Here is a 144,179-nt window from a genome sequence, read left to right as displayed (position 1 = left end):
TCTGAGTGGTGCATTATCTGGCATGGGTGCCAATATTTTTGGCCATGCATGTTATGTTACAGTATATAGTATATGATATAAAATATAGACAATTGCTTTAGGGCTCCCGGGAGTCTTATCAACTTTTCCAAATATAGTAAAAAGCATACCTAGGAAGTCATGTCATTCCCAAAATTTATAACAATAATTTCAAATAAATCTTTGAAAGGTATGACTTTGCAGATCATGATTTTACAATAACACTAACTACTGCAGATGAAGTTCCCCCTACATCTGTTCATACTGTATATTGTGAAAGATATTCCACTGCTACAACTTTCACTAATACACATATATTTAACCACTTTAAGACGGGAAGGATTTGCCCCCTTCCTGACCAGGCCCTATTTTGCGATTCGGCACTGTGTTACTTTAACGGACAATTGCACGGTCGTGGGACGCTGAAACCAAACAAAATTTATGTCCTTTTTTTCCCACAAATAGAGCTTTCTTTTGGTGGTATTTGATCACCTCTGTGATTTTTTTATTTTTATTTTTTGTGCTCTAAACAAAAAAAGAGCGACAATTTTGAAAAAAAAAAAAAAAACAATATTTTTCACATACTGCTATATGACATTTCCTAAAATAAAATGTAAAAATCAAAATGTTTTAACATTTTAGGCCAATTTGTTTTCTGCTACATATTTTTGGTGAAAAAAATCCCAGTAAACGTATTTTGATTGGTGTGCCCAAAAGTTATCGCGTCTACTAACTACGGGAAAGATTTATGTCATTTTTTATTGTGTTCTTTTTTTACTAGTAATGGCGGCGATCTGCGTTTTTTTGCGGGACTGCGACATTGCGGCGGATAGATCACACCCCCTAACTGACATTTTTGACACGTTTGGGGGTACCAGTGACATTACTACAGTAATCAGTGCTAAAAATATGCACTGTTACTGTAATAATGCCATTAGCAGGGAAGGGGTTAACCCTGTGGGTGATCAAGGGGTTAAAAGTGAGCCTAGGGGAGTGATTCTAACTGTGGGGGGGCGTGGCTTCTGAAATTACCATAGAGACATGTGATCCTATATAGCAGGATCACATGGGCTCTGTGATCATCCCAGGGAGAAGGACGGTCGGCTGTGTTTACAACAGCCGACCATCCTCTCTCAGCGGGTAACGATCATTGGGTGTCACCCACGCCCGCTGCGTCGGCTTCCCCAATGACGATCAGGAGCGATCACTCGCCTCCTAGCTGCCACCAGGCAACCGACGTATACCTACATCGGTTTGCCTGGAAGAGCCACACTGCCACAGTAAATATGTGGTAAGCGGTCGGCAAGTAGTTAATTTGTATCATGGAGCTTCCCAATAATAAATGTTCCAGTCTGTTGTAATAGTGACTTATCCCTTGCTTAGAACTATGCCTGGCCTAAATAAGCAGATATAATCACTGCGGACAGCCATCAGATAGCTGAACTCACCAAAACATATCTTTTTCCATCTACATGGGTTTTATTGCAAGCAGTAGGTATAGCAGACAACAAAATGTGGCAGATGATTGAAAGACAATATTTTGCAGGTCAAAAAATGGTAATGTGTTCCCAGATGAAAAATCAACACAGTGTTGCGCTAAATAATACAAAACAATCAAAAATATTTTAAAAAAATATGGTGGATGATAACAATTGCTATATCTCAATTGTAACAAACGTGCTACACTAGAGATAGCATGTGAAATAATCAAAGTTGTGATGTATTCAAATTTAATAAAAACAATATAGTCCATTGCAGGGCAGTTTTTACAAATTGCCCACTCTTCTTTCTCCTTTCATGCAGTTAAGTGAGCGCATCCATGTGCCACCACGTTAAATGCTCCCCCCCTTATGGTTGGGTTCTCACCTCAAATAATGTGACCTCGCACTTAAGCTTGGTCCAAAAACGCCTTTTTTGCCTCTCCTAGGCTTGGGGATGAATGTCCAGTGAGCCCTTTCACTCCTCTCCTCCTCAGTACCATTCCATTGTCACATATGAGGAAAGAATTCAATATTGCTTATACCCATAAGAGTGTAACTTTATTAAAAACAATAGTATGGGTACTCACACATTGCTAGTGCTTACAGCACACCAGTCTATACACATAAAAACTCCTCCAACAGCCGTTTCACTCATGCCAGCCTACACTCCTGGAAGCTGGTTCCGGCTAGCCACCGAGAGCCGTCACTGTTCTTGAGTATTTTCTGATTCTTTCTACACAGTCACTGACATAGACAAAGAAGCGTTTTGTCCAATTGTACATGTAGCCCAAAACAGCTGTCTGTGTAGAATTTCATGTCATCTATCTGAATGTCTTGCTCTGCAATTTTCTGAAATCTGCAATTTCTCCGGCTAACACAGTCCCACAAAGTTCAAGCCTGGGAACTGTGTGCTCAGGCTTAGGTGCTAACTTGGCTTTGCCAAAGAGAAACCCTATGTGAGTTTGATTGAGAGAGTCTCTTACCTTGAGGTAGGCAACAGCTGCTATGGCCTCAGTGGACGCATCTGAGAAGATGTTAATCTCTTTTCTCTGACTTGCAGCAAGGGAAGCTGAAGTGTAGCAGCGTGGTATGTCAATTCCATATAATGTACTGTATGTAGAGATTATTTCCAGAACTCCCAATTTACCTGTGGCATGATCACCAGGCTTAAAGGCTTTCATCACAGCAGCGCTGTTTGAGGCAATCTTATGGAGTCTGAGGTTGGACTCAGAAAGCATACCTTGAGACTTTTGGAGCAGGTCTATGGCTTCTTCCTCTGTGGGTAAGGATTTGAGTCCATCGTCCACATAAAAGTCTCTCAACAAAGTGTTGAGCATCTGCGTTGTACTCCTTTTCAGTGCTGGGACAAGGTCACATGGTGCCCAGGGCGAGGATGGCAAACTGCGCCCCCCCCCAGTTCAGCCGCTTGATCGTTCTTACAGGCTTCTACTGGCTTGCTCGGGCGATCGGGGAGCCGGAGAAGGAATCCCCTGGTGGCGTAAGTTCCCCATAGAGAATACTGAGGACCAGATGGTCCCCGGCAGTCTCTATGGCTCTTGGAGGCCCGAGCGCAACATATGTCGTCATGTCCAGCCTGCTGGCAGTTGTAAATACTGCCGTGATCTTGGATAGAAAGGCATAGATTTTTCTTTTTTTTTTTTTAATCTGTCTTTCCTGCCTAGAGGAGAGATGCAGGGACTTATAAACCTCAGATCTCTTTGTAAAGAGGACCTGTCATGCCCTGTTCTTATTACAAGGGATGTTTAAAATTCATTGTATTAGGAATAAAAGTGATAAAAGAAATATATATTTCAAAAGAAAATGTAAAAATATAGAAATAAAATAAATAATAAAAAAAATGTTTTAAATTGTCCTGTCCCCGCATGCTTGCATGCAGAAGCTTACGTACATACGTTCATTCCGTCACTTCATCCGTGACTCCTGTGCCCATTTGTACTTGTTGTGGGGAGCGCTAACATTCCCATCTATTTGTTGTTTATAATTATCAATCAGCTGCTGCAGAATCAGGGCTCTAATGAGGAAATTGCGGGGTCTGCATCCCTTTAGACGTGATTTCCTATTGGGAGTATCTCACCAAAAATTAAATTTTTATTGCAGGGGATGCCAAAAATCTGACTTGTATCTTAGTGCAGACTTCTGGGAAAACCAGTGGGCCAATCACACAAGCAGGAAATTATGTTTCTGGGGGAGCGTTCTGTATACATTCTGTGTACAGAACACCTCCAGGTAGCCATATTGCGCTGCATTTTACAGAAAATTATAACAGCTGCAGTTTGAAAAGGAAAGGTCATTTTTAATAACATTCAATTACGATAGGATTTGTGTCGCAGTTGTATATGCTATAATATTTATTTCTTTTGCTATTTTTTTTCCCCCAACAAAAGTGGAGTTACCCTTTAAGAATGTTACAGGTGTGACCATCAGAGTGACAAAGGACAAAGAGAAGGCTCTTCCTGAGGACCTTCACAGTCATAGACAAGGAGTGGGGAAAAACTGGGTCTGGTCTGTAAAGGATTTATGATTTTATTTAAGGAGCCTAAATCGACATCAGAACACTTTTTTTCAGTTTGATTACTGATCATTTCAAAATAACAAGTGTTACCTTAAAAGTGCTAATGTTATATATAGTTCAGTTTTTAGACCAACTTTGGAAATGCTTTGCACTAGAAACATAATTTTGTTTTCAAACAAAACAAAGGCTTCTTTTAGGTCTGGCATATGCCTTTTTTAAACTTTTTACAATACAAAAGACTAACAATTGAAATTAATAAGAAAAAAAAATACGCATAAACAGTAAAAATTACAAAAAAAAGGCAAAAGAAAATAAGAACTTCCCCTCAAGAAAAGTGGACTTTTGTTGCAGGGATGGTACTTTGGGATTTTTAATTTTGTATTTTATGTTGATAGGTCCTTTTTAAAGTTTGAGATGCCTGAAGTGCAGCATTTGCCTGTTATGGACCATCTGTTTTTGTAGGTGCCTGCAGCATACTGATGCATTGTTTGAAAGAAGAAAGAAACTAAGTGCAAGAATAATGTACATCCAAACCACCTCAAATTACAGTGGGTAAAGAAAATAATCACCCCGTTTAAAATAATCAACATAATGTTGTTTTGCAGCCTGAAATGAAGACAGACACAGTTTTTATTTTATTCAGTTGTATTTACTAGTACAACCTATGACATCCAAGTGAAAGATATAACCGTTTGTGGACTGCAGTCTTCAAGTCATTCCACAGATTGTGGTTTAAGCCTGGGCTCTGACTAGGCCATACCAGGACATTCACCTTTTTCTAGACTAAAATTGAAGTATTTGACCTCACCACCAAATAATATGTCTGGTGGAAATCAATACAGCTCACCATACTAATAACATAATTTCTACAGTAAAGCATGGAGGTGGTAATATCCTGGTATGGGGATGTTTCTCTGCAGCAGGGACTAGAGCACTTGTCAGGATAGAAGGAAAAATGAATGGGGCAAAATACCATCAAATTCTTGTGGAAAATCTGCTGCCCTCGGCCAGAAAGTTGTCATAGGGAAGAAGGTTTACTTTTCAACATAAGGACCCAAAGCACACAGCATAAATGACCACACAGTGGTTGAAGGAGAAAAAGGTCATGGCCAGGTCAGAGCCTAGACTTAAACCTCATTGAAAATCTGTGCAATGATTTGAAGACTGCAGTCCACAAACGGTCACCATCAAATTTATTGAACTTGAGCAGTTCTGCAAAGTCTCAATGTGCAAATTTAGTAGAGACATATCCCAAAGACTTCTCCGATCCAGAGCTACAAGGGGATGGGCAATGATCTCCTGCTGACCTCAGCTGCGGAGATCATGTGACCGGCATGCTGGCCACTTAGCCCCTCCCGCTGTAGCTCTGGATTGGAGGTGCAGAGCGGCCAGGAGTCATGTGAACGGCCTGAAGCTACCTGGAAAGGGTATTTAGAGGCTTTGTTTTAAAAAATGTAAAGGTAATTCTAATAAAATTCAAGTACAATATGATTTGTGTCGCAATTGTATACGTTATTGTTTTTTCTTTATTTGCTATTTTTTTTCCCCACGAAAATGGAGTTACCCTTTAATGTGTTTCTCGCCCGAACTGTTTGCACTAGGCATATGTGACAAAATGAACGAAAAAGTGATTAATTTATGTCCATTGAACAATTTATCGATCAAAATTCGGTCATTACATGATGGCACGATCGTCTGCTCTCATGGCCGAGTGTTCGCTTTTCGAAAATGAGTTTGAACTCATTTTCATATAGTGTATGGCCAACATGAGTTTATGATCTGTGTTCTTGTTTTGGGTCAGTGACTTTGAAAGAACAGAATTCAGTGGATTGGTAAAACTGCTAAAGCAATGAGCATTTTCAGGAGGAGAGATCGGCAGTAGCAGCATTCATATTTTTTCCATGACGCGTTTATTTGAATCAATACTCTTGCACAGTTAATGTAATATGTACTCTGATATACATCAATATGCACACTTATTAAATCCATAGATATAAACACTTCCATAATCAACTAACATGCATGATTTGATAAATGAATATAAACTACCTAAACCAGTTAGGCAGTCATGTAGTATACATTTTTCCACAATTTCCATTACATGATGTCTCCCAGACTGGTTGATAATGCATTTTTTTTTTGCACCTAAAGCACAGTCTTTCAAAAAAAGATTGTCTCTTAAAACTATAGAATAGAAAAATAGGGCAACACATCCTGCTAACATGCAGGAAACAAAAGATTTCTCTAGGCAATTGGTCAAAGCCAGATACAGCCAGTCATCTAGCATTTTAAAAAGCTAAATAGCTATATATTTCTTTTCAATACAGGTTTTCATTCCTTTGTCTGCCCTTGTTGCTTGCATCTGCTTTGAAATACATATTGGACTAAATGGTATTTTTTTTTTTACATCTTCCTACAGTTCACATTTAAATAATTTATTGTAGAAAATGGTGCACAAAAGGAAACTTTAAGAATAGTCTGATGTCTTTTTTCTTTCAGTACACTGTTCGTTGTAATAAATTATTTAAAGTAGGAAGATTTATGTGTGAACATTGCTTCATGATATATGCATGCTTCTCACTTCTGAGAAAGAAGAACGTAACGCCTGTTAAGGTACATGTATTCGTGCATTGCATTAAGGTAGCCCATTGATTAAAAATTGACTGCCAATACACTGCATCAGATAAAAACAAAATGCATGATCATTTTGTAAACCATGCACTGCTGCACCAAAACGCATGGTATATGTGCAGTGGTGTGGTCCAGAGCGTTGCCTTTATTTATTTTTATTTTTTTTTATTAATTGATTTTTTTTTTCACTTAACTTTATTTCTATCACAAAGGGATTGACAAGCTTAACCTCCCTGGCCATATGATTCTTTCCGACTTTAGGTGCTGAAAACGGTACCATTATTTTGCATGTAAATCTTAAGGACGAGCAGCCCAAACCAACTATTTACATATCATTTTTTTTTACTGTGCGTTCTTCTTTATAACATCTCGGGTATAATAAAGTTTGAAACACAAAATCATAAATTTTAATATAATAAATAACTATAAAAAAGTTAAAGTATGTATGTATATATATATATATATATATATATATATATATATATATATATACACACACACACACGTATACATATATTATATATATATGTGTGTGTGTGTGTGTGTGTGTATATATATATATATATATATATATATATATATATATATATATATATATATACATACATACATACATACATACATACATACATACATACATACATACATACATACATACACAGTAAAACTGCAGGAAAGGGCACTGGGGAGCAAAATAATGTGAATTTATTTTATTTTGTAATGTATCAGTGTGTTTGGTGTGTTGTGTTTTACTATTTGAATTTGCCGCCGGTTCCACCCCCCAGCGAGCGTCACGTCGCAGGAGACGGAAGCCGGGGCCAGGGCCACTGATAGGGGGGGACCACCAGCCCTCTTGTAGGGGGCCCAAGCACACAGGGGGGCCCACACAGAGGGGGGATTAGTGATGGACAACAAATACAGAAATCTTCCTCCAGCACCTGAATCCGATCTGTCCCTCTCCCTGCTATCAGCTTTTATCTGCTGAGAAAGAGACAGTCCTCCCTCATTAATCCCCCTCCCTGTGTAGGCCCCCCTCCCAGCACTGACTCTGTTTGCTCTGCTCCTGAGTTTATCTATAACTTTGTTTCTCTCCCTCTGTCTCTCTGATCCCACTGCTCCAACTTCCCAGCATGTAAAATTTTCTTCTTTGTTTTTATTTATTAACATAGTTTTTTCTTTTAGATTTAGCAGGAATTATGTGAGTCATGCTGTTGTTGTGTCTGCTAATAGTGATTTTGTTGTCATTTTAGCTAAATATATCTTGAATATTTTCTTGGGGGGGCCCTGCCAGGTAGTCTGTACGGGGCCCCGTGATTTCTAACAGCAGCCCTGGCCGGGGCACACAGAGGATCCCGGGGACAAGGTGAGTACCCTCTCTTCCAGGATCCAGCGACCTTCCTTTTGGCACTGAAATTTAACCCCGAGCCACACTCGGGAATACCGCTAGGAAGGTTAAAACCAAAAGCAAACATTTATTATACTGCAGTTTACTAATTCTTAGATATGATGGTTGGATTCATTTTTTAACTTTTTTTAGGCTTTCTTCCTTTTATTTTCACCTGGTGATCTGGGCAGTAAGTGTGTTGTTTTTCAATAAAACACACTGTCCTGCAGATGCATCAGTTAAAGTGATTGTAAGGAACAAATTATTTCAATGTTCACGGAGCGGGTGATCCCAGATGACCCGGCCTTCTTTCTATTACACGTTTCGAACATCCTGGTTAGTACTTACAAAAAGTCAATTATTTGCCATATGTTGAACACAGCTAGGGCATGCATACCCCTTTATTGTAAGAAAACTTCCTCCCCGACCGTAACTCTTTGGCTCCAAAAAATTGAGGAAATGAATAAAATGGAGAATCTTATTGCGACAGCTCAGCACAAAAGCGATAAACATGCAGAGATGGAGACTTTTGGATTTGTTTATTGCCTCTAGAGAAGGAATTGCCCTGCTTAGTACATAGCTCTATGCCCTAGTAGTTGGGGTTCTTTGGATCTGGCGATATTGCCTGTTGGTGAGACAATAGACGATGGCCATCGGCTCTGTAGCTCCTCCCCCCTTTTTTTTCTCCTCTCTCTGCCTCTCTGGTACTTCACTTTCTCTATACTCCTACCTTCACCCTTCGCTTTATACTCTTCTTCTTAAAAAAAAGATCCGGAGTGGGCTTCCCTTATTGAATATATTTGAGACGTTATTCTTTTTTTTTTTCCTTCTCTTTCACCTAGTGGTGTGATAAAATTGCAGACCAATCTGTGAGTTGGAAGGTGTTTATCATTGCTGTTTATTCTATATGTTGATTTCTGTAATGATGTGCCCAGTATCTGGATGTTAATAACATTTATATTTGCAAAAAAAAAAAGTGATTGTAAAGGTACAAACAAACAAACTTGTCTATACTTACCTGCTCTGTGTAATGGAATTGCACAGAGCGGCCGTGAACCTCCTCTTTTTTGGGTCCCCCGCCAGCGCTCCTGGCCCCACCCCTCTGTCCATTGCCCCGTGGGAAGGGGCACACTGGTGTGTGATCACTCTGGAACCCCGCTGGTGCATCCATTGACACAGACAGCGGGACTAGGCCCCGCTCCCTTGTCAGACAAACCATTTACCACTGACAGGGGTGCTTACAATGGCCAGCTTTTATTTATTCATGTAAAACCTTTATCCCAAAAGAAAAAAAAAACTGTAACAGCTTGTGCACCTGCAGTGTGAGCTGGAATTTGGCTTTAATTTGTTAGTGTATCTAAATCTGTTAGTACATATAACACTCCCCTCCCCAAGATTATCAATGTTGTTGTCTGCTGTGCCCCTCTTCTCCTTCATCCAGAGTGGGGGCACTCTATAACAGGAGGTGTGTTTCTGGCCAGATCACTAGGTGAAAACAAAAGGAAAAAGTCTAAAAAGGAAAAAGTCTAAAAAGGAAAACTAATGCAAGCATCACATCTAATGATTGGTAAGCTGCAATATATAACATATTTGGTTTGGGGTTTATTACGGCTTAAAGTGGAAGAGAAGCGTAACTATATCTTTTCTTAAAAATGTTCCTTCCCCCTCCTCAAACCTACCCAAAAAAAAAAAAATCTGTATATTTAACTATTTCTAACCCGTTTCAGTCCGGTCGTATGATCCAACAGCTCCAGCTTCCCTGTGTCAGTGAGCAGCTGCTGCAGTGGAGAGGAGGGTGCACTGGCAATGGCTGTGCTATGGGTAATGTCAAAGTGCCTGAAATTCACAGCTGTTGTTGAGCGCTCCCTTACACAGGTTTGCAGCATCATTTGACTGGACCAGATTAAAAATGGGTACACAGATCTTTTTTTTTTTAACGAAGGCTTAACAGGATAGGTAGGGAACATTTGCCCTTACGTCTGTGGTCATATAAAGTACCTGGCATCGGTGGTCAGTCAGTAACTGGATGAATGTCTGGGGTCAGTATAAATAATCAGTTCGATTTAGCCAATCAGTTATTTTTTGCAAACTGAAAAATCTGCAAATACCCCCCTGTTACTTTGGTGGTTAGTAAGAGGGCATTCTACACTGGCCACCAATATAATGTGCCTTTTACACACTGACCGTCACTGTAATAAGAGATGACCACACATGTATTGGGGGAATTCTACACATACTAGGGCTAATTTAAACAGGAGGCATTTAACCTACCAGCATGAGTTTAGAGTGTGGAAGGAAACCCAAGTATCTGGAGAAAACCCACATAGGCACAGGGAGAACATGCAAACTCCATGCATGCAGTGTCCTGCATGGGATTCGAACAGAGGACCCTAGTGCCGTAAGGTAAATACAATGGTGCTAAATGGTGATAACCAATGTAACTTAAACATTTACACTGACTACCTTACTTGGAATTATCAACCTATATTTATGCTCCCACTCCAGCGTATGTGGCAATGCTTAAAGGATAAGTTCACCTTTGGAACTTGTTACATGTTCCACCCAGTTTTAGAGTGGAACATATAACATGTTCCAGCATCTGCACCTTTTCCCCCCGATTACCCCCCCCCCCTTCCCTGTGACAGTAGGCGAGAAATCCTCCCCCGGCACCCACTGTCATGATTTGAAAACAGCGTGGTCGTGCATGGCTTTGCCCACCCAGCCACATCATTCATTCACAGGTTCCTGTGAATGAATAGACTACAAGCTGATGGCTTGTAGTTTTCAATGAACTGCGAGGACACTGGTGAGCAACCATGTAGTTAATTGATTTTCCTGCTCTCAAGTAACTGCCTGCCCGTATCAGAGGTACAGGAAGACAACTATCCTTATTCTGAGAGTTTGCAGGAGCCGGACATTGCAACAGCGATTTGCTGCAAAAAAAACGTGCTGTGGGTGCTGTGTCCGTCAATGAACATCAGAGAAATGGATTTTACGGTAAGTCAAAAATCCCATTTTCTCTTTCGCTCATTGATGGACACAGCTCCTAAAATTCTTAACCATTGGGATGTCCCAAAGCAGTGTTAAACATGAGGGGTGGGAACAGAAAAAAATTACCAAGGGTAAGCAGTAGCCAACCAGGCAATATGAGCCCACCTGAAAAAAAACAATACACCCTTAAAGAAGATCAGGTCCTCTCAAGCAGCAGCCTGCAAAACCTTGCGGCCAAAAGAAGCATCTGCAGATGCCAACACATCCACTTTATAGAAGTTTGTGAAAGTGTGCACTGACGACCAGGTGGCCGTCTTGCAAACCTGTGTCGCTGACGCCTGATGACGGAAAGCCCAGGAGGCAGTAAATGACCAATAGAGTGTGCCTTTACAGGGAAAGGAGGAACCTGACCCCTGATGGAATAGGCCTGAATCACCGTCTGTCTGATCCATCTGGAAATGGTCGCAGAGGAAGCAGACAACCCTTTATGAGGTCCATCCATGAGCACAAATAGAAAGTCTGACTGCCTGAAAGACTCCGTAGCTGCCAGGTATTCCCTAATTGCCCGGACCACATCCAAGGCATGCAAGGCAATTTCCTTTGGATGTTTAGGCCTGGGGCACAGGGAAGGCAACACAATGTCTTCATTCAAATGAAAATCAGAGACAACCTTTGGAAGGAACGACCTTATACCTGTTAATCACCAGGTAAGGAGAATGACAAGATAACGCCGGCAGTTCCAGACACCCTGCGCGCAGAGGTGATAACCACCAAAAAGGCCTTCCTTCTGGGAGAGGGTAAGCAGGGTAATCTCCCGAAGATTCTCAAAGGGAGGCTTCTGGGAGAACCAAAAGCACCAAAATCCCAAGGCAGCAACGGAGCCTGCGCTGGAGGAACCAAACGTCGGACACCCTGAGGAAAGGTGCGCACCAGGGAGTGTGTGGCCAAAGGTCATTAAAAGAATACCGCCAAAGCCTACACCTGGCCCTTGATGGTACTCAAGGCCAATTTCTGTTCAACCCCCCATTGAAGGAAGGTCAAGATCTGAGCCACCGAGAAGGAGCAAGAATGAACCCCAAGAGACAAAGCATGCAATGTATGTCTTCCACGTACGATGGTAGATATTCCTAGAAGTAGATTTCCTAGCTTTCAACAGGGTAGGAATCACCGACTCAGATAAACTGCTATCCTTCAGCACCTGGCGTTCAACAGCCAAGCCGTCAAAGCCAGCGACTGTAAAGCAGTATGGAAGATCGCTCCTTGGGACAGCAGATCCTCCCTGAGAGGGAGCTTCCAAGAGACGTCCGCGACCAACTGCACCAGATCAGTGTACCAAGCCAGGCGAGACCAGTCCGGAGCCACCAAGATGACCGGAATCTCTTCTGCCTCGATCCTACGGAGCAGTCTTGGCAGAAGCTTGAGAGAAGAGAAGGCGTAAATCAGATAATACTGACCCCACGGGGCCACCAGCACGTCTGTGACGTCCGCCAGAAGATCTCTTGACTGAGCCACAAACCTCTGCACCTTTCTGTTTAGCCGAGATGCCAACAGATCCACCTCAGGGGTGCCCCACCAGAGACACAGTTGATGAAACACCTCCGGATGAAGGGAACACTTCCCCTTGGTCCAACGCCTGCCGTCTGAGGTAATCCACCTGCCAATTTTCCTGCCCGGGAATGTGTACAGCGGAGAGGGCTGGAACAAACCGTTCTGCCCATCTTAGAATGCCGGCTATCTCCAGAGCCGCCAGGACACTTCTTGTGCCTCCTTGGTGATTGACATAAGCCATGGCCGTGACAGTGTCCAATTGAACGTCCACTGGACAACCCTGAAGAGGATCTGTCCAATGGTAAAGATCGCTCTGAGCTCCAAGACATTGATCGGTAGTCTGGACTCTTTCAGCTTCCAGATCCCCTGAGCCGAATGCTTGCTGAGGACACCTCCCCAGCCAGACAGGCTGGCATCCGTGGTGACCACTGTCCAATACAAGGGGAGGAAGGATTTGCCCAGCCCAAGCACCGGAGAACTAAGCCACCATATCAGGGACTCCTTTGTTCCCCCAGATCTGATTGTCAAGGAAACTGTGCTCGCAGAAGGATATCATCCAAGTTGCCCAGTACCACAATCCCCCATTGGCGTAACAAGGCTAGCACCGGGGCTAACACTTTTGTGAAGACCCGAGGAGAAGAGGCGAGACCAAAGGGTAACGCCACAAACTGATAATGCTCCTCTCCCACAGCTAAGTGGAGAAAACGCTGGTGACTGGCACATATTGGAATGTGAAGGTAGGCATCCTTGATGTCGATAGAGGTGAGGAAGTCTCCCTGACGCAGGGATGCCACCACTGTTTGAATGGACTCCATTCTGTATTTCTGCACCCGCACAAAACAGTTTGGTGCCTTGAGGTCCAGGACTGGACGCACTTTGCCTTCCTTCTGGGAACTGTGAACAGGTTTGAGTAAAAACCCTGAAAATGTTCCGAAGTCGGAACCGGGACAATCACCCCTTGAAGTAACAGGTCTTGTACCAAACAGGCCCTGTAAGTGGTCCGGGGACAGACGCCAGTTGGAAGGAAAGAACCTTGCCTGGGGACAAGAGTGAAACTCGATCTTGTAGCCGGAACGAATGGCTTCGTGGACCCACTTGTCTTGCACCAAGGAAGTCCAAGGGTCCGGAAACCTCATTTAGATCCTCCAGAGGAAGCTCTGAAAGGCTTCGACCCCTTGTCAGTTGACCCTGAGGGATGAAAAAACATCTTATTAGCCGAGAAGGAAGGCCCACGTCTACAACAAGGTTCCTTGCCCTTAGTACTCCTGTGAGACCATTAATGATTTCATCCAGGGTAGCTCCAAACAGGTGATCCCCTTGAAAAGGAAGATCAGTCAAGGCCTTTTTAGAAGTCTGATCTGCAGACCAGCATTTGAGCCAAAAGACACGTCGAAGGTCCACCGCCAAAACAGCTTGCCGAGCCACTTCTCAATAGCTCCAGCTATTGAGAACGCCCAGCAGGAGGGCGAAACGCTGCATCTAGCGAGGCAGAGAGCATACAACATGTGATGTCAGTTCCTGGTACTTCCGGACGGTGGAACGCACGCTGTAGCAACAGCATCCACCGGACTATACTGCGATTCACTTCCTGTATTTCTGTAAGTGTACTTCGTTTTGATTTTATTAAAACTTCTTGACATACTTCACCATGGCGGGCCTCTTGCATTCTTTTTCATGAGGATTATAAGAGAGTGAGTCATCCAGCATTCCTGTTGTTATCTGGCAAAGTGAAATCAGCAATCCCAAGGAAATTATCCCAGGCTGACTACATTCATTTTTCTGGTGAGTGGGGTCACCTAAGGGGAGCACTGGCACTTTTTGAACAAAAGCACCGGAGCACTTTGTGTATAACAGCACTGAAGCACTTATTTGCACAATGAACTTTATTATTTAATGACTTTTTTGCACAATGAATTTCATCAATTAAGGATTATATATGTTATTTATTGTCTTTTTATTGTTTTGTTATTGATTTGTTATTGATTTGATTTTGCAATAGTTCTAACCAGGGCCGGCGCCACCTGTAAGGCGACCCAGGCAGTCGCCTAGGGCGCCACTCAGCAGGGGGGTGCCAGCATCCTACTTGTTGCGCTGTCTGTCCGCAATGACTACTGTATGCCGGCCGGGCGGCGCGGCGCCCCTCTTGCTGCTGTGCTGCTAACTACTGTACCATCGGCTCGGCGGGCGGCGGCGCCCTCGGCTCACTCGGCTCAATAATCATTCATGTCTCTCTCTCTGTGTGTCACACACAGACTTGTGTGTGTGACAGGCAGCGCGTGACGTAGGTCTCCTGGCTGGCTCCAGCCTTCAGCGTCTGAAGGCTTTGCATCAGTGGAGGTTCCCCCTGCCCTGCCGATGACGTCGGGCGGGCGGGGGGAGGAGACCGGGCGGGCGGGAAGAGGAGACCGGGCAGGCGGGAAGAGGAGACCGGGCAGGCGGGGGGAGGAGACCGGGCAGGCGGGAAGAGGAGACCGGGCAGGCGGGGGGAGGAGACCGGGCAGGCGGGAAGAGGAGACCGGGCAGGCGGGGGGAGGAGATCGGGCAGGCGGGGGGAGGAGACTGGGCAGGCGGGGGGAGGAGACCGGGTGGGCGGGAAGAGGAGACCGGGCGGGCGGGGGGAGGAGACCGGGCGGGCGCATCGCATCCAGGAGCGGGAAGGAACACATTTTGAATCTGAGCAGATGTGCAAGAAGGACCAGTCCCCGGCCAGACCCCCAGATCCAGGAAGAAGGAAGAAGATCCAGGAGAAGAGGACCTGTCCAACCTGGTGCTGCCGTGCTGGTGCCATTTTGAACACACATATAAAAACGTGAGTGAAAATGGGCATGTTAAATGGGTATATTCAGTGAGGGAGGGGTAACATTACATTTATCCTTGGGATGGAGTATAATTGTTTTATTGTGGCTGTTTTAAAAAAATCTTCTCTACTTCTCTTGTCTTGTGCTCGGCTCCCTATTTGTATTCTGCCTAAGGTCCGGGTCACACTTATGCGATGCGGGAACGCTGCGAATATGCAGCGTGTTCCCACATCGCAAACGCACACCTGGCAGTTCACACTGCCATATGCGATACACAGGGGGTGTCAATGAAATGTTAACGACACCCCCAGTTTGATCGCATATCGCAGTGCGATCTTTAGTGCTGGTTCACATTATTGCGGCTGCGGCAATCGCATGTAATTCGGAGCGCACTGCTCCTTCATTACATGCGATCGGCTGTGCGGTGCGAGTTCAGCCATACACTTTGTATGGCTAAATTCGCACCACACCCGCAGCAAAGACGCACATGACCCTTTTTTTCAGCCGCATCAGGATCGGATCGCACAGTAGTTCACACTTCTGCGATCCGATCCTGTGCGAACTGTCAGATCGCACTGCCATATGCGATCAAACTGGGGTGTCGTTAACATTTCATTGACACCCCCTGCGTATTTTGCGAAGCAGGAACAGGCTGCAAATTCACAGTCTTCCCGCATCGCATAAGTGTGACCCGGACCTTACAGTTCGCACAGGATCGGATCACACAAGTGTGAACCACTGTGCGATCCGATCCTGATGCAGCTGAAAAAAAGGGTCCTGTGCGTCTTTGCTGCGGGTGCAGTGCGAATTTAGCCATACAAAGTGTATGGCTGATTTTGCACCGCACACCTGATCGCATGTAATGAAGGAGCAGTGCGCTCCGACATTACATGCGATCGCCGCAGCCGCAATAATGTGAACCGGCACTTAGGGCCGGTTCACATTTGTGCGATCACAGAGATCGCATGTAATTTGGAGCGCACTGCTCCTTCATTACATGCGATCTCTGTGCGGTGCAAAATCAGCCATGCAGTTTGCACTGCGAGATGCGATCTGATCTGGGGGTGTCATTAACTTTTAATTGACACCCCCAGCGTATCGCATATGGCAGTGTGAACTGCCAGGGGTGCGGATGCGATGCGGGATCACACTGTATATTCGCAGAATTCCCGCATCACACAAATGTGAACCGGGACTACAGGCGCTCACAGCTGCAGGCGAGCGACCGTCGTAGGTCTACGCCAGTTTGCGCTTGAGGGCCAGCCTGTCGCAGACGCGCAGTAAATATGTGGTGGGCAGTCCGGAATCGGTTAATAAGGCAGTGTGAAAGTTAAGGATAAGGTGAATTGAAGGCCCTGTTTAAATCTACTTGGTGTCGTTTTTCCATGTTGCATCGATCTGCATGTTTTACACACATTTTTAGGTGCACTGCCATTAAACTCTATTAGAATGACCCTTTCATTAAAGTGCATCATTGTCCGGCATGCTGCATGTTTGATGCACATTCATAAAACATGTGTTCTAATACAGTTTATTTTTCTCTTAACAACTATATGTTGTATTGCACTTTCAGAATGTTTTGTATTAAAATTTGCACTTTATTTTACATAATGGCTTTTTGTGCTTTTGGGGGGGGGCGGCAATTTTTATTTTGCCTAGGGCGCCAAAAATCCTTGCACCGGCCCTGGTTCTAACACTTGATAATATTTCTTATATGTTGACACATATTAATGCAGATTGTTTTACATATTCATTTTAAGTTGCACTTAGCACTTTTTTCATATATGATCCAGCACATATCATTGAAACAAAGAGAGGAGCAGCGCTGACCTTTTCACTTATTCAATCTAAAGGCACCACACCTTATTTTGTCAGCAGCAGCCCCGTCTAAATATACACATTTATTTTTTCCATAAGCGCTCGGGCCTTTGCTCATTCTTCCAAGAGGTCCATCAATAATGCCAGGAGGCTAAAACTCTGTAATTCCGAAACCATACAAGATCACCGGCACGGAATCCAGGACGGCCAGGCCGAGGAGGTGTTGGTGACTGTTCCTGTGGACGAACTAAATCAAGATTGGTGCGGAGATGCCTGCCAAACATAAGAAAAGCTGGGGACAGTCCAGTAGTAGCGTGTTTCGGTACATGGTCCAGACCTCCAGCAGCTTCTCTTCTGACATTCTGTCATGGTCCAGAGTGGACAGTAAGGGCTTCTTAAACGTCTGAACAAACCGTTCTGCCAGCCCATCCAAGGCTGGATGATAAGGAGCTGTTTTGTAGTGTTGGATGCCCAAGCCACCGAGGAAGGAATGAAAATCATGCGATGTAAATTGAGTTCCTTTGTCCGAGACTATGGCTGTTGGCAAGCCATTTGAGCAAAGAGCTTCCTTAAGACTGGAATGATAGCAGCTGAGGTAATAGAAGGCGGTGGAAAAACCTCCGGCCATTTTGAATGTGCATCTACCGTGATCAAATACATTTTACCCTGGATTGGGCCAGCAAAATCAAAATGGAGTCTTGACCACAGGTCTGTGGGCCTTGACCAAGGTTGCACGGTTCTGTGAGTAAACGTTTCTGTATGGCTGGGTCACAGAGTCCCATGACAAACATGTCGCTGAGAGCCGTCTGCAGGTAGTCTCCAAACTGACAAGTGGCAGCTAGTTTACGTAAAGCAAGGATATGTTTTTATGTCCTACCAGGCCTGCTGCCTCCTACTGTAGAATTTGAACCGCTCTGCAATTTCTAACGGCTTTGGGTTGTAGTGTGCATGTAGCTTCTGAATTAACTCAGGCAGGGGCTTAGAGGCCGGCTTGTCTGGAGAAATTAGGTCTCTGAGAGTATCATATGCAGCTTGACTCAATGCTGTGAGGAAAACTGCAACTTTCTTTTCTACAGCCACACTATTTGCTTCCATATACTGCTCCAGCCACTCCACCCAGGAGCTCCATGACTCAGGGTCCCTCACACACACAGTGTCTAACTTGCAGCAGGGTGTCCGCGGTGGCCGAATCGGATTCAGGATCTGTTGAGACAGGGGGCGTTTTTTGCTAGCCCGTCGCCCAAAAGCCACCTCCACCCTGGACAGAAAGGACTCCAGGACCGCCGTCACTGCATTGATAGACGGTTGGGGCCTGGAGAGCCCCGCAGCCTCAGAGAGGGGATAAGGTGGGGAAATGTGCTCCAAAGACTGCATGACTCAGCAGGGGAACCCCACAAAAAGTGTAAAACACTGCAAAGGGACCACCTTCATTGCGCAGGCAGCACAACCCGGTCGCCAGGCACAAGCACCAAGCGATCCTCAGCAGAGAGGGAGAGGACCCCACCAGACTCACCACCCAGCAGAAACAAGCACCTGCAGCCACCAGGATAATCTGCACTACATGTGAGGTGATCAGGAAGTGAAAGGATCCAGGAGTCAGCACCAGGGGATAAGGAGGGGCTCACACTGCTGAAATCAATGGCCACAGGGCTCCACTATCATGGCTGCCGCTATTTCCAATGGCAAACCACAGCAAAATAGCCACTGGACTACACAAACATGGCCACCGCGTAAAGAAACACATAGGCTACAACAAAATGGCGGCCCTGTGCGGCACCACAAGGCTTACAGGGACCCAGGAGGGAACCCAAGCCTCAAGGACAGATTCAGGTAGGACGGGGGGGTCCTGGCAGGAGCCCCCACCAGATACAACCCCCCCACACAGTTGGTCGTCTGGTCGCGCATCACCACGGCCCCCATCACCAGATAGCGCCCTGCCCCCACCCCAGGAAGTGGATCAGACACCCCAAAACATCCTCTAGCATTGTGGAGGGGAGTAGGATGGGGGACAGATTAAAGAGAGGTGCCTGATAGGAAGGAGGGGAACCCAGGAGTCCGACTGTCCCAAGGAGGGGCCCACGTCCACCTTAAAACCCTTCAGGGGGAGAGGGGAGACAGCTACCCACCATACCAGGAACCAGATGGGCACCGCTCCAGACAGAATCCCTCTCTATTGAAATGGGGGGCTGTCGGCCAGGAGGAACGCTGCGACTCGGGCCAAGACCCAGTCGTATGCGACCTCGCCAGGCATTAAACTCGCCGGCCAGCCCCTGTTCAACAGGGCTATGTCGCGGCTGACCTAGTGCAGAGCTGAGGTCTGAGCGTGCTCGCTGGCAAGACTGGGGTGACTTACTGGATCTAAATTATCCAACCTGTTGCCCAGTCCAACAGTTGACTGTAGATCTAAAAAAGTTTCTATCTAAAAAGAAAAAAAATTGCCAGGACCAAAGATCCCAGCAAGGAACTAGGTCCTTACTCCTGACTAGGCAGAGAGAGGGAGTATACCCCCTGGGACTGCCCATAGGAGTAGCCAGATTTCTTTTCAGCCTAGTGTCCTACTTCTGTAGGGGGCAGTATAACAATTGTTAAGAAGATCAGGAGCTGTGTCCGTCAATGAACGAAAGAGAAATTGAGTTTGACACCCCTAGTCTAGGTAATCTATGGGTAGCTGAACTGTATCAGGGTTTACAATATTTCTTTCTTTATACTATTTGTACAAAGTTTATTTACCAAGCGAAGCCTGGCCTATATCCCTGTAAGCAATCTACAGTAAAAATGCTATCAACCTCACATAGCCTGTCTCCTAGTGTGTATATCTTTTTTACCTGACATCTTCCTCTGATTTTATTACAGCAATATCACTGAATTTGCAGTTTGGACTTAAGGTGGAAAAGGCATTTTTCTTTTTTTTTGGAAATGCGATCACCCATACAGGTGTCTTTACAAGGAAGCTGCCAAGGTATAGTAATGATAACTTATTACACCGCATATGTAAAGGTGAAACAGAAATATTATACATACACTATTTAGATGGGCTTATGGACTATGGGAAACCATATCAATTGTAAGAAAAAAACACACCTATGTAAATACAGACTAGAATGTTCTCAAAAGGTGGGGCACTCCAAGTTCACGACTTGACACTGAACATATGAAAACAATAAGAATGGGCATTGCTATGAAAGAAATGTGCAGAAATAAAGCAATTGAATACTTTGCTGTGACTGCTTGCTGAAGGAACAGCAAGCTTATTTATAATTAACAAGCAGGAACAAACACGCGAGTCCACACGGATTGCTCTGCACATCATGATAATAAATGCTTTTATAAAGACAGCCATCAACTATCCCAACAATATTTTCCATTGGCCTTATTCGACAAAGCAGTCATCATATGGACACAAATAGATTTACTTTAAAGGAATCTGGTCAATAAAAGAAAAAAGTTCTGATTCGCTTGTGCAGGTAAATGCATTTAGTCTAAATTTACACAGATGCTGAATTCTAAAGCAACCTTTAACTTGCATTAACACACCCATAGTATTAACCACTTAAGCCCCGGAGGATTTGGATGCTCAAAGACCAGGGCCTATTTTGCGATTCGGCCCTGCGTGACTTTAACAGACAATTGCGCGGTCGTGCGGCGCTGTACCCAAATTAAATTGATGTCCTTTTTTTCCCACAAACAGAGCTTTCTTTTGGTAGTATTTGATCACCTGTGCGATTTTTACTTTTTGCGCTATAAACAAAACAATTGTGACAATTTTGAAAAAATAATATTTTTCACATTTTTTTTATATGAAATTCCCCCAAAAAATGTAAAAATCTAATTTTTTTAACATTTTAGGCCAATTTGTTTTCTGCTACATATGTTTGGTAAAAAAAAATCGCAATAAGCGTATTTTGATTGGCTTGAACAAAAGTTATTGCGTCTACTAACTACAGGAAAGATTTATGTCATTTTCATTGTTTTTTTTTTTTTACTAGTAATGGCGCTGATCTGCGATTTTTTTTTTTTTTTTTGCGGGACTGCGACATTGCGGCGGACAGATCGGACCCTTGACTGACATTTTACACTATTGGGGGTACCAGTGACATTACTACAGTAATCAGTGCTATAAATATGCACTGTTACTGTAAAAATGACACTGGCGGGGAAGGGGTTAACTTTATTGGTGATCAGTGGGTTAAATGTATCCCTAGGGGCGTGATTCTAACTGTGGGGGGCGTGGCTTGTGATGTAACCACAGAGACATACGATCCTACATAGCAGGATCGTATGATCTCTGCTGTTACACCAGGGAGAATGACAGGCCGCTTTGTTTACATTAGCCGCCTGCCTGTCTCCCTCTCCAGCGGGAGATCGCGAGTGACCGGCAGACATCGGAGCAGCCGGTCACTAGCGTGGGGATGTTAGTGAACGAGCGGGGGCGGGAGCTCGCCCACTAGAGGCTCGTGGGCGAGCGACGTAGCCCTACGTCGTTTTGCCTGTAGGGGGCTGACTGCCGCAGTAAATAGTCGTGCGGCGGTCGGCAAGTGGTTAATGTATGTTTCAGTTGCGGTGTAAAGGTGTACAAGTTGTGCAAGGTGATGCTCTCCCTAAGATTAACTTTTTGAGGTTTTGCAACTATGCCTTAAATGGGCTTTATCCGCTGAAAGTACGCAGATATGCGGCCTCACATAAGTGGGCATTTATCCATGGGGGCTGTATATATGCTTGTCTGTCTTTGTGCTAGGGGTGAGCCAAACAGTGTGCTCCCAGCAGAGAGATCAGGCTCTCTCCATGTTTTCTTTCTCTCTGAATATAGGGAGAGATGCATTGTAACACTCTCCCCTTGCAGGGAGGAAGAATAAACAATTGTGTGAAAAAAAAAAAAAAATAGCTAGATCAATGTTTGATCTAGGTCAGTGCCAGCGTTAGTGTTTGGGTCAAGTAAGGGCCCAAGGTCATAGTCAGTATATTTTGGGCAGGATTTATTTAAAAAAAAAAAAAAAAAAAAACCTTTTTAAATTGGTATCGGTGTCAGTGTGTTTGGGTAGGATAGACAGCAAAAAAAAAAAAGCAAAATGTGCACCATTGGTTCTGGGCTGTACTATGGTTACATACATGAACTAACCTACCCATATGTGGTATCATTGTGATTGTCAGGAGCAGAAGATTTTATTTCTGGTTGTTCTTTGGTGATAGCAAGAAATATAAATACATAAATAAAAAGATATATATATATATATATATATATATATATATATATATATATATATATATATATATATATATTTTTTTTTTTTTACTCTTTTAGAACAGTTTTCCTTGATACAAAAAAAAAAAAAATCAGGAGATATCCGTTACCATATACCACCAAAAGAAACTCCAATTGTCCTGAAAAAAACAAGGTATAATCCACCTGAATGCACAAAGTTGTGATGATATGTATGGTTTTAATAACACATGTAAAAGTTGCAATATTGTGTTCAGGCATTACCATTTGTTTTACCCTTAATCACTAAGGGGTTAAACTTGCCCATGGTATTGTCTTTGTGGCACTTTTCTGAAAGGAGCCAGTTGCAAGTCACTAATACCTGACCAAATTTGCAGGCAGCAATATTTTTGATGCAACATAAGGCAATGCTACTTGCTGTGTATACACCACTATGTGCTTCATTTTAACAATTTTGAGTGGCATTGATAGAACTGCAATACAACGGCCTATTTTCAACACCTGTGTGATTTCGATACTAAGTTTGTTGCCTTATTCAATAAGCTGGGGTGAGGAATCCTAAAATATGTTTGCTTTTTCAGTTTATCACAATGTTCCTTCACACTGTGGCATAAAGCCATACACAATGTTGTGTAGCTGTAAGCAATGTTCCCTTTAAGGTGCGTGCAGTGTCATTAAAGGTCCTGCGCAAGCACAGATGCAGATCACGCAGCCGCGGCGGCCAGGGAGCTGAGCGTGCCCCCCGAGAGCACGCCCATTGTGTGACAATAGCGAATAAAAATTTGCTATTGTCACACGGATCCTCCTCCTGGCCAATCAGGGAGCTGGTCCTCCGAAAGGCCAACCCCATGTCATTGGCCGAGGAAGAGGCGCCGGGAGGACTGGGGAGATGCGGGAAGCCAGGGACTGATCTAAAGAGAAGCTGCCGTGACCGTGAGGTAAGTGCACAGGCGGAAGGAGACGCGGGGAGTCGGGACTGAAGAGAAGCTGTCGTCAGGTAAGTGCACTGGTCTCGCGGGGGGAACACTGGCATCTCTGCATTGAAAGTTGGCACGCTGGCATCTCTACATTGATTGGGGGCAATGCTGTGGCACTCTGCATTGATTGGGGGCAATGCTGTGGCACTCTACATTGATTGGGGGCAATGCTGTGGCACTCTGCATTGATTGGGGACAATGCTGTGGCATTCTGCATTGATTGGGGGCAATGCTGTGGGCACTCTGCATTGATTTGGGGCGAGCCACAGAAAAGTTATCGAACGTTGACCGGTCTGCGGCGATAAAAAGGTTGGGGAGCACTGCGCTCAGAAATTTTTTTATTTGCTGAGCACAGTAAAAAATTAGAGGGAACATTGGCTGTAAGGCTTCATACACATTAAAGAATTCTAGATTTGGATATTTTTACATAGTTATATGGATCAGCCTGGACTATTCCTTGCTTCTCGGTCCCATGCTGATTGGCTACCCTGCTCCATTGTAAATACAGGTCGTCAGCTGCTGGGCATGAATGCACCTATTTGTCAGCATTTCACAAAACGACCCCTGCGTAGGGGTCCTGTGTGGCTCCGAAACGTTGGTCCTTTTGTGATGTGTTTTTTTTTTTTTTTTTTTGTTTGCAAAAACAATTTTGGACGGCATCTGATGATCCACAGCTGGCAAATAGGTGCATTGGTTTTCGAAAAGCCCAGTTTCCAGCTTGTAGTTGTTACAGCACCAGCTACTGTTGAGCCTATGTCCAGGAACGAGTGCATTGGGAATATAGACAATAGCTGCTGGTCATGGACGCCATTCAGAGAATGCCTTGCATTTTCTCAATGATGCAAAAGACATTCTCTGATTGGACAAGGTGGAGAGCATGAAATCACCACCCACCTTGTCCATTCAGAGAACGCTTTGCATTCATTGAAAATATGAAACAATATTTCTGAATGGGGTCTGTGCTGAATGGCTGACCTCCTGTGTACAGAATGCAGATGGGTAGCTGCGCAGTACGGGACCCAGGAGCTAGTGTAGATCAGGAGTATCCCACAGGTTAGGTATATGCATAGTTACATTGGTCCAGGCTAGACCAATATATTTATGTAAGAATATCCATACCTGGAATTCTGTTTTAACCACATAACGACTGCCCACCGCAGATATACTGCGGCAGGCAGCCGCTGCTGGGCAAAGTGACGTAGGGGTACGTCACTCGCTCATCCGCCTGTGGGGGGCGAGCGCGTGCTGCCGGAGGCCCCCCGCTCGTTCACTGAGATCCCCTCGCGAGTGACCGGCGGCTCCGATGTCCGCCGGTCACTCGCGATCTCCCGCAGAAGAGGGACAAGGACGGACGGCTAATGTAAACACAGCCATCTGTCATTCTCCCTGATGTAAGTGCAGAGACTATACGATACTGCTATGTAGGATTGTATGTCTCTGTGGTTACATCACAAGCCACGCCCCCCCACAGTTAGAATCACGCCCCTAGGGATACATTTAACCCACTGATCACCAATAAATTTAACCCCTTCCCCACCAGTGTCATTTTTACAGGAACAGTGCATATTTATATCACTGATTACTGTAGTAATGTCACTGGTACTCACAAAAGTGTCAAAAATGTCAGTCAATGTCAAAAAAGGTCCGATCTGTCCCCCGCAATGTCGCAGTCCCACAAAAAAAAAAATCGCAAATTGCCGCCATTACTAGTAAAAAAAAAAAAAAAAAAAAACAATAAAAATGACATAAATCTTTCCTGTAGTTAGTAAACGCAATTACTTTTGCGCAAACCAATCAAAATACGCTTATTGCTATTTTTTTTACCAAACATATGTAGCAGAAAACAAATTGGCCTAAAATGTTAAAAAAAATAGATTTTTACATTTTTTTTTTTGAGAATTTCATATAAAAAAATTTGAAAAATATTATTTTTTCAAAATTGTCGCTCTTTTTTGTTTATAGCGCAAAAAAAATGGATTTTTGTAAGAACTTACCGTAAAATCCTTTTCTCTTAAGCTCATTGACAGACGTAGTCTTCTTGATTCTCAAGAGCTGGGTTATGTTGTCTCCGCAGGAGTAGGACTAGGCAGAATGACAAAACGTTCTGGCTCCACCCTAGGGGGCAGTCCCTGAGGGTATATCCTCCCTCTCTCTGCTACAGGGAATCAGTTCTGTTTAAAGCAGTACAGAGAATTTAACCCAACCCAACTCAATGATAGAGGGGCGGGTACTACGTCTGTCAATGAGCTTAAGAGAAAAGGATTTTACGGTAAGTTCTTACAAAAATCCATTTTTCTCTATCGCTCATTGACAGACGTAGTCTTCTTGATTCTCAAGAGCTGGGACATCCAGAAGCAGTGCCACAAATGAGGGGTGGGATTGACAAAATCAAATCCAATCTAGTAGGCCCAACCGGTGCCAAACTAGAAGTTTTAAAGGCTCATTATAAACAAAAAATGAGACTAAAGAAAAAATTTTCCAACGGAAAAAAACCCTCGAGGTAGACCACTGGTCTCCTCAAATTGCGGCCTGCAAAACCTTGCGGCCAAATGAGGCATCAGACGATGCCATTACATCAACTTTATAATGTTTAGAGAAGGTATGCACCGACGACCAGGTAGCCGCCTTGCACACCTGGACCACTGACGCCTGATGGCGAAAGGCCCATGACGCACTAAGTGCCCGAGTGGAGTGCGCCTTAACAGGGAACGGGGGCTCCCGACCCTTAATAGAATAAGCCTGCACTACCGTCTGTCTGATCCATCTGGAAATGGTCGCGGCAGATGCAGGCAACCCCTTTTTGGGTCCATCTGGGATCACAAAAAGTGAATCCGTCTTGCGAAACGAGTCTGTCGTTTTCAAGTATACCCTGATCGCCCGGACCACATCCAAGGAGTGCAAAGCAAATTCCCGAGGATGACTGGGCTTAGGACACAGGGAAGGTAATACAATTTCTTCATTCAGATGAAATTCTGAAACCACTTTTGGTAGGAAGGATGGATTCGGACGAAGAACCACCTTATCTCTATGAACCACCAGATATGGTGAACGACAAGATAATGCGGCCAGTTCTGACACCCTGCGTGCAGAAGTAATAGCCACCAAGAAGGCCACCTTCTGGGACAACGTGGGTAGAGGAATCTCCCTAATATCTTCAAAGGGAGGTTTCTGAAGAACCGACAACACTAAATTAAGATCCCAGGGGGGTAACGGCGCGTGCACTGGCGGAGCCAGATGTCGCACCCCCTGGATGAAATTCCGCACCAAGGAATGAGTAGCCAAAGGCTTCTGAAAGAAGATGGCTAATGCTGAGACCTGACCCTTGATAGTACTCAAGGCCAGTTTCTGCTCAACCCCTTGTTGCAGAAAAGCCAATATTCGACTAATCGAATAAGCCCGAGGACGGAACCCCAAAGGTTCACACCATGCAATGTAGGACTTCCATGTGCGATGATAAATCTTTCTGGAAGTCGCTTTCCTTGCTTCAACTAGAGTAGGAATAACTGAAGCTGACAAACCCTTGTCCTTCAGCACCTGGGTCTCAATAGCCAGGCCGTTAAAGCCAGCGATCGTAAAGCAGGATGGAAGATCGGTCCCTGAGACAGTAGATCCTCCCTGAGAGGAAGTCTCCATGGGACGTCCGCCACCAGTCTGACCATGTCGGCGTACCAAGCTCGACGAGGCCAGTCCGGAGCTACCAGGATTACTGGGATTCCTTCCTCCTCTACCCTGCGAAGAAGTCTTGGCAGTAACGCGAGAGGAGGGAAGGCATATATTAGCTGGTATTGCCCCCACGGGGCGATCAGTGCGTCTGCGGTTTCTGCTAGAGGATCGCGGGAGCGAGCCACGAATCTCTGAACTTTCCTGTTGAATCGTGATGCCAACAGATCCACATCCGGGGTGCCCCACCGTAGGCACAACTGGTGGAAAACGTCTGGATGGAGGGACCATTCCCCCTGATCCAGGGTCTGACGGCTGAGATAATCTGCCTGCCAATTCTCCACCCCCGGAATGAACACCGCAGAGATTGCTGGAACAAATCGTTCCGCCCAGCGAAGAATGCAAGCCACTTCTTTGGCCGCTCGGACACTCTTGGTGCCCCCCTGATGATTGACATAAGCCACGGCCGTGGCATTGTCCGACTGGATCCGAACCGGGCTGCCCTGGAGCTGCTCGGTCCAGTGAATCAGACAAAGTCTGATCGCTCTCAGTTCCAATACATTTATCGGTAATCTGGATTCTTCCGGGGACCAAAGTCCCTGGACAGATAACTGACCAAGAATTCCTCCCCATCCGGATAGACTGGCATCCGTGGTCACTATCGTCCAATATATTGGCAGAAATGACTTTCCCTGGCTGAGCATTGGAGACCGAAGCCACCAAACCAGAGACTCTCTGGTCTGTTTGCTCAATCGTATCTGATTGTCCAGGGATTCCGGATTCCGATTCCATCTGAGAAGAATCTCTTGCTGAAGAATTCGGGTATGGGACTGGGCAAATGGGACTGCTTCGAATGAAGCCACCATCAACCCCAGAACCCTCATGCACGTCCGAAGGGAAGACCAGCTGTTGGACAGTAACAACTGGACTGCTGATTGAATCTTTCGAAGTTTCCCTACCGGAAGGAAAACTCTCGTCCTGACTGTGTCTAGAATTAGACCCAGATATTCGAGCCTCTGGGTGGGAACCAGAAATGACTTTTGCTGGTTCACCAGCCACCCGAATTCCTGTAAAGAAATCATAGTAATTTCTATGTTTTGTAGCAAGGTCTGAGGAGATTCTGCATGAAGCAGAAGATCGTCTAGGTAACCTAGAATCGATATACCTCTTTGGCGCAGAAGTGCCAACATTGGGGCCGGTGGGAGAGATCGAAACTCGATCTTGTACCCTGACTTTATGACTTCGCAAACCCATTTGTCCGGGATTCTGGAAAGCCATGGATCCGGGAACCGGCGAAGACGTCCCCCCACCCCAGTTATGGGTGGGGGCGCACCTTCAGGCTTTGGATGGTTTATCTTCGGGTCTGGAGGGGGCGGGCTTTTGCTTGCCCGACCACCGACCCCTGACGCCTCCTGCAGGAGCTTTGGAGGACTTAGTTTTTTCACCCGCTGGACGAAAAAACCTCTTGTGAGCAGAAAAAGAAGGCCCTCGTCTTTGACGAGTTCCTTTACCCTTAAAATTTTGCGGTAAAAAGGTGCTTTTTCCACCGGTGAGATCCTTAATGATCTCATCTAAGTTGGCTCCAAATAGACGCTCTCCTAAAAAGGGGATATTAGCCAATGCTTTTTTGGAACCTTGGTCGGCTATCCAACCTTTTAGCCACAGTGTACGCCTGAGAACCACTGCTGAGACTGATGCTCGCGCCATTAATGGAGTGGCGTCTAACGCCGCATCACATACAAACTGTAACCCCTGTATCATTTGTTCCAGCAAATCTGATACCGCCTGAGGGACTTCTTCTAAGTCCCGGCGTAACCACTTGGTCCATTCAGTTACAGCCTGCGAAACCAGACCAATAGCAATTATTGGCCTGAAAGCTGATCCAATCAAGGAAAACATGGTGCGAGACATAGCTTCTATTTTGCGATCCACTGGATCTTTAAAAGACGGAGCGTCTTCTAAAGGAATAACCGTGGCTTTATTCAATCTAGCAATAGGTGAATCCACCACAGGTGGTTCTGTCCATTTCTTAATAAGGGTTTCCTCAAACGGATAACGCCTGTCAATGCGTTTGGAAATATTAAAAGTGCGTTTTGGCAGACGCCATTCTTCATCGATTGGATTGCCAAAACATTTGGGCAATGGAAAAACCTTTGCCACTTTGATGCGCTTTTTAGTCCCAAAAGGGATCTCAGTTTCAGCTATTTCTGATGGAATACCCTGTAACCTTAAAGTCTCTTGAACAGATACAATGAGTGCGTTTACCAACGCTTCCTCTCGGGCTATGGCAGAAGCCGAAACATCCTCCTCACTGTCTGAAGAGACAGGACCCGAGACACCAATACCAGATGAAGTACCTGCAACTGCAGAAATAGGCTCAGAGTCTGAATCCGAGGTTTCAGATAATAAGGGGTTAGGCGGGGGTCGCTTTCTTGCGCCCTGTCCCTGACAAGCCACTTCCACCCGGGACACAAAAGTTTCCATAATAGCTGACAAAGATTCAATTGTCAATGGGGTGCTGGAGGATCCCGCAGACCCCTCGAGGGGATCCGGAGGAGATACATGAGTGGCAGGGTCCATGTTAATACAGGACACTTTGCCAGCAATAAACAAAAAAACTTTTTTTTTTTTTTTTTTTTTGTGTGTCTCCCCCTAGCGCAATAGCGCCCCTCAGAGTACCTGCTTCTCGATCCCAGAGAGAGAGAGAGAGGGACCCCCAAGGCTCACCAACCGATGCAGTGCAGTTTCCAACAAACTGCAGCCAGCGTCTGTCTTACACAGACTGGAAGGAGCTGTTTGCTTTTTCCCGGGCAGAAGGCGTGGCTCCGCCCCCTGTGTACGCCTTCCGGCGTTCCCAGCCCTCCACGAGGAAGCTGGGCTCACAAAACATGGCCGCCCCCATAGAAGAGACATAAGACTCCAAAAACATGGCGGCCGGCGTGACCTGAGGACATATATGTATTCAGTCTACGGCAAAATGGCGGCGGACCGCCGATATCGTCTTCCCAGCACATCCACCTGCACTCTGCTGAGAGATGACATATGGATCTACAGAGATACACTGCACATAAGGTAGGATTATACCTCCTATGTCTGCTGTAATGTTACAGTCTGCTGGGTAGAGTGTTAGCTCTTGAACCAAGTCCACTTCCCACAAACACATGCTGTATTACAAGGGGGACTTGTAAGTGTCAGATATATACTGACCATATATGGAGGGGCCCATAATATATACTGCCTCATAAATGAGGAAAAAAAGGGAACGTTTTACTCACCATACCGAACCGACAGGCACCCTCTCTTCATAATACCCTCTCCACCGGGGTGGGGGTTTGTGGACGCCTCGACTCTCTGGTCCTGGCGTCCAAGCGAGCTTTAACTCGCAAAGTCAGTCCCTTTACTGGGACTCCGTCGCGGCCGACTCAGCGCACTGGTCTGCACGCACCTTTTAGGCAGAAACCGGGGTGACCACTGGATCTCACATCCAGCCCGTCGCCCGGCCCCGCATACTTACTTGAATATGTCGCGGCCGACCAAGCGCAATGCCTGGTCTGCACGCGCTCGTAGGCCGGCTGGGGTGACCACAAGTGTCGCCCAGTCCGGCATTTTTGCTTGAAGATCTCACAGGAAAAAAACACTGGAGAAAACTACCTAAAAAATGTCTTTTTCTTAAAGAAAAAAAGTCTTGCCAGGACCAAAAGATCCCAGCAAGGAGCTTAGGTCCTTACTCCTGACTAGACAGAAAAAAACTGATTCCCTGTAGCAGAGAGAGGGAGGATATACCCTCAGGGACTGCCCCCTAGGGTGGAGCCAGAACGTTTTGTCATTCTGCCTAGTCCTACTCCTGCGGAGACAACATAACCCAGCTCTTGAGAATCAAGAAGACTACGTCTGTCAATGAGCGATAGAGAAATAGAAATCGCACAGGTGATCAAATACCACCAAAAGAAAGCTCTATTTGTGGGAAAAAAAGGACATCAATTTTGTTTGGGTACAGTGTCGCACGACCGCGAAATTGTCAGTTAAAATCACGCAGTGCCGAATCGCAAAATAGGGCCTGGTCTTTGAGCAGCCAAATCTTCCGGGGCTTAAGTGGTTAAAGAAGTACTGTATGCAGAGTTTGTACAGCAAAACAAATTTGGGTGCACATGGGTTACAGTGCTCATTCTCAGATGTGCCGCTTTTAGGTACCCTTCATTTCAGACCATCACGCTTTCACTCTGTATTTAAAGGAAGATTATGTGTAGTCAGTCTCCAGAATGAAGCTCAAACATGGAGGTAACTTTCTGTCTTAAATGTAACTCGTGTAGCAGATGATGGACTTACCAGATCCAGCTAGGTATTGTATACCCTCTCCTATGATGCGTGGTATTGACTGGCCCAAACGTGGTGCATGGTTATGGTTTTCTCTGAAACAAGACAACTTACCAGTCCCCTTGATGAGATTTCTCTGGTCAGGTCAAATCACTATTCTTTCCCAAGTGAATGGAGTGATAAAAAAATCCAACATAAGTGACGTGATCACAGTGTGCAGCAAATCCCAACACTGACAAGGAGTAATTGTATGCGCTCACCAGAAAAGTAGGACCCAGATATCATATAGCATGTGGGTCATACAAGCTGTTGAAATATATGGTGGATGCTCCGAATGGATAAGAAGACCTCCGAGATATCCGTATGAACCAGCAACAGACATGGATAGACCAAATTCCAGCTCCAACGTTGGTAGAGATATAAACCAAAGAGGGACAGACATAGTGTAATATTGCTAATAATCATTTAATGAAAAAACATAGCAAGTACACTTACAAAACATTCCATGGTATTAAGCACATCAAGGGTGTGTAGCAGGGCTGACTGTAGTGTAATCCTCTTAATGCGTTTCAGCAGAGATGCCTTTCTCAAAAGATGTCAGCCCAGAAGAGACCTTCTATATATAATGTTATATTGATTCAATGTCATGTCCCACCGGTGAAGGATTGTTAGCCTGAACGCCACACTACATCGCAATGGCGCCGGCGTGCATTCCAAGACTCGCTTCAATAGAGTCCCAATAACGTAACGTCACTTCCGGGGTAAACCGGAAGTGACGACAAATACAAGACGTATGCGGAAGTAAACCGCAACATAATCCGCACTACAGAAGGACGCTATGGACGAAGCCCGGGACGCCATCTTAACAGAGGGAAAGAGGAAGCCTGTACAACAATAAAAAATATATATCGTGTACAGCTGGAATATATCCAAACAAATTTTTAACATTAAACATACATGGAATGGATAATAATTAACCTTAAAATCAACCCTAAATCACCTCTATAGTAGGGAAATGGGTCCCATTAAAATGGGTAAAAGAGATAAAAACCATCAAGGTAATAATGATGGAGGAGGATGTCATCTATATAATGCACCCACAAGACCAATTCAGGTGCATTGTGGGGATAGATGACATCCTCCTCCCATTTGGGCATAGAGGTTGGCCAAACTAGGGGCGAATTTCGCCCCCATGGCCACACCTCTTTTTTGCAAGTACAATTGGCTCCTAATATACCGGATGAACCAGTCAAGCCAAAATTTTTTTCTCACTTGATTGGCTTCTATCCTTGCCGGAGATGTAGGGTCTGCCATTTTAACTGTGATAACAGAAGGAAGTTCTTGTCCTTTCAATCCACAGTCACAAATAGCTTATACCAAATAAAATTCTTTGGCACATGTGTATCTACTCATGTGGTCTATTTGTTGACATGTCCGTGTCGCAAACAGTATGTGGGGCGTACAATCAGATCATTTAATGTGAGAGTTAAAGAGCACATTACAAGTATCATTAAGGGTAAAGACAAAACGTGTCCAAACATTATTTACTTTTCCATCAAAAAAACTCTAAGGGAACACTTTTCCAGATTATTGACCGGTATGTATCTCCGTGGAGAGGTGGTTCAAAAATACGGGGTGTCTCCAGGAGAGAAACTTACTGGATTTACACGTTAAAATCTTACTATCCATATGGCTTGAATATAGAGTGGAACATAAATGCCTTCATCAATTCATCTTGAGAAGTTTTATGTCCCCTCTAGTATCTACTATGCATTTATTTATCTTTTATCTCTAGCTTATCAGGCCCTTTTTTTCCTCCATTCGTATTTATATTTCATATGTTAATTCATATTTTAACTTGTGTGATTTTAAAAATAAATTTTTAATCATTATTACCTTGATGGTTTTTATCTCTCTTTTACCCATTTTAATGGGACCTATTTCCCTACTATAGAGGTGATTTAGGGTTGATTTTAAGGTTAATTATTATCCATTCCATGTATGTTTAATGTTAAAAATTTGTTTGGATATATTTCGGCTGTACACGATATATATTTTCTATTGTTGTACAGGCTTCCTCTTTCCCTCTGTTAAGATGGCGTCCCGGGCTTCGTCCATAGCGTCCTTCTGTAGTGCGGATTATGTTGCGGTTTACTTCTGCATACGTCTTGTATTTGTCGTCACTTCCGGTTTACCCCGGAAGTGACGTTACGTTATTGGGACGCTATTGAGGCGAGTCTTGGAACGCACGCCGGCGCCATTGCGATGTAGCGTGGCGCTCAGGCTAACAATCCTTCACAGGTGGGACATGACATTTAATCAATATAACATTATATATAGAAGGTCTCTTCTGGGCTGACATTATCTTTTGAGAAAGGCATCTCTGCTGAAACGCGTTAAGAGGATTACACTACAGTCAGCCCTGCTACACACTCTTGATGTGCTTAATACCATGGGATGTTTTGTAAGTGTACTTGCTATGTTTTTTCATTAAATGATTATTAGCAATATTACACTATGTCTGTCCCTCTTTGGTTTATATCTCTACCAACGTTGGAGCTGGAATTTGGTCTATCCATGTCTGTTGCTGGTTCATACGGATATCTCTGAGGTATTCTTATACATTCGGAGCATCCACCATATATTTCAACAGCTTGTATGACCCACATGCTATATGGTATCTGGGTCCTACTTTTCTGGTGAGCGCATACAATTACTCCTTGTCGGTGTTGGGATTTGCTGCACACTGTGATCACGTCACTTATGTTGGATTTTTTATCACTCCATTCACTTGGGACTCTTATTCCAGTTGGACATTTCTTTTACATCTGTTTATGATTGGATACACATTATTTCATATGTTATATATGTTCAAGTATTCTTCTCCTTTAGTGCTGCACATTTTTAGATTTTTTATGTTTTTGGTCACTTTTTTGTCTGGTGATTAGTGCAAGCAGCTTTTGTTTATTGGTAGCGCAGTATTTCCAATTTTATGTGTTCACTATTCTTTCCCTTCAGAAGCAGCAGCTTAAAGGACCTGCGTTGAGCAAAATTACTAGATACTTTACACACCTGGGCAGTTACAGCTACCCCTCTCACTTAACCCCCATACTGACTCACCCGGAGTTTGTCCCCGAACAAACTTTTTCAAATTAGGGTAGCCAACGGCCAACCAGCGTGAGGAACTTCATAATTGACACAGAATGGTGCTCCTTCTCCCTCTTATCTGCAGCAAGGAGGTCCCTATTTTGGACCGCTGGTGACCTCTACAAAATGCCCCATTTTATACACTCCCACCCTGCACCACAACAGTTCCTCAGAGACCTAACGCCTTTTAAAAAGACATGCACAACCGATGGTCTACTGCAGCGTGCACAGTCCTTCTCTAACAAAGGGCTCCTAAATGCTCATGGTTGGGGCGACCTCGATTTCCTTCAGAAGTAGGATATTGACTTGGGGCTTATTTCAGAGCAGCAAAAAGAATCTTAGAGCTCACCCTCTAGCATCGATATGTAACAATTACCAAGAAATCTCTTTATAAGATCATCCCCAGATGGTATAGAACACTCGTTAAACTTGCCAAACTCTTTCCTCAACATTCTGTGACTTGCTGGCGATGTGGAATACATGTCGGTTCATTTATGCATGTTTTCTGGGATTGTCTGGCCTTCTTCATACCTTCTGGTGACCATTTGTAGAGATTATACATCAAATCATGTTTTTTTTGGGGGTTTTCCCTGGTGGATAACATGGCAGCTTTCTTTCTCCACCTCACTCCTATATCACGTAAACGCTACAAGAAATCTCTGCCCCTGGAAATCCTAAAACCCCTGAAGGGCAGGCTGCACTCCAGTTATAGACCTCTTTCCCCTTACTCCCCTGATATTTTGGGGAACCATCCCAAATTAGGTCCCTTTTGCTTCTGGTTAAAAAGTCAGGTGAAATCACAGCATCTACAATACATTTTTATTTACCCGAGATTGCAATCATTTTGTGACAACTAAGACCACTTACAGTGGCTTCTGCAGCAATCGATTTCATAACCATCTATCTGATTTGTAACATGTTCTTTCTGCTGATTAATATTTGTACATCTCCTCGATGTTTGATGTAAGAGATGTAGCTCTTTCTTAAATAAAAAAATAACTTGTGGTAGGCATTTAAACCATTTTGTGGTGTGCAATCAGAGTATTACACAGGGTTAGATGTGTAGTCCCTAGTTTAACAAAGCTACCTTGGTAGGTGTTGCAGGAACCTACCAACACATGGTAGCCACTTTTAAAAACAGTAGGAGTTTCAACTAAAATAAATAAGTTTGTGGTGGGGGGAGGGATCACAGAGGTCCTGATCCCTGTGACCTCAACACCTTGAAGCTCCCATTTTTAGGGATAGCAAAAGTATCACTGCCATGTTTTTTCTTAAACTGATACCTTTTCAATTGGTCTGCAACTTGTCCTTTGAGATAAAGGGAGGCTCATTGTTGCACCTTGCATCCCTAATGCCCCATACACACGTGCAGATTATCTGCAGACTTTTGTCTGCAGACTTACCTTTTCTATGTAGTACAAGGGCCTGCCGGATTGCATACAAATTGAAAATGTTTAGGTTTGACCTCATATTATATGGTTTTGGTAAGTCTGCAGACAAAAGTCTGCTGATAATCTGCATGTGTGTATGGGGCATAACTTCAGACACACATCCCTGAAGAAATGTAGACTACAGCACAACAAGCACCCTGCTCTTTCGTTAAATGGAAGAGCACAAACAGGCAACCTTTTCCACTTACTATGCTGAGGGATCATAATAATCTAAACTTGTTTTCATTTCAACTGCATAGCTCATTTAAATAATGTAAAGCTGTCTAATCAGCTTTTATTACAAAATACACACTGCAACCAAAGTTTTTGTATTGTGTTTTATTACATTAAAATAAAGGGGTTGGGCACAGAAATGTGGAATAGGACAATGTTTTACTCAAATCTAGAATGTTAGTAAACTAAGACTGGAAAAAATGCAAATCCCAGTTAAAAATTCTCAAGTAACCATCTGTTTAAATTCCTCCCATCCCAATCATGCTCATTATTGAACAACTAAATACATATTTACTTGTAACAGTGTTCTGAAATGATAGTAAATAATGCAAAGTTCAAGAACAGATGCAGCAATAAAAAAAGTCTCTTATTTTTCTTGTGTTACAGAACTGGAACAAAATAAAACACAGTGGGATGTAATAATTCAAAAAATAAATTAAAAATAATAATATTCCTGGATAGTCTTAATTAGTGAGAAGCACATGGTTCCAAATACAACCATGGCATATCACTGCTAAAGAAAATATTGCACCATAATTAATCTGTACAGAAATGTTGTTTTGTTAGTGACCTAGAATAGACAGCAGCCATTTTCTGTATGAAGCAGCAAACCTGCACTGCTCAGCATTTCTGCAGCCCGTTAAGACACAGGTAATGAACCTGAGCTCAGATTCAAATATAAGAGAGTCTTGGACAGGGGTACGTTTTAGCCGTTTGGTTTCTTGGGTATAGCCTTGTTTGTTTGTGTCACATGTTCCATCGATATCCATAGTGTTGATGGGGTAACTCAGAAAACTTGTGTAGTTGTGGGTTCCATTTCCTGGGCCGATAACAGCGCCATCCACATCTGTGACTTGCGCAGTTGAAGAGGAAGGTTGTTCATTGTGCAGCTGGTGAATCAATCCAAGTATCTGTCGCCTAAGAAAATTGAGAAGCAAAATTAGTTATGTGAAGCTCTGTTGGGAATTTCTTTCATACTGTGCAAAATCTTCCCAGCTCAAAATGCTCATGTGGGCCTTAGGTAATAAAAAAGTACAAAAGATGCAAAGCACAGGACCCATAGCAACTAGTCAACTTTAAGTTTACCTAAGGGAAATGTAATCTCTGAAAATCTGGTACAGCATAGGTCTGCAAATTAAGTACCTCCTTATTGCTGCACACATACTCTAATTTATTTAACAGAGACTCCTGGGGATTTTAAAACCCAAGGTGCTCTATTATTCAAATCCCAACTAGAGCTTTTATGGCTATTCAATGACTTTTCATACGAGCAAGGGAAGCCACCACTCAAATTTAGTTGCCAATACAAATACAAGAGCAAACGTGAGCTCTGGCTAGGGCCCGTTTTTTTCATTCCAGGGTGCTCTAGAAATATAAGCATAGGTAAATGAACATGGGGTTGATTTACCACCTTTGCAGAGGCCATAGGCACACCTTCAGTGAAAGATTAATTCGGTTTATCTGGCAGTATAGGTTACTCAATAGAGCTAGTTCAGTTGCATATATTTATCAAAGTCGGTATATTGAAAATTAATGAACACAAATATCTATAACTATTTCTGTTCCCTATGGTACAAAAAAAAAATATATAGAAAAAGATCTGCAAGATAACTTTTGTTGCTTATACAGTGGGTAAAATAATTATTGAACACGTCCCCACTTTTCTACGTAAGGTGCTATTGACATGAAATTTTAACCACGTCGGTACAACCCATGCAATCCCTACATACAAAGAAACTAAAGCCCCGTACACACGTACCGATTGTCGGCCGTAAATATTCGGCCGACGACCGATCGGCCGATTGTAGGCTTGTTAGTATGATGCTTCCGACAGCCGACAGCGCATTTTCGGCCGAACAGAATCTGTCGTGCAGGCATTAAAATTTTTGTTGGCCGTCACCAGAACGGCCGATTGTTCGCCAGTCAGTACATATTTCGGGCGACAGACAGCCGATTAGCAAGACTGGGCATGCTCAGAAAAGAAAAAAGACAAGGAAAGTGAACCATCACATGACATCACTTCTGCAGTCGGCTGTTGTTGGCCGACAAAATTAGTGTGCAGTCTTTTGCAGTTTTCAACAGACACGACAGCCCTGGAAAAAGACGGCCGATTGTTCGGCCGACGATCGGTACGTGTGTACGGGGCTTTAAACAAATAAGTTCAGAAATTAAGTTATGTGTAATAAAAAGGAATGCACAGGGGAAAAATAAAAAACACATGAAGACAGGGAGGTGCAAAAAAGGCATGGAACGCTAAGACACTGGATTAAATCTATCAGTAATTAGAAAGCAAATCCGCCCCTTGTCCGTGCAAATTAATATCAGCTGGTTCAGTCTCAACTGATGGCCTATAAAAGGGTGTCTCATTACCAATGTGTCACACGAGAAACATCTCATGATGGGTAAAAGCATAGAGCTCTCTCAAGACCTTATTGTTGCAAAACATACTGATGGTATTGGTTACAGAGGGATTTCTAAACTTCTAAATGTTCCAGTGAGCACTATTGGGCCATAATCTGGAAGTGGAAAGAACATAATTTCACCATAAACCAGTCACGACCAGGTGCTCCTCGCAAGATTTCTGACAGAGTAATGATAAGAATTATCAGAGTTGTCCAAGAGCCAAGGACCACTTGTGGAGAGCTTCAGAAAGAAATGGAATTAGCAGGTAAAATTGTTTCAAAGAAAAGAATAAGTAATGCACTTAACCACTTGAGCTCTGCCTGCCGCAGTTTTACTGTGGCAGGCAGCCGCTCCTGGGCAAAGTGACGTTATACTGCGTTGCTCGTTCAGAAGACTCTAGGGGGCGAGCTGGGGAGCCAGTGCGTGTGACTGGTGGCCGCCGGCCACTCGCAATTTCCCACAGCTGAGAGAGGACGACAGACAACAGACGACAGACACAGCCGTCTGTCATTCTCCTTGAAGTGATCACAGAGGCTATGTGATCCTGCTATATAGGATCGCATGTCTCTGTGATTACTTCACAAGCCACGCCCCGACAGTTAGAGTCACGCCCCTAGGGACACATTTAACCCACTGATCACCAGTAATGTTAACCCCTTCCCTGCCAGTGTCATTTTTACAGTAACAGTGCATATTTTTAGCACTGATTACTGTAGTAATGTCACTGGTACCCCCAAAAGTGTCAAAAATGTCAGTTAGGGGTCCGATCTGTCCCCTGCAATGTCGCAGTCCCGCAAAAAAAAAAAAAATATCGCAGATCGCCGCCATTACTGGTAAAAAAAACAATAAAAATGACAAATCTTTCCTGTAGTTAGTAAACGCAAACCAATCAAAATACGTTTAATGCAATTTTTTTTACCAAAAATATGTAGCAGAAAACAAATTGGCCTAAAATGTTAAAAAATTTTGATTTTTACATTTTTTTTTTTAATTTCATATAAAAGAATGTGAAAAATATTGTAATTTTTTCACAATTATTGCTCATTTTTAGGTTTATAGTGCAAAAAATAAAAATCGCACAGGTGATCAAATACCACCAAAAGAAAGCTCTATTTGTGGGGAAAAAAGGACGTCAATTTTGTTTAGGTACAGCGTCGCACGACCATGCAATTGTCCGTTAAACTAACGCAGTGCCGAATCGCAAAATAGGGCCTGGTCATTGAGCAGCAAAATACTCTAGGGCTAAAGTGGTTAAACACTATGGCCTGCATGCATGCTCACCAAGCAAGACTCCATTGCTGAAGAAAAAGCATGTTGAAAGCTCACTTGAAGTTTGCTGCACAACATTTAGACAAGCCTGTGAAATACTGGGAGAATAGAGTCTGGTCAGACGAGACTAAAACTGAACTCTTTTGGATGATACACACCATATTGGAGGTCAAATGGCACTGCACAGCACCCCAAAACACCATAACAGTGAAATTTGGAGGGGAGATCATGGTGTGGGGCTGTTTTTGAGCATACTGTACTGGCAAGCTTCATGTCATTGAAGGAAGGATGAATGGAAAAATGTACCAAGACAATCTTGATAAAAATCTGCTGCCATCTACCAGGATGATGAAGATAAAACGAGGGTGGACATTCCAGCAAGACAATGATGCTAAACACAAAGCCAAGGAAACTCCCAATTGGTTTCAAAGAAGGGCAATAAAGCTACCAGAATGGCAGAGCCAATCATCTGACTTGAATCCAATAGAAAATCAATAGAAAGAACTAAAGATCAGAGTTCATATAAGAGACCCATGGAATCTTCAAGATTTGAAGACTGTTTGTGTGGAAGAATGGGCCAAAACCACACTTGAATATATAACAATATTGATGAAAGGGGTTAATGAGTAACTTATTGCTCTACCATGCCTTCACATTTCAGTGTAAACCAACATAACCTATGCATATAGTCAAAAAATATCCCATATAGAACATGGGAAAAATGGTTATATAGTTGGCTTTAAATAGGCAGAGAGACAAAATAGGTAGTGTTCCTATAAATTATTTATTCATTTGAAAAAAAATATACCATTTCTAAACACTAATCAAAATCTGATGCTGCAACATAAAACAGAACACAAGACAAAACATGTAAATATAAATAACAACTGGCCGGCACACTGGTGCCTATTTCCTAGGATGGGGTGTTCACAGCTACCGCTGTATGATCACCTACATAGGAAAAAAAAAAACCCTTCCCTAAAGCAAGTTCATTGGAAACTCAGACAGCGTGAAAGTTCATGATAAATAGAGATGAATCCATATACAGTGGTGATCGAAAGTTTGGGCACCCCAGGTAAAAATTTGTATTAATGTGCATAAAGAAGCCAAGGAAAGATGGAAAAATCTCCAAAAGGCATCAAATTACAGATTAGACATTCTTATAATATGTCAACAAAAGTTAGATTTCCATCATTTACACTTTCAAAATAACAGAAAACAAAAAAATGGCGTCTGCAAAAATTTGGGCACCCTGCAGAGTTAATATCTTGTACTGCCCCCTTTGGCAAGTATCACATCTTGTAAACCCTTTTTGTAGCCAGCCAAGAGTCTTTCAATTCTTGTTTGAGGTATCTTTGCCCATTCTTCCTTATAAAAGTCTTCCCGTTCTTTGAGATTTCTGGGCTGTCTGTCACGCACTGCTCTTTTAAGGTCTATCCATAGATTTTCAATTATGTTGAGGTCAGGAGATTGTGAAGGCCATGGCAAAACCTTCAGTTTACGCCTCTTGATGTAATCCCCCGTGGATTTTGAGGTGTGTTTAGGATCATTATCCATTTGTAGAAGCCATCCTCTCTTAACTTCAGCTTTTTCACAGATGGCATCAAGTTACCATCCAAAATTTGCTGAAATTTTATTGAATCCATTTTTCCTTCTACTCGTGAGATGTTCCCTGTGCCACTGGCTGCAATACAACCCCAAAGCATGATTGATCCACCCCCATGCTTAACAGTTGGACAGAGGTTCTTTTCATTAAATTCTGTTCCCCTTCTTCTCCAAATGTACCTTTGCTCATTCCTGCCAAAATGTTCAATTTTAACCTCATCGGTCCACAGAACTTGTTTCCAAAATGCATCAGGCTTGTCTATATGTTCATTTGCAAAGTTCAAACGCTGATTTTTGTGGTGAGGACGTAGAAGAGGTTTTCTTCTGATGACTTCCATGAAGACCATATTTGTACAAGGATCTCTTTATAGTGGAATAGTGTACCACAACTCCAGTGTCTGCCAGATCTTTCTGGAGGGATCGTGCAGTCAAAAGTGGGTTTTGAATTTCTCACAATCCTGCGAGCTGTTCTGTCTGATATTTTTCTTGGTCTTCCAGATCTTGCTTTAACTTCCACTGTTCCTGATGACTGCCATTTCTTAATTACATTCCGAACAGAGGATATTGACATCTGAAAACGCTTTGCTATCTTCTTATAGCCTTCTCCAGCTTTGTGAGCGTCAACTATTTTCAGTTTTCTAGACAACTGCTTAGAAGATCCCATGGTGCTGATTGTTGGGGCAAGGTCAGATGAGTCTGGGCATTTAAAACCTTTGAGATTGACATCACCTGGTCTTCCCAGACAATGATTGAGAACAATCCATGACACTGGCAGGTCTCAGCCTTGCAAAGGGGGCAGTGCATGCTATAAATTCTGCAGGGTGCCCAAACTTTTGCAGACGCCATTTTTTTGTTTTCTGTAATTTTGAAAGTGTCAATGATGGAAATAAAATCTAACTTTTGTTGACATATTATAAGAATGTCTATTGGAGATTTTCCCATCTTTCCTTGGCTTCTTTATGCACATTAATACAAATTTTTACCTGGGATGCCCAAACTTTCTGTTGCTGTAAAACAGGATACTTTTAGGGAAATTCATGAATGAATGCGTTACTTAATTCAATCTTGTCCTGGTAACAAAGAATTTCCCGTAATGTCCAGGGTGTATCCCTCAAAGGGTTATTTCACCAATGGAAATCATGTATCCACTCGCCAAAACGTGCAACAAATGTTGCTGTTACTGATTGGGGGTAAAAAGCAGTTCTAAATAGTGGTGGCGCTTGCAAGTGTATGAATGTCATGCAGAGTACATCTGTTTGGACCTGTACAGTTCTCATGTGATTCACAATTATGCAAATACCTCTTGTCTGTTGATAGAGCTGCTTAATTCTCCCCCGGTTTCAGCATCGATTTATGAATGCAGAGACGAATAATGGAATTCCTGAGAAGTATCCATATTCATTTCCATATAGTGTCATGTCTATGTATCCATATCTCTGAGTGAGTTGTTTGAACTCTGATTGCGGTCCGCTATCTGAAGGGAATTCGAATGCAGTGACACAGCTGCTAGTGACAAAACGTGTTTTGCAATGGAATTGCGTAGCTTCGTCTGGACCATTCTATTTATCATGAACTTTCACGCTGTCTAAGCGTCCAAGGGACTTGCTTCAGGGAAGAGGGGGGTTACCTATGTAGGTGATCATTCAGCGGTAGCTGTGAACACCCCATCCTAGGCAGTAGGCACCAGTGTACCGGCCGGTTGTTATTTATGTTTACATGTTCTGTCTTGTCTTCGGTTTTATGTTGCAGCATCACATTTTGACTAATGTTTAGGAATGGTATATATTTTTTCAAAGGAATAAATAATTTAAAGGAACGCTACCTATTTTGTCTCTCTGCCTATTCAAAACCACACTTGAGCAATGCATGCGACTAGTTTCTCCATACAGGAGGCGTCTTGAAGCTATCATTACCAACAAAGGATTTTGTACAAAGTAGTAAAATATCAGTTAGAGTGTTCAATACTTTTTCCCTGTGTCATTCCATTTTATTACACATAACTTAATTTCTGAACGTATTTATTTTGGTTTATTTGTATTTACGGATTGCATGGGTTGTTCGTGGTAAAATTGCATGGGTTGTTCGTGGTAAAAATGTTATGCCAATGGCACCTTTAGAAATATAATTACCTAGAAAAATGGTGACGTGTTCACTACTTATTTTACCCGCAGTATGTGCACAGATCACTTTTACATACAGTTTTCACTGAAGGTAACCTATACTTATGCATTTTTCATCATATACTCAGTTTCAATTATTCAGGTTTGGAACATAGTTATATAAGCAGACAATGAGGACTCCCATATATGAAAAATATTGCATTCAGATTTGCAGTATTTGTCTATAACAATGTTGAGAATTTTAAAACCTATTGAACAAACATTTTACTTTAAATTATTGGGTGTGACATACTGATTCATAACAGTTTCCCAGATACAAAAAATACATCAGGAAACAGCCCTTAAACAGTGACAATGTTTTTACCATTTTCCCAAGCCCCAGTAAACTGGCTCTTGCCAGAGGCAGCTTCCAGGAATAAACCTATGGTTCTATGTTAGCAGAAACAACTGGTTGCATTGGTCACATTGTCAAAGCAATGAGCTGGGAATGATTGCTGCAGAGCTGCTGGGGAACCATCTGCTTACACAGATAACGATAACTTTTCTATGTTAATGCCCAGCTAACACTTTAGACATTGGCAGGACAATTAAATTGTGGAGCCGTAAACTCTTTCACTCCCGGAAACATGCTGCTGTGGCCAAGGGGAAGTAAAGATTTACAGTTTTTTTCTTTTATCAAAATGGCCTACAGCACTGATCTTTAGCTCCAGTACTGATCTACGTGTTTAAAGATAAACTGGTTATCAGACTGTATACAGTTTGTGTGTCTTTGTACTACAGTAAATATAAAGGAAAATGAATAGTAAAGAACAGAAACCCAAGGTTTTACCTGTGATTGACATATTTTCAATTTAGATTTTTGAACCTATCGGCAGAATAAATAAGTAGATGTTGCACTCATGCAAAATGTATATAAATCACAGTGCTGTGTTCTACAGTTTCATTGCAGTCATATGTGATAAATAATGTACAGTGTTTTGTATATCAGTTTTATGTGTGGCACTAAAACAATAACACTTTAAGGGTAGACTTAGATCTGCATCTAAGTCTACCTCTCCTCTGAAGCACGATACATGTTTAGACTGTGCTTCAGGGGCAATTGATAGCCTGTGAGGAGGCAATGTTAACCTGTTTTAACCCCAGTTATGGCAACAAACACACCACATCCACGTGCATTGCATTGTTGTGGGGCATTTTTAGCACTTCCCTGTTTGCCTAAATGTGTCGCATTTGGGGGGCTTGCTGTTCACTACATGCCAGATCTATTTTGCGATGGGCACCCCCATCTGCTGCCTATTGCAGCTTAACCACTTTCTGACCATAGGACATCATTAGGTCAAGGTGATTATAGCAGGATGATGCTTGCACCTGCAGACATCATCACAGTATCAAAATTTGCAGCCAATGATTTTCCTTGAGGCAGAAGTGATTAGAGTGGTTGAACAGCAATTGTCACTTCTGCGGATAGCTGCATTACACAGAGAAGAACAGACATTGTTCCTCTGTCTCCATGACCCCAGGAAATGACGAGGATTTCATCACCTCCGGTTTGAGCTCTTAATTTACCTTGCTGTTACCGGCCAGGAAAGCAGCCGATCAGACCAATCTGTGTCAGATTAGCTGCATTGGAAGCCAGAGGAGAGCTGGGGTCTAACAGACAACTGATCTCTCCATAAAAAGAACTGGTCACAGCCTATGCTGTCACAAGGCAAGGCATGCATATGTGATCACACCACACTTGTGAGGGATCATCGCGCCCATCAGAGTGAGAGCAATAATTCTTGTGCCAGAGCTCCTGTGTATCTCTAAACTGGCAACCTGTAATGGCGTTTAAGTTGCCGCCTATGGGGAATTTTAAGTACCGTAGCACCATAAGCAATTTTAAAGCATGACATGTTATTTATTTACTCGTCATATCATCATCTTTTATATTTTACCAAAAATTGGGTATTATGATGTGTTTTTGTGCAATAAAGTGCATTAAAGTGTATTTTCCCCCCCCAAAAAATGGAGTTAAAAAACTGCTTCGCAAATACCATTTTTATTTAATCGAGCAACTAAGGGTTCAAAGGGTTCTCCTAGGAAGGTTTGAACCATGCCAGGATCCCATGTGGAGAACTTCTTTACTGTCGGCTTCTTTTTCCTAGCAATGGTGGTCAAGGATCTCTTGATGAGAGGTTCTTCCACCAAATTAATCACTAGAAAACTGGACAGAGCCACTTCCTGCACCTCAACGGTGTTGCCTGCTCCGTCCTGAAAAACCTCAAGGAATGTCAAAATGACTGGACCCTTTAGGCAATTATTTGATTTCCTCAAACATTCCATACCTTTTCATTTATGGTATTTGTGGAATGCCTCCTTCTGTCCATAATGGTATTAACTATTCTATTAGAGAGACTTTTGGATTTTAAAATGTCCCTTCCAGAAGCCAAGCAGTGAAATAGTCACAGCTGGATGGAACGCAAATCCTTGATATATCAAATCCTGTCTGCACGGCAGTCTCACTGGTCCTGTGATGTTCAGCTTGCTTATACACATGAATCAAGTCCTCTTTGGCCATGGCCAAAAGGGTGCAATCAGAATTACTTAGACATCTCCTCTCCCATACATTCAATAAATCCCTTAAAGAGACTTGCAGCTTTATTTTTCACTAGTTTGTGCAATCTGGTATAATGGTTTCTTCCAGGAGGCAGAAAGTGTACCTTTGCATGAAGCACATCTTTTCTCGGTCTACAATTAAGTCCCAGTCAGACAAGCTACAGAATCCTGCAGAAGCAAGGTGCAGGCCCCTTCATTCAGCCACCTGCAGGAATGTCAGTGTACCTAAACATCATTACACACTTAAGCCCCACTCTGTGCCCAAGTAAAAAGCAGAAATAAAGAGGATACAGATACAGCTTCCTCCCCCACCTCTGCTATCTCCATCATGCCACAGACTTCTTGTGCCCTGGCCATCGTCTGGAGGTAGGAATCAGTCACACCAGAATAGACATCAGCAAGGGGGACTATACTTCCACCCACACCACACACCCACCAGAAAAGACGTCACTCACCACGACACTCAGCTGTGTACTCCGTAAAGCAACCAAAACAGATGCACCTCTGCATGTAAGGTAAGGTATCTCAACACCTGCCTACACATCACAGACACACAATTTGCATGGAGCACCCCTGGGTCATTTATCTCGCACAGACCATCTGGTACTCTATCCATTGAGCACAAAACTGAGGACAAATAATTATGGGAGAGATTGTCCCACTCCCAAAGCCAAATATTCCCTGCCCCGGGAGAGACCCAGGTAGCCAACCCTTTTCAGGATCCCTGCTCCTTTTAAGGAAGGGCTGTCCCAAGAGGCCTCTGTCACTAGCATGACGTTGTGAGAAGGAAGAAAATATCAAACAGTATAGAGCTCCTGATTGGCTGGAGAAAACACATAAAACTGAAGGGCAGGGGAGTAGACTAGTCTTTTTATAATAATGTAAATCATGTGTTTCCTGTTTAGATGGGCACAGCCTCTCTCCCTCTCGTAAGATGTACTGGAAGATTATTTGGGAAAATATATTTTAATTTTTGAGGTTAGTGAAATGCTGATCATTGCTTATGCAATATATAAATAAGACATATATTTTAAGTGCTCTGTTTGGAGAAACAGCATATTTATAATAGGTGTCTTCTTATTTAGAAGGAGCTGCTCAAGTGGTGTTTAAGTGCAGCGGTTCCCTTTTTTGTTTTGGTTTTGAATAAAATACATCCATAAAAACACAAATATTAGAGAGCATATAGGCCAAAAGAGAAATGTCCATAAGAGCAGAAACGCAGACAAGTCCTTCTCATTGATCCATACAAGAAACCACCACAGGTGAGGGAGGAAGTGATGCCTCGTCCTAGCCCCAGACAACGTACTTTGTGATGAAAACCCATAGGGTATCATGTGATCCTAATCTGATTGGTCAGTGTTTGTGTGAGCCTTTGGGGGAAGCACGTAGGAAAACAGCAGGTCTCTGCCATATGCTTGAATCGTGCTTTTATGCTGAATTGTAAAAAATAGAAAAAATTTCCGCGCTAATATGATAAATAATTAATAAATATATGTCAGCAGCCAACACAAAATCAACCAACAGTGACTCAAATTAACAATGAAAACATAAAAGTGTAGCGCTAAGAATATTGATGATCACACAATTAATAAATAGTGTCCAAATGGATGAAAAAAAACTACTAATCACAATGATGTGTATAACGAAGAAAAGAGAGTCCAAATGAATGAGTCCCAATATAGAAAATAAAATCATAAGTCCTCGTGCACAATATTGCAAGAAGTGATTCAACCCGTGACACCCAGGGTATGTGAAGGAAGGGAACACCTCGGTGGTGGGATATAATAAGCAGCTTACCAGATTTCCTTGGCTGCTCAACTTAATGAGTCAGCCTCTCCCAGCTATTAATCAAGACTGCTGAAGATCTGATGTTAAATAAATACTTAATCGATGCAAGTAGACCACCTCTCAAGAAGCATGTAGCAGATCAGTGTAGGGTTCGTGCTCCTTAATATTTTTCTCCAGCATAAATGAATATGTGGGAAGAAAAGAAAGCGAAGCCCTTAGCGTAATCCCGTTTAAAAAATAATATTCCACTTTATTAAAAAATATTACTCACATTATCTCATGAAAAAAATAGGCTTGTCAAATCACTAGAACCAGGGATGGAGATGCGGCGTCCCGCGAACAATCCCAAGTAGCAAAGCATAATGAAGGCCGGCTATTTTCCAGGGGGCGTGTGGACGTTGCGTCTGGAGTCGCCAACGTTTCGTCTCAATAGACTTCGTCTGGACGCCGCATCTCCATCCCTGGTTCTAGTGATTTGACAAGCCTATTTTTTTCATGAGATAATGTGAGTAATATTTTTTAATAAAGTGGAATATTATTTTTTAAACGGGATTACGCTATGGGCTTCGCTTTCTTTTCTTCCCACATATTCATTTATGCTGGAGAAAAATATTAAGGAGCACGAACCCTACACTGATCTGCTACATGCTTCTTGAGAGGTGGTCTACTTGCATCGATTAAGTATTTATTTAACATCAGATCTTCAGCAGTCTTGATTAATAGCTGGGAGAGGCTGACTCATTAAGTTGAGCAGCCAAGGAAATCTGGTAAGCTGCTTATTATATCCCACCACCGAGGTGTTCCCTTCCTTCACATACCCTGGGTGTCACGGGTTGAATCACTTCTTCAGAGATGTATAGTAACGAAGTAGAACTACTTAAGTACTGTACTTAAGTACCGAAATGCGGTATCTGTACTTTCCTAGAGTAGAATTTTTTTCTCCTACTTCTACTTTTACTTCACTACATTTTTTCGATGATTTCGATACTTCTACTCAAGTATTTTTTTTTTGTGCTGCATAGTTACTCGTTACTTTAAAAAAAATTACCACTGCCAGAACAGTAGATGGCAGGTTGCATAAAGCTCAAAAAAATGTGTATAATGTCATTTGTAAATCAGCGCATACGAAAATAAAGGCTGTGTATAATAAAAGCTGCTATACCAAATCTTTCCAATAAAAAGAAAATATGAAACAAACAAATAAATGGTGCTACAGCGCTTAAAGTGCATCAAGAAACTCTTAACAAACACAGGTTAATCATTTGAATAAATCATTTGAAATAATAAAAACAATATGATGTTCATACTTTTGACTTCTTTCTTTAATAACTACATAACACAGTACTTGTACTTCTACTTTCAGTACTTGAGTAGAAATTTTTTTTCAAAACTACTGGTACTTTTTACTTTTAGTACTTAAGTAGCAAATTTTTTGAAAAAACTACTTGCAATACTTAAGTAAAAAAAATGTTGAATACTTTAGTACTTCTACTTAAGTAACTTTTTCTGCGAGCACTTCCACTTCTACTCAAGTAATTTTTTGATCTAGCACTTGTACTTTTACTCAAGTAGAAATTTTGAGTACTTTATACAAGTCTGCACTTCTTGCAATATTGTGCACGAGGACTTATGATTTTATTTTCTATATTGGGACTCATTCATTTGGACACTCTTTTCTTCGTTATACACATCATTGTGATTAGTAGTTTTTTTTATGCTGAATTACACTACAGAATCTTGAAAGTGCAATTATTCAATTTTACCAATAAATTGGTTTTTTAAAACTGCACTATGGAAGGGCTTTCTGATTTTGTCTTTTAAGAGTTTGAGTTCTCTATGTAGATCGAGTCATATATGGTCTGAAGGAGACCCATTTCCCTGTGCCTGGTTTGACCACTTGTAATTCAGTGGTCATCTACCTTTGGTAAGCAGCCTGTGTTACTCCCATCGGGTGCGGAGTAGGAACACCTTTGGTTACCTTCTGTTTTACATCACTTACTTCCTCCCTCACCTGTGGTGGTTTCTTGTATAGATCAATGAGAAGGACTTGTCTGTGTATATTCTCTTATGGACATTTCTCTTTTGGCCTATATGCGCTCCAATATTTGTGTTTATATGGATGTATTTTATCAAACAATTGTTCGTATATACTTATGTTCAATCTCGTTCATATTAACCCTTTGAATTTTTCCTAGCGCTGCACTGGTTTTTCTTATATTGATTTGGAGTGTGTATCTTTACTCTGAGTGCTGGCAGCTCTCTTTTTTTACTCTAGCACAGTGTACTTTTTTCTTTTTGATTGTACATTGTTTTGTTTTTGTGCTTTTGATATACTGAGCACAGGATATTTTTATTTATTATCTAATATATGCGTACGCACAACAGGTGGAACCCCAGGCTCCTTTTTACATATTTACCAGACTGATCTTAACTGCTGCGTTTGCGGTTTCCAGAACCGAAGAGCTGACATGAGTTACTTGTATCCCACTCTGTCTGCTTGTAAGGATTCATACAAGTTTCAGTCATAGCATGATATATTTTATAAATATAATATTGTGTGATGGAACAGCTTAAAGAGGTTATAAACTCAAAAAAAAAAAAAAAATGAAACCCCCCCCTCCAAAAAAAAAAAAACCCTGTAAGGCAAAAGCATAATGAGCTAGTATGCATCGCATACTAGCTCATTATGAAATACTTACCTTACTTAGAACGAAGCCCCCACAGTGCCACCCGCTCATCAGAGACACGGCTAACATATTTGGCTGTCCTGCTTTCTCGTTTGGGTCCTCCGGCCATCTGATTGGCTGGAGGCAGGAGGACATCACACCCACGCAAGCGCGCAGGAGCCGCCGTTCATGGCACAGGGCTCTGAAGGAACGGCACCGGTGGTCGTTCCTTCAGAGTACATGCGCCGATGATGTCAGTTTAGGAGATATTTACAGTACCTATAGGTAAGCCTTATTAAAGGCTTACCTATAGGTAAAAGCTACATGAGAGGGTTTACAACTTCTTTAAAGGGAATCTTTGATAATTTTGCTACTGTTTATTATTTTTTTTAATGTGGGATCTCTCTCTCTCAGTTTGGTTGTCTTTAGAGGAAGTAGAATTCTATGCATTCAAGATCGGATAATACATTATAAATGCATATAAAAACCTGTTTAAATGTGACAAAATGCATCTAAACCTGATTTTTGGACCTTCGCCCTGAACACATAGGGCCCTAAATGCTGATACCCCTCTTTACAGCACTCAGACCTGCCCAACTGCAGCCTGCCATAGACTTTGACAGGCTGCCTACACTGGGGCTGGATGCTGCACCTATTCCTCCTGGGCGCACTAAAACACCAGGACGGACACACTGCAACTGGCTGGCCCCATAAGCAATGGGTCTTAAAGCAAGAAGAAAGTGAACTGGGAGGCAAAAAAAACAAAAACAAATCACTTCTCCTGCATTTAAAAAATAATTAACATAGGAGTGCCAGTGTAAATGAGACCCAACAATGAAATGGCAGTACAGCCTTTAGTGTGACTGAAAAAGCCTTGAGAGTCATTCTAATTAATTTTTTGCATTTAAACACAAGTACAAATACAAAAAAACCCGAAAAACCAACAACTCACCTGTGGCACCAAAGCGCTTCATGCCCTGGGTAGGATTCAATTAAATCTCTGCTCAGCTCCATCTCTTCTTCTATCAAAAGGGGAACGTCAAGTCGTGGGCCTTCTTCTTCTCTGGGAAGACAGGGACTCACTGACACAGCTGAATTATCAGAGTCTGTTTGTACTTTAGCTAGCAAAGATTTGAGCAAGAACTGACGGTAATGGAATCCACTGTGGTCGGACACGTGCGTGGAGACCCATTGTTTGGTGGAAGACAACTCATCTATGAGAAGCTGAAAAGAAACATAAAATGCAATTATTGTTTATCTTATTAAAGACACATAATTATGGGAGATAAATATAGGATTCCATTGCAAAAAGAATATCAAAATAGTTGTCTAATTCAAGCACATGCTGAGAACAATTAGGAGGATGCAAACACACACTGACATCTATTCTAGATCTTGAAATTGCAGACAACAAAAGACTACAATATAAACGGCATTTATTTGCAATAAATAAGCTGCATCTATTGAGTCCTTTGCAATTTTTTTTCATCTTAGCTAGGTATAAATTTTGCTTTCATTTAATGTACAGTTTAAAAGAAAAAGTTATTACTGTCAGAAAAATATTGTCCAGTATACCTTACAAGTTAAAGATTGGCATGTAAAGTACAGTTGTTAAAACTAATGAAAAAAATGAGCGCTGGTAATATAGTGGGCTTTTTGTGTATATCTTGTGATGATAAATAAATATATATTCAAGATAAGTGATATAAATAGTATCTGTATCAACAATTTATAACCAATGTATAAATAGTTTATGATACCTAATAAAATGATAAAATATACCAAATAATATACGCACTGTAGTAACTTAGGTGATGATTTAAATCATAAATGTGACAATGGTGATAAAATATAAATAATTACTGGATTTGCATAAAATCTCAAATGACTGACAGTTAAATCCTTAATATATAAAATTATTAGTGCAACTGGTGAAATAGTCCATGATAGTAAATAAATAAATAGAATCTTCAAAGTGCTTTTGTGCTCCAATTTTGTGCTCTTGGTAAAAGTAGGCAATTTTTGCTTCTTACCAGATCGCTTTAGGTCGCAAGGACCTAAATCGCCTTTGATCCCTTTAGAATGATGGATCAATCCTCCACCAAACTTGTCCACTCCAGGTAAATAGTTGATGTTCTAGGGTGGATCAGGATAGTGGTCTCAGGCAGATGTATGTGTAAAGAAATGGTGGGGAAGCCAAAAAAATTGTGTAATTCCGTTTTTTATTAGAGAAATAAAATAAAAGTAAGAATTGGCTGCTTACAATGTGAAGTGCCTAGCCTGGCACTGGGTGGAAGCGCTGTTTGCAAATTGGGATCTGTGGAGATGAGACTCTAGGTGTTTATGTCCTAGACAGTGTCTCACACACAGCCTCTGGTGGCGTGGCAGCGTTGGTGTGCGTTCAGACTTCCTGAGGACGCGATAAGCGCGAAATGCATTGTGGTTTTCTGTAAACCGGAAATCGAGAGAGCCAGCGACGTCACTTCCGCTCTGTCTGGAACGCACGCCACCGCTGCCACGCCACCAGAGGCTGTGTGTGAGACACTGTCTAGGACATAAACACCTAGAGTGTCATCTCCACAGATCCACCCATTGATTTCTAGCCATTTGAGCTTCCCAATCATTTTTTGCCCTTAATTCAGAGTGGACCTGGATTACGGGAGCTGGTCTGGGTTTCTTGTTCCGGGGCTGCGATGGTTGTTTAGCCGCTCCTCCCCTCTACTTGCCTCTGCCTTCCGCATCCAGGTGGGGGGCTGGGCTGTGCTACAACCATTGGCGCCATAATCTGCTTACCATGGAGATGGCGCCTTTCTGCGTCATATTTCCATGGTTATGCTCTTTCCATCTGCGTCTGTGGCGGCTCTCTTCCGACCAACATCCGGTCAGCTGACCGGATGTGGGAGGCTTGATTTCCGCCTATTTAGATCAGACGCATCTCTGCCCATTGGGATATGCAGCCTGGTATTATTTCAGTTCACTTTGCTATCAGATCCTTTTTGATTTTCCACATACTGTGGAGGTGTTAATTGTGGTATGTATCCCTTTGTCCTTGTTTAACCCACTCTGTATTTACAGTATATCATGCACTCCTCTGTTATTCCCTTTCACTAAGGGACGAATATGTATACCACTTTGGTTTCTACATTTCACTGCTTCTTCACTCTCTCTTCCATTCCATTTTTCCTCATGGGTTAGGTCACTTCTCTACCACTTTTTCCTTTGTCTCCCCATTCGGAAACACGCAGTTTGGTTTCACCGCTCTCTTTGCACCCTTCTTAATCTGGATGTTCACATTTCCTGGCAATTTTCCCAGATTCTCTGGTTCTCCTTTATTTTTCAATAGATCTGGTGGTGGTTTTGAAATTAATTAGTTTCCTTACTTTGAAAGGAATACATAGTAAAATCAAGCAATATATATTTATAGATTCTATTGATTCCAGTACATCTGCCACATCATCAACCACCTACTGGCTCTCCACTTCTTTGCTGCTGTTTTCCCCCCATGTGCTGGATGATGTCTATGCCTCAGCCCCGGTTCAGGCATTTCTCGGATCAGCCTTCGTTTCCATTTTCCCTAATTGGAATATTTCTGGATACGTGACACTATCTCAGGTAGTGCCCATTCCATTATAAATGTATTCCCCTTTCTTTCTCCCTTCCCCCCTTTTTCCTTCAATATTACTTTGGTATAATTGAGATTCTTTATTTATTTTTAGATACTTTGTTTTTCTCTAAGCTCCTGATGAGTGGACGGAGGTCCACGAAACGCGTAGAGCCTATATTTACTCAGCTATATTCTAATATTTCATGTTTCCAGATCATGTATCTATAGAGAAATTGATGTCAGATGTAACCTACTATTTTTATGGATTTTATTGTATATGAAATAAGTGTATTTATCCTTATTTGCAACAATTATATATGGGATCAATAAATATGGTTCCCCCCCTTGTGTGGGGGCTTTTTATATGATACTCATTTGGAAACACATATGCCTGGTTGCAAACTCATTTAAAGTCCCACATTTCTTCCTCTTTTATATTACTACAGTGCGTATATTATTTGGTATATTTTATCATTTTATTAGGTATCAAACTATTTATACATTGGTTATAAATCGTTGATACAGATACTATTTATATCACTTATCTTGAATATATATTTATTTATCATCACAAGATATACACACAAGCAGGGGCAGACTGGCAACTTTTGGCCCAGGGGGCAAGTACAAACCAGAGGCACATGGTGCAGGGACTCGGCCCCCCTCCCACTCTCCCAATTCTCCTCCTGACCCCCATTCCAAGCTGATGCCCTGTTCCAGATACTCTCAACTTATCGGCTGAATGCAGGTTTCCAGGTGGTTGCGGGGAGCTGGGACAGCTCGGTTGGGGCTGGCCAGGGCAGAATCTCCAGTGGGGCATGGAACTGACCTCTGCTCAGACACAGTTTACACCATCCATGCTAGTGGGGGGAGGAAACTTGCTATGTCCTTGTCTTCAACCCGCACTCAGGAATCCTTTAGGCCTGTCTGTGGCACAAGCAGTGCAGCCTTTTTTTGGGGCATCAGAGAGGCCCAGGGGGCAATGGCCCCCCTGCCCCCTGGCCCAGTCCTCCCCTGCACACAAGCCCACTATATTACCAGTGCAAATTTTTTTCATTAGTTTTAACATTTGTTGTTTTTTTTGGTATTTTAACATAAAATAAAAAAGAGCAGCAGGTATCCCACATCCTACATAGGGCTAGACACGAAAACTAGGCGCCTTCACCCTGATAAATATGTAAAGTACAGTATATGTTAAACATGCTTTCCCTATAAGCATTGAAATATATATAGTTATATTTATTGTCGATATGCAAGTGGATGTGATCTGCTAATGTTTACCCAGTCACATCTGCCCGTTTTACTACATAAACATTAAAATAAGAATTTTTGAAAACTCAGACCCATACCATTTTTTAAACAGAACACATCCCAATGCAATATATTTGCAGTGTGGGTCCTTTGGTACCTACTGTACTGTGTGTCGGGTGCCATAAAAAAAAAAAAAAAAATTATATATATATATATATATATATATATATATATATATATATATATATATATATATATATACACACATACACACATTTTCGGGAACACTGAAAAAAAAAATTAAGTGCGGAGTAGTTTTACAAATTGAAAGTAATTTTGCTAAGCTGGGAACGTGAAATGCATTGTATATAAAATTATTATGCTTGAAATAAAAGTACAGCTTTTTTAGCAAATAAACTAAACTTGCTTTTTAAAAATGAATTTCTTATTACAAATGGAACAACAAAGACTGTATATGTTTAGAACATTTCAATTATACATGAGAACAGGTAACCACCCCCCTTTCCCTCATAATAATGTGAAAGCTTCCTGTCAATATACATTTTCAGGTATTCACAATGCGGATCCAGAAGCATATATTCTTCTTGCAAGAGCTTGATCAATATTCTTTTGATTTTCAAGAGTCATTTTGTGTATTTTTGGGAGCCAGTGGTTTGGAACACTTCCTTACTTGAAAATGCTGCTGGGAAAGAAACACTTTGTGATGATCCAGAAGCAGCAGAAAGTGTTTTATGAAATAAGAACTCTGGAGGGAAAAGCTACTCGCACTCTCATTATGGTCCTCATCATTTAATTCCATAAAGCAGGGCTTGACAAATTTGTTTGGCATCTAGGAGCTAGCTAAAATAAAGTTTGCCAGTTTTTTTTCCAGCATGCCGAATGGCCTGCTTCTGTAGGACCGCCTACCATACACACGGGCCAAATGATGGACAGTTTTTATTGAACTGGCCAATGTTGCCTGGCATTTGGCCTATACGTACTAGGCTTGGTGTGATGGGTAGCGGCTCACTAATGACAGTGCAGCAAGGTGGGGGGCGATAGAAGATCCAGTAACTCATGCCACCTTAGGCCCCTTTCACACAGGTGCCTTCACTAAGTGGAATCTGCTTGCATAGGGGGGATTTTTCAGCTAATCCCCATTGAGCAGATGGATAACAGGTCCTGTCCGCTATGCACAGCGGACACGGACACAGTCCCGCTCTCATCTATGGGGTAATCAGATGGAAATGAACCGCCTGTCCATTTCCATTCGATGCCAGTCGGACAGATGGAAAATAGGACCAACATATGTCTGTTTTTGGCAGACAGGATCAGATGGCGTCATGTGTCCGCTGACATCTGCCGCTCCATGGAGGAGACTGGAGGGTCTGATCAGGTCTGCCTGAAAAACTGACAGGTGGACCTGATCAGACAGCCTGTGTGAAAGGGGCCTTTGGCTGTGTGGCTATGACATGACAGGGAGAGAATGAAAAAAAAAAAAAAAATGTATTTTAATGAAAAAAATAAAAATAAATAAAAAAGTTTTCCATCTTTGTGGGGGTTTAAAGGGAGCTGAGGCCGTTCCAACCACCTGCCCCACACTCTCTGTCCACTCACCATTAAGGACAGGGTGCCAGATTAAGCTTTTAACCTCTTCCCTTGGGAAGGAGATGAGCGGGCAGTGGGAACAGGCAGGGGAAACCCTGAGCACTATCAGTGACTGCTTGTTAAAAAAAAAAAACGCCGGCCACCAAAAGAGGGCACCAGTTCCCCAACGTAAGCATCTTGAGTCAGCAGGCTGCAAAGCCGCGGCCTCAATTACTGGCCGGCGCAGCATCATAGTATGCGCACATGCGGGCGGGGGCTGCATGGGGACAAGACACCTGCTACAGTGTAGCCCAGGCACCGGGCCGCTAATTCTAGTCACCAATGGGACCTGGTGCCTGGGGTTTGTTGAGCCCTGCCATAAAGTATTTTTAATGTCTTTAGAGCACCTCTGGCATGCCAGGATATATGTTTTGTCATCCTTGTAGCATTTAGAAAAGAATATTTTTTCTCACAATATTTGCAAATTGCAAATATTTGAAATTATATGAAATTTTCAGCTTTGCTTTCAGCAGAAATTGCTCTGTGGATAGGTTTCCACACTCTAGATGTTGGTCTCACCATTTTACTGACAGGAGGAAAAGAAAAAACATTTTACTGAACAGACTATAGGTAAATAACATGCTGTGATTGTGTAGAACATTAATAGGAATCATTTAAAGGAAGGTTATACAGATAAACTAGTAGGTCGGACAAATCTACCCTCTTACCTGTCAATTAAGGCCTGAGAGGACAGAAACTATTAACTGTATCTCAACAATCAACCAACTGTAGGAGGTACAAGATGGAGCCCACAAGCAAACTAAACTACAGCCTTTTCCCTCTAGTGGCAGAAATGCAAATTTCTCTTGTTTGAGAACTGCATTGAGAAGTACAGTGTTATTTGAATTGTATTCCAGGATTTGCTTGTCTCCAGCTGAAAGAACTTGCAATAATTTAAGACTTTACATAAAGTCTCAGAAATTTTTCATTTTGCAGTACCTGACTATGGCGGTTTTGTTTATACTTTGTACTTCTTCTGTTTTGGTATATTCGATTTAACTGTTTGTTCTATGCTTCTGTTTGAAAAAAAAAATCTTTCATTAAGGTCTTTATGTTATATATTTTGAATAACATATCATAGATGTATTATTTATCATTGTAAAAGAACATATTCCACTTTTTTTCTTTTCATTTTTTTGCAGAAAAACAGCTTTACAGCTAGCATCGAAGGGATCAGTGAATGGTTCAGAGTTGCAAAATGTTGAAGGAAAGCCAGGCTTCCTCCAAAGCCCAAGTGTCCTGCACAGAGATGGCCTCCAGTAGTGCGCCCCGACTGACAGGCTAGCATCTGTTTGGACAACTTTCTATGTCCCTGGAGGAAATGGCTTCCCAGACCAAATCAATATGTGCCATGCTGCCAGAATGTTGAGCTGCAATGGTCTGGAGTGAAACTGGGTGTACGAAAACAGCCACAAACGAGGCTGCCATTAAACCCTAGAATCAATAAGGCATGAGGAGAGGTTTTCCCCTGGGCCCAACGAGTTTTGGTATGAAATGGAGGGAGACGTTTGTACTGAGGCATGAAGATTCTTGGCAGAGCTATGTAGCATCAGGTTCAGGTACTCTACTCTGGGATGGGTCCAGTGGTGGACTTCCTCAGATTGAGAACACAGCGAAGCTCTGAACCCCCCCCCCCCCCTCCCCCAAAAAAAAAGTCATAGTATATTTATCCAGGTCACCCACAACATGAATCCTCTTATAGTAAAGAGCAGAGCCAAGACGTGGGAAGGCATCTTGGTGAAAACCTGGTGGGCTGTGGAAAGACCAAAGAGGAAGGGCAACAAATTAGTAATGCTAATTGCCCACTACAAAAAGCAGATATGGCTGATGAGGTGAAAAGATGAGAATGTGCAAGAAAGTATACCAGATGTCTATTGAGGTTAGAAAATCCCCAGGAAGGAGGGAGGCAATGAACTAACAGTTTTTATGCAGAACTTGAGTCTTGGGATTTGAGAATCTTCAAATCCAGAATAGACTGGACTCTCCCCAAAAAAGTTAAATAGAAAAGTATTCTTTTGTTGGTACAGGAGTAATGACCCCTTAAGGCCCCTTTCACACTTGTGCGAATTGTCCTGCGACTTGGGAATGCAAAGTCGCATGATAAGTCATGCTCTATGATTTCCAATATGTACCGTTCATATCTGTGTGACTTCAAGTCGCAACAACTTCAAAGTAGTCTCTGCACTAATTTGGTCTGACTTTCATGCGTTTTGGAGGTCCAGCCAAAATCGCAGCAAAAAATCTCGGCAAAACCATGTGACTTTTAGGTCACACAAGTGTGAAAAGGGCCCAAGATAATAACTGCCGGACTACAGTCAGAATATCTGCATGCTGTAATGTGGAGAGGGTCAAGTTGAAAAGCATAAAGCAAGGATGAGCTATGTACAACACTTTGTAAGTAAAGAAAATAAACTTTAATTTGTGTGTTGATGGGGGAGGGAGGAACCAGGGGAGGCAAACTATAAGCAGATTAAACATTAGCTTTACATAATCATGTTGTGACTAATCAAGGTATTATAGTAAAACATATTATTCTGTTAAAAAAAAAAAAATTCAAAAAATTTTGTTTTCAAAAATAGCCATCAGCCTTGTCAAGAAACACATTTTTCGGTTTTGGGAAACAAAGGTTGCTTTGCGTGTTAGATTGCTAGGAAACTTCATACAAAGGTTTCCACCAATGTCTCGAGAGAAGAGAGCAAAATTGAACTAATCAGAAAACAACTGGAAGGCCCAGATACAAAACTACAAACAAGGATAAGTGCTTAAAGAGGAACTACACTGCATCTAAACACCACAAACCAAAAATGCTAATTAATTTGTATCCATCAAACTCCCCCATCTATCCATGCCTCTGTGCTTTATTTTGCTGAGAAATCACTTTGAAACCCACCCCCAGCACTTCTGGTTGAGTAGGGGCAGATGATTAATGTAGCATTTACTTCCTGGAATCGGTTTTCCCTTAAGCCTAGTGCACACGTAACGATTATCAGCCGACCGATCGTCCGTCTTTTGTCCAGAGTGGTGTTTTGTTGGTTGGAATGTACCTAGACTGCACACGAATTTTCTTGCCCGACAAAATTCTACTTCAGAAGTGATGTCATGTGTTGGTATGCTTTCTTTGTGTTCTTTCTTCTCTGAGCATGCCCAGTCTTGCTCATCAGATTTTTCTGTACTGTACTGACTGCAGGAAAATCGGACGTGTTTTGACGGCGGACAAAAATTTTATAGCCTGCACACCAGGATTTTTTCGGCCGAAAAGTCGGAGTCGGTTGTCGGAAGCATCATACTAACAAGCCAAAAATCGGCAGATCGGTCGTCGGACGAAAATTCCCTGCCAATTTTCGACGAGTGTGTACGAGGCTTTAGATCAGACATGCAGACAGGAGGGTATGCTCAGCTGAGAAACCCCCTCCCCCATCCTGAATACTCCTGGGATGTATGAAATTATTTGCCTAGACCTGGAAACCAGAAAGTAACTGAAAAAATGTAAAAAAAAAAAATAATACCAATAATTTTGATATACTTTCCTATCTATGTATTAAAACAAGCAGCATTAGGACTAAAAATAGTCAATGTTGATTGGGAGAGTGAAGTTCCACTTTAAGCAGGCCATAGATGGTGAGATTTTCTTCCCTGCAACGAGAGCCGATTGAATCAGTGTTGATGGGGGAATCCCTCGCACGGAGAACACAGTGAGTAGTAGTGGCTGGGGCCACCGGCAATAATAGCATGAAAAATCCAACAAGCTGGTTGTACCCGAGTTGATTGATCGATCAACTTGGGTACAATCAGTCTGCCTATACATGGTTCGAATCTCGGCCTGTTTAGCAGGTCAATGGCTGGCTTTAGAATCTACGGTTTGAGAAACAGATGCCTTGCAAGTCCCTCAGTTGGCTGCTCTCAAACATTGTCATCTGCAACAGTAAAAACTGGCATTAGAGGCAGAGGTGGCATCATATCTGAAACGGTCAAAAGTAAAATGTCAAAAAGGCCAAAAGAACACAGGCATTGGATGGTGGATGAGTATTGTAGATGGAAAAGATATATTATATTTTACAGCATCATGCAGAAGTCTGAATACTTTTCTGGATGGACTGGCCAGCATTTAACATTAAGGTAAATCAATAAAAGGGTCACAGCCTATGCATAGAATGTAACATGGAGTACAAAAACTTCGTCCTGGGCTACTAGGAATGCTATGTAATTGTTAGGACCTACTGGAAATGGGTCTTGCAGTAACAGAATTAAAAACAGGTACTTGGGGTTGCAAACAGTATGTTTAAAAAAAAAAAAAGAAGGTCTAAATATCATGGTATGACAGCTCATCAGAAATATCTGAAACAATCCTGTGCCACTGTGAAGCTCCAGTGGGATTTTCAGAATAAAATGTGCCATGTCTCTGATCCTAGACAAGTTTCCCAAAGGGAGGGAAACAAACAATTCACACCACTTTCATCTCTACGCAACAAACATTTTTTTCCTCTTTTTTGCTATAGAATATTGCCAATCTATTTTAACTGTTAGATAGGGAACCTTCAAAGATCCCGAGAGATTTGCCCCAGTATGAGAAGCAATGGTTTAATAGAAGACAATTTTAATTTCCCAGGACAAAGAGAAGTGAGCTAGCATTTCCTTAGAACTGCAAAGCACTAGTACAAAGAGGAAAAAAAATGATGTGTCAGCTCAGTTTAACACTATCCATTGGAAACTGGTCCATTACCCCAGCAAGGAAAACCTATTGCTATGACTATATGTAGCAGCTGCACAAATTGACCCCAATATTTATTTTTGCAAATAATCTTTAAACTAAGTCAAACTAATCAGCAGTATACTTAAAAGTGCATGTGTGTTCAGACTATGGGCATTTTATGAACTGCATACAGGCGGTCCCCGGGTTACAAACATCTGACTTACAAACCACTCCCACTTACAAATGGAGGGAGACAACAGGAAGTGAGGAGAAATCTCCACCTAGGAAGGGAAATTCACTCCTGGAAGAGTTCTCATGGGAAAAAAGGTGTCTCCACTGAAGCTTTATCACCAATCCTTGTTTCCACAACAATCCAAAATGTTCAAAATACAATTGTTATAAGGACAGAAAGTGAGGTGAAATCTACTGAACAGGGGCACAGACAGCAAAACAAATGTTACAGGGGTGTTAACCCTTCCCTATGCTATACAAAAAAACTCTTGCTGCAGTGTGAGCTGGAGTCTGGACTCAATGTGTTAGTGTATCTAAAGCATGTCTGGGGCAGACTGGTTGAACAAAAGTAAATCTACTGATCGACTGTACAACCAGCCTGTTGGAAAACTTCAGCATGATCAGCGTGGCTGGCTATAGCCGACACAGCTGATCAGTGTATTCTGATGGTGGGGAAGTCTCACCGCTGTCAGAACACAAGGGATCAGTGGGGAGTATTCCCCCATCCACCTAGATTGTGCGGATGAGGGAATCGCGTCATTTTTGTTCATTTAACCCGCTGGTGAAACAAAAATGACACATGTATGGGCTGCTTAAATCTGCAAGTATATATATATATATATATATATATATATATATAAACACTCCCCTTCCCCCAGATTAGCAATGCTGCTGTTCCAAGGTGTCCCCTGTGCTCCTTCATCAAGAATGGAGACACTCTTAATACAGAAGTTACTGGACGTTACACCAAGTTAAAAACGGGGAAAGAAGCCTAAAAAAAGAAGAGAGAATACAGCCAAAACATCTAAATTAGTGTAAATACCAGAATACAACAACAAATACAATAAAAACACAAAAAAAAAACTCAGACTCTTCTGAAAATATCACATTTTTGTGAAAGATGGGGTTGCACTTTAACACAGATCTTCATGAAAAACAATTATGACTGCATGATATGAAAGATATGTGAATCTAATAGTGTTGTGCATAGCAACTAGAGGTCTTTCACTACTATACTAAAAAAAATGCCAGATTAAATCATGCCTTAGATTGGGTATAAGATACGTATCCATTATACAAGAAACGTGGCACTACAATGACCAGTTTAATTTACAAAATTTAAATATGATCGTACATAGTTCTCTGATCAATTAAAAATATTACAAATTCACAAATAAAGTTGCGGGCAACATTCCATACAAGTATGTCTGATTTTTTTGTGCAGTCATTTTTAATCATTAAATACTGTACATATTTTGGGTTTGCATTATCGGCCCATACCTTAATATTTAGCTTTCCCAGGTGCTGTAGAACCCAGATACGATGGGACCAGGAATTGTAGTTACTTGGGTACCTTCCAGCAGCTTCCCCGCAGACATTCATCTCTTCTTGTATAATTCCCTGAACCTGCTCTGTCAGAGTAGGAGAGGCTCCCTCTTTAGATGTGACGGAGGGTGAAATGTGCTCCTGGAGAAGAAGACGCTGTAGAACCCACCTCCTGTAAACACATTAGAAAATTTAAAAAAAATCATCTAACTGATGTGACTGTACATTATATATATGTAAAGTGCTGCGTAATAATAAATATAATATAAAGAGGAAAACCTAACTATAAAAATAAGAAAAATAATAGTGCCTTGAGAAAGTTATTTTTCCATCTTCAAATAACCTTAAAGTGTTACTAAACCCAGGACCCTGCGTTCACTATATCTAGTCTCTCACAGTACACAGATCATAGAAATGCAATTATTTTAGTAAATACAAACTGCAAAATACCTTTTCTCATCAGCAGTATATAGCAGTCTTGTGACTTCTATTAGTTCCTGGTAAAGCTTGTAAGAGGAGTTTTCATACTGCACTGAGCTGTCCTATCAGGATTCAGGACCCCTGACCCTCTGTCGGGACAGTGCTGATTGGCCCTGTGCTGATCACATGCATTCTCCCATGAAAGAAAAAAAAAAAACCATAGCAATACACACCAAACTGAGCATGTGCAGCCTGACTCCAAAGGCTCTGTCTTATCCAAACATGTTCTGGAGTTAGTGAAAGAAGAGGAGAATCTGTGCATGCAGGATCAAACCGCCTTCTTACACAATGCAGAGGATTACTCCCTTAGGTTCCACAGTGAGTATAACAAGCATGCTTTACTGCAAATACACACTGATTTTACTGTTGTGAGTTTAGTAACACTATACTACATACACCATGTTGTCAAAAGTATTGGGATGCCTGCCTTTACACGCACATGAACTTTACTGGCATCCCAGTCTCAGTCCGTAGGGTTCAATATCGAGTTGGCCCACCCTTTGCAGCAATAACTGCTTCAACTCTTCTGGGAAGGCTGTCCACAAGGTTTAGGAGTGTGTCTATGGGAATATTTGACCATTCTTCCTGAAGCGCATTTGTGAGGTCAGGCATTGGTGTTGGACAAGAAGGCCTGGCTCGCAGTCTCTCTAATTCATCCCAAAGGTCTTCTATCAGGTTAAGGTCAATATTCTGTGCAGGCCATTAAAGTTCATGTACGTGTTAAGGCAGGCATCCCAATACTTTTGACAATATAGTGTATATCTGTATATTAACCTCCCTGGCGGTATGATTATGTCAGGAATTCTGTACCAAAAGCGGTACAATTTTTTGCATGGAAATTTGGCGTTATGTATTATAGGCCTACAATTCTTAGTAATTACTGACTTAAACCTGACCAAAACAAGACTCTAGTAGACATCCCAGATGTGATAAATTTGAAACACAAACGCATGAATTATAATCTAATCAATAATATAATTTTATTATATAATAGAATATATATATATTATAAAATTATATTATTGATTAGATTACAATTCATGCGTTATATATATATATATGTGTGTGTGTGTGTGTGTGTGTGTGTGTGTGTGTGTTTGAGTGTGTGTGTGTGTGTGTGTGTGTGTGTGTGTGTGTGTTTGAGTGTGTGTGTGTGTGTGTGTGTGTGTGTGTGTGTGTATATATATATATATATATATATATATATATATATATATATATATATAATTTAAATGTTATGTGTTTGTGTTTTGTGCAACGTTTGAATTTCCCTCCCTAATTCCGCTCCCATGCAGCATTGCTGCTGCAGGGAACGGAACCAGGAAGTCCTCATACCGACGGACGAGCGGCGGAGATCTCGGCTGGCAATCACAGCAATGGGAGATCATCGCTGGATCGCCAGGAGAAGGTAAGAGACACCGCTGCTCGCTCTGCACATCTACCCCGAGCGTGACTCGGGGATACCGATAATAGCATGGAAAATCTACCCCGAGTCACGCTCGGGAATACCGCTAAGCTGGTTAACTTATTTTTATCCACTTTACCAACCTGGGGTTCATTTTGCATAACCCCTTCTTATCTGGTTTGCTGAAATATCTTGAATTCATATATTCACCTGCCAAGCAAATCCAGCATTGTCCCACTGTGATCCGCCACTCCATATTAAGTCCTGTGTCGCCATCTACTGTCCCAACCTCATCTGGATCCAGCTGTCTCTTCCAGGTTCAGGCAGCAGACCCCTAATTATGTGCCACCAGGTCCACCTCCCCCAGATTCAGAATGTAATCGAATGCCTATGGCTAACCCAATTTTGTAATTTCAGCTCAGTAAACCTCCTGGTACATCTAAGCCAGATGTCCCAGGAGGCTAAAAACATTCTTGCCTATGTGAGAATAGAGGGAGGGTGAGACACAGATCAACAATATACAAAAGAAGGTTAAAAAGAAGTCACCCTTTTAGGTAAGGCGCGGAGGAGATTACTGTAATGCAATTATTTAGGAGTGTAAGTTCACTTGAAGTATATTTAAAGAAAGTTTAGGTGGCAAATGTATCCTACTGTATATTAGCTGTTATATTTGGTAGCCAAAACATTTTCATTTTTTATGTCATTACTGGGTCTCTGTGCTTCCCTATGAGGTCATTACTGATTCTGCAGAGTGCCGTACCTGAAAACTGCACAGCACCCTACTTCAGTAATCCACTTAATAGCCCTCAGCTCTGATGAAAGCAATTGCCTGGCTCTTGGGAGGAGTACACAAATATCAAAATCTCTTGATTGGTGGATGTCAATTTGGAGGAAAGATGGATGTATCAATCAAACTGCCTAGGTAACAGCCACCTCTGATGCTGTGCCTCCAATACATGATGCTGGATGTCTCCTAGCCAGGAGAGGGGACAAGCTCTATCTGATCTGCTGCAGCTTCTAATGCACATTTTGAGAAGGTCACAGAGTGCAGTGAAATCCTAGTAAGCAATTTAAGTATGGCAAAAGAGCCCGTACAACTGTCCAAGACTGCAGGTAAAGCCAATCATAGACTGAATCTTGGTAGGTTCAGAAGCAAACAGCCGAGCTTCGAACCATGTATGGGCTCGCTAACTGTACCTGACTTGGGTACAACCAGCCTGTCTGATTTTTAGGATGTGATTATTGCCAGCGGCTATAGCTACTAGCAGTAATCACTGTGTTCTTCTGGCAGGGACAGCTCTCCAAGTCCACCGCCATGAGAACACAATAGCTCTGCGCCAGCAATTTCCCTTTAAACACTGATTGTGTTGATGGGAATATCAAGCGATTTTCTTGCAGGAAAAAAAAAAAATATCTATAGCTTGCCTAAGGCTAATGTTCAGTTGTGGCTCAACCCCTGGTTTGTGGGCAATCCCTAAGCATCCTCACTTACAACCCAGGGCATATTGCATTAACATTGACCCCTCATTAAACTTGATGTGGCCAGAGTGCCTGCAAGTGCTGAAATGCCTTGAAGAGGAGGCTACAGCGTCTGGACTTACAGCATAGAGGGAGTCTGCAGGAAAGGTGTATTAGGCAGGTCTATTTTACTGATACCCAAGGCATAAATGAGCATTTAACCCTTGCAGTGTGGGATAGTCCCACTGCAAGGGTTCCCCACCCGAGTTTAGCTTTAGGCATGCTATTTACCTGTAAAAGCCTTCCTTGTGTAGACATCCAAAAGCCCCGAGGCTGCAGCCATCTTGGATGTGATGTCAGCAGCCCTAGCAGACTCAGAGCGGTCACTCAGATGACACTCTGTAATATCCCTTTTACTAATGCCCCAATAACTACATAAAATGATATGTAGGGAGGTAAGGGATCTAGGCTAGATCAGACAGTAAATTAGACATTCTCAGAAGAGAGGAAGCCCAACAGTGGGAATTAACTTTTCCTCTAGAAGTCACATTTCTGCAGTTAAAGAAGGACACGTTAAATAAACAAATATCTTTCTATGTTAAATACATATTTTTTTTCAGATTCGCAAAAAAAAAAAAAAAAAAAAAAAAAAAAATGCAGTTTGCAATACAATGGGTAAAGGTAGATTTACTGACCATAACGATCTTGTTGTGCACATTTAAATCATACTAAAATCCTAACATCTATCACATAGCACACTACACCATTATATCGGAAATACACTGGGTTTGATAAATGACCTCTCTGCAGTGAATAGTCCCTAGGAAACCTTGAAAAGTTAATTCATTCACTTCCGCTACACTGGTCAATAAAATCTCAGCGTTTACTTCTATCATCTAAATTATTTCCTACAGTGCTTAGAAACTTGGAATACTATCAACCTCACTTCTGTGGGGAAAAAAAGGGAAGAGAGAAAACTAGATAAGGCTTAAATGCCTAGGATACAGATTTCTGCAGGTCTTCTAGAGATAACATCTCCCTTGGAAATCAAATGGAAAGTTCTCTCACGGGGAAGCAGCTAATCCAACCATGGCCCACCAAAAATGAAATGAGCTCACAGAAAGACTTTGACAGGAAGCCATTAAACATCATATCTCCCAGGAGAAATTATTTCAGAATGCAACTAGATAAAGGGGCCCCTAAAAGCCTCAGATTCAAGTCAAAGACTAATTCCACCTTTAGGACCCTGTTGCAGGTTATACCCATTTTCTAACCTGGTATTGTAATTGGTGTAACTTGCAACATGGTGCCAAGTGGACCAGATTTGAGATGACACATCTATGAATGAATAAACTACAAGTTCTGTCTGCCAAAACGACAGATGGATTTGTAGTTCCCAATGTGATTACCGCACTTGTCCAAAGATCCTTAAATCCAGTTTTATAACTAATAGTCTGTACGGTAAGACACAATAAGAGTCTGCAGGAGCTTGCAAATTTCACCAATAATCTGCTTATCGTGGTTGCAGTTCTTTGCAGGCTCATTCACAAAAAAATGAATTTTTTTTTTTTTTTTTTTTTTTTTTAAGGCGGACTTGGCCTTTAAAATATGTGCATCAATAAATGTCTGGCCTACAGAATAAGGCACGTTCATTTATTTAGTAAGCTGCAGGTTTAGTGCATACAAGCAAAAGGTTATTTGGATTATGTATCAACTAAGAATCAATATTCATAGTACATCAATAGTATATAAACTATTTGAGGGGATGATAAGGGAGAATATCGAAGAATTTGTTGATGAAAACAGTATCATTAGTAGTAATCTGCATGGGTTTACACAGGGTCGTTCTTGCCAAACCAATCTGTTAACATTCTATGAGGAAGTGAGCTGCTATCTAGAGAAGTGAAGCCCTGTGTATCAGGATTTTGCAAAGGCCTTGGATAGAGTTTCCCATAAACGCTTAATCTACAAACTGAGGTCTGTAAGTATAGACCATAGGATTGTTCTTGGATAGAAAACTGGCTACAGGGGTGTGTCCAAAGGGTGGTGATAAATAATGTGTACTCAGACTGGTCTGGAGTGGTAAGTGGGAGAAGGGCAACAATAAGGAAACTGGAGGACCTCAGTTACGAGGAATGACTACAAGCACTAAATGTATTCTCCCTGGAAAAGAGACACTTGAGAGGAGATCTGAGAGTTATATACAAATATCTCAATGGTGATCCCAGCGTTGGTATTGTTAGTTAACCTAAAGCTGTGTAGGAGTTTTTCACTGTCAGGTCAATAAGGATGTGGAACTTTCTTCCATGATCAGTGGTGTCAGCAGGAAGTTTTGATAGTTTTAAAAGACTCTTAGAAGTGCATCTTAGCGAACTCAATATATAGGGATATGGGAAATTATTATCGACACAGAAACAGACACACACACACACACCCTGGATGGACTAGTGTCTTTATTCAACCTTACCAACTATGAAGATGAAAAAAATACACACTAGACATAAGCCATGTTGTCTTATAAAAGCCAATATTACAGAAAAACAAGACTGCATAAGAAATGTTTGCGAGAACACAATGTAGTAGTGAAGCATGATCTGTTAAGAAATCCTTGTTGGTTTAGTAACCTTTTCCAGTAAAGCATACCCTGTGAAAGAAAATGCTACATACTTACCTCTATTCTAGGCCACACTGCCCAAGGCCTCTGCTTATGCAATGCAATAAAATATGCCTATGCAATAAAATAAAAAGCATTCTTTGTTTAACAGCCCCAACACCCCCTAATGCTTACCTGAGCCCCATCTCTATCCAGTGACGTCCACTAGTCCCTTCCTCCTGATTGGCTGAGACACAGCAGTGGCACCATTGGTTCCCACTGCTGTCGATCAATGGCAATTGGCCAATCAGGAGAGGGGGGGGTGGGTCGGAACTGCCGCTCCGTGTCTGAAAGGACACATTGAGCTGCAGCTCAGCTCGGTGCCCCCATAGCAAACGGTTTGCTGTGAGGGAAGGAGGGAGGGGCCAGGATCGCCAGCCAGGGCACCGAGAAGAGGAGGATCGGGGCTGCCCTGTGCATAACCACTTTTCAGAGCAGGTAAGTATAAGTTTGTTGTAAAAAAAAAAAAAGACTTTACGAATCTTGACTTATAGAAGAATATGTATTTTCTTGTTATTCAAAAAGGTCTGTTGCCTTCATTATTTTTGTCCCCCTGACAAGCTAAATTGTAAAAAAAAAAAAAAAAAAAAAAACTTTTACAGAGTTCTGTTAAAGTTGGTTCACACTGGAATGTGGTGCAGGAAAAACGCGATCCATGCATGCTTCCCGTACCACATTTGAAATGTACTGCAGTTGCGCTATGCAGCGGGTGTCAACGTTAAGTTAACGACACTCCAAATGCAGAGTGTTTGCCTGCACCAGATCATTTGGTACAAAAGAAGCATGCGATCTGGTTGCAGTGTGGTTCCAAAAGTAGAACATGCACTACTTCTGGTACAATGCAGTGCGATTTGAGCCCATAATTGGGGTCAAATCACACTGCACTAAAAGGCATGCGAATTGCACAAGAATGCGCTGTGCATTTCTGTGCGATTCATAGTGTGAACCAGGGCTTATCAATGATCATTGGCTCAATTCACAAAGTTATGCTGCATATTGTATTTGTCATATACATTGTTGTTTAGCCTTGTACTTTCCACTGGCTGTCCTTGCTGATATTAATGGTCATAAAGGTTTAGTAGTAACAAATGTGGCTTTTCACTTTATAAAAAGGCACACCGAGGTAAAAAATACACACCAGTTAAAAATCTTGCTACTTTAGCACACAGCAGCCCCTGCGATGGTACCTAACCTGTTGTTTGATACTTAAAAAGGGGCTGAATGATGGTTTAGAGCAGGGATCCTCAAACTACGGCCCTCAAGCTGTTGCAGAACTACACATCCCATGAGGCATTGTAAAAACTGGATTTTTGACTTACCGTAAAATCCTTTTCTCTTAAGCTCATTGACAGATGCAGGACTGATATCTTGATATCCGTAGGGTTATACTGCCCCCTACAGGAGTAGGACACTAGGCAGGAAAAAAGTTTTGGCCCCACCTATGGGCAGTCCCAGGGGGTATATCCTCTCTCTCCCTGCATAGGATGTCAGTTATGTAACAAAGCAGTGTCAGAGACTCATACCAACCCAACTCAAAATACAGGGGCGGGTACTGCGTCTGTCAATGAGCTTAAGAGAAAAGGATTTTACGGTAAGTCAAAAATCCAGTTTTCTCTGTCGCTCATTGACAGACGCAGGACTGATATCTTGATATCCGTAGGGACGTCCCAAAGCAGTGCCATAAATGAGGGGTGGGATAATAAAAATAAAATCCAATCCAGAAGGCCAAAACAGAGCCAACCAGAAGAACAGAGGACTCATTGAACCAAGCAGAGGAGACCCACCTGAAAAAACAAAACCCCCGAGGTAGACCAAAGGTCCCCTCAAACAGCGGCCTGCAAAACCTTGCGGCCAAAAGAGGCATCCGCGGATGCCAGCACATCAACCTTATAAAATTTTGTAAAGGTATGAACCGACGACCAGGTAGCCGCCTTGCAAACCTGAAGCACCGACGCCGGATGGCGGAAGGCCCAGGAAGCACTAAGAGCCCAAGTAGAGTGCGCCTTAACAGGGAACGGAGGAACCCGACCCTTAATAGAATAAGCCTGCACCACCGTCTGTCTGATCCATCTGGAGATAGTCGCGGCAGACGCAGGCAACCCCTTTCTAGGGCCATCCGTGATCACAAAAAGTGAATCAGCCTTACGAAAAGAGTCAGTAGTAGCCAAGTACACCCTGATCGCCCGAACCACATCCAAGGAGTGTAACGCAAACTCCAGAGGATGACTGGGCTTAGGACACAGGGAAGGTAACACAATATCCTCATTCAAGTGAAAGTCGGAAACCACCTTAGGAAGAAAGGATGGATTCGGACGAAGAACCACCTTATCCCTATGAACCACCAGATAGGGGGAACGACAGGACAACGCAGCCAGTTCTGACACCCTGCGTGCAGAAGTGATAGCCACCAAAAAGGCCACCTTCTGGGATAAGGTAAGCAAGGGAATCTCCCTAATATTTTCAAAGGGAGATTTCTGGAGAACCGACAACACCAAATTAAGATCCCAGGGTGGCAAGGCCGCACGCACCGGAGGAGCCAGGTGCCGCACCCCCTGGATGAAGTTCCGCACCAAAGCATGAGTAGCCAGTGGCCTCTGGAAGAAGATTGCCAATGGTGAAACCTGACCCTTGATAGTGCTCAAGGCCAGCTTCTGCTCAACCCCCCGTTGCAGGAAGGCCAATATCCGAGCCACTGAGTAAGAACGTGGAGGAACCCCGAGGGACTCACACCACGCAATATAAGACTTCCATGTGCGATGATAGATCTTTCTGGAAGTCGCTTTCCTCGCTTTAATCAGAGTAGTAATAACTGAAACAGACAAACCCCTGTCCTTCAGCACCTGGCTCTCAACAGCCAAGCCGTCAAAGCCAGCGATCGTAAAGCTGGATGGAAGATTGGTCCCTGAGACAGCAGATCCTCCCTGAGAGAAAGTCACCAAGGAGCGTCCGCGACCAGCCTGACCAAGTCGGCGTACCAGGCCCGACGAGGCCAGTCCGGAGCCACAAGGATGACTGGAATTCCCTCCGCCTTTATCCTGCGAAGAAGTTTCGGCAGCAACTTGAGAGGAGGAAAGGCATACAGCAGCTGATACTGCCCCCACGGAGCAACCAGCGCGTCTGCCCGAGGACCTCTGCACCTTCCTGTTGAGCTGAGATGCCAACAGATCCACGTCCGGGGTGCCCCAATGAAGGCACAACTGGCGAAACACCTCTGGATGAAGAGACCATTCCCCTTGTTCCAAGGTCTGACGGCTGAGAAAGTCCGCCTGCCAATTTTCCATGCCCGGAATGTGAACTGCGGAAAGAGCCGGAACAAACCGTTCCGCCCAATGAAGAATGCCGGCCACTTCTACAGCCGCCAGAACACTCTTGGTGCCCCCCTGGTGATGGACATAAGCCACGGCCGAACCGGGTAGCCCCGAAGATGCTCGATCCAGTGAACCAGGCAAAACCTTATCGCTCTCAGTTCCAACACATTTATCGGCTACCTAGATTCTTCCAGGGACCAGAGCCCCTGAGCAGCCAGAGACTCCCTGGTCCGCTCGCTCAGCCGGATCCGATTGTCCAGGGAATCGAGATTCCAGTTCCATTTGAGAAGAATCTCCTTTTGGAGAGTCCGCGTATGAAACTGAGCCTGCGGAGACTCCGTACCAAGGAGGAGGTCGTCCAGGTAGCCCAGGACCGATATGCCCCGCAGCCGCAACAGCACTAGAACTGGGGCCAAAACCTTTGTGAAAACTCGGGGAGCAGAAGCGAGACCAAAAACTGATAATGGTCCTCTCCCACAGCAAAGCGCAGAAACCGCTGGTGTCCTGCGTTAATGGGAACATGAAGATAGGCATCCTTGATGTCTATGGATGCCAGAAAATCCCCCTGATGCAGGGAGGCCACCACTGTGCGAATGGACTCCACTCCTTGTTGCATCAATTCCTGCACTGCCCCCAACAGAGCCGTTAGGCGATTCGGGGACAGTCGCATATTGGAAGGGAAGAACCGCACCGGTGGAAGCGATCGAAACTCGATCTTGTATCCTGACCGAATGACCTTGTGAACCCATTTGTCTTGAATCCTGGAGAGCCATGGGTCCGTGAACCGGCGAAGACAACCCCCCACCCCTGATATGGGTGGGGGCGCACCTTCAGGCTGAAGCGGTCTTATCCTCAGGTCTGGAAGGACCGTATTTTTGCTTACCAGACCAGGGTCTCTTGAAACCCCCCCGGGGGGGGGCTTTGGAGGGCTTTGCCTTGTCGCCCGCCCCGGAAGAGCGAAAAAACTTCTTGTGAGCTGAAAAGGAAGGTCCCTGTCTGCGACGAGGTTCCTTACCCTTATTAGCCTGTGGTAGAAAGGTGCTCTTGCCCCCAGTGAGATCCTTGATAATCTCATCCAAGGTAGCACCAAACAGGCGATCCCCCTGAAAAGGGAGATCAGTCAAGGCTTTTTTGGAAGCCTGATCCTCCGACCAGCACTTCAACCATAGCATGCGCCGGAGGACCACCGTCAAGATCGACACATGCCCCAGCAATGGAGCAGCGTCCAGTGTGGCGTCACAAACAAACTGTAGCCCCTGCACCATTTGCTCCAGCAACTCCGCCACGGCAGGGGGGAGACTTCTCCCCTCCAGATCATGGCGTAACAGCTTGGCCCATTCCGTCAACGTCTGTGAAACCAGAGCAATGGTAGGAAACCAGCGGATCCACCGAAGGTGGCACCGTCCATTTTTTAAGGAGGGACTCTTCAAACGGGTAGCGCCTAGCAATCCGTTTGGGCATCCCATATCAAGATATCAGTCCTGCGTCTGTCAATGCGCGACAGAGAAACTCTGTCATTCACAGACATGACAAGGCATGATAGTAATTGTAATTTCTGAACTGAAGGGCCATAGTTTGAAGACCCCTGGTTTAGAGTAATGAAACTGTGCACATAAGTACGAATTACGTCTTCGTTTGTTGTTTGCCCAGTCTGTTCCAGAAGCTACCATGCTAGCAGAGATCCAGCCACTGTTATAACAATTTAAGAACACATAGGAATAATATGCCTCTGCTCAACAATACACCTCCAGCATTTGTAAAAAGAAGTGCCATGATTTACAGCCTACTAAGTGCAAAGACTACTTATTAAATAAATAGTGAAGGTTATCTAAAATACAGATATAGTCCAGTGCTTAAAAAAAAGCAGACCTATACTGAAGTAACAATGCTTCGCTACTCAATTAATATGAAAGAAACAGCAATTTTTTTTTTTGCCGTTTAAATTTAGGACTGCAGGTCACCTTTAGAAGTAAACACGTGGTTATTGCTCACGTGATCCTAGCCAGCAACTCTGTCCTATTTCATCAGAGACCATGAAATCAATACTCCAGTAGTGGTCACATAAGCATTCTGCCACAATCATTCTATTGTCCCATTATTGTTATTGAGGTGAGCAGCTTACAGCTTTCTTGACAATTTCCTAATTTAAAACAAAAGGGATATCTGAAAAACTGGATGTTATGATCTCAAAGGTCCCTTGTTAATATTTGCATTTTAGATTCAAATAATTTCAAATACAGACCTGTGAATCCATGTTTCTGGACTTTTAGGAAACTTAGTCAAAGCCAGTTTTCCCAACTGCAAATCTTTGACAGGGTTTAGGACTCCAGACTGGATCAGTTCTTTCCTGTTGAGAGAAAGGCAAAACTCATTTGAGTAAAAAGCGTAGTCACACTGCCAAGACTTTTATTATAGACCATGAAAAACAGGAAAAACTAGCTTTTAGAACCACATTATCAAGACTTTTTATTAAAGAAAAGATTAAAAAAAGGCATCATTAGCAAACCAAGGACTGACAATTAGCAAGTCCTAAAAATAAAGACGCTGCATGAAAAATAGCAAGTAATGACTAGCTGCCATATCAGCAGCATTTGCGGCATCTTTTCACATATTTCCAATAGAATCAAATATATTCACATGGGAGTAATCTGCCAGTACACATTATTATCCTGTTGTCAGTCAGCCAGTTCTTTCTGACTGCGCTGCTTCATTAGCTCTGCAGCTCATATTGAAAGGAAATATGATCAGTTACTAAGCGCAATTTGTAGATAAACTATTCTATAAAAACCCATACAAATTTTAGAGAAACAGCAACCCTTTTTGTGCTAAACATTTACTTTCCTTGCAAAATAACTTTTACTCAGTGGCTGGCACATATAGGAACCCCTTATTTCCCGTATGCCGATCCTGTTGCCGACACAACCCAAGACATTAAAGTGCTCAGTAGGCTTCAGCCAGTTCAACAGTGATATGTATATATAGATAGAATATACACTAGATTACCAAAAGTATTGGAATGCCTGCCTTTACACGCACATGAACAATAATGGCATGCCAGTCTTAGTCTATAGGGTTCAATATTGAGTTGGCCCACCCTTTGCAGCTATACCAGCTTCAACTCTTCTGGGAAGGCTGTCCACAAGGTTTAGGAGTGTCTCTCTGAAGAAGAGGAAATTCTCCAAACGCGTCAGCCAATGGGATCTTCAATTTCTGTTGTACGTGTTATTGAAATTTGGATGGAACTATGCTGGGATTTGTGATAGGCTTTTAACAATAGCAACTCTGAGTATAATACCTACCATGTTTTTAATTTAATAAATTTTTTTTTGTCTCAGGATAAGGCACTAGGTCGGTGCGCCATGTTTTTGTATGGTTTCAGTGTCTTAGACTTTCCCAAGTCTTTGAGGGCAGCAAGACTGTGGTTATCTGCATTAAAGCAAGATGGAGATATAAGCATACCCATCTGGAGAGGTTACTTTTCTGAACGCAGGAGGCATTGTGTTTGAGAAGGCCTGGCTTGCAATCTCCACTCTAATTCATCCCTATCGGGTTAAAGTCAGGACTCTGTGCAGGCCAGGCTACATATTGAACCCTACGGATGAAAACAGGAATGCCATTAAAGATCTTGTACGTATAAAGGCAGGCTTCCCAAAACTTTTGGTAATATAGTGTGTGTAATAATATATATATATATATATATATATATATATATATATATATATATATGCAAAGGGATTGTGGCGCTTCAAATTTAATGTAAAATAAAACAATACAACGTATTCCATAGTCTTCAAAGTTGACAGTTTCCGGCTATGGTGATAACAGCCTTTTTCAGAACAGAACACATCCAACCATATGGATGTAAACAGAGATATTTATATCAATTTGACAATGTGAAATTAAACAACAAATAAATGAATAATTCAGCATTTTTTTTCAATTAGTGTACTAAACATTATCCAAACAAAGAACTATCAAGTGCAATTGATTCCCCACACTGCATGAGGATTCTCCCAGCAAAGCACCGGTTATCAAGAAGATACATACAATCGAAGCCATCATAAAACCATATAAAGATGTTGAACGTTAAATTCCAAATGAAATTACAGTTGGCATACTAGCTAAAGGCTAACCCAAAACTAAAGAAATAAATACAGATCAAAATCTAGGTTTAAACCCTTAGGGAACAATGTGTCTAAACAGTGGATCCAATGAACCTCACGCTTTCTTAGGGTTAATTCCCTATTATCCCCACGTCTCTGATATACCATCAAGTAGGGCTGAGCCCGGACTGCATGGGTTAACTGCTCGTTTTGTCCAGGGGCGCACAGAAAGCCTATACTTACCCGATCCTCTGCAAAATAGTGCTACCCCACGTTTACCGCACAAGACAACTAGCGTGCGTGGGGTGGGGGATAGGAGCGCCAGGGACCAGTCTTATGCTTTAAGGATCGGCGGATTAGGCAAGTATAACTTTGCTCTCCTCCCTCCTAGGCAAATAGAGCAGTTAACCCATGCACTGCGGGCACAGCTTCACTCCATGAGAAAATAAAATTTCCTGGAATTCTTTTTAAATTAATGAGAAACTCACTGCTAAACCTCGAGGGAACATGGCAAAATTTCGTAAAGTATGGGAACCTCGGTCAAGTACCAACACTCCTGGCCGGCTTCTCCAATTCCCTCCCATTCCCCCATTTTCGAACCTACACCTCCTTTACCGTCTTTTTTCTCTTGTAACACTCTTGTATCATTCTGTGTCCTGGTATAGCATATTGAGTATATTGCATATGTGATCTGTGTTGCTTCATGCACTGCAAGCACCATGCTCATCGTTACCATGTTAACACTGTTAATAACCATATGTTATTTCTCACTGTACACATTGGTAATGGCCATTTAATCTGCTCACACATACTGTATGTTGCAAGTATAAAGTATCAGACTTGAGCAATTTTGTACCTCTGCGTTTTTTTTTTAACTCAAAAAATTATAGAATAGAAACATTTTATTCCCCCCCAAAAAATAAAGAAATGAATCATAGTAAAAACAATAATTATATTGTGTAAAATAAAAATGGCAAGAATAATAATATTAGCTAATAGCTACCATTATTTCTACTTATGACTATTAGAGATCCTTATACTGCCTTAAAAATTTGTTTCATTGTTCTCTATACAATTCTTTCGCATTTATAGAAAAAAATTTTTGTTGAAATCTTCTTCCAGGCCATGCGCGGTCTTGCTCATTCGATTTTTTAACCACTCCCCGACCGCCGCACGACTATCTACGTCGGCGGTCAGCCCCTCACAGGCAAAGAGACGTAGGTCTACGTCGCTAGCCTGTGAGGGTCTAGGGAGCGAGCGCGCGCCGCCTGAGGCGCGCTCCCGCGTGGTCACGGACCCCCCCGCGCGTGTGACCGGTGGACCCGATGTCCGCCGGTCACTCTGCGATCGTCGGGGGAGAGGGAGAAAGTCAGGCGGCTTGTGTAAACAAGCTGCCTGTCATTCTCCCCTGTGTATGAAGGATGATCATACGGTTCTACTATGTAGAACCGTTGATCACTGTTCATACATCTGAAGCCACAGCCAATCACAGTAGAAAGCACGCCCCTAGGGACACACATAGCCCCTCCCTTTCAAAAAAAGTTAACCCCTTCACTGCCAGTGTATTTTTACAGTAACCGTGCATATGTATGGCACTGATAACTGTAGAAATGTCACTGGTACCCCCAAAAGTGTCAAAAATGTCATTCAAGGGTCCGATCTGTCTGCCGCAATGTCGCAGTACCGCAAAAAAAAAAAAAAAAAAAAAAAAAATCGCAGATCGCCGCCATTACGCGTTAAAAAAACACAACAAAAATGACAAAAATATTTCCCTTGGTTAGTAAACTCGATAACTTTTGCGCAAACCAATCAAAATACGCTTTTTGCGATTTTTTTTACCAAACATAGGTAGCATAAAACTAATTGGCCGAAAATGTTAAAAAATTTTGATTTTTAAATTTTTTTGGGGGGAATTTCATATAAAAAAATGTGAGCTCTGTTTGTGGGAAAAAAAGGACGCCAAATTCGTTTAGATACAGTGTCGCACAACCGCGCAATTGTCCGTTAAATTCACGCAGTGCCGAATCGCAAAATACCCCCTGGTCAGGAAGGAGGTAAAATCTTCCGGGGCTTAAGTGGTTAAGTACGAATAATATAGTAAATGAACGAAAATCAGTCTTTCTGGTATCTACCGGTAATGTGAAAAATGTTCCTTCGAAAATGTTCATCTGAACACTTCACATTGACTTTCGAAAGCAGTATAGAAATGAACAGGGAAATTAATGATTGATCCGAATATGGAGATTTTCATCTAATTTTCTAATAATGTGTATTAGGCTTATAACACAATGAGAAAATTGGACAAAAAATACCGCTTTCGAAGCAATCGCACAATAATCTGATCGTTCGTACACAGCTTTCGAAAGCTGATCACGACAGTTCATGTGAAATTATCTGGAAGAACAAGCACGGAATTTTTTTTTGTGGGATACCAGAACAAACGACTTCTGTTTATTTAGTGCAGTATTTGTCCCCAAAAGAAAAAAAAAAAAAAAACAAGTGTGACCAAGACCATGCATGTCCGTAAACAAAATCACTTACAAAGTTTTGCTCTGTTGTACGAGAAATTTGGAAACTTTAGTAACCTCTTAATTTTCGATAGCAGCAGGCAAAAAAAAAGCCTGTGTGTGCATAAGGCTTAAGTTAGGAATGCAAAATACACAAACTAAAGCAAAATCTGAAAGGTCCACAACTTTTGCATGAAATTCTGAAAGTTAATCAATACTACTAGAACTATAAGGGTATATACTCTGCTTATATAGGAAAATGTTTAGCTAAAAAACCAAAAAATTATATGCTTGGTGTCCTTTAAGATTATCTAATAGCATCCTGTCAATGAGTAATCCATTATGACGTGTGCCCAAGTTCTGTCTAATAAAAAGAGAAACGCGAATGAAATATTTATACTGGGTAACCAGTGTTCCTATGAATTGTAAACCAATATAAATTTAACAAGTGTACTCCTATAGAGAAGGATAGTAGAGGAAAGGGTGCAAGTCTCAAGTGTAGTACTAACCTTACATTCCAAGCTGTGGTGAAATCTGGATTTAGAAGCAGTAGTGTGCAGGTTACGTCAATCAGCTCTACAAGACAGGAAAGGAAACACTGCATCACTAATCCAGTATACATATATGAATACATCTGTAAACGCTTAATGTTGTACTGTAGATGCATACCAATTATTGAAATATAATACAAAAGAGGTCCTATGCAACTATTTTTTTTTTCTTCTTAACAAACACCGAAATTGCTATCAATATAGCAGGAAGATGTTGCTCCAAAGGGAAACTTATCCTGCAATCAGTTGAAGATAGTTGAAAATCAACAGAGCTGTGGAGTTTCATGTTAGCCCTGAATCCAGCAGCATTTGCTCAGCACCTAAAATTGAGCCATATACAAACCCAAAGACTGACCTGGAAATAATTACCCTACCCAGTGAGGACTTCACTTCTCCAATCAGGCCACTGAATCCATCAGTAAAAATGTATTCTGGGTACTTAATTTTGCAGGACCAGCAATCTCAATTCCTCCAATTTTGCAAGCTTCATTTTTATGATGATTACTTATACCCCCTATGTAGAATTTGCTCAAAATGTAGTGGACACTCCTCAGCACAGTTATTTGAAAGACACCTGAGGCACACAGTCTTGCCCAACCTGGCTGTAGAAAACTATGCAAGACTTAAATTAAGGTAAACGTCAACAAACCGGCAATGTTTCTTTATAAGCATTAGCAGGTAAGTAAATACGGTATTTGTATTTCTTGCTAGAAGTACAGTAGATCTTTACGTAAGGTGCTTGTTGAAAAACAGCAAATTATCATCATAAATTTAAAGAAAAAAAAAAGGATTAAGAAAATAACCTAACTTTTTTTTCCCTTTCCTCTGAGCTAGGTGTTCATTTAAAATGAATACAGCTGGAGTATAGTTTTGAAAAGCTGATGATCCATCATAAAGAGACTTCTCTTTTAGGAGGTGAGCTTGAACAAGAATCTTTCTTCCGAGTCTCTCATTTCTACCGACATATTTCTTTCCAGCGACTGCCACAAGGGCAGCAGATCAATCGTTTTGAGGGTTTATAATAATAACACAGTGAATATGTTTACTGGTCCCTCTAGCTGGTCAGAACCAAAAACAAATACGAGATCGGGCACATTCAGGGTGATGTGGCAGTTATCAAATATATACAAGATTCAATGCTTCCAAAAATTGACAAAGAAAAATTTTCAATTCTCGAGAAGCCAATTTTCCAGGATGAAATAAGTGAGGCCCTAAAAAATTCTCCATCAGGAAAAAGTCCTGGTCCAGATGGATTTACAATCAGTTATTATAAGAGATTTAGGGAAATGTTGGTCCCTAAACTTTGTTCTTATATGAATGAAGTTGGGGACGAGGGGAAATTAAGAATAGTTACAGGCACATATAACCGTTATTCTTAAATATGGAACAGACGCAACTCTCTGCTCTAGCTATAGACCAATAGTCTTGCTGAATAATGATACAAAATTATACGCAAAAATTATAGCAACTCGATTGAAGTATCTGATGGTGGAATTGATCCACCCTGATCAAACAAGATTTGTCCCAGGGAGAGAGGTTAAAGACAACGGGATAAGAACGCAATTAATAATACATAGGCCTAAAAACCTGTCTGAGGTCTGTTGACTCCAAAAAAGCATTTGACAGGGTGGATTGGGACTTCATGTTCGAAACAAAAAACGTAGGGGTCGGCCCTAGGATGACTCGTTGGATAGGAGCTCTCTATAGAAATCCTTCCACTTTGGTAAGGATAAACGGTAATTTGTCAGCGGGGTTCGAGATGTGCAATGGGATGAGACGGGGGTGTCCTTTGTCACCCCTGTTTGCCCCATCACTTGAGCCCCTGTTGGCCTCGATCAGGAACAATATAGACATAATGGGGGTGAAGATTGGACACAATGAACATAAACTCGCAGCGTATGCAGATGATATTTTATTTTATAATAGTAACCCTAGAATCAGCCTGCCAAATAATTATTATAGAACTGAGAAGATACGGAGATGTGTTTAATTTTAAGATAAACCCAATAAAATCAGAAATTTTAAATATTAGATTGAATAAAAAAGAACAGATATTACAGAAAGAATTTCCATTTACTTGGGTGAAATCTAATTTGAAATATTTAGGGGTAAATATAATTTCATCACCTGAAAATCTCTACTTAGCCAACTATATCCCAATGTTGGATGAGATCAAATCTAATATTAGGAAAATCTCGAACCATCCATTATGGTGGCTGGGGAGAATTAGTATGTTTAAAATTATAATTTTGCCTAAAATCTTATATAGTTTTCAAATGCTCCCTGTTGCTATTCCAGCAGCATATTTCAAAATAAAAACAATGATATCTAAATTCATATGGCAGGGAAAAAAACGAATGTGCGGTGGGCGACTCTCAGCAGAGATAAGGTGTCAGGGGGTTTAGGGATACCGGACATTAAAAGATACCATACAGCAACAGTGTTATCATGGATGATTGAATGGACAAAAAAGATTCATCAAAAAAGATGTGTAAAGCTAGAAAGTACATTAAGTCGAGCACAATTGGATAGGAACACTTGGATTCCACCAAAGTTCAGAGATATACATGAGGAATCACATGATTTAACAAGAGTTGTAAACAAAATCTGGGATGCCTTTTATAGGCAGGCTGGATGGCTATATAACTCTCTGTTAATCCCATTAGCAGGCACTACATTTTTTTTTTTACAAAGTTTAGAGCACCAATTTGGAAGTGGGTACGTGATTTACAAATAAAAACCATAGTACACAAAAGGGAAGATTAGGTCACTTTATGATCTTAACACTTTGAGGAAGTTGAATCACAGGCAATTAACACATCTAATAGTATCTTTGCCTCAACCCCTCATAGTAGGTGAGGTTGAATAAAGACAACAGTCCATCCAGTTCAACCTGTGTAGGTGTGTGTGGCTGTAATCATCTCACATAGCCCTGAATGTTCTGATCCTTGAGATGCATGTCTAAGAGTCTTTTGAAAGCCACCATACTACCCGCAGAAACCACCTCTTGTGGTAGAGAATTCTACAATCTTGTAGCCCTAACAGTAAAGAACCCCCCACGTTGCCTGAGGTTAAAACGCTTCTCCTCTAATCGCATTGTATGCCCTCGAGTCCTCATGCAATCCCTTCGACTGAACAGCTTTTTTTCTAAGCTGAGATCCCCATTGAGATATTTATAAATTGCTATCATGTCCCCCCTTAGGCGTCTCTTCTCCAGGGAGAATAAATCAAGCGATTGCAGACACTCTTCATAATGAAGGTCCTCCAATCCCCTAATCAGTTTAGTTGCCCTTCTCTGGACTCTCTCCAGCTCCAGCACATCCCTCCTGAGGACTGGCGACCAGAACTGGACAGAATACTCCAGATGTGGTCAGACCAGAGTTTTATACAGTGGAAGGATTATAGTCTTATCTCTGGAATACATCCCTTTCTTTATGCATGCTAACATTCTGCTGGCTTTGGCAGCTGCCGCTTGACATTGCATGCTATTACCTAATCTAACATCAACCAAGACTCCCAGATCTTTCTCCTAACGTGTATTGTGCTTTTATGTTTCTAGTCCCCAAGTGCAAAACCTTACACTTCTCCACATTAAACCTCATTTGCCAAGTCATTGCCCACTCCATTATTTTGTCCAGGTTATTCTGTAGGATATCTGCTTCATGCTGTGCAGTTATTGCCCTGGCCAATTTTGTGTCATCTGCAAAAACTGATATCGAACTCCTGATCCCGACCTCAATGCTGTTTATGAATAAATTGAACAAGGTTGGTCCTAGGACTGAGCCTTGGGGGACCCCGCTTACTACCTCAGACCAGTCTGAGTATGCGCTGTTTATTACCACCCTTTGCACACGCCCTTTTAGCCAGTTCCGTATCCAAGAGCAAACCCTGCTGTCGATACCTGCAGACCTTATTTTATAAATTAAGCGCTTATGGGGAACTGTATCAAATGCCTTAGCGAAATCCGAGTACACCACATCCACTGGTCTGCCCCTATCTAGCTCAAAGCTCACCTCCTCGTAGAATGTTAAGAGATTGGTTTGACAAAAACGCCCATTTGTGAACCCGTGCTGATTACTGCTGATGATATTGTTGTCTTTAGCAAACTCTACGATATAGTCCCTTATCATCCCCTCCAGAAGTTTACATACTATTGATGTCAAACTGACAGGCCTATAATTTCCCAGGATATGCCTCTGACCCTTTTTGAATATCGGAATCACGTTAGCTTTCCTCCAATCCCCTGGTACATCTCCTGTCCTAATACTGTCAGTAAAGATCAGGAACAGTGGTCTAGATATAACCTTACTGAGTTCCTTGAGTACTCTCGGATATATGCCACCCGGGCCTGGTGATTTGTTTGTGTTAAGTTTATCCAGCCTTTCCCTGATTTCACCCTCTGTTAGCCATAGTGGCAAGTCCTGTGTATTACTACTAACCATACAGTCATGGTCAGTGTACCCCTCCTTTTCCTGTGTAAAGACTGACAAGAAAAAAGCATTCAGCACGGTTGCTTTTTCAGTGTCCTCTGTAACCATCCTCCCATCATCGTTAATTATGTGTGCAATATGCTCTGCCCTAGTTTTTTTGCTGTTGATATATTTAAAGAATTTCTTTGGGTTTTTTTTTTACTATCCTCCGCTATTTGTCCCTCAAAGTCGATTTTAGCCATCTTGATTTTGTGTTTACTTTTCTTATTTGCCTCCTTGTATTGCTCGAAAGCCGATACTGTGCCCTCTGCTTTATATTTCTTGAAGGCCAATTTTTTTCCCCTAATAAGTTTTTTTAACGCTACAGTTTAGCCAGCCAGGTTTGGCTTTGTCTCTTCTAAATTTATTTCCCATAGGAATGCACTGCAAGATGCATTTGCTTAATATGTTCCTAAAGCATTCCCATTTTTCCTCTGTGGTCCATGATCCCAGGGTTTGGTCCCAGTTTACCCTTTCCATCAATGAGTACAATTTTGGAAAGTTTGCCCTTCTGAAGTTTAGGGTTCTTATGTTCCCACTTGCCTTGTTATATTGTTATTTACACTAAATGTGATCATCCTGTGATCGCTAGAGTCCAGGTAGTCCTGGACTCCTACCTCCGAGATTGGGTCTGGGTCATTAGTGATCAATAGATCCAGGACTGCGTTTTCCCTAGTCGGAGAGTCCACCAACTGTGACATGTAATTATCCTGTAAGGTTTCCGTGAATAAACGGGCCTTCTGTGAGTGTGTAGTCCCCTCTTCCCAGTCAATGTCGGGATAATTGAAGTCCCCCAATATGATGACTGATCCCAGTTTTGCCACTTTACCCAATAGTGCTAAAAATTCCAGCTCTACCTCCTCCCCTTGTTTAGATGGCCTATAGCAAACCCCCACAATTACTTTTCCCTTTTCTCCTTCCCTATGGAGTTCTACCCACACAGATTCTAAATCCATGCTCATCCCTTCCATAATGTCACTCCTCTCTATCCCCCTTACATTGTTCTTGACATAGAGACATACCCCTCCCCCTCTTTTTCCTACCCTGTCCTTCCGGTACACCGAATACCCTTGGATATTGGCCAGCCAGTCATGTGAGGGGTCAAACCAAGTCTCCGTTATTCCCACAAGGTCTATGTCATCCTCATGTACTAACATTTCCAACTCATCCATTTTATTAGCTAGGCTCCTGGCATTAGCATATACCCCTCTTAGTTTTACGGAAGTTAAACGTGATTGGTGGTTATGTTTATTCCTGTTTGGTCTGAGGATTTCCCGCACAGACCTACCAATTGAGGTTATGGACCTACTGTCGCTGCTGACTCTACAACTGCCTTCATTCCTTTGCTCCCTCCTGACTGACTCTACTTCTGAGCCCTCCCTCCCGTCTCCTAGTTTAAAAGCCCCTCCAACTTGGTGGCCATCTTTCTCCCCAAAAGAGCTGTACCGTCCCCATTAAGGTGCAGCCCATCCTTACTAAAGAGCCGGTAGCCGACTGAGAAGTCAGCCCAGTTCTCCAGGAAGCCAAACCCCTCCTTCTTACACCAAATCCTCAGCCACTTGTTAAGTTCCCTAATCTCCTTCTGCCTCTCTTGTGTGGCTCGAGGTACAGGCAGTATTTCAGAGAAAACCACCTTGGAGGTCCTATTCCTCAATCTATTACCTAAGTCCCTGAAATCGTTCTTTAGGATCCTCCACCTTCCTTTTACTTTGTCATTAGTGCCCACATGCACCATGACCGCTGGGTCATCCCTCAGAATGGAAAAAGAGTTGAATCCTATGGAAAAACTCTGTAACCCTTGACATGGTCTAACTTCGGTATACAACAGGCCTGTCCAACCTGCGGCCCAGAACTGCAGCCAATGTGGCCCACTGCCCCCTGACAATTTTTTTTTTCTGGGGAGGAAGGAAGTCAAGTCAGGGGCAAGGCCACAGCGGCTTCCAACCAACTGTAGGCAGAGGCTGCAACTGCATTGGATGGGCACGCACTGGTGAGGCTGCACTGGATGGGCATTCACTGGCGAGGCTGCATTAGAAGGGCACTGATCAGGCTGCATTGGATGGGCATGCACTGGTGAGGCTGCATTGGATGGGCACTGATCAGGCTGCATAGAACGGGCACTGAACAGGCTGCATTGGATGGGCACTGTTTAGGCTGCATTGGATGGCCACGCACTAGGCTGCAAGCACCGTGCGATCTCCCGGCTGCTGCGGGAGACTTAGGATGTCTGCAGTCAGTGACAGCGCAGCTGCTTCCTGTATAGTTCCGGCTCTGTCACAGGCGGAGTGACATGAAATGCACTCCACCTGTGACAGGAGCCATACAGAAAGCAGCGGCTCTGCTCTCTACTGCAGCCGCAGCTACCTCCAGCAGTACCCGCATGACCAGCATTACCCGCCAGCAGTAACCGCCAGCATTACCCACCAGCAGTAACCACCAGCAGTCTGCAAAATAAGTAGAAAAGGTATGTGCATTAGCGTTTGTAAATTTATGTGTTTTTTAATAACTAGTTGTGTTTTGTAAATAATATGTCATGTCCTTGTTCATACATGTACATTTTCTGGCTGCCTAAGTCATAGGTGCTAGGGGTGCAACTATCCCCCAGCACGTAACTGTAAATATCCCAGCATGTGCAGTGTTTCTGATTCCTACCACCATGACTTCAAATCAATGAAGTGGTCATGGTGGTTAGAGTGTTCCTTTAATATCTCTCAGAAGAAGTAAACCTCCGTATATTAATTAAATTTCATTGGTCATCCTCTAGTTGTGTTAAATTAGTGCAGGGGGGCGGGAGGCGGCGCGGGAAGGGCACAGTGGCGTTTTATTACTTAAATACCTTAACTATAGTATATATTTTATATGCGGCCCAAGAAAATTTCTCTACACTCAATGTGGTCCAGAGAAGCCGAAAGGTTGGACGCCCATGATATACAAGATGTTGACCGTTCTGGAGGATAAGAGGAAAATTCCTTTTATTGAAAATTGGAAGAGGGAAATAGGAATTCGTTTAGAGGAACACGATGTGAAAACTGTGCTGAGAGCCGTACATCGCACCGCTAGAGATGTAAACACCATTGAGTTGAATTACAAGTGCCTATTGAGATGGTATATTAACACCTGCCAGAGCCCATCAGTACCAACCTGAGAAATCTAGTTGCTGCTAGAGGGTGTGTCAGGTAGTAGGATCAATGTTGCATATATGGTGGGAATGTCCCAAGATATGCGGGTTCTGGTTAAGGATACAAGATCTTATTAACCAGATTACAGGTGAGGAAGTGGTGAATGATCCCTGGGTTTGTTTCATAAAATGAATTAATCATTAAAATCCTACAGGAATTCATTAGTTCCAAACTTGCTTAATGCCGCGAAAGGGAGGATCCCAAAGAAATGGCTTGTATCTGATGCCCCCACTGTCAGGAAATGGTGTGAGAGAGTTAAATACATTTAGGATATGGAATTCATGTGTAGCAGAGATGAAGATTATGTAGATAAGTTTTCAGAAAAGTGGAAAGAATTGAAAGATTTTAAAATGACCAAGGATTACTTAAACATTAGGGGTAATTAGAGACAGCAATACTTGGAGGACATATCTGAGCTGTTGAGGAGGACATATTGGAAGCTTGGGATATCATTAGGAGGGTTGTGGGGTTGGGAATTTAATGGGGGCATTATAGGATATATTGTATTTTTCTTTTTGCTGTTGGAATGTTTGTATAATTGATTGAAAATACACTAAAATAACATTCACCTCAATAAAAGCAGCTATTGGTAAATTTATTTTTGCATAAACTGAACTGCACTGTGGTATTAGGCCTGTGTTGACGGCTTTGGGCTTGTGTTGATGACATAATTTTAAGACACTTCTGAGATCATTCAGGATTCATTGAAGGTGAGCTTTAACCACTTCCCACTCAGCCTATAACAAGATGACAGCTGGAAGGGCCTCTCGTCGATCCGGGTGGACATCATATGTTGTTCTCCCGGATCCCAGGACATTGCAGAAGCGCGATCTGTCATCAGATGTGTCTATTGAACACAGTCGATGACTGATTCATGCACTCCTCGCAATGTTACCATGTGACTGTTGTGACCAATTACAGCAGGTCACATGACAGCTGTAAACAATGGATGGCTTCCTTTCATGCCATCCATTGCAGACAATTGTGTTGCTAGCTGTGATTGGTCAGTGTGATCACATCCAATCAAAGCCCATCTGTACCATGTGATTAGCTCTGGCCAATCACAGCTAATCAAAACGAAACAAAAAACAAACTGAATAAATCCACTTCATTCAGTAAAATGCTTGCTTATAGCAATGTAATGCACTGCTATAAGCAATCATGTATATTAAAAAAGAATAGCGCAACCATGCAAAAGAAATGACTATTAAATATGGAGACAATCCATAAATTAAAAAAATGGGGGTTTTGTCCCACCATATGGCCATATCGTGCTCAAGCCCACCACTGCATCAAAGTACCCCATTATCAGTGGGTCCTACACTATCCATAGAAAAGGGGTGAATCCAGCCTCTCCAACCCTTGGAGACAACACTCCTTGCTGGGATGGATGTGCTAATGCACTACAAAGGACTCCACCTGTATCTACTTGATGGTGGACTCTGATAGAGTACAGGTGTGTGTGGGGGGTGGGATGCTCAACCACAGAAGTCTGGTCAGACCGAATACATAATAATCAAGCAAAAAATTGGGGGAGCAATTTCCCATCCCCCACACACACCTGTACTCTATTGGTGTCCACTATCAAGTAGATATAGTAAGGAGTCCCCTATAGTGCATTAGCACACCTTCCCAGCAAGGAGTGTTGTCTCCAAGGGTAAGAAAGGCTGGATTCACCCCTTTTTTATGGATAGTGTAGGACCCACTGATAATGGGGTACTTTGACGCAGTGGTGGGCTTGAGCACGATATGGCCATATGGTGGGACTAAATCCCCATTTTTATTTGTGGATTGTCTCCATATTTGATAGTCATTTCTTTTGCATGTGTGCGCTATTCTTTTTTAATATACATGTTGCTTGGTCCATAGCTGCACTGGCTTTAGATATACATGTTCAGGGTTTGCTCCCCCAATTTTTTGCTGGTTTATTATGTATTCGGTCTGACCAGACTTCTGAGGTTGAGCATCCCATCCCCCACACACACCTGTATTCTATTGGTGTCCACTATCAAGTAGATATAGGAGAAGTCCCCTGTAGTGCATTAGCACACCTTCCCAGCAAGGAGTGTTGTCTCCAAGGGTAAGAAAGGCTGGATTCACCCCTTTTTTTAGCACTGGCTTTAGATATACATGTTCAGGGTTTGCTCCCCCAATTTTTTGCTTGTTTATTATATAAGCAATCATATTGTGGAAAAAAAAAATACAGATTACATCCCTAGAGTAGTACACGTTACTATGGTAATATATTGCTCTGGTCGAAGTGTGTTAAAAAATAAATAAATAAATAAAAAAAAAAAATACATTTCTAATAATTCTAATTTCTTCATTTTCCAAAAAATTATAAAAAAAAATTACAATTTTAAAAAAACTTTCCATTCCTCTTACTAAATACATTGGACTGTCTATTTTCAAAAAAAAGGGTTGTTTGGGGGGGTATTTGTACTGTCCTGATGTTTTCAGACCTCAAGAAAAGAGCTAGACCATTGGTACATCAGGACTGATCAATTTTCAGATCTATACCATAGTTTGAGGACTCAATAACTTTTCTACAAACAAAATAATTTACATTGAACTGGGTTATTTTCACCAAAGAAATGTAGCAGAACACACACTTTGACATAAAATTAAGAAAAGATTTGCAAGATTTTATAAACGAAAATTTTCAACATTTACATTCTTTTTCATTTTATTTAGCAAAAAGATAAAAAAACCCAGCAGTGATTAAATACCACCAAAAGAAGGCTCTAGAGCAGGGGTGGGGAACCTTTTTTCTGCAAAGGGCCATTTAGGTATTTATAAAATCATTCGGGGGCCGTAAAAAATTATCAACTTAAAAATGTGCTTGTTATATTTGGTCAAACATTTAATTAACTCATCCCTAATGTAATGTCTGCAACTGCTTCTCTTTGGTGAGGTGTGTGATGTTAGCTGGTATTGATGATGTTGCTACTCGCAACTGGTTTTCCAGGTTTGTGTGGGTCAGTCTGGAGCGCAGTCGACTTTGTGGTGGTAAGTTTTGAAAAGAACTGCTGGCGGGTAATGCTGGTGGGTATAGCTGGCTGGTACTGCTGGTGGGTACAGCTGTGGGTACTGCTGGCTCAGGCTGGTACTGCTGGCTTGTACTGTGCTGTGGGTACTGCTGGCTCAGGCTGGTACGGCTGTGGGTATTGCTGATTCAGGCTGGTACTGTGCTGTAGGTACTGCCTTGGGTACTGCTGGCTCAGGCTGGTACTGCTGGTTGGTACTGTGCTGTGGGTACTGCTGGCTGGTACTGTGCTGTAGGTACTGCTGGCTGGTACTGTGCTGTAGGTACTGCTGACTCTGGCTGGTACTGCTGTGGGTACTACTGGTTCTGGCTGGTACTGCTGGTTCTGCTGTGGGTACTGCTGGCTCTGGCTGGTACTGCTGTGTGTGCTGCTGGCGGGAAATGCTGGCTAGCAGCGGCACCGTGCTGGAGGAAGAGGCAATGTTTCCTGTATTGGTCACAGGCGGAGTGCATTTGATATCACTCCTCCTGTGACTCACTCAGACTGTCAGAACGGAGCCAGAACTATACAGGAAGCATTGGCTCCCTTCTGACAGATCAGCTGAGAAACACAGACTCAGCTGCATGGGGGGCCGGACCAAATGACTTCGAGGGCCGCATACGGCCCCCGGGACATAGGTTCCCCATCCCTACTCTAGAGTGAGCAAAATTATAAAAATTTAGTTTGGGTACAGTGTTGCATGTCCAAGCAAGGTCATTCAAAGTGGGACAGTGCAGAAAGCCAAAAATTGGCCTGGGCAGGAAGGGGGAAAAAGTGTCCGGTATTGAAGTGGTTAATTGCCACTTCCTCAGTTCAAGGTGATAAAATTGGTGTCAAGTAACAGCTGGTAGTGAGATCAACTTGGGAAATATTAGCTTTTGGCCACTAGGTGAATTGTAGTTTGTGGCAGTGGTGTCATCTAGTTGGATCAGCTACATATGTATGATCCACCTAGATGACATCACTGCCACAAACTACATTTCACCTAGTGGCCAAAAAAGAAGCCACGCAAAGCATTTTATTAAGTCAAATAAAGTAATTGGATGTTTTACTAAAGCAAACGACTCATGTCTATCTATAAATAACCACATTGGGTGCCTCTGCCAATCGAACAATCTAAGAGACCTTTTTGCGCTGAATCTTTCGAACAAACTTTTACTTATCTACACACCCTTAAAGAGAGAGAACTTTATAGGAGTTTGTGAAACATTAAGGACTAACTCACACAGAACAGACAACAGCTGGAGAGATAAATCGCAGCGGTTTCCTCTCTTGCAGCTGTTCATTCCAGCTGCAGTAGGGGGCGATATGGTGCGCGATTCAGCACATCACACAGCTCCCTTATTTTTACTGAACTTTTTATTTGAAGTGTACAAAAGTACACTATATTAGGTCAATAAACAGCAATGACATGTGATACTGTACAATGCAATTGTTTTTTGTGTGTCCTTGTGGTAACTGGGGTTTTACAATGCAGTAAATCGCTAATTACCACACAGCCAAATTCAGCCCACTGTGCTCTTAGGAACAAAATGCAAATAAAAAAAATATATATTATATTGCATATACAATTGCTACACAAGCCACATTGAAACATTGCAATGAAATATTAAAAAAAAAAATACCTTTCCATTTCAATCTGCAACATTGTAATTTTTTGTAAAATTCAATGCATTATTACAATCTGGAGGCAATCTGTACACTGTTGGTGTATGAAACACCAGAAATTTCATTTATTTCTTGTGTAATTGGCTGACTGATTTTCCCAGAAGTTTGCACCAGGATACAAGTCCGATTTTAGGCACCCTCTACAACAGAATTTTATGTTTCAATCTTTTTATTAGGAAAGGTTAATAACAAAATATACAAACAGAAATATCTGAAGAAGAAGCAAAACATACACCAAATGGGTGGAAGGGAACACCAATATGAAGAGAACATGTGTGTTTATAGCATCTCTGTAAGTAGAGAGAAAGTATTTAAAGTTCCTGAGATAACAACATAACATTCCAAAAAAACAAAGTCCGAAATGTCAAAATTTAAATAAAGTCAAGCCCTTAGGATCCCCAGAAAATGGATAGGGTTCCACAGTATTAGGGTTGCTTCAAACAAACTCAGGATCGATAAAATTGTGGTTTCTACTATTCAGGAACCCAAGTCATATGCAAAGATTGTCCATAAGGGGGTAGACATGACATTGAGAACCCTTTACTAAACAGTAAAATAAAGACCAGATATGCTGCAATTAAATTTCACATAGAGATCTTAGGTGAGGTTATCCCACCAAAATTCTGTAATGGGAGGTCCTGTCCCGGGAGGATAAGGAAACGAATCCACCCAGGAGGGACCTATTGGCCCAGCTAGCAACCCACCCCACTCAAAAGGTCAAATCAGGCAATAGGACTGGAATATTAGGAATAGGGGCTGCTTAAGCCAAAGTAGGAAAAGAGAGGGAACATAACTCGTGAAAAGAATAGGGCCAGGTCTGTATAAGGACAGAAAAAAGAATAGTAGGGAAGGTTAGGAAGGGAGTATCTATTGTAAGAAACAACACTCTGCCAGCACAAATAAAAGAGCGGAGGGTATCAATGGGATTAAAGGGGAACTCCCACATATCAAATCCAAGGATCCCAGATTATTTCAAATTTTTCGGTAGTGTTCAGGAGTATGCTAATAATCTTTTCCTGAGACATGATCCAGGATATTTTACGTTAGGCTAAGTGAAAGGAAACAGATGGTTTCTTCCAGGCTCAAGCAATCCTTCGTTTGGCCCCAGTAGGATGTAGAAAATTAGGGCCTGAGAGCATATGGGAATCTTAGGGATGCGTTGGTTGAGAAGGGCAATTAGTGGGTTATGGGTCAAAGAAATCCCAGTAATTTGGAAGCGCTCCAAATAAGAAAATCTAAAGTGAATTGTGGAACTGACTTGTCTTTCTATTGCCACCTAGTCAGGTTTTAGTCTCCTAGAGCAGATATCGGTAATAGAAAATTAAGCTGTTACTTGATAATACCCCCAAAGATTAGGTAGTCCTAATTCCCCTCTAAGCCTGGATCTGTATAAAATATGTTTAGAGAAATTATGTCTCATTTTGCCAGGGAGACAAAGCAGAATATAGGGGATTGCAATTTGGCGAGATGTGGCTTAATCAAGGGGATAGGAAGAGAAAGGAATAAATAGAAAATTCAGGGCAGAAGCCTCATTTTAACTGCATTCACTCTGCCTAACCAAGACAGCCCATGTAAAGACCACTGTGAGAGGTCAGATGATATTTTTTTAAAAAGAGGGTGGTAGTTAATTTGGTAAAGGTGGTCTATTGAAGTGGCTAAGTAAATACCCAAGTAAGGGATGAAAGTAGTTCCAGGAGAAGGTGAAATGATCCGTAAGCCTTCTACTGAGGTCGGGGGGGGGGGGTTGCCACATTGAGGGCCACAGATTTGGACACATTCACGTGAAGGCCTGAGACTTGGCTAAATTAATGTAGCAGTTGGAAAATATTAGAGTTTGAGATAAGGTGTGATGTTACGAAGAGAAGCATGTAAATCGGCAAAAAGATCACACTTATGGACAGATGGTCCACAGCAAACTCCGTAAATGTCAGGGTTACGTCTAATAGTAATGACTAGGGTTTTCTATAGCTATTGCGAAAATGAGTGGAGAGAGGGGACATCACTGCCTCGTACCTTTAGCGATAGGAAAAGGGTCAGAGTAATGACAATGCATTCTAACTTGTGCAGAAGGGTGAGAGTAGATGGCTTCCAAGTTAGGGCCAAAGCCATTTTCTAAGTATAACGAAAAGATAAGACCAGGCGACACTGCCAAATGCCTTTTGAAAATTTATTGATAGCAGAAAGCCTTCCTGGGGAGGACCCCCGTCCCAACCCGATTTCATAAGGGATATCACATCAATCACCCTACTTATCTGGTCTGGGCCCTACCTGCCCAGGATGAAACCTATTTGACCCTTACGAACGTATGTTCCAATAAATGATGCCAGCTGGTTTGATAAAACTTTAGACACACTTTTCAAGTCGTAATTGATCAAAGAAATTGGTCTATAATTTCCAACATTACTAGGATCTTTACCTGGCTTGGGAATTACTGAAATATATGCAAGATTAGAGGCAGGATGCAAGGCTTTACCACTCCTTAATGAGTTAAAGAACTGGACCAGATAAGGGGAGACCGTGTTGGGAAATGTCTTGTAGTAACAGGTCGAGAAGCCATCTGAACCTGGGGCCAACCCATTGCGTAGATCTTTGATAACATTCAGAACCTCGGTCTCTGAGATAGGAGAATCAAGGGTAGAACAGTGGTTGTCCTTAAGTTTGGGGAGGGAAATCTCCTCCAGGAAGGCTTTCAGTTTATGGGGGTTATCAGGGTGGTCTTGAGAATAAAGTTTAGAAAAGAATGAGTGGAAAGTTTCCATAATTGGTTTTGAGTGAGAAAACCTGTCAGGGATCAATTTTTAGGAAGGGAGAGTATCCAATATTTAGGGGTCAATTTAGATGCAAGTTGTGGGCCCATTTTATCTCTTCGGAGATAAAAGCGGCCTCTCGACCATCTCAGGTTTTTTTTTCAGCTACTGAGGTCAAGGCCAATCTAGCAGTTGTAGTTGTTGTCGAGTTAGGCTAACGAGTCAGTTGTAGGGTTAGGTGTGTGGATTTTGCAAAGTGATTTAAATTCTTCCAAGCTTTGTTATATCAGCCTGGAGTTGTTTCAGTTGGGAAGCCAACTGGATAAGCTTTCCTCATAGTACTGCCTTATGTGCCCCCCATAAGGGACCCAGAGAGATGTTATCAACATAATTTAAAAAGGAAGAACTCTAAGAGCTCTGTCCCTAGCATAGTGAATCTAACCGGGTCACTTAGCAGGGACTTGTTAAGACGCCAAGGGTGGGGACCCGAAGAGGAGGGGTCTTGCTTAGTTTGAGGACCAACAAATGGTCTGACCAGGGAATATCCCGGATGGGGGCCTGAGAAACCATAGGTATCTCTGAAGCAGGTATAAAAATGCGATCGATTCTAGCATATGTCCTGGTGGGTTTAGTTCCCTCCATGTCTATCAGCCCTAAGGAGTGTATAAGCCAAGCAATGCGAAAGCTTTGTTGAGGTGATCTTTTGAGGCAGGGAACCCCTTCTGCTGATCTAAGAGTTGATCGAAAGTTATGTTAGAGTGACACTCCATTATTACTCTCCCCTCAAAATGGAGGGCTAGTGAATGGAACAATGCTGAAAAGAAGGTGGCCTGACCCTGATTATGGGCATAGTAGGAAATAAAGGTATAAAGGCTTCCGTCAATATGGCCTTTGACTAGGATGTATCGACCTTATCAATCCTTAATGGTCTGAGAGGGATTAAAAGAAACTTTTTTTTATAAAGAAATGGTTACCCCCCTTTTCGTAACATCTGCATTTGCGACGTAGAAAGTTGGAAATTAATGGTTGAGAAACATAGGATTAAACTTCCCAGGGAAAGGAGTCTCCTTGAGCAGGAGTACATCAATACCCTAGGAATTGTAATGCTGGAAAGTCTTTTGTCCCTTTATCGGGGAGTTAAGACCCTGTGTTTTGTGGGAAGCCACTCTGAGAGTCACATTTGTAAGAGTAGAATTAGTTATGGACAGTGGGGGAGAAAACGCTCTCATGTGGTGAGCACATACCCAAATGACCGTAGAGAGTTCCTCGAGAAAACTGTTCTGGGAAGGCAAGAGATTCCAATTGCTCACGAGTTGTTGAGAATTCCGCATAAGCATCTGAAAGAAGGGAAAGAACATAAGGGTAAGAGAAGAAACACAAAAAGAAGAGAGAGGGGCAGGGATTCCAGAACTGGGACCGTTCTGAGTTCCCTGGCAGTAGGACTGGACCTGCCTAGTCCTACACAACCCCCCCCCCCCCCAAACAAAAGAGGGGTTAAGTGTATGGGCAGCCTGGAACGCAGGCTGCTATCCTGATGTCACCAGAGGTTAACAGTACCTCAGAGTCCCAGCAGGAGGAGGAGCAAGCTAAACCGCTCCGGCCAAGAGCCTCCATGGTATAAAAATTAAAACCACAAACAGAGAACACTAGACAACTTAAAATAAAGCATATAAAATATTCAAAAAGTATGGAATGGAGCCAAGGAAAAACATTTGAGGAGAGAACAAGCACTCGCAAGGGAATCAAGGTCTTATGCTACATATCTCCCAAGATGGCTAACGGATAGGGTGAAAAAAGGTTCCTTATAGCGGAGAGTGACCATCTTGATAAGGGAGTATAATAAAAGGATCACAGAATATCACACTAAACAAAAATTTAATATATAATAAAACAAAACTGAGGAAGTCCCGCAATGGAGAGGATGTCCGTTGGGAGAGTACAGAATTGGGGGGTATCAGTGAAGAACCAAAAACAGGATAGGGAGTTCTTCCAACCAACAGGAGACTAGGAAAAACCATCTGAGAAGCCACTGGTAAGAGGTCTCATTTGGGGGGGGTTAGAGTCTTGGTGTCTTTGGTTTTTGCTTATTCCAGACCGAAGTCAAGGGTTTGATCGGGGATTTAAGAGCTTAGACGATTGGCTGAGGAGTAGGAAGACAGATCTTGAGAGATGAATCCAAGTTGAAGGTGAATTTCATCATCCTGGAAATTTGTGAAGCCATGGTACTTTTTCCAATATTGGAACTGTAAGTGAAAAGGGAAGGACCACCAGTACTTCACCAACTTTTGGGACAGAGCAGTCTTGAGGGGTCTCAGGGGATCTCTGCCGCTGGATTGTGGTTGGAGAGAAGTCCGCAAATATTTATTTATATTTTGGATAGAGAGGTTCTCAGAGTCGCGTGATCTTCTCATCTCCTCCTTCACTGCATGGAAATGTGGCTTAACCACGTCTTTGGGAAGCTCATCTTGTGGGGGGGGGGGGGGGGGTTGCAGGGCTCTGTGGGCTCTATCAAGCTCGAGCCTATGGTTAGGAATGTCTGGAATGAGTTCCTTGATAAAAGATTTGACAGTTCCCTTGACATCCGAGACTGATACGAAAATTGTAATGTCTGATACGATTTCTAAAATCGTTAAATTTTAGAAAGTGTGGTGTCCAGTTGATCCTGTAGAGTTTGGAGGCATGCTGTATTTTGTTTGGCTGTGTCACAGTATGGTCCACAGCCTGCTCAATTGCGTCAGTAAGTGCACCTAGTCTCTGCAAGTCAGCCTTAATTGTGGATGTTATTTGGGTTGCAGTTTGAGCCAGGCAGTTTGCCAGCATTTCAGAGAATCTAGCAAGAATGTGAGCCATGTCAGGGAGGTGGTCTAGGAGTGATGGGGAGGCTGATTTTAACCCAGCAAGGTACACAGGACTGTTTATCATGGATGTGCCTAGAAGTTCTTTCATGGTCCTGCCCAGGAGGGATTCGGTAGAGGCCAGGGATACAGCATGGTAAGGATGGCTATGCACAGGTGTGGTGGGAAGGCCGCAGGAGTCCTTGGATGCTGGAAGAGGATCTGCTATAAATTTTGTGTCCTCTGTCTCCGCATGGTGGAGCCTCAGCCGCCATCTTGGATGTCCTCGGGGCCTGTGTACCAAAGCCAAGTTGGAGATATACCGCTTTCGGGCTGGTCACTCAGCATGCGGGCAGGTACTCTGATGTGTCCGGTGTTACGGGAAGTGAAGAGGAGAGGTGCCGCTCATGTTTGCTGGTGAGAAGGGTTTTCAGCCGGAGCGGGTCGGAGCCCCCGAGTTAGAGCGCCGTTCCGGAAGCCGTCACACATACCACTCCTACAACAGAATTTTAAATATTTGTCGAGATATTCTCTAAGGGTTAATGACTTTTAAGGGATGCAGACACTTAATTGCTTCTTTTTATAATACCGTGAGTACAACAGGTGGGTATAATCAACCAGACTCTCCCATTTAGAATCAGTATGCAATAGACATAGTGAAACAAAGTGCTCTAACTTTAAACCAGAAATAGGTATGATCTGCACCAAAAGTTTGATATTCTTTTCAACAAAAGTGGAGTAAATCTTTAACAGGTTTATAAAGCATTTATTTCTTTCAATTCCATAAATAATAGAGGATTTTAAGACCAGAGTTTTTGGTATTGCAAAGGTGCTAAAAGCAAAAATAAAAATAAAAAGATAGAGGGAAGAGAATAATAAAAAGCTCTACAAAAAGAAGAAAAGCCACATTTCAACTGTTTATCTTTGATCTTTAAAAGTTTTTTGTTTGTTATTAAAGTGGCTTTATTGACATTTAAAAAAGACTGGTATAAAGTTCAATACCTTAAATAATTTATTTATTTTTTATTTATTTCAGGTACTTCTATAGCGCTGTAAATTTACGCAGCGCTTTTACATATAAATTGTACATTCACATCAGTCCCTGGCCTCAAGGAGCTTACAATCTAAGGTTCCTAACTCACATACACAGTAGGGCCAATTTTTTTTTACAGGATCCAATTAACCTACCAGCATGTCTTTGGAGTGTGGGAGGAAACCGGAGTACCCGGAGGAAACCCACGCAGGCACAGGGAGAACATGCAAACTCCAGGCAGGTAGTGTCGTGGTTGGGATTCGAACCAGCAACCCTCTTGCTGCTAGGTGAAAGTGCTAACCACTACACCACTGTAGTACACCACTTTTGTGTCTCAATTTCTATGGATTTAGAATAGAAGCTATACAGACTTTCTGCATTATGATAGGCCGCTAAGATGCTACTGGGCTAGAAATACAGGCAATGCTTTTTGTTCACTGACACAAACTATGCTTACAACACAGGAAAAAAGAGCAGTGTCTTTTCAACCTTACCAACCATATAATGCACAGGACCTTGCACCCAAAACCTCAATTATGTAAACATCTAACCTGTTACAATTTTTCTTTTTTAAATGTATGCCCTGTCTATCGTCTGAACATTTTAAAGAAAAACAACAAAATCAGTGTGGGAAAGCTTGTTATGTCAATGTTGCAATTGCTACTGTCTACTATCCATGTGTTACAATTTGTACAATATTCTTGTTATATTTAAAAAGTCTCTCTCTCTCTCTCTCCTTGTATTATAGTGTACATTTGCTGTCCCTGCAAAATAACACAATCACTAATGACTAAACCACTGGCAACAAAAGTGAGTACGCGAAAATGAGTAAGTGAAAATGTCAAAATTGGGCCCAAAGTGTCAATGTTTTGTGTGGCCACAAATATTTTACAGCACTGCCTGAACCCTTTTGAAATTGGAGTTCACCACTGTTTGCAGGCTTTCTTGTGCATCATCTTTAGAAGAGGCTTCCTTCTGGGATGACAGCCATGCAGACCAATTTGATGCAGTGTGCGGCGTATTGTCTGAGCACTGACAGGCTGACCCCCCACCCCTTTAACCTCTGCAGCAATGCTGACAGCTCTCATATGTCTATTTCCCAAAGACAACCTCTGGAATATGATGCTGAGCACCCGCACTCAACTTCTTTGGTCGACCATGGCAAGGCCTGTTCTGAGTGGAACATGTCCTGTTAAACCACTACAAGGTCTTGGCCACCTTGCTGCAGATCAGTTTCAGGGTCTTTGGAATCTTCCTATAGCCTAGGCCATCTTTATGTAGAGCAACAATTCTTTTTTTTTCAGATTCTCAGAGAGTTCTTTGCCATATAGAACTTACAGTGACCAGTATGAGAGATTGATAGCGATAACCCCAAATTTAACAGACCTGCTCCCCATTCACACCTGAGACCTTGTAAAACTAACAAGTTACATGACACCAGGGAGGGAAAATGGCTAATTGGGCCCGATTTGTAATTTTTTTACCTTAGGGGTGTACTCACTTTTGTTGCCAGCGGTTTAGACATTAATGACTGTGTGTTGAGTTATTTTGAGGGGAAAGCAAATCCACACTAGTATAGAAGCTGTACACTCACTACTTTACATTGTAGCAAAGTATCATTACTTCAGTGTTGTCACATGAAAAGATATAATAAAATATTTACAAAAATGTGAGGGGTGTACTCACTTTTGTGAGATACGAATATATATATATATATATATATATATATATATATATATATATATATATATATATATATATATATATATATATATATATACACATATACATACATACACACACACACACATACATACATATACATACATACATACATACATACATACACGTATATTCTATTTAGATACATGTTTTTCACAAGTGTATAGATCGTGTTTATATATAGTACATCCTTTATACATTTGACCTTGTAAATTATCACCAGGGAAGAAACTAGGCCACCCTGTATAGTTTGGGTTGACCTATATAGAGTTATTACTAAAGGTGATTAATTACTATGTATAATAAGATATGGAAGGGGCATGCTCTTTAGGCTCTGAAAAGAGGGTAACCTCGAAACGCGTTAGCCGATGTGTCTACGGGCATTGTGAATTTACGTATATGGACTTAAGCAGATAATGTTATGTCTAAGCTATGATGCAAGCATTGGTTTGTGAGTACATTCACCTCAGTTTTATACCATTTCATAAAACAACACACTTTGTTTCCTATAGTAGATCCATGCCCCCCTGAAGGAAATCCAGAATAAGAAGTACAGCAGAGAGGGAGTTTCTTGCATGAAGAGAAAAGCTTCCAGACCTTGGAGTAAACCTTCCTAGTTACCATCTTGCTGCACTTGAGTAAAGTGCTGATCACCCTCTGTTAGTAGCCTTTTGCCCTTAAGGTATCCATTTCAAGATCTTTGCCTTTAGCTGGGAAGACTGAGGCCAGGACTGGAACACTGGGTGCTGTTACAACAGGTTCTCTCTAAAAGGCAGAAACCAAGGTGGCTGCACAGACATCCTTTGTAGGTTGGTTAACAAGGTCCACCTTAACGACCACAGGTCTTTCAGAATTATTTTGCACCTGCACTAACTTACCTAACTGACTCTGAAGCAGCGCTAGAAGTGGGAATGCATCGCCCACAATAAAGTTTTGGGACAATGCATCCACCTCCAGGGTACCAATTTTCAGAAAAAAGGATCTTGTTTGCACTTTCTGCAAAACAGGTCTATGGTGGGCATGATCTACTTAACCACTTAAGCCCCAGAAGATTTTACCCCCTTCCTGACCAGGGCCTATTTTGCGATTCGGCACTGTGTTACTTTAATGGACAATTGCGTGGTCGAGCAATGCTGTACCTAAACGAATTTGACGTCCTTTTTTTCCCCACAAACAGAGCTTTCTTTTGGGGGTATTTGATCACCTGTGTGATTTTTTTGATCATGCGCTATAAACAAAAAAAAGAGCGTCAATTTTGCAAAAATAACAATTTTTATCACATTTTTTTATATGAAATTCCCAAAAAAATGTAAAAATCTAAATTTTTTAACATTTTAGGCCAATTTGTTTTATGCTACATATGTTTGGTAAAAAAAAAAATGCAAAAAGCGTATTTTGCTTGGTTTGCGCAAAAGTTATTGCGTTTACTAACTAAGGGAAAGATTTTTGTCATTTTTTATTGTTTTATTTTTTAACCAGTAATGGCGGCGATCTGCGATTTTTTTGCGGGACTGCGACATTGTGGCGGACAGATCGGACCCTTGACTGACATTTATGACACTTTTGGGGTTACCAGTGACATTACTACAGTAATCAGTGCTATACATATGCACTGTTACTGTAAAAAATGACACTGGCAGGGAAGGAGTTAACTTTATTTGAGAGGGAGGGGTTAAGTGTGTCCCTAGGGGCGTGCTTCTAACTGTGATTGGATGTGGCTACTGGTGTAAGAACAGAGATCAAAGGTCCTACATAGCAGAACCGTATGATCTCCATTCTTACACAGGGGAGAATGACAGGTGGCTGTGTTTACACTAGCCGCCTGCCTTTCTCCCGCTGTAACGGACAATCGCGAGTGCCCAGCGGACATCGGGTCTGCCGGGCAAACGCGCGGGGGGGGGGGGGGGGGGGGCGTGAGCGAGCGGGAGCGCGCCTCCGGCGGCGCGCGCTCGCTCCCTAGAGCCTCACAGGCTAGCGACGTAGACCTAGTAGACCACTTGAAAATCCAAAACGGCCTCCTTCAATGCTGTTATTTCTCCATCATTTCATTTTCACAGACTGGCATCTGTGGTAATCTTAATTAGGCAAGTTTGGGCCCAAGCCCTGCCCCCTGAAAGGTTTATAGGGTTCCACCACACCACCAAGGATTGGCAAACATCCGGACACGAGGCTCTTAAATCTAGGGACTCTCTTTTTCGATACCACAAAGACAGAACAAATACTTGGAGATGCCTCAAATGCCAGGCCAAGCTCAGGGCTGAGAGGGAGGCAGTCATTAAGCCTAAAAGTCTCATGATGTATCTTAGCGACACTAGCCTTGCGGTTACCAATTGATGGGCCAACGAGTGGATCTTTTCCTCTTACACTGAATCACGCATCCTAAGATATTCTGGTTTGAACTGGTTTCAGCAAAGATTTCTCAGTTTAGATCAACCACACAAGATTTTCTAGGATGGACAGTAACGCAGGTCTGTCAGGACTTTTTCTATTGAAAGGGTATACAGGAGAATGAAATCATTGAAAGTTGAAGATATCTCATGAAATCTTTAAGGATCTTGGTGACAATATTTAGTGCTGCCGTGAGAAAAGGTAAGGACCAAATTGTCAGTGCTCCTGCTCCTGTCTCCACTGCAAACTCAAAAATCCTGTGGTGCACCTGGTAATTAGAAATGTCCACATATGTGTCCTGTAAGTGAACATGAACCTGCTACGAGCAGTGTTAACGGGCCCTTAAATGTTCAACTTTTGGGGGAAAAAAAAAAAAAAAGAACACACGCATACATTTTTGAAATAAAAAAAAATAGCAATTATTTTTTACCGCAGAGGCTTGCAAAGCATTGCACCCATAATCAGTGGATCATGGGTTCATTGTTGGGTTCCTGCAGAAAAGCCCTACACCTTTCAGCCTGCACATCTGTACAAGCTTTCAGCTTGAAAGCAACAGGTCTTGTGAATGGCACTCATTTATCTCAATGAACTGCGAGGGTGCTGATGAGTGCACTACTCATCAGCACCCTCGCAGTTCATTAAGAACTACAAGCCATCTGCTGCAGCCATCTGGACTTTTAGTTCTCTCATTCAAAAATTCCTGTAAATGAATGATGCAGCTGTGCGTAATTTATTAATGGGGGAGAAAGACATGTAGCATGTTACACCCTAAATATGGGTGTAACGTCTAAAATGCTCCAAAAGATGAACTTTTTCTTCAAAGCCCAAGAAATGTGGCAATACATTCGGACTAAGGCCTGGTTCACACTTCTGCACAACTTGCATACGACTTCTTTAACAGAAAGCAGTGCAAGAATCTTTTTCTAAGTCATTGCTCTTATTAGAATGCTTCCATTGCACCTAATGGGGCACGACTTTTCATGCTACTTGTGCTCTCAAAATCGGAGCGCACGTCGAACCAGTGAGACCCGGGCCTTAAGCCCCGTACACACGATCAGATTATCGAACGATCTGACGTCAGTTTTTTGAGGCATGCTAGTCTGATGTGGAAAGTGAAGAGGTTATTTTCAGAATTCTACTTCAGAAGTGATGTCATGTGTTGGATTGCTTTGTATGTGTTCTTTCGTCTCTGAGCATGCCTAGTCTTGCTCTTAAGATTTTTTTCCGTCTAAATCTGTACTAAGGAGACGAAAATCGGACGTTGTATTATGGACGACAAAAATTTTATAGCCTGCACATCAGGATTTTGTCAGCCGAAAAGTCGGAGTTGGCTATCGAAAGCACCATACTAACAATCCGAAAATCGGCAGATCGGTCGTCGGAACGAATTTTCCCTACAGATTTTCTTATCGTGTGTACGGGCCTTTAGTGTTAGCTGCTTATAAACAGCTCAAAAGAAAACCCTAACAGTTTCACCATCTATAGATTCCAGACAGAGTAGAAAAAATAAAATACCTATTTACTGTACATTTGTAAATCGCCAGATAAAAGAAATTGACAGATGACTAGTTTAGGCTAATTTTCTGCTTCTAGAATGTGGCCTGATAAATACTTCTTTACATTCATCTAAACACCAAAGCTTAATTGAGGAACTTAAATTTTCCCAAGCTGGCCTTAATTTGTCACACATCACCAACAGATGCTGTAATATTCTGTGCACCATTTTACATTCAGGGCATCTATAAACTCATCAAAGTTTAATGAAGTGCTCCTAGCTTGTTAAGGTTGTGCTACATTTTAGGAAAAACAGAATGTATTTCGCAATTAAATGAAACTAAAAACAGCGCTTTAACTTCCCTATATTAAAACAGAAATCCCAAAAGCATTTAAGGTGAAAGAGGATTAGGAGTCGTGAGATGCAGTTTGCCATTCTTAAAGTTAAAATCCAGTCTGTAAGGCATAATTCCTTGCGGGTGAACCATATACAGCACATTGCAAGGATATTTAGCAGACAAAATAAAGATTGCTTTTCCTGTACTACAGATAACTTTTTCCATCTTTTTTTTTAACCCCAGGCAGTGCCAAGTGGAAGGATCTGCCTAAGTGTTGTAAGCCATAGCATGCTTATAGGGTCTGTTCACACCACTGTTTTACCAATTTGTATGGCACCCCAACTAACCCAGGTTGCAGTGCTCTGCAACGCAAGGTGTGGTGTGATACAAAAAAGCAGAGGGAACTATTTTAGGTCCGTTGTGGTGCACTAGGCAGTGAAAATGAATGGGCAAATGTGCGTGCAATAAACACAATGGACCTGACCAGTGCATATAAGCACTTAGGGCCAGTTCACACCAGAATGCAGAGCGGGAAACTTGCATTCCCTGCACACTTCCCACACTGCGTTCAAAATGCACTGCACTTGCAGTCTCCAATGAGTCAACCTATTGACACCCAAAGCGCATTTTGCAAAGGCACTGCATTTGCCTGCACCGGACCGAAGTGATCCGGTTGCTGTGCATTTTGTTAAGCAGTGTATGCACACTACTTTTGGTGTAGTCCGGCACAGTTTCAGCCCATTAAACTGAATGGGCAGAAATCACACTCTACGGGAATGGCATTCTGTGTGATTCATGGTGGGATCCACAAGGATCTCTGAAGTGATATCAATTATACATCTCTTGCAAAGAATGTCTATAAAATGACTTAAGCTGACCATAGACGGTTTGAATCTCAGCTGGTTCAGCAGGAACCACCCAAGATTCGAACCATGAATGGGCAGGCTGAATGTACCCAAGTTGATCGATCAACTTGGGTACAACCAGCCAGCCGGATTTTACATGTGATTATTTAAATCGGCACTTGAAGCCGCTAGCAATAAACACTGTGTATTCTTGGCGGGGACGGCGAGAACACAATGGCTAGGCAGGGGGATTCCCGTCAGCAATGTCTGATGGAGGAATCAAGCAAATTTCTTTCATGCAACCCGTGGTGTGTATGGCCAGCCTAAGCTCTGCACAGACTTTTTGGAAAAGCACTGGCCCAATCACAAGAACAGGTCTTTAGTGTGCTGCTGGCAAATGCTGTACAAATAACTCCCAGTTGCGAGAAAGCAACATATGAATTTTTCTATTCTTTTTAAACTTTCAGTTAGTTGCATAGTGTCAAACTGCCGGCCCTCCAGCTGTTGCAAAACTACATTTCCCACGAGGCATTGCAAGGCTGACAGTTACAAGCATGACTCCCCCAGCCAAAGGCATGATGGGGCTTGTAGTTCTGCAACAGCTGGAGGGCCGCCAGTTTGACACCCGACAAATTTGAATATCAGATTTTAAACAAATGGCTTTGCATGCTAGATGAGAGTTTCTGAAAAAGTGGCATTTTGCTGTAAAGTCCTTTGCAAATATTTTTTTTTTTTTTTTAAAGAGGAAGAAATAAAAAGACAAAAACTCCTCTTATTTTTAGCACAGGCTTTGGTACAAGAAAAGCTTTCTGAACACTTGATCATTTTGCTGTTTCTAACAAGGATGTTGCCCTATTCATACAACTGCAAAATATTTTTTCCCTTTTCACAGATATAAAGGTGTAAGCGCGCTTCAGAAGAAATTGGGTTGTTAAAATGAAAATAAATGGTATCACATATAGCACTCGGGGAAAGAAAGCAACATTTGAGTACACATAAAGCTCTTTAAATCAAAACTGTGCCTGATTTGGGAAAGGCTGAGATGTGGTCACTCTAATGGTCTGGGTCCACACAAAGGAGTCTTTGAACTGGGAAAATCCGTAGAACCAGCCAAGTCTATCTTGAGCTGTTCTGTTGAAGAGCTGAACAAATGCACCTTTTGTTCTCGCTTTAAGTCCACTTTACATTGGGTTTTCATTTTTAACAATGGTATAGGTTAAATATAAACATGGTTTTGTGGCACTAAAATATTGTAGGCAAAAATCAGAACAGTTTTAGATTTATTGGTTTTATTGTGACTCTTGTGCCAGAAAGCTGATGTATTCCTTGTTTGCATTGACCTAGGCAGGAAAACATTGCATATTCTTCCCACAATGCATACCGTTTATATGGATTGCATGATTTTTATAATACCATACATACAGGATACTTTTTACTATCTTGCATAGAAAAAGATTAAAGAATGTGTAAACCCATAACATTTCATATTCCTGATATGTGCCTGCTGTACCATGTACTGGTATGAAAAAGTATCCTGTTCTCTTTTCTTTGTATTGCTTCCTTTGTGTGAAGTCCCTGGTGTTCCTGCCAGTCCCTCTGCTTTCCTATTAAACTGACCACAGTAAGCAGTAGAGCACTGCATGATCAGTTCTCCGTCTCTGCTAAGAACTGAGCCTGCTCTCCACCGATGATTAGACTTGTCCCGACAGCCCCCCCCTTTCTTGCACAGCAACTAGTGTACTTGATAACATTTTTTGCATTCCCCTGTACAACAGGCACCCAGACTGGAAAAGAGAGGGGCAGGTTTTAAAGTAAATAAGTTGTGTTGCATACAATTGTGCCAACAATTAAAATGCTGATAGAAGGAGAGAGAGTAGATGAAAATCTCAGGACTGGATGCACTGAAATCATAGGTGTAGCAGGGGGTGTGCCTGGGCACACCCTAATTACTATGCGTGTTACTAATTCCCCCTACTTTTGGGCTTCCACCCCTTGTTGGCCCCCTGCACCGTGCTGCTGGCTTCCCTTTTCTACAACCCCCCCACCTGCTGCGGGGCAAGGTTTAGGATGGAGAGTGTTATGTGTCAATTCATAACAGAAGCATAGTACACTGTGTTACCATGCTTCAGTTTGTGAATGAACCGGAAGCCACTCAGCACAGAGCACTTCCCATTCATTCACTGTCCAGTGCAGTTGAGGCAGCAGAGAAAGGCATGTGTGTTTGAGCTTTGGGGTGCACACCCTAATGCAATAGGCTGGACACACCTATGACTGAAATAGAAATCCTTTGGCAGGTAAAACCGCTACCTTATACTGTAGGTTTTTCATCTGTATGCATGGGTGTTTGCTTGATTTAAAAATTTTACTTGTTGGCTGGGGATTCTACTAAATAAGTTGTTCAGTTAACAATAGATCGCAGTTAAATGTGGGAAAGCTAATTTATTTAGGTCAAAATTAATAGCCAAAACAATCAGAAAATGAACAGGAGGAAAAAAAAAGGTGTTTCTATGCTCAGCATTTATTTTAGTGTGAGTGTGTGTGTGTGTGTGTGTGTGTGTGTGTGTGTGTGTGTGTTACCAAGTCTCTATTTTCTTGTGAATTGAATAATTAGCATAATCAGGGCCGTTTGAAGGAATTTGGGGGCCCCAAGCAAAATGGACATGGAGGCCCCCCCGCACACACGCAAAGCCTACAGGAACCACAGCATAGCCATACAGCTTAAGTTCACACTTTATATAAATAAAAAATGAGTACAGTGCAAATACTGCTTGAAAAAATATTTTAAATTTGAACATTTTCAACAATTGAACATTTGCAAAAAACACCACTGTACCATAAAATCAAATATACATTAAAAAGTGCACAATAACTAAATCTAACATACTTACACACACACACACTCACATTAACATTTTTCAGTTCTCACAAACATGTGCAAATTATCTAAAACTGTTGTTTGCGAGCCTTGTTTTCTGCAAAGGCAATCACAATGTCCTCCATGCCCCTCCCGTTCCCCCACCATGTGCCCTAGATGATACCAGGGGGACTTTTTTCTGGTCCGGTCCACGTGTGTGAGGAGGATGTGATGACTCGTGGTGTGTCTCTCTCTGGCGAAGTTCGCGGGCCTGGTGGGGTGGCGCCACTCCCGCACGCGCTTTAGGCCGCCTAGGCTGGGGCGGGGCTGGTGCGCACTGCTCGGATGCGCGCCGCCGCCGCGCACTTTCCCCCTATCGAGCCAGCGCCGCGTGACGTCCTGCCACTCCCCCGCTGTGCGCCCGCCCGCCGGCCTGTCACAGGCCGCCTGTGTGTTGTGAGGCCGGCCTGTGTGTGTGAGGCGCGGCGCGCAGCGTTTGTGTTTTGGGATAATGTCAGTCTGTGTCTTTGGTCTTGGGGCCCCAGGCCAGCTCTGGGCCCCAAGCAATTGCTTGTTTTGCCTGCCTTGACGCAACGGGCCTGAGCATAATAGCGCATTTGTAATATACAACAGTATTTACCAGGTATTCACCTGTACTAGTTTGATTAATGTCCCCCTGTAATGGAATACTTGGAAGCCTTTAGTATACAAACTATTCTCTAGTCTTCCGAAGGTCACAAACATAGTAACACCATCAACAAAAATCTAAACAATATAAAGGATTCTTCCTTTTCTTACTCATCTAAGGGCTACGGTATGAAAAATGAAGTCTGTGTGTATAATCTATAATAGCCTTGAAAGCAAACACAGCTGTAAGGGCTAACAAGCTTCCTCAGCAAGCATGACGCATAAGGTTAGCATGATAGTTAAGAGATCTCTTGCATTACCTTAAGAAACCAGAAAAAATAAAATAAAGAAAGATGTTGGGTAACCTAAAGTGGTTGTAAACCTTAGACATGAAATCTGAACAAAGCACATATTTCTACCTCTCTCCAAACACTAAGGGGTTTATTTACTAAAGTTGGAGGATGCAAAATTCAGGCTCACATCTGCATAGAAACCAATCAGCTTCCAGGTTTTCTTGCCAAAGTTTAATTGAACAAGCTGCGGTAAGAAGCTGGTTGGTTTCTATGCAGAAGTGAGCCCGATTTTGCATTCTTCGGCTTTAGCAAATAAATTTTCTGTTAAGATTTACCAAAATCCATATAATATGAGGTCAAAACTAAACAACACTTTTAAATTGTATCCTACAGTGCCTTGCAAAAGTATTCACCCCCTCGACTTTTTACCTATTTCGTTACATTACAGCCTTAAAGTTCAATGTTTTGTTAATTTGAATTTTATGTGTGGATCAGAACACAATAGTCTAAGTTGGTGAAGTGAAATGAGAAAAATATATACATAAAACTATTTTTTAGAAATAGAAAACTGGCATGTGCGTATGTATTCACCCCCTATGTTATGAAGCCCATACAAAGCTCTGGTGCAACCAATTACCTTCAGAAGTCACATAATTAAAATGATATCTCATTACATATACACACCTTTTTTCAAAGGCCCCAGAGGCTGCAACCCCTAAGCAAGAGGAACCACTAACCAAACACTGCCATGAAGACCAAGGAATTCCAAACAAGTAAGGGACAATGTTGTTGAGAAGTACAAGTCAGGGTTAGGTTATAAAAAAAAATATCCAAATCTTTGATGATCCCCAGAAGCACCATCAAATCTATAACCAAATGGAAAGAACATGGCACAACAGCAAACCTGACAAGAGACGGCCGCCCACCAAAACTCACGGACCGGGCAAGGAGGGAATTAATCAGAGGCAGCACAGAGACCTAAGGTAACCCTGGAGGAGCTGCAGAGTTCCACAGCAGAGACTGGAGTATCTGTACATAGGACGACAATAAGCCGTACGCTCCATAGAATTGGGCTTTATGGCAGAGTGGCCAGAAGAAAGCCATTACTTTCAGCAAGAAACAAAATGGCCCGTTTTGAGTTTGCAAAAAGGCATGTGGGAGACTCCCAAAATGTATGGAGGAAGGTGCTCTGGTCTGATGAGACTAAAATTTTACTTTTCGACCATCAAAGAAAACGCTATTTCTGGCGCAAACCCAGAACACATCACATCACCCAAGAACATCATCCCCACAGTGAAACATGGTGGTGGCGGCATCATGCTGTGGGGATGTTTTTCAGCAGCCGGGACTGGGAAACTGGTCAGAGTTGAGGGAAAGATGAATGGTGCTAAATACAGGGATATTCTTGAGCAAAACCTGTACCACTCTGTGCGTGATTTGAGGCTAGGACGGAGGTTCACCTTCCAGCAGGACAATGACCCCAAACACAGAGTGTCAAGCAACACTTGAGTGGTTTAAGGGGAAACATGTAAATGTGTTGGAATGGCCTAGTCAAAGCCCAGACCTCAATTCAACAGAAAATCTGTGGTCAGACTTAAAGACTGCTGTTCACAAGCGCAAACCATCCAACTTGAAGGAGCTGGAGCAGTTTTGCAAGGAGGAATGGGCAAAAATCCCAGTGGTAAGATGTGGCAAGCTCATAGAGACTTATCCAAAGCGACTTGGAGCTGTGATTGCCACAAAAGGTGGCTCTACAAAGTATTGACTTTAGGGGGGTGAATAGTTATGCACATTGACTTGTTCTGTTATTTTGTTCTATTTGCTTCACAATAAAAAAAAAAAAAACACATACAACATCTTCATTTTTGTGGGCATGTTCTGTAAATTAAATGATGCAAATCCTCAAACAATCTTTGTTAATTCCAGGTTGTGAGCCAACAAAACATGAAAAATGCCAAGAGGGGCGAATACTTTTGCAAGGCACTGTATAAGACAGGCCTTTATACTATATAGTTGAAGGTAAATCTAAAGAAAATTGTACAGAAAATTGTAAAAAAAATTGTATAATGTATGGCCTGCCTAAATGTCATTTCTCTCTAACTAGTTCTTCTGCTATCAGCATGAATCACTTCTGAAAAGTTTCCTGACACCAAGAGAAAAAAAAGATGACAGGAGAGGGAGCTCTAGCTGATTGACAACCTCAGCTCTGTCCCTATGTGCTATGTCTCTTCCCTCTAATCAGCTCACCTAGTTCATGTACAGTGTGTAACTGTAGCTTCCCATCTTTTCTACTTTGCAAGTCCATGAAAAATCACTTTCATCTCTGCAAAGATGTACAGGACAAAATGGCTGCAAATTAGGTACAACTTTTGAAGGAGGATTGGTTTTATCTCTGCATATCACCTGAGGCCAGTCACTTCACTGAGTATAGGTAAGGGTTTACAACCACTTTACAGTTGAACCCTGGGAAATGAAAAAAAACGATTTTTGTAAGATTTTACTGTAAAATCTTTTTCTCTGAAGTCCATTGACAGACGCAGCCTCCATCTTCATTAGCTAAATGAGTTATGCTGCCCCCTGCAGGAGTAGTCTAATCCACTCCGTAACAGTCTGCGATGCCAACACAGACACAAATAATGGTTTCAAGATGGAACCCGACAACACGTGAAGATGGCGGAAAAGGGATTCCACCCGCCTGTCCACCGGATCCGTAAAAACCAGGGAATCTTCCACAAGCACAACAGTAGATTTGTTCAACCTGGAGACAGGGTGGTCCACCTTAGGTGGCATGGTCCAGCGGTTGGAGACCGTATCAGCAAAAGGATACCGGCATTTAAAAGCAACTAACATGTGCTTAGCGCGCCACAATTGGTTATTCACAATATCTTGAAAAGTCTCGGGACAGGGAAAAACCTTGCCAGACTTTTGGGTCTTGCGGGAGCCAAAGGCCACCTGTGTCCCTGCCGGCGTGGGCTCATCAGCCAATTTTAAAGTTTCCTGTACAGAAATAATCAGGGCTTCCACCAAAGTGCATTCCCATGCTGCAGCTGAAGACAGGTTCTCTTCACCATCTGACTGGGAGGACAGTGACCATTCAGGTAGGGGGGCATCTGTGGTGACCACATCAGCCTCTGATTTAGAGGACTCCACTAATGATGGAGAAGGCAGCGGCTGTTTTCCGCTATTAACCTTTTTCATGACAAAATCAACTTTTGTTGCCAGGTTTTCCAGAGCTGCTGAAATCGTGGCCAGCGACTGCGATCCAGACTGTCCGGGAGTCACACAGAGTGGGTCTGAGGGAGAAATTACAGCCTGGGACTCCATATTCAAAGTTTTAGAAAAACGGAGTACTGTCAACTTTAAGAGCGCCGATCGCGGTTCCCACCGCCAATCGCAGCGGTCTGCAGAGTCCCCCTAAAATATACACTAACAGCAAAGTGTGCAGTGATATGCCCGCAGAGACCCCCAGTACTGTACCACCTCCAGAGAGAACCCTCCTGAACGGCCTGCAGCAGGAAGAAGCATCACAGGAAGTGACCTCGGCCTGGATGTAAAAGGTCACCCTGCTAGTGCAGTACAACAGACTACACAAAACTGGTTGCCAATGCAATTTACTAGGAAGCTCAGGGAAAATTGCTGCTCCATACAAGTCAATGGAAAATTCCATGCATTTCTGAGCATGCGCAAAGCTCGTACCTGTGCATGCACACTCCTTTGTCAACCCGGAACGACTAGGAGACAGCCGGCATCTCCTCCTTGCCAGATCCTGGCCTCTACATATCGTATCGGCTAGAACGGACTTTTCACCTGTAGGAGATCCTTTCGGTCTACTGATGAGCCCAAAACCATTAATTAATATCATTGCTGTGTCTTGCAAAATAAAAAAAAAGTTATACACTTAGAGGCGCTTTTCTTTTTTTAAAATGACCTTTCAAGAGTTTGCCTTACTTCTGAGAAGAGCTACCTTCATTCAAGTGTTCCATACTCCTTTACCACCAATGGACTACTCAGATTTTTATAGACGCTTTATAATCCCTTTATGGACCTTTTACTCTGCCAAGTATCATTTATCACTAGATCAATACCGGATTTCCCTGAACGCTTGGTAAATTTGTTTCATTCTGCTCTCTACTCTGTGTCCTCCTCCCCTTCCCCTCCCTGCTTGTCAGCTCCATGTCACGGCCAACCCGCCCCTCCTGCTGCTCAAATAACTGTTAATATGTTATATAATCCTGTTTGTTTCCTAAGCCTGTGTACCTCGGTCTGTGTTTTATAAAAAAAAAAAATGCTGATTTTAGTGTGCTGCTCGGCGATCACGTGACCGGCTGGCGCTCTCTCTCTCTCCTCCACTCCTCCAGAGTAATGTCAGCAGGAGAATATCAGCCCCGCCCCCTGCAACTGTCAGGCGGGGAGAAGAGGGAGCCATCCAGTCATGCGATTGCCGAGCAGCACACTGAAATCTGGTATGTACAGCATTTTTTTTAATAAAACACAGAGACAGAGGCACATAGGCTTAGGAGACAAACAGGATTATACAAAGTCATGCAAGTGGCTTAACCACTTTAAGGCTAGGCACGCCTTTCTGCATCTACAGAGGAAAACACGCAGTCGCTTAGGCGATTAATCCCAATGGCACCCCCACTGTACTATGCGGTTTCACTGCAGACGCATTTTCTGAAAAGGTGCAGTGACCTCTTCCCTGTGTTTTCAGATGGTACAGCAACAGACTCAAATGAAAAGGCTGCAGTCCTTAGGTAAACCACCTAGATGTGAACCAAGCCTTAAAATGTCAGTCCATCCAAGACCAGACCTCTCAATTCCTTCATGACACAGGGTAAAACAAATCCTAATGACTGAACACAGTTTTGCAACATTGACATATGCTTGTAAACCTGTACTATCCTTGCAACTACCTAAAGCATCCAGGTGGATTGTACCTTATATTTATTTTCAGGACAAATGGGGCTTTTTTTTGGTGGTAAATGGTAATGAATATCTTTTGGGTTTATTAATTTATTTTTATTAAACTAAGTGCCGGTTCACACTGAAGCGGCACGACTTCGGGGGGCGACCTGTGAAGTCGCGTGCACCGCGACTTCGCATAATGGAAGTCTATGCAAGTTGCTCCGAGGTCGCCCCAAAGTAGTACAGGACTCTTTTTCTAAGTCGGAGCGACTTGTGTCGCTCCTATTAGAACGGGTCCTGTACTACTCAATGGACCGCGACGGACCGCGACTTGTCAGGATGACAAGTCGCCTGACAAGTCGCGGCAGTGTGAATGGGCTCTAAAACTGGGCAAAATTGGAAAAAAAAATATTTTTAAATGTAATTGTATAATTCTTGCAATTATCATAACCTACCCCCAAAGAAAAACCCATAATACATTCTCCTGCTCCTGACGATCGCAGCAATACCACGTATGGGTATGGTATTTGTTGCTTGACTGTTGAGAAGCATTGGCTCATTTATGACCAACTAATAAACCAAGACCTTGCCCCCCAAAAAGACAAGGAAGCTAATTAAGTTGGAAATGGGGCAAAGCCACAGCTTTATTGAACTTTGCAAAAGTAACAACTTTCCCAATGTACCAAACAACAATACCAGTCCCGGTTCTACTGTGAGCATCCAAAAAACAAACTCACCAAGTCTAAGAGGCCTGTCCTTACCATCAGTGTCAGACAGGCATTTGACTGACCCCAGAATTTCACTTGCGGGCATAGCCCATAAAGCAGCATCAATTGCTGGCAAGGTCAACACCGCCAATAAAGCTGTGACAAAACATCACAACGGGCAGGGGGGGGGGGGGTCAACTCTAGTGACAACTGAATCTCCTCAGAGCTCCTAGAGTTCAGGCTCCACCCAAGTCACCTCAGATCTTGGTAGCCAACCCTAAGGGAGCTACTTAGCTTCACACCCACAGTGATGCCATGCTTGCAGCAGTCAAGGCTTCCTTTTCCTAAAGGAGGTTCAAGGGGACTTCATTATCCTGCCTAAAGCATACTGACATTAATTTAACCACTTGCCGACCAGCCGCCGTACTTATACTGAGGCAGGTCAGCTCTGTCTCACAAAACGATGTACCTGTACATAGTTTCCCGGGACAGCTTCTGGAGCTTCCGTGATCACTCCACGTGGAGACAGAACGATGTAAACACAACAGACCGCTGTTCTGTCAGTAATGAACACAGCCTCCTGTGTTCCTCTTATTTAGGAACACAGGTCTCTGTGTTCATGCAGCAAGCCCACCCCCCACACAGTTAGAAACACCCCCTAGGGACACATTTACCCCTTTGATCGTCCCTGGTGTTAACCCCTTCCCTGCCAGTGTCATTAGTACAGTAACAGTGCATATTTTTAGCACTGATTACTGAAGTAATGTAACTGGTCCCTCCAAAAGCGTCAAAAATGCCAGGTGCCCGATCTGTCCGCCGCAATGTCGCCGCCACTACTAGTAAAAAATAAATAAATAAAAATGACATAAATCTTTCCCTTAGTTTGTAGACGCAATAGCTTTTTGCGCAAACAAATCAATATACTCTTATTGGGATTTTTTTTTGCCAAAAATATGTAGCAGAATACATATGGGCCTAAAATGATGAAAAAAAATAGATTTTTTAATTTTTTTTATTGGGAATGTTATATAGCAGAAAGTAAAAAATACTGTTTTTTTTTCATAATTGTTGCTCTTTTTTTTCTTTTTATAGTGCAAAAAATAAATAAATAAAAATTGCACAGGTGATCAAATACCACCAAAAGAAAGCTATATTTGTGGGAAAAAAAGGACATCACAATTATTTGGGTACAGCGTCTCACGACCACGCAACTGTCAGTTAAAGTAATCGTGAAAAAAGGCCTGGTCATTAAGGGGGTAAAACCTTCCAGTCCAGAAGTGGTTCAAAAATGATTTTTTTTGTGTCTTTTTGATCTTACTTAAAATATGCTGACCTCTGACCCCTAGGCTAACCCTGCCACTGACCTAGAGCAATCCCTGATCTACCTATTTTTCTTTATTTTTATTACACATTTGTTTTTGTGCAGGAGAAAGAGAGATATAATGTATCTTTTTCTCCATTTAAGAAGAAGTAAAAAAAAAAAAAAAAAAAAAAAAAACACACAAGGACGGGCTTCACGGTGACTGATCAATCAGGTGATGAGTAACCAGGCTTCCTGGTTCCCGATCGTTAGTACTGGACACGGGAGCTCTCTATCACAGCTCGGTCCCTGTGCTGGGGGCATGGTGTGCAGCGCGCTCCCAGAACAAACACATGTACATGTACTTTATTATATGTTATGGAGAAAGCAACATTATAGATGGGAGCAGAGTTAGAAAATATCTCAAGCAACACATCAGTTTCAGAATTCCATTTTCATTCATTATTTTCAGCTCTTTATTAATCTGACTGGATGGCAAAAGGCAATACAAATTGATTCCGTTTTCAACTAACACACTTGATAAATATGAGTTATCAAATGTTTTGATGATGTTTATTCCATGTCAGTAAAAACTTTCCAGCACAAAGGCTACCTAGCTCCTGTAATTATGTAACGAGATATTAATCAAGATATATTAAATGCAGATTGGTGTCAGTTTGTGATGCAAACATACATAGGAAACACAGAATACTGAAGTCTCATGAAACCTGAAAATGTCACTAAACCCAGGAGCCTGCAGTCACTATATCTGGTCTCCCACAGTACACAGAACATGGAAATGCAATTATTTTAGTAAATATAATCCGCTAAATACCCTCTCTCATCAGCAGCATATAGCAGTCTTGCGACTTCTATCAGTGTCTGGCTGAGCACTGGTTAAAGCTTGTAGAAGGAGTTTTCATTCTCCTCTGACTGTCCTATGAGGCTGCAGGACCCCTGCCCCTCTGTCTGAACAGTGCTGATTGGCCCTGTGCTGATCACATACACCCTTCCCAAAATAAATTAATAAAATAAAAAAAAACTCTCTAGCAATATACACCAAACAGAGCATGTGTGGAGTGACCCCAAGGCTCTGTACTTTTAAGAGATGGATTGGGGACAGTAAAAGAAGGGGAGGTTCAGAGAAGACAGGATCAAACAGCCTTTTTACACAATGCAGAGGATTAATCCCTTAGGTGCCACAATGAGTATAACAAGCATGCTTTACTGCATATACACGCTGATTTTACGGTTGTGGGTTTTAAACATTAGAATTACACTTACCATCTCTATTAAGCCATAGCTTCTTCTGGCGATAAAGCAAAAGCTTGTTATGTACATAGGGTAGCAGGAACTTGATACACCAGCTTTCCACTCCCAACTTGTTCTCCACCAATACTATAGGGCTGCGATTATACTTTGCTTCAGGACATGGAATTAACCCAATTTCATCTCTACAAAACACACAAAGATGATATTAACAATGCAAGTAATATTACCAGAATGATTTTCTCTAATTGACAGCCTTAGCTCTATTCCTGTGTGGAGGGGTGTGCATCTTTTCCCTCCAATCAGGTCTCAGAATTCTCCTCACTGAGCTCTGCAGAGTGTAACTTCAGCTCTCTGTCACCCCCTAAACCTCTCACCCCTCCCCTCTTTTTTTAACTTTAAGATAAGCTTTACAAATTCTGGACTTCGGATGTCAAAAAGAAAGGACTGCAGATAGACAGGAACAACTTATGAAGGAGTATTTGTTTCATCTCTGTGTCACCTGAGGCCAGTCAGTTATTTACAACCACTTTAAAAAGTAATTCCACTTTTGTTGAGAAAAAAAACAAAAAACATTCCCCTGTGGGTGATCTATGTACATTACAAGGATTTTTACCTGCCACTGGTCGATCACTAATAGATGAGTGACCAACAGTGACAATACATTAACCCCTCATGCTTCATAATACAAATACCATTGGTAATTAAATTAACCTATTGCCAACCCATCACAGTACATATACTGTGACAGGGTGGCAGCGACAGGTGTACGTTGCTGCCTGTTTTTGGTGTATGCCCCTGTTCTATCCATTTCAAATTTTTTTGGGGGAAAAAGTAATTTTCGGTTTCGGTTTTCGGCCAAGGGCATCCTGAATTTTCGGTTTCGGCCCAAAATTTTCATTTCGGTGCATCCCTAGTTAGAATGCCAGTGTCTAGAAAGTCATAATGGTGCATTATGAAAACCTGTGGCTTTGTGCAACTAAAAGGCAGGCTTCATCCATCTGCTGGCTTGCATACAATTTCTGATACATTTTTAAGCATTTTGCCAAGGCACCCTTGAAGAAACCTCAAGGCACCCTGGTTGAAAAAGGCTGCTGCAGATTACATCACAAGATAATAGTTTGTACCAGGGTGGATGTGATTTAAATCAAGACAATTTAAATCATGGAATTAAATCACTAGTAAAAAGGCTTGATTTAATTCATCATTTTGAACAGCAAACTGTCATCTCTGTCCCGCATCGGCTCCTCTTCTGACACGCTGTTTACTCACTGACAGTCCCATTCACTTCAATGGGACGGCTGGTGATGCAGCAGTGACACAAGAAGGTGCGGCAGCAGGTGAGTGGATGCCCGCTAACAGGTGCTGCCATGATGGATCTGAAATGACAAGTGCTCTTTCAATGCAAGGACTCATTGTTGTTGGTAGCTAGTGTGAAATTTTGTGAATGCATCAATGCAGTGCATGTTAGCTCAGCTTGCATTCACTGAATGAGTTTACCAAAAATGTAAATATTGCAGAATATACAGCCTCATGCTACATAACTAAGCTCCATTTCATGCCAAATAAACTAAATTATTATTGTATTTTAATTCAAAAACTATTTTTAGACAGAATTTTACTCCAAAAGCATTTTAATAAAATAAATTTGATAAAAAAAAAAAAAATATATATATATAGGATTTAAATAAAAAATCTGATTAACCACTTCCCGCCTGGCCACCATCAAATGACAGCGGAGCGGTGCGGTTATTGTTCTGGGACGCCCTCATATGACGGCGCACCAGAACAGCTTCTCTCGCACGCTCGCGGAGGCACGCAGTTCGGCGATTGTGGCCGCGCCGTGTTGCTACGACACGGCGCAACCCCGATCTTGGTAAAGAGCCAATTACTTGGCTCTTTACTTATGTGATCGGCTGTGTCCAATCACAGCTGGTCACATGTAAATGAGGAAGTGCCGTTTACGGCTCTCCTCGCCCCACACTGTCAGAGTGTGTGGCAAGGAGAGCCGATCAGCGGCTCCTCCTCAAAGGGAAACCTAGAAAAGGTAGTCAGGGCCCTGATCATCCGTGCCCTGATTTCAGAAAAGTTCAAAAACAGTGTTGCCAGTCAGTGCCCACAGTGTTGCCAGTCAGTGCCTGCTCATCTGTGCTGCCCATCAGTACTGCCTTTCAGTGCCCATCAGTGCCGCCTATCAGTGCGGCATATTAGTACCTCCTCATCAGTGCCACCTCATCAGTTGCACATCAGTGATGGAGAAAAATTACTTATTTTCAAAATTTACTCAGACAATGAGAAAAACTTTTTTTTTTTTTCTAAATTTTCTGTCTTTTTCTTTTTGTAATAAATAAAAAAAATAACCCAGTGGTTATTAAATACCACCAAAAGAAAGCTCATATTTGTGTGAAAAAAATGATAAAAATGTCATATGGGTACAGTGTAGCATGACCGCGCAATTGTCATTCAAAGTGTGACAGCGCTGAAAGCTGAAAATTGGCCTGGGAAGGAAGGGGGTGAAAGTACACCGTATTGAAGTGGTTAAAAAAAAAAAAAAAAATCAATATTTTTATCCACCCTGGTTTATACTCAGATATGCACATTTAAAAAAGTAGCAAGTATATTAAATGCATTTAAGCTTACATATTACATTTTACTTAATATGTTTTAAGCCTTTTTTCAGCAGGTCTCTTCAATTAAGCAGTGAAGGCTAACTAAGTGTCACATAAAACACAGCTAAAAACTGGCTGACATTTCCATGAAATCTTAATTAGAGCACCTAACACTGACTACCAGTCTTTTTTTAAATCTAGCCAGATTGTCAGATGTCCATTTCAGATAAACAAGTAAACAACATGCTTGCAGTTTAGTGTAGCAGATTGTGCAATAATCTCACACTGCTCCATCAGCAGTACAGTTCTACCCCTACCCCCACTTTCTGTTCTCAAGTCCATCCACAAAAATAAGCAAATGAACCAAAGTTCTGCTGTGTACGGACACCTGCCAAATCTGACCAGTCCTTAGATCCTGGAACAATTCTGTGAAATTCTGCGTTATCTAATTATCCCATCTAACTGTACAAGGCAGGGATGTCACAATCAAATGTTACAGTGGTCCAGATTAATTGGAATCAATCTGCAAGGGGCCCTATTATGTCTACTGATGCCAAGGCTAATTCCAGAAAAAGATAATAACACTTTGGTAATTAACTTTATAAATGATAATTGCAGCTTACAGCATTTTATCACAAAGAAAGGGGCAATAAAACATTTTCTGAAGAAATGAGCCAGAAAATTATGTAAAGAAGTGTTGTCTTTATCAACCGGAAAATAGCCGGGACATCATTTAGATTCAATTCTTAAAGCCAGTACAAATGATCAGAAAATCGTATGAAAAATACCGCTTTCTAAGCCATCATATGACCAGGACAGGTCGTGTGAAATGATCTGATGGGAGAAGCACAGACATTTTTCTAATATGATACCAGATCGTACGAGTTTTGTTTAACCACTTCCCGCAAAATCACATACCTGTACGTCATTTTGATGACTTGCTTGTACCGGGGGATGCCTAAAGCTACAGGCATCCCCTCAATACCATTTTTAGAGCTAACAATCAGCTTTCTAATATTAACAACTGATGTGGCTAAGCTTTTATTACATGGAGCAGGAGGGGATGCCCCCCCCCCTTGCCACCCCACCCGAGACCCAAGCCACTAGCCGTCACAGATTCGGGTTTGATCGGTTCTCCGATGTAGTAACCCAGAAAAGACATCACAGCGTCACTTCTGGTTTTACACAGCATCCAACGGCGCAATTAAAAAGAAATAACAGTATTAAAAAATGCCAATCTAGGCGTTTTGAATACTTTAAGTGCAGTGGAGGGGTTTGGGGTCTTTTGGACCCCAGATTCCTCCATAAAGAGTACCTGTCAGTAGGGATGTTTACATTTCTTGCGACAGCAATAAAAGTAATAGTACTTTTTTTTTTTTTTTTTAAAGTGAAAATGTAAAAAAAAGATAAAATATATATATATATATAATGAGAAAAAAAAAACTTTTTAACCACTTTACCACCGGAGGATTTTGCTGTCTTACGTCTGGGCCACTTTTTTCGTGCGACGCCGTACCAAAATAAAATTTATGTCCTTTTTTTCCCACAAACAGAGCTTTCTTTTGGTGGTATTTGATCACCTGTGCGATTTTTACTTTTTGAGCTATAAACAAAAAAAAGAGCGTAAATTTTGAAAAAAATAACAATATTTTTCACATTTTTTTATATGAAATTCCCCCCCCCCCCCCCAAAAATTTAAAAATCTAAATTTTTTTAAAATTTTTGGCCAATTTGTTTTCTGCTACCTATGTTTGGTAAAAAAAAATTGCAATAAGCGTATTTTGATTGGTTTGTGCAAAAGTTATTGCGTTTACTAACTAAGGGAAAGATTTATGTCATTTTTGGTGTTTTTTTTTTTTCAGTAATGGCGGCGATCTGCGATTTTTTTTGCGGGACCGCGACATTGCGGCGGACAGATCGGACCCCTGACTGACATTTTTGACACTTTTGGGGGTACCAGTGACATTACTGCAGTAATCAGTGCTATAAATATGCACTGTTACTGTAAAAATGACACTGGCAGGGAAGGGGTTAATTTTATTGGAGAGGGAGGGGTTAATGTATGCCTGGTGCTTACTAACGTGTGCGGGGGGAGGTGACTGAGTGACACAAGGACAGATCGAGGGTTCAGCTATGCTGAACCCTGCAATCTGACCCTGCCTGTCACTTCGGAGATCCGCCCGCTTGTGTTTACACAAGTGGGCGGATCTCCACACTCGATTCCCCGACGATCGGGGAAGAGCAGCGGCGATCGCCGCTGCTCCTCCCCTGGCCCGACTCCCGCTGTGACTGAATACAGCGGGAGCGAGCCTCCGGCGGCGCGCGCGCGCCGCCTAGAAGGGGGAGGGTCTGCCGACGTAGGTTTACGTCGTCAGACCTACAAGAGCCACTTTGCCGCAGTACAGCTCTAGTGAGCAGTGGCAAAGTGGTTAAAGCGCCTAAGATATGCGTCTTCAAATCACACATGAGGTATCGCCAATGAGGTATCGCCACGATTGTTAGAGTGGGAGCAATAATTCTAGCGCAAGACCTCCTCTGTAACTCTAAACAGGTAACCGTTAAAATGTTTTAAAGCGTCCCCGATGGAGATTTTTTAAGTATTGTAGTTTGTCACCATTCCATCAGCGTGTGCAATTTTAAAGCATGACATATTCGTATCTATTAGCTTGAAGTAACATCTTTCACATTATACAAAAAAATTGGGCTAACTTTACAGTTTTGTTTTTTAAATTCATTAAAATGTATTTTTTCCAAACAATATGCATTTGAAAGAGCGCTGTGCAAATACAGCCTGACATAAAATATTGGAACAACCGCCTCTTTATTCTCTACGGTCTTTGCTAAAAAAATTATGTACAATGTTTGGGGTTCTAAGTAGTTTTCTAGCAAAAATTACTGATTTAACTTGTAAACAACAAAAGTCAGAAATAGGCCTGTTCTTGAAGTAGTTAATTAGTGCAGTATTCGTTCGAAAACACAATACACTACATCACTTCTGAACATTTATTCTGTCCTATGAGGATTTTCATAACTTTAGTAACCTCTTTTTTTTTTTATTATGGAGACTAGCATACAAAAAAAAATAAATAAAATAAAATACAAAAAAAAAACAAAAAAAAAAAAAACGGAAGATCATTCATCCGATAATCTCATCATGTGTACAGGCCTTAGACTCCAAAAAACACCAGCTGTTATGTTTGGTACAATAGCTAGTGTATATGATGATTGGAAGGGTGCTTACATTGCATTATCATTGACTTGTGCAGGGGAATAATAGGCAAGTACAGCACAAAATGATCCTTATAAACTAGAAAGTAAAATCTTTCTAGCTGTTGGTTGAGCTCTAGTCATAATGTGAAAGTATGCAAAGCACATCATGGCATTCCTACAGTGTTGACCAGTCTAGGCTGCCACTCGCCAATGATTCCAGCTATGCTATCTCCTCTGCTGCATGGAGCTGCCCCTGTACTGCAAGGGTTAAATTCTCATTTAGGTCCAGGGTACCAGAAAAAGCAAGTTTTTACTTAGCTGCCCCCCCCCCTCCTCCTTCCTTCCTACGTTCCAGTGGTGGACTGTCCCTTTGCATTCTCATAACCAGTGCAAGGCTATTGGCTCTGCATTGCATAGTTCCCAGCATAGTTCAGAACAAAGTCCCTTTGTCTCTCTTTCCTCATTTGTCCTCATTTTGGTCTAATCTATATAGTTGTATAAAAAAAAATCATTTTTTTATCCCTCAAAAAGTGTTTACATACTGCTAAATCAATTATCCAATATCTATATTGCTGCATTTGTAAAGTTCAAAAAAACAGTATAAAAGGAATGGTAGTGATTAAAAAAAGAGCACTTGTGGGTTTAACTAATCTTTTTTTGTGTCTTTTTCTCCTTTAAGAGGGCATGGCGGGGGAGGGGGTGTGTCCTATGCCTACATACTTTTGCTAATAGGTGTCCCTCATTCCCATCTCAAAAATTTGGGAAGTATAGCATTGTACTTGGCAATGTCAGAGTTCCTGCAACCTCTGGAATGTAGGGGAGAAGAGGTTGCTGGGACCCATCTAACAGTGAAGAGGGATACTGCAGAAGCAGAGGATCAAGTAAGTAAAACAGTACCTTAGAACTAAATGAGCATTTAACCTTTTCAGGGGGGGGGGGGGGTGGACCCCACTGCATGGGGTGACTTTTGTTTGCACTACTGTTAAAAGTCATGCCCACCTTTCAAGTGAAACACAGATTTAGGGTTTAATACAAAACATGGTAACAGCCTCCCAACCCAAAAACCACTCCCTAATTTCTTATAGGGTCTGTCTCTCTGGAGTGCCTGGTGTATTTTTTAATTTGGCATGGCTCTTGCAGGGGATCTACCAAAACAACCATATCACCCATTCACAGATCTGTAAATGAAAGGATTACAAGTCCCATATTACTCCGCAGCAGAGGGACTTGTACATCTCAATGGAGCACAAGTGCAGTGATTGCACGTGTAATCCACTGATACTTCTATAGCCCCATACTGGTAGGTCCATACTATGGTACAGAACTTGGACTGGGCCTGTGACATCGGGGAACAAGGGCTGGGGAATTTGTAACATGTTACAAAAGGTGAACTTATCCTTTAAGGATTTAGAGAATATCTGTAAAAGGGGACCCAAATTTCTCCTGAGATGTGTGCAAACCTGGTAACCAACTACAAGAAACGTCTTACCTCTGTGCTTGCCAACAAGGGTTTCTTTCTCCACTAAGTACTAAACCATGTTTTGCTTGGGGGTCAAATACTTATTTTACTCACTGAACTGCAACTCCATTTATAACATTTTTATCGTGTTTTTTCTGGATTTTTGGTTATTCTGTCTCTATTATTCAAAATACACCTATGATAAAAAACTATAGACTCTTGATTTCTTTGTAAGTGGGCAAACTTACGGAATCTACAGGGGTTCAAATATTTATTTCCCCCACTGTAGCATTGGGTGCATCCGTGAACTTGTATGGTCCAAACAAGATACTGTCAAGTGTGTAGATATAATTACGCATTTCGCAATTATACTCTGCTCTTCAGAATATCAAACTCACTTAGGACAGTTACCCATAATACTCTCTTAATTCTAAAAGTGAAAAACATACAATTAGAAAAACTATGCCTTAGTATATACCCTTTGACACATATAGGTTACCCTAGATGACCTCCTATCCCCCGCCTATGTAAAAAGGGGAAAAAAGGAGAGGAAGGAAAGAGGATGGGGCGGGAGAGAAGAAGGGGAACAAAAGGAAGAGAGAAGTGAGGAATGGGGGGGCGGGGGGGGGTTGGAACTAAAAACCATTATCATGTGACCCCACCCCCCCCCCTCCTTTCTTCCTTTTGTATATACCCTATGCATAGTTTTTCTAATTTTATGTTTATCAATTTTAGAATTAAGAGAGCATTATAGATAACTGTCATAAGAGGGTACGACATTCTGAAGAAGTGTAACTGTGAAAACACGTAATCACATCTACACACTTGACAGTATCTTGTTTGTATCATACAACTTCATTGATGCAGCTAATGCTATTTAGGTTTTTAATGCTATTTAACCACTTAAGCCCCGGAGGATTTGGCTGCTAAAAGACCAGGGGTTTTTTTGCGATTTTTTACTGCGTGACTTTAACAGACAATTGCGCGGTCGTGCGACGCTGTACCTAAACGAATTTGACGTCCTTTTTTTCCCACAAACAGAGCTTTCTTTTGGTGGTATTTGATCACCTGTGCGATTTTTTGATCATGCGCTATAAACAAAAAAAGAGCGTCACTTTTGCAAAAATAACAATATTTTTCAAATTTTTTTATATGAAATTACCCCCAAAAAAATGTAAAAATCAAAATTTTTTAACATTTTCGGCCAATTTGTTTTATGCTACATATGTTTGGTAAAAAATCGCAAAAAGCGTATTTTGATTGGTTTGGGCAAAAGTTATCGCGTTTACTAACAAAGGGAAAGATTTTTGTCATTTTTGGTGTTTTTTTTTTTTTAACGCGTAATGGCGGTGATCTGCGATTTATTTTTTGGTACTGCGACATTGCGGACCCTTGACTGACATTTTTGACACTTTTGGGGGTACCAGTGACATTACTGCAGTAATCAGTGCTATACATATGCACTGTTACTGTAAAAATGACACTGGCAGGGAAGGGGTTAACTTTATTGGACAGGGAGGGGTTAAGTGTGTCCTAGGGGCATGATTCTAACTGTGCAGGGACATTGCTATTGGTGTAAAAACAAAGATCAACGGTCCTACATAGTAGAACCGTCTGATCTTCATTTTTACACCAGGGAGAATGACGGCGGCTTGTTTACATAAGCCGCTCGGCCTTTCTCCCTTCACCGGAGCGATCGTAGTGTGAGCGGCGGACATCGGGTCCGCCGTTCACACGCACTGACTTGTCAGTGAACGAGCCGCGGCGGGCGCGCGCCCACCCGCGATTGGCTCGCAAGTCAGTGACAGGCGAGTGAGGTATCCATACGTCACTCTGCCTGGCCGGGGCTGACCGCCGCAGTATATAGTCGTGCGGCGGTCGGCAACCGGTTAAAGCGCAACTTCACTTTTGTTGAGAAAAAAAAAAAACATTCCCCTCTGGGTGATCTTTGTACATTGCAAGAATTATAACAACCTTTGTTGCGGATTCCTACCTTTTGTTATTCTGAAGAAATCATTGTTTGTTCCTCTGTGCAGAGTGGGTCTAATGGGAGTGTTTTCATAATTATTTGTTAGCAGAGCACTATTGAGGAAATCTGCTGGGCCTGCATCCCTTTAGATGTGTTTTTATTGGGAGTATCTCACCAAAAATGACATTTTTGTTGCAGGGGATGCCAGAAATCTGACTTGTATCTTAGGCAGACTTCTGGGAAAATTGGTGAGCCAATCACACAAGCAGGAAATTATGTTTCTGGGGTGTGGTCAGTGCACATTCTGTGTACAGAACATCTCCAGGTAGCCATATTGTATTGCATTTTCAAAAAATTACAGTTGCTGCATATTAAAAAGGAAAGGTAATTTTTAATAACATTCAATTACAATATGACTTGTGTCGCAATTGTATACACTATATTTTTTTCCCTTTATTTGATTTTTTTTTTCCCCCCCACGCAAGTGGAATTATCCTTTAACTTTGTACAATAAAGCTTTCAATGTTTTATATAAATATTTAGTGTATTTGTTTGAGAATATGAAAATACCAGCAAGTCACTCTTGAAAGCCCCTTTTACTGTTCGTCCTTTTAATTGACTTACCTGTCCCAGGATCCAGCGATGTCCTGACCTGACCCTGCTCTTTGCCATTCTTCGGGCCCTCTGCACCGGCATCTTAACTGTGGGCAGCTGTCTGACTCGTTGCGGCTTCCCAGCCTGCCGTCCTCTGGACATGTGCGAGTCACGCTGTGCCCTGTGAATGGTCCTGCAGTCTCCTGGGACATGTCCCAAGAGGCTACAAGGAGGATCGAACTTCTGCTTGGGTCGCCGTGTCAATCCAAACAGGAGTTGGAGAGTGTACATGTCAGAATCAGGCAACCGTCCCCCTCCCAAGAAAAAAGACATTCTAAATATGGGAGAGGAAGAAAAGCAGAACTTCCCCTTTTGGGTGAAGTTCCGCTTTAATTTACATTCAAGATGTCTATAAATGCAGGCTTAAATCTGAAACCTCTTTACTTTTTATTTTAAACTTTTCCTTTAAACACACATATTAACCTCTATGCTGCATCTGTCCCTTGTCGGCTCTATGCTATAGAACTGGGTGATCACATGACTGCTGATTGCTCAATTCTCTGTCTTCACAGAGCAGAGAGCCATATAATGTCAGTCACCGTCTCTCTGCTCTGCAGGGGAGGACTGGGCAAGGGGGCCATTGCCCCCCCCCCCCGGGCTGCTCTGATGCCCCATAAAAAAGGCTGCATCGCTTCTGCCACAGACATGCCTAAAGGATTCTTGGTGAAGAGAAGTAAAAAGTCCCCACTGCTGACCTACTGAGTGCAGGATAAAGCCAAGGACAGAGTGCAGGCCTCTCCCAAAGCATGGATGGTGTAAACTGTGTCTGAACAGAGGCCAGTTCCATGCACCACTGGAGACTCTCCTCCCCTGGCCAGCCCGGATCAAGCTGTCCTAGCTCCCCCCAACCGCCCCCTGCTGGCCAGGTCAGGAACCCAGGTTCGACCAGTGAGCAGAGAGTACCTGGAGCAGAGCTTCAGCCTGGAATGAAGGTCAGGAGGAGGACGGGAAGAGGGATAGTGGGAGGGGGGCCGATTCGCTGCACCATGGGCTTCTGGTTTGTACTTGCCTCCTTGGCCGAAGGTTGCCAGTCAGCCCCTGCTGCTCTGCCCCTCAAACTCTCACTGGAGCTGTGGACTGGAGAGGTTGTGAGGTCACATATACTTTTACAAGGAAATATCTGGGTTTCACAAAGACAATAGATGCCCACCATGAGGATTTATATTCTTTGTGGCTATTGAAGAAAATGTTTAAAATTAATGTTTCATTTCGTGTGGACCTTGCACCTCTCTCCTGCAGCTGCAGCAACCCCCATCCTGTCTCAGCAGTTGTCAGCACAGAGGATGATAGAACAACTCTGCCTGAGGTTTGTCTCTGCCCCCCTATTTCAGCAGTTGAAAGGGGAGAGGACAGGCCTTCTCTTACAGATCCTGATCCTCTCTATGCAGACGCAGCATTCCCAAGTTTCCCGTCTCCAACTTCCCCTGGTCTCAGCATTCAGCAGACTCCAGCCCACCTCTGATCCTCCTCCAGACCCTGCACTTTCTGCTTTTCAGCTCTGCCCCCATTTTCCTCCTGGCAGCAGCATAAGATAAAAGAGGGGGGGGGGATGCACCGTGATGTAAGAAAGGGTGGGGTGACTCGACTTCTGATGGTTAGAGGTTTGACATCTGATGTAAAGGAGGGCTGGGGGTGGCTCTGGACACAACTAGTCTCCTCTGAGTGCATATGAAGACCACAATGCTGGTGCGGCCTGCAAGAAAATTTGGAGTTTGACATTGTTGACCTAGGAGATCTGAGCAGCGGCCCTTCACTCATAGCCTCTTGGGACACCTCATAGGTCCCAAAGGGCTGCGTGACCATTCGCACAAGTGCAGTGTGAAGCCACAAGGAGTCACAGCCGGCTTCCTACGGTTAGCATGGTGGTGTCGGGGACCTGAAGGACAGCAAAGAACCAGCCCGAGTGAGGACAGCACTGGATACCTGGACAGGTAAGTGTCCTTTTATTAAAAGTCAGCAGCTACAGGATTTAAAGGGCTTACTTTTTTTTTTGGTGGCTGAAGAACTGCTTTAAAGCGGTATTAAACTGCCGGCATTTTTTTTTTTTTAAAGCTGCAAGAAAAAAGTTATAATGTGCTGCTAGCACATTATGTAAAACTTGCATTCAATTGAAGCCCTCCAGCGGCACGCTGTCACCGCTGACAGGGCTTCCATCTTCACCCGGTCTTCCTTCCGGGTTGGCGGACTCTGGTCCTTTCATTGAATGAGCTGCGGTGACGTCACTTTTGCGCACGTGCGCGGGAGCCGCAGTTCATGGCACAGTATGCTGTTCTTTCAGAGCGCATGCACCATTTACATCACCGGCAGCTTCACAAGTAAATATTTCCTAAACGATACACGTTTAGGAGATAATTTACTGTACCCACAGGTGAGCCTTATTATAGGCTTACATATGGCACTTTTCCACTGCAAGTACCGGCTCGGGTCTACTCGGCCCTGCTTGGCCTGGTTTGCTTTTCCACTGCGGTACCGCATGGTACGGTGTAGGAACGGTTCGGTACGGTACGGTATGGTTTGCTTTTCCACTTAAGTAGTACTAAAGTTAAGTGGGTGGGATAACAACGGGGTGGGTGGGATTCTCTGACCAATCAGTGGCTAGTAGCGACTGCATGCAAAGGATTGTGGGATATGGTACCGGGTATGGTACCTCTTGGAACCACAATCGAGGTGGTACTGTTTTTGAGAGCCGTACCGTTCGGTTCCATGCAGTGGAAAAGCGCCGCCGTACCGTACCGTACGGAACCGTTCCTACACTATACCATGTGGTACCAGCAGTGGAAAAGCACAAAAGCGAGCCGAACCGTTCGGTTCCATGCAGTGGAAAAGCGCCATTATAGGTAACAATCAGGGCCGTTGCTAGACTATTTTATGCCCTAGGCAAGACCAGCTACTTGTGCCCCCCCCCCAACAGTGGTGGAAAGCCAGGGCCTGGTAGTTTCGCCACTGCCCAAGACACCTGGCATCTTCCTCTGTCCCTTCTTCCTCCCCCACTGCCATCCCTCCCCTCAGCTCACAAGGATCATTTATGATGGAGAGAGAGTGCCGACTCGTGGCTGCGCCCCTAGGTTGCAATGCGCCCTAGGCGGCTGCCTAGTTTGCCTAGTGAAAGCACCGGCCCTGGTAACAATCGTTCATGGGAGTTTACTCCCACTTCAAGTTACAATAGGTGTGTATACATACCACAGTCTCAATGCTTTGTGCTCGTGGCAAAATCTACCCAACATGTAGGCCTCGTGCACACTGGATATTTTTACAGCTGCTCTTAGCGGTTTCAGGCATCTTTTTTTTTTTTTATTTAACTGCTTAAAATCGGCTCTCCATGGTATTCTAGGTGTCCATGCACACATAGGCTTTTAGGAGCTGTAAGTGACCTAGGCATTTTCAAGCTGATTAAAAAAAAAAAAAAAAAACCCCAAGGCCAGTGGGTTCTGAAGGAGTAGCGCTACAGCTGTAAAAACTCTGGACGCAGCTAAACGCGTGTTAAGGCGGTATACAGTGTTAAGCTGTGTCAAGCTTTTTTTTTAAGCTATTAAAGCGATGCTAAAGTTTTTTTTTTTTGTATAAAAAAAAAAAACCTTTTATACTTACCTGCTTTGTGCAGTTGGTTTTACACAGAGCAGTTCAGATCCTCCTCTTCTCGGGTCCCTCTTCTGTGCTCCTGGCCCCTCCCTCCTACTGAATGTCCCCACAGCACACAGTTTGCTATGGGGGCACCCAAGCTGCTGCTGCTGTGTGTCCATTCAGACATGGAGCCACGGCTCTGGTCCTTCCCCCTTTCTTTTCTCATTGGCTCACTAACTTTGATTAACGGCAGTGGGTGCCAATGGCGCACGCTGCTGTGTTTCAGCCAATCGGGAGGGAGAGTCCAGGACAGCCAAGTCTCTCGTACAAGATCGCTGGATTGAGATAGGCTCAGGTAAGTATTAGGGGGGCTGCTGCACACAGTTTTTTTTATCTTAAAGGAGTTGTAAAGTCAGAAGGTTTTTTATCTTAATGCATAGCCTTCTGGGTGTAGCAGCATCCCCAGCACCCCTCAATACTTAATTGAGCCCTATCTCTGCCCAGCGCTGTCCATAAGTTCCTTGGGCTGTCCGGGACTCTCCCTCCTGAATAACTGAGACAAAGCAGTAGGGTCATTGGCTCCTGCAGCAATCAAAGTCAGTTAGCCAATCAGGAGAGAGAGGGGGCGGGGCTGAACCACAACTCTGTGTCTGATTGAACACAGAGAGCTGTAACTCAGCTTGGGTGCCCCGCTTCTAAAAGCGCGTTTTGACAGCCGCTTTTTCATGGCATTGCAGCTCGTTTTTTTTTAAACACCCTGTGTGCATGAGATTGTAGGATCACATCCAGGCAAGTGTAAACAAGGAAGGACTCTCGCGCTATTATGGGAAGGGATGTCTAAAATTGAGGAATAGAAGGGGGGGGGGGTTGCATCCTTAAACTACAAGAAGATCCAGGTAAGTGCTGCAAACACCTTGCAACCATATGCAATGCACACCTTTCCGATTCGAATGGGCAGTGAGGAGGCATCACATAGTCTCCTCGCCGCCGTTTGTCAATTGCCTCTGAAGTATGATCCAAATGTGAATTGCGCTTCAGAGCAGAGGTAGATTTAGACACACATCCAGGTCTGGGACAAGGGGTGGACAGGAGGAACGGCTGCCCTGGGCGCTGTGGTATCATGTATACAGTGAGGTTTATTTACTAAAAGCAAATCACTGTGCACTACAAGTGCACTTGGAAGTGCAGTCCCTGTAGATCTGAGGGGAAGATCTGCGGATTTCTATCATCCAATCAGTTGCAAGCAAAAACGCTGTTTTTTTTTTTTTCCTTGCATTTCCCCCTTTAGATCTACAGCGACTGCACTTCCAAGTACACTTGCAGTGCACAGTGATTTGCCTTTAGTAAATCAACCCCAGGGTGTCTACCTACAAGCTGACAGGAGGAGTACTGGAAGAGGGGGAATTTTTTGTTTGGGGAGAATCTTGGCTTGCAAATGAGAATTAATGTTTGGGGGTAATCATGTAGATTAGTGCTCAAAATGTTTTGCAGGGAAGGGAAGGGAGTTTTGCTAAAACAAAATGCTCATACATTTTTGGGGATTGGGGCCTTATTTGGCATCTTGGCCCTGGGCGTTAAATGACCATTTCTCGTCACTGCACACATCTAACTCATTGCAGCGCGTTATGGTATGAATGGGGCTCCCAGAGTCACGCCTTGGTTTATTTTTGCAGATGAGCACATCTTGGTCCCCGTTCACACTGGTGCGATGCGGGAACCCCTGAAATTCAGTGTCGGTTCCCGCATCGCAGCAGGATTGCACTGTGGTTCATACTGAGATCTGAGAACCACAGTGGGTGTCAATGTAAAATAATGACACCCCAAAATGGGTTCGCAGATCGCGGTGCGAACTGTGAAATAGTGCAGGAGACAGATTGCACAGGTTTTAACACCCATGCGATTCAAATGCGGTGCGGACAAAAAAAAAAAAAAGGGCCCTGCACCACTTTGGTGTGAATGCAATGCGATTTCAGACAGTTTGTATGGCTAAAATCGCATTGCACAGACATCGCACGTGATCTGCACAGCAATGGGGTGCGAATCACACGCGATGTCAGGCATCGCACTAGTGTGACCGAACCCTCAATGTATAGTGTAATTGTACCCTAAGGGCTAGTTCACACCACACAAACGCCATCCAGATCCATTCCGCATGCCTTTCTGCATGCCTGTTTTTGACGTGTTTACAGATAGGTTTCAGATGTTTTTTTTCCCACTGTACTGGTGTGTTTTTTATGCATTCCAGTGCATTTTACAGAATTCCAGTACAGTCCAGAGCAGGAAAAATGCAGCATGTTTCTTTTTTTTTTTTCTGGAACTGCAAGCACTGGCATGAACTATGCCATTGGAAACCATATAACCAACTATATGCGTTTTTGATGCAGAAAAAAAAACGCACTGGACTGCATGTGGTGTGAACTGGCCCAGTTCACACTACATGCAGTCCAGTGCGTTTTTTTTCTGAATCAAAAAATACATGGATAGTAGGTTATATGGTTTCCAACGGCATAGTTCACACCAGCGCGGTCAGTTCCAGAAAAAAAAAAGAAAAAGAAAAATGCTGCATTTTTCCTGCACTGCAACGTTGCAAAACACACGGGAATGCACCAAAAACGCACTGGAACACGTCCTTATTTAGGGCCATTTCACAGTGGTGTGATGCGGGAAACCCTGCAAATCCAGTGATTGAATCTGAATAGCCGGCGGTTCACACTGCCCTCTGCGAACCGCTGTGGGTGTCAATACAAAGTTTATGACACCCCCAGGTCGGTTCGCAGATTGCAGTGCGAACTGTCAATTCGGACAGGAATTTGGTCCGAATGCGATGCGAATTCAGCAGTTTCATACAGTTTGTTTGGCTGAATTTGCATCGCACAGACATCCAATGTCATTGACACAGCAATGCAGTGCAAATCACATCGCTCCAGTGTGACCGGCCCTAGGCTGAGTCCACATTGGTGGGATATGGCAACCCTGTGAATCCATTGCAGGTTCCCCTATCGCACCCAGTTCACACTGCCATATGCGAACAGCTGGGAGTGTCAATACAAAGTTAACGACACCCCCAGATTAATTTGCATATCACAGAGCGAACTGTCAATTCAGGCAGGAATCTGATTGCATAGGTGTGGACACCTAAGCAATCAATTCTGGTGCGGACCAAAAAAAGGATCTGGCGCGACTTCACTGTCCTGCACAGACATCGCATGTGCAATGCAGTATGAATCACATGTAATGTCTGGTATCACAGCAGTGTGACCCGGCCCTTAGGCTTGGTTCCCATTGGTGCAATACGGGAACCCTGCGAATCCACTGTGGGGTTCCCACATTGCACCCGACTTGCAGGCAGATCACACTGCCATATGCGAACTGCTGGGAGTGTCAATACAAAGTTAACGACACCCCCAGATCAGTTCGCTTATTGCAGTGCGAACTGTCAATTCGGACAGAAATTGGATCACATGGGTGTGAACGCCCAATGCAAACGGATTCTGACGCAGAACCAAAAAAAGGGTCCTGTGCGACTTTGGTCCGAATGCGATGCGAATTTAGCCATTCGCATCACAAAGACATTGCATGTGATTTGCATAGCAGTGCAGTGCTAATCACATGCGGGGTCTTCCATCACACCAGTGTGAACCCAGACCTTAAGGTTAAGAATAAAAGTAGGGGGGGAACAAAGTGCACTGGGATGCATCAAAAACGCACTGGAACGCATCAAACACACATGCATCTGGAACGCATGGGAACTGCATTTCTATGGCAGGAATTCTGCATGTCCTTACAGTGACCTGACAACAATCCGATTCCCTGTAAAGGTCGTTCTGTTTTCAGTTCATTAGCAGCCTAACATCTACAAGCAGCGAACACATCCTGACCTCATCGTGAAGACAATGATCCCACAATGGCATAACCCCCCCATCATCCATGCCCCCACAACACCGGTGCAGCCAGCCTCGTCCCCTGTCACGATCCCATCACACAGGATGACAGCACGGAAAGTTTCCCAGCTGACAGCTGTGGTCAGGAAGCGCCGTGCCCACACCGCCCAGTGACGTCACACCCGCTCCTAACAGCCACTCACATATTGGGGTTCCTGCGGAAAGCTCCAGTGATGTCCTTTACTACCCGCTGTACCAGCACCTCCACCTCCTCCTTCCACTCCGCCATCTCCGAGCCTGCGGGCGGAGACACATCAACTTCCGGGTCAGCCTTCCGCTCCGCCTGCGCCCTGCACCCTATCCCTATGTCTGATGGGGAAGGCAGGCTGCCTACAGGAATGTGGGTCACATCTCAGCATGGAAGAGCCTACATGTCATGTATAGAACGTGTGGGAACCGGGCGGATATGAAGAGAATGTATCTACATGGGAGTGAGGGTTATGCTTTCTAATACATCGTGCAGTCACCCACCTTTCTGTTGTAGCATCATTATGTGCTAAGATAAAAACTGTATACAACTGCTCTACAAGTCATCTTACCAATAAATGTCATTAAAAATGGCTCTGAGTCATTTTCTAGCACAAAAAAAAAAAAGAAATTATGATTTTTACATGCAGGAGAGAAATGCCACAATTGGCTTGGATGGCTACAAATTAAATTTCGTTATCAATCTGTAATTTTCTGCCTTTAGCCTAGGACAAGATTTATCAACTAAAAAAGCAAAAAAAAAAAAACTGTATACAATTGCTCTACAAGTTATCTTACAATTCAATGTCATTAAAAATCGTTCTGAGTCATTTCCTAGCAAAAAAAAAATGTTTTACACGTAGGAGAGAAATGCCACAATTGGCTTGGGTAGCAATTGGTTATAAATGATTTTTCATTTTCAATTTGTATTTTTCTGTAAAATCCAACGCAGCCGATTGGACATTATTTTGGCCTAGGATGAGATTTATCAAATAAAAAGTAAAAAACAAAAACAAAAGTGTATACAATTGCTCCACACAAGTCATCTTACAAATTACATGTCATTAAAAATGGTTCTGAGTAATTTCCTAGAAAAAAAAAAAAAAAAGATTTTTACACGTAGGAGAGAAATGCCACAATTGGCTGGGGTGGCAAGTGGTTATAAATGATCTTTCATTTTCAATTTGTAGTTCTCTGTAAAATCCAACGCACAATCTTGTGGCCTAGGACAAGATTTATCAACTAAAAAGTAAAAAAAAAAAGAAAAAATCTCACTAAATGTTCCTCCTACAGACCTATATCTTTACTTAATTTGAATTTCAAAATTCTTACTAAACTGTTAACCAGCAGACTCATGCCAGTTCACAAGATTTATCAACTAAAAAGTAACAAAAAATAAAAAAAAAAGCGTATACAATTGCTCTACAAGTTATCTTACAATTCGATGTCATTAAAAATGGTTCTGAGTAACTTCCTAGCAAAAAAAAAAAAAAAGATTTTTACATGTAGGAGAGAAATGCCACCATTGGCTTGGGTAGCAATTGGTTAAATGATTTTTCATTTTCAATTTGTATTTTTCTGTAAAATCCAAAGCAGCCGATTGGACATTATTTTGGCCTAGGACAAGATTTATCAACTAAAAAGTAAAAAAAAATTAAAAATCTAACTAAATGTTCCTCCTACAGACCTATATCTTTACTTAATTTGAATTTCAAAATTCTTACTAAACTGTTAACCAGCAGACTCATGCCAGTTCACAAGATTTATTAACTAAAAAGTAACAAAAAATAAAAAAAAAAGTGTATACAATTGCTCTACAAGTTATCTTTCAATTCAATGTAATTAAAAATGGTTGTGGGTATTTTCCTAGCAAAAAAAATAAATAAATAATGATTTTAACATGTAGGATAGAAATGCCACATTTGGCTTGGGTGGCAAGTGGTAAAATGATTTTTACACGTAGGAGAGAAATGCCACAATTGGCTTGGGTGGAAAGTGGTTAAAAATAATTTTTTTGTTTTCAATCTGTAGTTTTCTTTAAAATCCAACGCAGCTGATTGGACATTTTGGACGAGATTTATTAACTAAAAAGTAAATAAAAAAAAAAGTGCATACAATTGCTCTACAAGTCATCTTACAAATAAATGTTATTAAAAATGGTTCTGAGTCATTTTCTAGCAAAAAAATAAAAATATTTTTACATGTAGGAGAGAAATGCCACAATTGGCTTGGGTGGCAAGTGGTTAAAAATGATTTTTCATTTTCAATCTGTAGTTTTCTGTAAAATCCAATGCAGCCGATTGGACATTATTTTGGCCTAGGACAAGATTTATCAACTAAAAAGTAAAAAAAAAAAAAAATAATAATAATAATAATAAATAAAAAATCTCACTAAATAAAAAAATGTAAAAAATCAAATAATTGAAAGTAAAAAGCCCACAAATATTGCACTCACATTATGCACAGTAAAGAATCGCATATAGAAAATAACAGCGATAAACTAGCATATTGTGGTCGCGGCAGACCCAGTGCGCGTGAAGCAGTGTCTCACCCAACCAATGTCGATACCGCCGGAACGTCACTTCCGGTGCTGTATGTGGTGTCACTTTCGGTACAGCCACGTCCCAATTCTATCTGGTGAGTTGATATCCTAAAGGGGAGTGCTGTCACCATTTTCCTGCGGTGTGGTGGAAAGAATCTTGACAAGAGTTATCACGGACACTTTTTTTCTATTGCTAAAAGACACCTTTGTTAGTGCCGGTTCACATATGTGCGGCTGCGGAGACCGCATGTAATTCGGAGCGCACTGCTCCTTCATTACATGCGATCTCCTGTGCGGATGCGAATTCAGCCATACGCTTTGTATGGCTGAAATTCGCACTGCATCCGCACCAAAGACGCACATGAGGCATTTTTTCAGGCGCATCAGGATCGGATCACACAGTCGTTCACACTTGTGCAATCCGATCCTGTGCGAAGTGTCAAATCGCACTGCGATATGCGATCAAACTGGGGGTGTCGTTAAAATTTAATTGACACCCCCTACGTATCGCATATGGCAGTGTGAACTGCCTCTTGTGCGGATGCGATGCGGGAAAAGGCTGCGTATTCGCAGCCTTCCCGCATCGCACAAGTGTGAACCGGCCCTTACAGTAGTAGAGGACTTATTCTTCACTGGACTTTATTCACTTTTTTAGTTCACTAGGGTTCATTATTTGTTTTATATGACATGTTTATACATATATGTGACGCCACTATTTATTGTGTTTATTACTGTACACTATGGTAGATGTGTTGCAATTTGTGTATTCTGCTACATATTTTTTTTTCAACAAAATCCCAATAAGCCTATATTGATTGGTTTGCGCAAAAGTTATAGCGTCTACAAACTATGGGATATATTTATAAAATTGTCAATTATTTTCTACTAGTAATGGCAGCGATCAGCAACTTATAGCGGGACTGTGATATTGCAGAGGACAAATTGGACACGGGAGTTCCGTACACACGTACCGATTGTTGACCGTAAATATTCGGCCAACGTCCGATCGGCCGATTGTCGGCTTGTTAGTATGATGCTTCCGACAACCAACTGCGACTTTTCGGCCGAACAAAATCTGGTGTGCAGGCTTTAAAATTTTTGTTGGCCAACAAAGAACGGCCGATTGTTCGTCAGTCAGCACAGATTTTGGCCGACAAAAATGTGATGATCAAGACTGGGCATGCTCAGTGAAGAAAAAACACACGAAAACAAGACCAGAACATGACATCACTTCTGCAGTTGGTTGTTGTTGGCCGACAAAATTTGTGTGCAGTCTTGAGCACTTTTCAACCAACAAAACAGCACCGGACAAAAGACGGCCGATCATTCGGCCGACAATCGGTACGTGTGTACGGGGCTTAAGCCTTCGTTCGCACTGAGGGCAGGTTTGAAATTGTGTGGTTTCAGCTCAACATGTCAGTGTGAGTTTAGGGGCAATTTGAAAGACACCTGTGCGGGTTCCTGCACAGATGTCTATTGAAATCACCCCCGAAGTCGCCAAAAGTAGTGCAGAAACTAGTTTGGGAATTCAGGCGGTGCCGTTGCGGGCAATTGGCTCTGATTTGGCATGTGATTTAACATGTAAAATCTCATGTCAAATTAGCCAGATGTTCACGGGAACTAACTGACATTTTTGACACTTTTTTGGTGACCAGTGACACTAATACAGTGATCAGTGCCAAAAATATACACTGTCACTGTACTTATGACACTGGCTGGGAAGGGGTTAACATCAGGGGCGATCAAAGGGTTAACTGTGTACCTAGCTGATGTTTTACTACTGTGGGGGAGGTGCTTGTACTAGAGGAAGGCATAGATCCATGTCCCTGCTTTACAGGAACACAGGATCTATGGCTTCCTTACTGAAAGAACGGCAGTCTGCCTTGTTTACACAGGCAGATCGCCATTCTACCTGTGTACAGAATGATCAGTGGGTGTCGGCAGACATCGGGTCCACAGGACACGCTGATCTGCTCCTACTGTGTAAAATCATAGCAAGAGTGAGCCACGGGCGGCACTCGCTCAAGCCCGATACATAGAAGTGCAGGATCACATATATACGTGATCCTGCGCAGCGTAGCTGCCCTGTAGCATTAACACTCTTCCTGAAAGCAAGCCACCCACCACAGTGCTCCTGCAAGCCAGCCACCCATAAGAGGGTGACACCAATCCAGCCAGCCACCCACCACAGTGTTTCTGCAAGCCAGCCACCCATAAGAGGGTGACACCAATCCAGCCATCCACCACAGTGTTCCTGCAAGCCAGCCACCCATTAAAGGGTGACACCAATCCAGCCACCCACCAGTGTTCCCGCAAGCCAGCCACCCATAACAGGGTGACACCAAGCAAGCCAGAAAAGGCACAACAGAGACTGTTCCTGAAAGCCAGCCACCCACCACAGTGTTCCTGCAAGCCAGCCACCCATAAGAGGGTGACACCAATCCAGCCACCAACCACAGTGTTCCTGCAAACCAGCCACCCATAAGTGGGTGACACCAATCCAGCCACCCACCACAGTGTTCCTGCAAGCCAGCCACCCATAAGAGAGTGACACCAATCAAGCCACCCACCACAGTGTTCCTGCAAACCAGCCACCCATAAGATTGTGACACCAATCCAGCCAGCCACCACAGTGTTCCTGCAAGACAGCCACCCATAAGAGGTTGACACCAATCCAGCCACCCACCACAGTGTACCTGCAAGCCAGACACCCATAAGAGGGGGACATCAATACAGCCACCCACCACAGTGTTCCTGCAAGCCAGCCACCCATAAGAGGGTGACACCAATCCAGCCAGCCACCACAGTGTTCCTGCAAGGCAGCCACCCATATGAGGGTGACACCAATCCAGCCAGTCACCACAGTGTTCCTGCAAGCCAGCCACCCATAACAGGGTGACACCAAGCCATTCAACCAGCCACCACAGACTGTTCCTGAAAGCCAGCCACCAATAACAAGGTGACACCAGTCACCAAGCCAGCCAGCCACCCATCCATAACTGGGTGACACCACCAAGCCAGCCAAACAGCCACCACACCACAGACTGTTCCTGAAAGCCAGCCACCAATAACAAGGTGATACCAGTCACCAAGCCAGCCAGCCATCCATAACAGGGTGACACCAAGCCAGCCAATGCCACCACAGTGTTCCTGCAAGCCAGCCACCCAGAACAGGGTGGCACCAAGCCAGCCAGCTAGTGCCACCACAGTGTTCCTGAAAGCCAGCCACCCAGAACAGGGTGACACCAAGCCAGCCACACTGCCAGGGGTCAGCCACCACCAACCCACAACAGGGTGCCAGTGCCAGCATCAGCAGCAACTTCAGCTTCAGCAAGCAATTTCTTTAAGCTATTTTGTGTCTTTCAAGTTTAAATGGAGATGGATGAGGAGAGAAAGAGCAAAAGTGTGGTCTGGGACTATTTCTCGTCTCAACCATCTCCAGGAAAAGCAGCAGTGTGCAACACATGTACAAGCAACATAAGCATGGGATCAGTAACTGCAAAAAACAAAAACACCTCAAATCTTTGGGTACATCTAAGAGTTCATCATATTGAATTGTATCATGCAGCACAGAAAAAACAAAATGAATATCAATGTGATTTTGAAATACCTCCTCCACTATCCCAGGCATTAATAATAGATATGTTTGTGAAAAAAAAAGATGTCACTGTCTAGATTCAGATGGAAGATCCCAACTGCTGGACATAGTAATCACAGAGATGATTGTCACTGATAACCAGCCATTTACAATGGTGTCTGACTCCATTTAATTGGATTTAAGCAGTTGATGTCCATGCTTGAGCCAAGCTACACACTGAAGAGTGAGAAGTATTATCGAACCAAAATGCTGGCAAAGCTACACCAAAAGTTAGTTGACAAAGTAAAGGCTATGCTGCAACCAGAGAATGCTGGCAACTCACTCTTATGCACGATGGACTGCTGGTCACTCACTACTCATTCTTACATGCCACTTCATTGACAGCGGATGGACAAAAAAGGCAATTGGTGTTGAATACAAAAGTGATGCAAGGATCCCATACAGAGTACAGTAGAGAAATATTTCTAGGCATGCTTGAAGAATGGGGAATCAGCAAAGACAGAGTGATGCTTGCGCAACTTAGAGACAGTGGAGCAAACATGTCTAAAGGAGTGAGGCTTGCTAATACGTCAGACCTCTGTGTCATCATGGCACACAACAGCCTCCAACTTGATGGTCTGTCAAGCCAAGAGCTTTGATTGATATATGTTTTGAGAAGCATGAAGAGATTAAACATGTTGTGTTTGCAAGTCTTTTGAATCCTCGATACAAGAACCATGCTTTCTCTTCTGATGATGTATTGGCTAAGGCTAAAAAATGGCTGACAGAAGATATGGAGGCGCAGGAGGTTCCTGCCCACAAGAAAAGTCCAGAACACTACTTTTTTGAAGAGCAGCATGCTGAAAAAACAGACAAATGTCCAAAAATATGTCAACGAACAGAAGAGAATCTGCTTCATTGTCGTCTAATTGATCAGGACATTTTCTTTGTTTTATTGGGGCCTCATACGGAGGATTCAATTTCTTCTGAATCTGCAACGATGAGCCTGGATGATGAACTTCATCTCTATTTGAAAGAAGCCGTAATTGACAGAAGAAGTCATCCTCTTCAGTGGTGGAGAGAAAATGAGGCACACTACAAAAGACTTGCTTCCCATGCTAGATGATACCTCTCTCTCTCTCTCTCTGCTCCTCTGTCCTCCACTCCTGAGCATGTTTACGAAGTTGCAGCATTGTTTGAACAAAACAGAAGACATTTAACAGGTGACCATGGACATGCTGAAATGTTCCGCTTTCTGCATTATAATATTGTTGTACTTAACTGGGAGTATTGAAAAGAGTAGTGTCCACTCCACTCCAATCCACTGTCTAGCTGTTGCCTACCTTTTTTTTCTAGTAGTTTTGCATTGACTGCTGTAGTTGCAGTGAGTGCCCTACTGCAGAGGTAGTCCACTGACTCCAATCCAATCCACTGTCTAGCTGTTGCCTAGCTTTTTTTCTAGTAGTTTTGCACTGACTGCTGTAGTTGCAGTGAGTGCCTGTCTGCCACAATGTCGCAGTCCCGCTAAAAATCGCAGATCAGCATCATTACTAGTAAAAATAAATAAAAATGACATAAATCTTTCCCCTAGTTTGTAGATGAGATAACTTTTGCATAAACCAATCAAAATACGCTTATTGGGATTTTTTTTTTTTTACCATAAATATGTAGCAGAATACAAATTGGCCTAAAACAATGAAAAAATCTGATATTCAAATTTTTTTATTGGGAATGTAAAAAAATATTGTTGTTTTTTTTCAAAATTGTGGCTATTTTTTTGTTTATAGCGCAAAAAATAAAAATCGCACAGGTGATCAAATATCATCAAAAGAAAGCTCTATTTGTGGGGAAAAAAAGACATCAATTTTATTTGGGTACAGCGCCCCACGACCGCACAATTGTCCCTTAAAATAACGCAGTGCCGAATCGCAAAAAAGGGCCTGATCATTAAGGGGGAAAATCTTCCGGTCCAGAAGTGGTTAAAGCACTCCAGAAGCACAAGGGTACAGATCCACCGTATGGGGAGCCAACTGTGGTGACCGCTGTAACAAGAACCGCAATCCTAAAAGCGGATTCTCAAGCCTGCATTCATGCTTCAAGGGGGAAAAAGCTCCCAGAGGATCCTAGGATACAAGGCACAGACAAAGAGAGGGTAGGTGTAGAAATCCCTGAAGTAGACGAACAAGAAGGTGAAGCAGGTGCACAAGTCTCTGAAACAGACGAATCAGAAGACACAGGGCAAGATTTCGATTCTCAGTCCCCAGACATCAATATCTTATTGATAGGCTTTCTCTCACTGACAGATTTCTTGCCGGTATGAGTGATTAGTACTTGTTACTATCATCCACAGGACTACCTTTCTGTCCAAGAACTGTGCAACACAATGAGACCCACTATCAACCAGACTTAACATCAGTAGATACCACATCTCTTACTGATAAGTTGTTGCTGTTACAATTCAAATATAGCTATGCACAAAGGTCAGGGTATGATAAATGTTGGGTTTGCAGTAAATGACACCCTAGAACAATGAGGATTCCTTTACTGGCTGCGCTGGTGAACATTACTTCTTATTTGAATGGCACCCCCACAGTAAGTATACAAGGCATATCAGGAGTCCAAGGAAATGAATACATTTCTTGTCCTACAATCACTCAAATATACCCACCAAGCTAGTGTTTTAGACTAGGATATGAGTGAAATAGGAGAGGGGAAATGTGTCAGAAGTCATAGTTCAACAAATCTTTAAGCCCGGACCAGGGGCGTAACTAGATTTCTCAGGGCCCCGGTGCAAGAAATCATGAAGGGCCCCCCCCCCCCCCGTGGTGGGGAGGGGGGTGTGATCAGAGGCGGCGCCGTGGTGGGGAGGGGGGGGGTGATCAGTGGCGGCGGTGGTGGGGAGGGGGGGTGTGATCAGTGGCAGCGGTGGTGGGGAGGAGGGTGTGATCAGTGGCGCCGTGGTGGGGAGGGGGGTGTGATCAGTGGCGGCGGTGGTGAGGAGGGGGGTGTGATCAGTGGCGGCGGTGGTGGGGAGGAGGGTGTGATCAGTGGCGGCGGTGGTGGGGAGGGGGGTGTGATCAGTGGTGGCGGTGGTGGGGAGGGGGGTGTGATCAGTGGCGGCGGTGGTGGGGAGGGGGGTGTGATCAG

General features: G+C 42.7%; 1 protein-coding gene across 2 annotated transcripts; it reads right to left on the bottom strand.

The window, feature by feature from the left end:
- Positions 1-36,274: 36,274 nt before the first annotated feature.
- PTAR1 (protein prenyltransferase alpha subunit repeat containing 1) lies at positions 36,275-135,230 on the bottom strand. Of its 2 annotated transcripts, XM_082254946.1 has the most exons (8): positions 135,090-135,230; positions 117,559-117,728; positions 96,179-96,271; positions 79,804-79,870; positions 74,927-75,031; positions 63,336-63,552; positions 51,584-51,855; positions 36,275-37,100 (listed from the first exon to the last, which is right to left on the bottom strand). In XM_082254946.1, exons 1-8 carry the CDS (start codon positions 135,173-135,175, stop codon positions 36,746-36,748), a joined length of 1,365 nt encoding a protein of 454 aa, XP_082111072.1. In that variant the 5' UTR covers positions 135,176-135,230; the 3' UTR covers positions 36,275-36,745. The 2 variants fall into 2 exon arrangements, with proteins under 2 accessions (XP_082111072.1, XP_082111073.1); XM_082254947.1 differs by lacking the exon at positions 96,179-96,271 and having other exon boundaries at positions 36,277-37,100.
- Between the last annotated feature and the right edge of the window lie 8,949 nt (positions 135,231-144,179).

Source organism: Pelophylax lessonae, assembly GCF_965119305.1.
Source record: "Pelophylax lessonae genome assembly, chromosome: 1".
NCBI lineage: Eukaryota > Metazoa > Chordata > Amphibia > Anura > Ranidae > Pelophylax > Pelophylax lessonae.
The sequence above is the reverse complement of the archived record's forward strand: the minus strand, read 5'-3'. Positions and strand labels throughout refer to the sequence as shown.

What these genes read in the sequence shown, in the direction of transcription:
- PTAR1 (XM_082254946.1), bottom strand. Translation starts at nt 135,175, where the DNA reads ATGGCGGAGTGGAAGGAGGAGGTGGAGGTGCTGGTACAGCGGGTAGTA. An exon ending in GCTATGGCTTAATAGAGATG is followed by an intron (nt 96,272 to 117,558) that starts GTAAGTGTAATT and finishes CCCTTCTTTCAG; the next exon opens with ATGCTTATGCGGAATTCTCA. An exon ending in TGGGAAAGCTAAATATTAAG is followed by an intron (nt 51,856 to 63,335) that starts GTATGGGCCGAT and finishes GTTTCTTTTCAG; the next exon opens with CTTCTCATAGATGAGTTGTC.